We start from the raw sequence: 138408 nt of genomic DNA, 5'->3' as shown, positions 1-138408 counted from the left end.
CCCACTTTGATCCCTCTCTTCATCCGCCTCTGTCTGTCATTCAAGGAGCAACGTCCAAGCAAGTGTGCCAACACAGTGACTAATAGTTTACTATGAAGTGTTGACTCACTGATGCCGGGGCGCTCTTCATCAAACACACATCTGCAGTTATGAGAAAGCAGTTTTTAAACTCATGAAAAACAACAGCCTTGGAATAACCCCAGGACAAAACTTAGAGCTGCATGCTTCTGCCCACCCACATAGAAAGCTTCACCCAGAGGCTACCGAGAAGCAGAGTCAGGGTTGTGTGAGGGGGGAATCACACGCTATCCTCTTGCCCTACTAGGTATTGTGCAAGCTTTTAATGGCCAAAACATCTAATCAAGGGTAGCTGTAGCACACATTGGCACATTTAATACAGTATGCAGCTTGCTGTGACGGAGGGACAGGAGACAGAGGGGTGTGTGATGAGGACCTCAATGTCAGATAGATTACGGCATGAGTGGAAAAATGTAAGATGAAATATAGGAAGAAATGTAGCATGCAGGTAGAGACAGGGAGGGGGACAAAGAGTGAGAAGGACAGAGGAACAACAGGCGATAGAGAGCAAATACATCCCAACAAAGTGGCTGCCTGGGGTTACTCATTTTACTGTAGCAGCCACAGTGAAGTTTGATAGGAGTGACAGAGCCACCGTCATGCAATGCCTCAGCTGCAGTCAGAGCACAGGTGTGATAGAAAAAAGACCAAGTTGGATCTGAAAGGGGAAAGTGTGGAAGGAAAAAAGGGGTGGCAAGACTTACTAAACTTAATAAATGTATAGATTGCAAAAGGCCCACACTCAGCAGCAGAGCAAATTGGCTCCAAAGATCAAGTTTCACAAGAAATGCAAGATTCAGGTGCATAACTAAGGTACGTTTCGAGGAAAGGAATGAAAAAGAGAACTGAAAGGTCATAAGGACAAGAAAATAAAAAGAAGAAAAAAGTTCATCTGCATAATGTCCCCCAAATGAACTTCAGCATGTTTATACTGTTTTAAATAAACACACCTAACTCATTATATATTAATATGGACACGTTTTCTTTCTGTACAGTAATTACCCACTTTGTTTTCAGATCTAATTTTTCCAAAATAACAAAGTTGCACAGAATAATCCCAAATGAGAGTGTCTTTCTTTTGAACTGACTGGGTCATTTTAGCCTTGAAGTTTCTATTAGAAATGCAACTAACCTCAGGTATTCCCACATGTGAATTCATATTTCTAGTATCTGCACACAGCATGCCTTTATTCCAATGAAAACATGCCCATATTATGACATCTAATAAATCTATTAATTTAATCACGCTCAGTGAATTTGAGGAAGCAGACACAGTGGGTACTGGGGTTTGTCCTGCTCAGTGCTGCAGCAGATTATGCACTGACACGTTGAGATCTCATTTCAGCACCATGGACATCTCCTGTGTGGGATTCCCCCTTACTGCCGGATTCGGGACCACAGACAGTTCCTCGTGAGGGTTTGGTAGAAACAAAATAGAGGATCTCTACTGTACATCATCTGATAGAGGCACACTAAGGTAAAAGGTTAGATCCCCGTTATTGGAATCAGAGGGCCTTGGCATAGCCTGCAGGCCATTAGGCACAGTGGGGGGCCACGATGAGATTTCATCAAGTAGATAGAAATTCCCATGTGTGTGTTCAATTAGAGCATCCAGCTTCTTAGTGAGTCACGAGAGGACGCCCAATGGTTTAAAATTGTTATTGGATTTGTTGTTTAAATTACAGCCTCGGACTACAGGAAAAATGTGTGCAAAAAGCAACGCGCCCATATCAAACATCACACCCCACGCCCATATAAATCGATCCCATTATGACTCCGTGGGTTTTTTTGTTTAAAGAGGAGCAAGTTAGTTTATTGAGGCGTACTGAAAAATCACGTGCTAAACTGTCTGACGCAAGGAAATGCCACTATTTTCCCCACCGGCCTGCTTTCCGGTATCACGTGCTGTCTGTAAAGTAAAAATGTAGCTTAAACATTTCCCCAAAACGCAAATACTCACAAAGAGCAAAGAGCAGGCGTATAGGAGAGGAGTTGTGGTGCTTTAACTATGAAGCACATGTGCTATTTAAATGTCATTTCTAATCTCATTGAATAAGACAGACTTCCCTGACCTCTAATTGGCATGCACAGAGCCCACAGAGAGGGGACTGTTTTACAACCAACAGCCCAAGACTGTGTGATTAAAGCCCCACACGCAAAGTAAAAGCCCCCCTGTCCCGTTCCGGGAGGATTTCAGGGGATTACTCACTTGCCACGGTGAGGACCAGGAGAGCCAAGGCTGCTTTCACCGGGACTGCCATCGCTTCCTCCCCTCCAGTGCGACAGACACGCGAAAACTTGGAGTGTTTCTCGCTCCGGTTTTCCCCTTTTCTGCCCTTAATGTGAAGTAAGTAAAGAGTAAAACAAAAAGGAAAGGGGGAAAAAAGCCAGGCTGGATTACAGCGGTTTCATTGCAGGGGATTCCGTGAATAAGGAGCGGTAGCTGAGGCTCGGAGGCATGGAGAGGAGCGCTGACTGCGGTCTGAGCCCGGAGATGAGGAGGCTGGATGCTTTCTGCCAGAGCGCACCGCTGGTCCTGGAGCTGTGATTGCGCGCAGCGGAAACCGGCTGAAGAGCGCAGAGTCCCCCCTTAATTCTTCTAGAGCGCTGCAAACAACGTTTTCCTCGGAAATATGGGTCGGGAGCTACTGGGGGTACGACAATCCTGTTATCGCCGAAGCGGCCATTCTTCAGATAAAAGATTTAAGCGCCCCAGTCCTCACATCGCCCTGCCCGCTCAGTGCGCTCCCCCGTCGGGCGTCAGTTTCACTCTCTGCCGTCTTGATCGACACAGTTTGACATGACAACAAACAGGAAGCGATAACAGTCAGAAATCCCCCCCAGGGAAGACATTTAACACCCAGCAGCCATTGAAACGAACCTCCAATCAAAAGAGAATCCCTTTCACTGAAATTTGACTTGAAGTTAATTAAAACCACTTTTATGACGCTCAGAAGGGAGCGGCTACAGGAAACCAACGCGTTTCTGGCTAAAACTACAAAAAGAAAACTTTATCTCTTATAATTATGCAATCTGTTAACTGATGGAGAAAATAAAATCACTGAACCCAGAGAGTGAAGTTGTGTGGAGCAGGTCTTTGGCAGCGAGTCAGTAAAGACCTTGTTATCTGCATTAAGCACATTGTGGTTCAGCTGCTTGTTCCCTCACTGAGGCTGGGAAGGATGAGGGTGTGTGGGTTGGTGTGGGGGGTCGTGACGTTTCCTACAGGGAGCAGGAAAACCTTTAGGTCTTTGCAGCCCAACATTTGAAATAAAAATGATCCACTTTATGCAATATTTTATTGATCCCTATGGTGCAATCGACCACTCCCATCTATCATCACCACAGGAGGGTCAAAGGTCCAGGTCAGCTGCAGGACAACTACAGTGCAACTATAATATAATGAAATCTGAGTTAATTCATTATCCATACCGCTTATCTTTAAGGGCAAGTCTGGTTTTTCCTAACTAATTTAGGTCTTGCTGCAGCAGGTCAAATGTATTTCCCTCTTCACTCCATATGAGCCTCATGTGAGGTTACAGAGAGTCAGACTGTAGCATAGATCAACAGGGGGACAGTGACAGGCCATACTTTTTATTGCATGCTCATGATGTGGTGAAGCAGCCTCAGCTGGTGGGTCATGGGTCTGATCAGACATTACAGAGGAATAGTGTGTGTGTGTGTGTGCGTGCGTGTGTGTGTGTGTGTGTGTGTGTGGAAAGGCTGCAGGCTTCCTCAGTCTGCACACGTCAATGCGGTATAACTACCCCAGAGGTCCCTTTGGTGATGTGAGCAGAGGAGAGGAGAGGAAGGCATGGCCTGAAATGTAGCTCACAAAATGACTCCAGCTAATTATTTCACTGCATGGACAGAAAGGAGGAGGACAGGAAGCAAAGGAAAAAGTAAAAGTACAAATAAAAGTAATATAGGTAATATACTGTATAGTAAAAATAAGGTTGCCCATCAAGAATTATGAAGAAGAGGACAGATTTGAGTTCAAACTTGTCATGAGTCCTACCAGCTAATTTCCTGAATCCATAAAAAAAAAAAAAAAAGAAAGTGATATTTAGGTAAGCAGTAGGATTTATATGCATGGACTTATCGTCCATGGTGTTAGAAATCCCCTTGACTGGTTGACCTCTATCCTAACATTGATTTAGTGATTCTGTGTGAGTCTGCACAGGATTTTTTATTTTGGAAATTAACTGCATTGATCATTTCTGTGTCTGACTTCCTGTCTGGCTCATATGCTGTGAGATGCAACCAGTCCCTGATTTCCACGAACAATAAACTACAGAGGTATTTTGATTGGAGCAGAGCAGAGAGACGCTTCTGGGAGGTTTCTGAAAATCGTTGTAGTACTTCTGTAGTATTAATTAGAGACGTCAGCAGTTTAGTTGACCCATCCATCCACCCACGCTACATAAACTTTGTCATTCTATGATAATATCAAAATACTTCCCCCTCTGCTCCTGTCAGTATTACTACAAGAGAGCTTTGATACTTGAATGTAAACATAGATGTTTGTCATCTGTCTCTCAGCAAGAAAGCAAATAAGCATATTTCCCAAAGTTTCAAACCATTCCTACAGGCCTCACACAGAAAATGCTCCATAGAGTTGGAGGAATGAGCAACATGTGACTCTTCTAACACGTACATTCAAGAGAAGATGCAGGAACACAGTTTCTAACTCTCACCTGAACTTTGGCCTCATTCCTTTCCTCATACAACGGAGGCATTTTACGGTTCATATGTTCACGCACACACACTCCATAAAATTAACCCCTAGTCACAGCTCCAAATGCAACCAAATTGTATTACCCTCCTATCGCTCCCCATTACAGCCACACTTTAGCAACATGTGAGCATCCGCCTCCCAAAGTCCCCACCCGTCTCTCCTAATGAGCATTATCTCTGCATCCTAAAAGCAGTGGAGAGGAGCAGAGGGAGGCCAAATTTAATCAGAGCTACTTAGAGCTCGCTGTGGGGTCTGCAGGGGCTCTAAAGAACCAGCCAGCAAACACACACACACACAATTACAGGATAATATTTATGAACACTCTGGTCTCTGAATATTAGCAATACTACATTCACTAACAATAACAGACACTGACATATAGGTTTTGAGAGATGGATGTTATATAAAACTGCATCCATGGAAATTTTTTGTTGTTTGTTGTTTTTTTGTATTGGGACAAAAATGATACAACTGGGGGAAAAAAAGGTGCACAAGTGTTAATTTATTTAGCCTGATTAGTATTTACTTACTTAGTTGTAAGTTTAGTACTTACTTGAGGCTACAATAGCACACTTGCATCTCTGACAAAACCGCTGGCCGTCAAGCTGCATTGTGGGTAATGTACAGTAATCTGCAAAAGTTTTAGGCAGGTGTGAAGAAAGAAGAAAGGTGTGCTGTAAAGTAAGAATACATATAAAAAATATAAATATGAATATAAAATGTATCTGTGTATTTTTATTAATTTACAAAATGCAAAGTGAGCAAACAGAAGAAATCAAATCAATATTTGGTGAGACCACCCCTTGCCTTCAAAATAGCATCAAAACAATTGTTTTCTGTCTCTTCCTGAAATCCCAGACAGACTCAATGATGATGAAATCAGGGGCCTGCTTACTTTCCAGCATTTGTTCACAAATGCCCAAGACTTTTGCACAGTACTGTAGATGTCAGGTTTTGATGAGGAAGAAGTATACATGGTAATAAAAAAGTTATATTGTACAGTATTATTCACAGTAACTGAACACAAATTTAATGGACGTGGCGCTGCATTGTTTACACACAGTAGCTTAAAGCCTCACACGATGTTTGATGTTTGTCTTGTGGTCTTGTCTGGTAACATGAATGCTCAAAGTTTTGAAAACAAAATCTTTCCCATCTCTACTGTCCATCCAGCATGACATGAGTGTGGCATCAGTGTTAGAGATCTCACCTGCTTCCTCTACCACACTTCAACCTGATCAGAGGTCCAATCAGCTTTAAGTGAAAACACATCACTAATTTCCCTCAAGCAGCTATATAATCTGTAGAGCATACGACACCCTCTATCATTAGAAACAAGTGTCTACAAATGGAGCTTACTCTGATACTTGTATTGATGAAAACAGTAGTCTCCTGATAGATGAAATGAAAATGGAAAATGAAACATACAAAAAATATGATACATAAAAACTCTCAAGAAGCTTCACTTAAGAAGATTTTTGTCATTTTGTCATATTTGTTCCTCATGAAATGGTTCAGTCCGGTGATCAACGTCTTTAAAAGTGTTTAATAATTGTATAACCATTCATCAATTCACTTCCTACAGCAATGATAATCGTCTGATATCTACAAGAGCCAAAGCACTCTGTCATTATAATCTAATTAACCACGTAAATGTACACAGCGCCATATGTCTATGTACCCTCTGTACGCTAACACACAAACACACACTCTAAACCCTGTGTCGCCTCCTCCACACAATCCTTGGGGTTACAGCAAACTCCCAACATCTACATCATCATGTTGTATATCATTTGAGTGGATTAAATTTGTTTAGTTTACTCCTCTCCAAAGAGCCTCCTCACCAGCATCCCTCTCATCTGTGTTTGTTTGCCTCCAGGCAGCCTAGTCAGAGACAGTGTGCCCCGGTGAAGTGGCTGAGTCCCCCACTGCATAAATGTTATCATAAATTCATATCACTAGGGGACATTTGTGTCTTGGACTGACAGCGTGAGATGTGGCTCTCTAAATTCCAGACTGGTAGGCTGTCACAACTGGTCACTGTCCTGCTCCGGTGGGGCAGAATCAGTATGATGGGACCTCCCGGATGAGTAGCGATGAATGCATCTCATCATCTATCTTTATCGTCTTCTAAGCTTCCTGTTGCTGCTCTGTGTTCCTCTCCATCGATGCCTTTTGTTCCGTTCATGTGCCTGTTCCCCTTTTCCCCTCCTCTAATCTCCTCTCAGTGCTGCTCTTCTTACTTTTGCTCTTTCTTCCTGAGTCCTCTACGTACCCTGTCGCTCTCCTCTCATCTCTCTTCAAGCAAACAGGCCTATAAACCCCTGCTGAGCTCCCAGTGGGTGGGAGAAAAATGTTGAAAAAATTGCACGAATCTTATCACGGCTGAACTCAATTAAATGTTCTGACGGAGCCCGAAGCCTCAGAGTATGTCTCCATGGAGTGTCCCTGCTGCTCTGCTACATCCTGACTGATTTGGTTATCTGTGCTATTAGAAACGAAGGTGGGTTTCTGTGAGAGCCAAAATGTTGCCCCCAAAACTTTTGGAAGTCTAGGAAATGTCCAGTGGGCGACAGTGCTGTAATCATCAGGATTTCATATTCAGTATACTGTCCTTCTCTGAATACTTTTGGGTTTAGTGTTTGTATTGGAAACCATTAGATGCTGCACAACGTCTGGTGAAAATCCACCTCAGAGCAAATCATTTCAGCCATACAAATGCAAGTATGTAGGTTGATCAAATTTTAAAGCGGTCTTATAGGGCTCAGGGTGTGCAGGGTGGTGTATACATGCATGGCTGCGCTGCCTCTATGGCAGCCCTCCTCCACATAAAGCCTCTCATGTCATCTTTACTGCAGGCCAAGAAGATTCAGCACTGCACATAATCCAGAGGCAACAGCAATATGACAGATTTGGACCCCACACACACACATGCACTGCTGAAGAAATATGACAGCATTATACAATCAAGCATGTTCTTGTGACACAGTCACGTTCCCTGCTCAGAGGCAAGCAAGGAAGACGAAGAGGAGGAGACTTGAGGGGAAAGCAGTTGGTGAAGAATTTTACAAAAGCATAATTGCTATATTATAGCATATTTTCCAAAGAAATTGCACATTTAAAGTTGGTGTTTTATCACTATGTGTTTGAATAGCAAACTTTTTTCGTTTTGTTCATTGATTTTAGGAGAAAAAACACTTGGGATGGCAGTGAACTGAATCACATTATGATGACTATGAATTTTATGGAAAGTTCCCATCACACACAGCTCCTTCCAGTCACCTTTGGTCTCCACTCTGAAAACGCACTGGAAGGCTCCAAGGTGCAGACTGAACTTTTAGCATGTGTCACAAAATAAGACTAGTACGGAAAAACATAAAATTACTTTAAATACATATTTAGAATTTAAAACCTGTAGAATTAAATGTGAATACTGGCACACAAATGCCTTGAGCCCTGTGTGCGCATATTTGCATGCATACTGTCTTAGCTGTTTGTGTGTGCATGTGTGTGTTTGAATCTATCTATATACTCATAGTTGCGTTGAGATGCAGGTGTGGCTTTACATTCCATATTTCCAGGTGCACTCACATGAACATGAACAGTCGTAAATAATAAAGTGTTCCATACTGCAACTCCTCTCCTGGAATGACTCTTTGCCCTCTCAGCACTCGACTGCTTCGATAGCAGTGAACCAAAGTACACTAGAGGTGGACCTGACTGTCTGTGGATTGGTTACTCACTCATTGCTAATTAAAGATGATAGGATTCAAATGGCTCAAAGCAACATTTTCACCTTCCATTTTCAATGCTTGGATTGTGAAGCAGCAAAAGCTGGTCAGCATTTAAAGCGTGTTATGGGAAACTACCTTGTTGGGAGGAATCGACCGAGCAGACAGCGCGGTCGCGGGACGACAAGCCTTCACTCAAAAAGAGACCCAAGTTACAGAACGAATGGAAAGACTCTGTCAGTGCAGAGTACAAACGACAATACTGTGAACTGAGGAATAAATTGCTCTCAGACATAAAGTGTCTGGTGAGAGAGCACGTGAAAAAGCTGAGCACGGCCTCCACCTCCTATGACTTCAAGAACATATACGGAATGTGTTCCTTCGACCCACCCAACGTGACGAGGATTTCACACCAGAAGGGGGAGCCTCTTAGTTGCAAGTTTACCAAGATTACCTGTCCCGAGAACAACTCTAACTCCAACTCTCATAGACTCATTTCAGTCAGCGGGATACTCAATCCACTCATCAGCGCCCGGGTAGAACACGGGGAGCTACAGCTCACTCACTGTGGAGAGTCTGACTACCACAGGGCTGCCGAGGAGTTCACTAGACTTGATTCTCGGTGTAAAATGAGAGTACCGAGAGTGTACAAGGGGAACTTGGGGAGTACAATCAGCAGCATGGAGAATCCATTCATTTTCACCGTGAGAGAGGACTTGCACACCCTCTGATGCGCTTACAGGCAGATGATGGTTATAGTTGAAATGTTACACCTAAACATGCTTCATTTCATATATTCCTAAAGTGCGGGCTCGTGTGCTCCTTCCTGTGAACTCGCTGGGAACTTGTATATGTGTAATAAAGAAACAAATAAAGAGCACAAACTAGACAATGTTTCTGTTTGACATTTCTTTATTTCATTCCTGCAACACACCAATAGTAGTACACATAGGGTAGATACAGCAAACAATGACTTGGTACATGTGCAGCACACAAACGTAACCCTCAGTCAGAGTCGTCAAACCCAAAGTCCAATCAGAGTCAAATAACGTCAGTTCGCTATCAACCTTGATCTTCTTCTTCTCTGGTCAAGTTCCTCTCTAGCTCGTTTCATACTGAGCCAATGGTCAGGCGAAACACAGCTGTTCCCTTCTGATGATGTAGAACAAGAAGCTGAAGAAGAATAAGATTCCTCTTGTCCAATCACCTTGATGTTATTATTCTTAACAGCGGACACTAGTAAGCCAAACTCCTTTTCATTCAGCTCAGTGGTCATCATCTTGATACGGTTCACGTCTATCCTGGGCAAAACGCAGGACACCCCTCTGTTGATCCTCTCGACCATCTCATCAATCGTGGTCTTTTTCTCACCGGTGAGACGGCTGAGGTTGTTACCCCCTTGGGAACTGTGCAGCTTTGTGTCAACACACCTGTTGCTAAAGAACTTCACAGGGTAGTAGCAACCCTGCCAATACAGCTTGACAGAGCCGTAGCTGTTCTTGTTGTTCGAGAATATCCTCATGCACGACATCACCACAGGCTTGTACCCTGTAGACAGCATACTATGTAAACTGCTATTCTGATTGCGCGAGAGTCTTGTTTCAGGGCAATAGTCAGCATAGCGTTCATCACCGTGTTGTACGCAATCCCCAACGTCACTGAGGTGAAGTCCCCCTGCCTTCCCTGATTCGGAGAGGGTCTCTTGTCATTGGAGACCGTGAAAACTTTACCAAAGTAGACAACGGTCCACTTATCCTGCCCAGCTAACCCTACCCCAGTGGTGTACAGGCAGCTGTTTGTCATTCTACTCAGCTCTGTCATCAGGTTCGTGCTCTGGTGACGGACCGCATACGAGAACATGTTCATAGAACTCTTGATGGTAGTCATTATAGTCTAAGTGAAGTCACTGTTTGCGTGACAGGGCAGCATGTTCAAGATCATGCCAAATACGGACCACTGCATGTAAGCCATTATGTTATCGGACATCAGGTAGGAGCAGATCTTCAGGGCTTTATCGTCTGTCTGTCCACCCATCATTTTCAGACCGGAATCCTTAACCATGAGCATGCAGTCGCCGATCTATATATATTATTATATAGTATATATATTATATAGTATATAGTATGAATTTTAACCAATTTTTCAGGGAATCAGCAAAAGAAAGTGTGAATTTACTACTACACAAATATCAGGGGTATGTTAGGATGTTGGCTGCTAATGCCCAGGTGCTGTTATATCATTGTAGAAAAAGAGGCTGCAATAAGATGCCACAGTTGAAAGAGCACAAGATGTATCTCAAATGATGGGAAAAAATTAGAAAAACAATGACGGAAATATTGCATTTATGTTTGTTTCATGTATTGTTTTGAGGAAGTTTCCATTGCATTGTCACATTTTCTTTTTAGCGATTTTCCACCGCCCCAATGCATCAAAATTTCTTTGTGATATTTTGACTTTTCTAATTTCCACCTACATTTTTCAATGCACAAATTGAAAATTCCATTAAAAACAGGTGGATCTGCCATTTACTATGATTGAAAGACAGCTAATAAATTTACATAAAGGTGAGATTGTTTTGTGAAGTTCAAATGTAGTTTCTGGTGTTTGCGTTTGTAGAATAAAGTAGTTAAATTTGTTGCAACCCTCAATAGAACTCCCTTCACCCAATCCACTGTGTAATCCCACTGTTTGTAATCACTGCCAGTTACACTGTGGGTGTAATCAACAGTTTGAAGGTTATCTTTGATACTTCTCAAATTGATTGAACAGGAGGTGAATGAAGCACAAGTTCAGAAGCACGCTGGCCTAGTTAAAACCTCCAACCCCATTATCAGATCCATGTATGTAAATAAATGAGTACAGTTCCCATAGGTTGGACCTAGCTTGCACCACAGCGTAAAGAACAGGATGTGAAGTAATTATCTGGGGCAGAGAGTACAGTATGTTGTTGAACACATGAGCCCCATGGAATAGGTCAGAGCTGGAGCATGAAAAGGTTGCTGCTGCAGTCCAAACGCAGCAGGGCCGACTTATGGTGCTTTGCTTCAGGCGTTTTTTTATGATACCGGGAATGTTGATGATCCATAAAGAGGTTATCCCTTTGTATGAATTTCATATTTACTGTATCAGCCGGCTGTTGCCCCCATTGTGCTGTCAAGGTAGTGGACTTTGAATAAAATAGTCTTCAGGATCAGATGCACATACAAATATCGCAGTAATTTCCGTGGTATCAGTGGATACACTAGCAAAGTGAATCTGTTTAATTTTCTTGCACCAGTTTAACTTAACCAGAAAATTCACGCAGTTCAACAGCAGCAAGCGCTGACTGTGCTGACCTTTGCGAAACAGAGAACCAGACAGTCCTAAATGGAAGAAATGATTGTAGCTTTATAGCTGTGTGTCATGATCCACTTGTATTAAATCTCCACAGCTTATGAGACAGAAGATGATGGTACAAGTATGTTTGAACTTGTTGTCCCACTAGTGGCTGACCTAACGAGCTTACTAACTGACATTTGGCAAGCAGTTGGCTTGTTAGCTTGAAGAGCTTTTTTTCCCACTTCAAGAAAACTCTTTAAAGAAGTTAAATGATGTGCAGTCTCAAGAACAAAATGCAAAAGGAAAGTAAATGGTGTTGGTTTGCTCACAAGATGCACAGATGCTGATAAAACATCAATATATGTGACATTAGATATGATACAAAAAATACAAATTACTACAACACAAATTGAATTTGAATTTACTTGACTTCCACTAAGAAAATAGTTTAACTACCAATTTATTCACACACAGTAGAACGAGTGACAAACAAAAACAGCAGCAGCATCAAGCAGAGATGGAGCTCTAACCCTTGAAGGAAACACCAACTGAGGGCAAATTAGTTCTCCTTTGCTAACAAATCAAACACAAGTCAGTGAGCAGACAGCAAGGCGATAACAAACTCCCAAAATACTTGTGAGGACCAATGAGAGTCGTTGAGGGTGTGTTGGTGTGTGTGTGTGAATGCTCCGACTGAGAGGTTTAGACCCTGAATAGTTTTATGTCACCATGAGTCATTCAGTGGCTGACCTCAGCATGCCTGAATCAGGCTGCTGCTGTGCCCTGACAAGTCCACAAACACACAAAGACAATCACACACACACAAGCACGTACAAGTGCACACACAGACAGATGCGCCACTTACGCAGAGGTGGGGACGAATGCATAAACAGACACACAAAGGAAACACAAAAACGTAAATTTGTTCTTCTATTTCCAGAGGGGGATGAATAAACTCGTACTTCTAATCCTGGGTGGGAATCACAGTCTCAAGGATTCATGTAAAGGGGATGTCAGTGACAAGCTGAAAAGAAAAAAGAAAATCTTTCTTAAAAAATACACAAATTACATTAAATCCCAAATTCCACATTTTCATAGCTTTCTTTTCTAACCATGTTTGGATATGGAGCCATTATATTCCCTGCCTTTGGTCTGTGTGTGTGTGATACGACTCTGGCTAAAGCGAGTGTTTGTTTACATTGTAGATATATTCTCCTCATGTAACAAGTGAACACAGATTGTTCCCAGCACTGATTTGTGTAGAACCAATATGACATATTTCTTTATTATCTATTGTATTATTCTAATCATTTACTGTGGGATGCCCTGGTAGCCTGGGGGGGGGGGTCTTTCTCATATAACTACTATCAATAAAGGCAAAACTGCCCTGCAATAACAACCATTGTTTGCAGTATTGATATATTGAGCTCTTGTTAAACATAGTCTTGTTAAACAGTGAGATGCAGAGGGAGTGTGCTCTGTTGAACCTGTAACCACACCCAGACTTTCTAATTAATTTGAATCTCAATTGCATTGGATGTAAATAAAATTCTTATTTGAAGAATTCTTCTTTGATCATGGTGTTAGATCCTATGTCGTAAACAGCCCTGATTTAAGTGTACAACAAGGATGTTGAATAAATCTGGCCTATCTGTCCTTTTCCTGTTACTTTTCATGACCCACAGCTCACCCTGCAGTTGTGAATGTGCATTTTGTATCATTGTTGCATCAGAAAATACAAAAAAGCTATATATTTTGCTATGTCTGTTCCACCAAAACAACCAAGACCTCACAGATCTCTGTTAAGTCATGGCATAAACTGTAACCACATCACTATCAGATGGTAACTTATGTGATTCATATTGGCCTATTTGCTGCTGTGACCTGTTTTCCAACCCTCCTTGATGCAGAAAACAATATCTTTTCATTTTCATTGGTTCGAAGCTACACCTTGGATCTCAATACAGCAATAAATTGCATTTCTGTGGCCTGATCTGCCATACAGCATGGGCCAACATAAACCCCAGAACAAAATCATAGATCATGCTTTCCAGACTCTCTAACAATATCAAATCATTGGAGAAAACTGATGAAACACCATGATCATAAAGGCTTTAAAATGATAATCAAAGGGATAGAGAAGGTAACAGGATACAGAGATGACATACATGGCCAGTGCTGCCTAAATCAAAATATAATTCTAGCATTAGAACATCAGTCACATTCATTGCAACTAAAATTATACTTTCTGTGTCTGTGTGCTTTTATACTTCAATATAAAATCAGAATATCTATATAGTGTAAAATGCTTTTTGTTAGTCCTAATAAGTACAAAATTCATTGTCAGGGATTTGGGTTAAAAACTGGGTGTGAATCTATTGAAACATTTAGAAGCAAGATTATTAGAGCTGTAAACTGGAATATGAGTCTTAAATTAATGAATTAATTCTTACAAATTAATTCATTAATTTTGATAATTTCTTCATTATTGTGTCATGCATGCAACTATACTCAGCCCACGAATGAATGAATGAAGGCCAATACTTCTCAAATAATGCTTCAAAGTCAGAAAATCTGTAGATTTTATGATCTTCACAGCTGCAACAAAAAGTATGAAATCATTGGTAAAACATGTACCCTCATATGTAGTCCCTCATATCTTTATAGTTTTTAGGCTTCTGAGACAAAAGTTAGACATTTTAAACATACCATTTGTCATGTGATGTCATGTAAAATTAGAATAGAAAGATACGTGACAAAATTTCAATACTTGAAATACATACAAACAATCTTAAGATAACAGACACAGTAACTGTTTCATAGAGTGAGTTTTACTTAAACAACAATAGTTAGACTTCCACAAGTCACTTCAAGAACTTTGCTTTCCACATGGCTCACACCAACTCCCTGAGGAGGAAATTATCCAACAGACCAGGAAGACAACTGGAGGGTCCTGCTGCTCATGTAGTGTGTGTGTGTGTGTGTGTGTGTGTGTGTACCGTATGTACAGTGCGTGTACAGTGTGTACAGTATATCACAGTGTCTATACATAACAAACACGTGATGCACTCTGCCTCCAAGTTCACCTCTCCCCACCAGCTACATGTGTGAAATGGAAAGCCTTCACCTGACGCTGCCACTCCCGCTGAGCCTCCTCTCCAACTACACACACATCCCAGTTCTGTCTGTCTTCCTCATTCTGTCTCTCTCTCTCACACACACACACAGACCTCAGGTCCCACGAGTGACAGTGATGGCCGCTGACAGCTCAGAACATGATGACATGTCCGGCAGCCGCCCAGCATGCAGAGGGGGGAATCCCTATGAAATAAATATCACACACACTTCAGTCAGAGAGATGGGCAGGGAACAACCTGCCGTGCTGATGCGTTCACATTTAACCCTCACACTGCTGAGTGCACGTCTGTGGAGGGTGAAAGATACAACAAACAAGGAAGAAAAACAAGTGAGAAAGAAAGATACAGTGCGTGCAAGTGTGCATGTATGCGCGTATGAGTGTGCGTTTGTGTGTGTATGAGTGTGAATATAAGTGGAGCAGGCAGAGCTCGATGCCCTCACTTTCTTTTTATATACAAGCAGGATGGAGAATCCATGTACCCTGTCAGCTTGGGACCGTCTGCACAACACACATACGCTCCCACTCACACACACACACACACACACAGTCTTGCATTTGCACATTAAAAGTGCGGGCTGAATGGAGGAGAGCAGTAGAGACAGCAGAGGTGTAAAAGCCTCTGCTCTCTTCATTAAGCCATCAGTGGTAGGACAGAGTGAAAATGAAGGAGGAAAAAAAAAACTTTAGAAAATCTTACTTTAATTGGACATTTTTAAAATTACAGAATAAAAAGAGCAGGGTACCTGGGAACTGGCTTTGTCCCAGAGGACGAAAACATTTGGGATAAGCAGCAATTAAACTCTAGACACACTCATCTGTTTGCAGTTTCTGGTAAAGTTTGCGACTGTGTGTACATATGCACACAGACACTGCAGCATTTGTGAGCTCTAGCTTATCTTATCTTTCCTTCTTCTTTCTTAGTGTCAACCTAAATCTTCCCATGTATCTAAACTACAAACAGCTCAAACATCAACTTAGTCACTGTGGAGAACAGGCCATTATGTCCTCACAGCTTTAAACATCCTCTTAAGAATTAAAAAAAAAAAAAAAAGTTCATCCTCGCTCAGACTCACAACTGTCCTCACCTTGAATGATGTCATCCTTCTATCTATCCTTGAAACCTAAATCAACAACGTCATGTGACTGATCTTAGGAGGCATTTGTTTTGCTACTTGAAATAGTTAAACATTTGAGTTATTTGATGACAAAAATACAAAAATTGGTCTTGTGGTGTCGTGTCTGCAGTGGGTTGGCTTTGTTTTGATTTATTCAGTGGGTCAGTGTTGGTGCCTGCCTACACTGACAGATAGGACACGATAAATGCCACCTGTTGAAAGAGAACTGGCGTCCCTGACATCTCTGAGGCCAAAACGTGTGGTCTGGTAGGGCAATACATTGGTTATTTTTTCTGGCAGCTATTAGGATGACTACCAATTCTGAGAACCAGGACACCATGTGCCTGTTTGACTCTGCTCCTGCAGCACATGTTCAGCTCACAAGGGTCATCCATGTCATCAGCCACACTGTCTTGTATGCAGATTTGGCTGGCACAGACCTCCCAACTGGAAAACATGAAGAAAGACCTCAACAGGTTCTGTGGTGTGCCTGGCCGAGTTTCCTCCGCACAAAGGAATGCATTCAACACAGCATTCGCATTGATAGCATGAGAGTTGACTCCAGCGAACAGCACATTGTGTTCTTCTCCACCTATTTTCTCATTTCAAAAAAAGATGAGAGCCTGCATCCCATGTTAGACTTAAAGCAACTAAGCTCCTTGGTGAAAATGCTCCCTTTCAAGATGGTGGCCACCAAACAGATTGTGGAGTTCATAGAGAACAGCACTTCCCTAGATTTAAAGGATGCATATTTTCATGTACCCATCTGCCCAGACCACAGACCGTTACTCTGTTTACTCTGTTACTTTCCAGGAATAGGCTTAACAGTTCAAGGTCCTTCCATTTGACCTTTCTCTCTCACCAAGAGTGTTCACCAGGTGCAGCTGCAGCTGTCCGCCCTGCAAATGTGTGGCTTGAAGAATCCTGCTTTATCTGGCAACTGGCTGATCTGCGCCCCTACTTGCACTCCTTCAGTTCTGTGTTACGCAGGGTGATCGCTCTCACAAAGCCTTGGGGTTCAAGGTAACTATGGGAAAAAAAACAACCTCAATGTTTGGAGATCTGTGCCTGAACTCCCTCCCTGTGTCAGCTTCCCTCACCCCATCGAGGGTCACCCTTGGCAAGGCAGCTGGTAATGGCCCTGTTTCAGAGGTTGGTGTGTGTGGCGGCAGTGACGATGGTCCCTTTGGGTTTTCTCAGGGCTTGACCACTGCAGAGATGGCTGAACACCTTCAATCCTGATCCAAAACCAAGCAGACGGGTGAAGCTGCTGGTGACACATTTGTGTTCTCAGGCATTGCATCCTTGGAAAACAGGTCCCTTTTAACTCATGGAGTCCCTCTGGGCAGAAATTCATCACAAAGCACAGGAGTGTCTATAGAGGCCTGCCTGACAGGTTGGGGAGCAGTCTGGGAAGGAAGGATAGTGAGGGGTGTGTGGAAGCGCCCTTGGAAGGGTGAGAACATGTGTGGCCATGGTGGAACTTCCTGGAACATATCCTATTAAGAATGGACAACTCCACCTCCTCCACTGAGTATCACATAAATCATCAAGGAAGCTCTGGCTGCAGGCCTTTCCTCATCCGGCGCCCTCCAGCATTGTGTGTTCTGGGGATGGGCCTCCTCCCAGGCGAGTGGATGCTACATCCAGAGATGGTAGATAATCACTAAACTCTCCTGCTTAAAATGAAACTGAATGCATACTCACATGCAACCTCATCTATTGTACATGCAAAAACAGATATTAAGAGCAAACATGGCTACAAATGCAGTATAATGATCCTCAGCTTTAGAGTAGGATGCCTGAAAAATATTAATTGTCATGACTCTTCTTGTTTATCTGCTTGCAAGTTTTCTTCTTCTTCCCCTCTCTTTGACCAGCAACTTTTCTTCCCAGTCAGTGTAGGACAAGCGGCCCGGAACATGTCACCAGTCCAGGCACAGCCTGAGGACAGGGCAGCCAATGCACATGAATGACTAGAGTTCAAATAATCAGCCAAAGAGGAAGACATTGAAGCTAGAAGTTTTACCAGTGGGTTCCTCCTCAGCAGCTACAGTGACAAAAAGTGTTTGGGTAAATTTGTGCAAAACAACAGCCATCTAAAACTGGGCAGTTACTGGCCTCACACAACCCTGGTCAGGAAATGGAAGACGGGGAAGTGGGCAAGAGAAAAAAAAGACAAGACAAATATTGTTTGTTCCCTGAGTTGAGTAACTAGACAGACAGTTTTAGGCAGAAATCCCCCATCACTTCCACTTCACTGCTGTGCAGCGGAAGCGGGTTAAAGGAGTGGGTGGTGATTACAGCAGAAGCAAAGAGGGAGACGAGGAGGGTGGAAGAGAAGATGCATAAGTAAAGAGACAAGAGGAGAGGAAAAACAGAGAGGCGAGACAGTAGAGAACAGAAAAAGAGAGGATGGAGTAAACAGAGGACAGTGTATGAGGAGGACAGGAGAAAAGTGAGGAACAAAGTCACTGAAGGAAAAGATAGGAGAGCTAAAAAAAAAAAAAAAAAAGGGAGATGATGGGGTAGTAGGGGGTGCATAAAAGAAAAGGAGGGTGAAGCAGAGAAATAGTGAAAAAGGTGAAAGATGAGGAACAAAAAAAGGGAGGAAGGAATCAAACAGACAGGGTGAAGAACAGGGAAGGGATGAGAGTGCATCATCAGGCCTCAGCCAAGAGGATTTTTATTTAATTAAACATGAACTCAAAATATATATAAATCCTCTCTGTCTCTGAAACGGAAGCAATTATCTGATTTTCTTCAAGTTTTAGATGGCTTGAACCTGCATAACCTCATGTGGTTTGACGACTGGTTTTTAGTTTAGAAATCAAAGTGACACCAACACATCAGGATTGAATGACCTGAACAAACTTACGTTCAGACACGATCAAGCCGTTCATTAAGATGTTATCCTTATTTGGCATACTGACGCTGATGTATCTGCCTGTTCAACCCACCCTCCACAGCAAATATGCACACATTTTTAGTGTAGATAGCAGATTGGAGTTGTGCAAGGACAGCAGAGGAATAAAAGGAGAAAATAAATACAGTACAAAAAAGCAGCACGGGAAATGCAAATTAGGATGATTAGGAATTAGTAATTTAAATTTCTTTGGATACTACACCAAACAGTGTTTTTTTTTTAGCCTTTAGCAATTTAGTAATTGTAGCCTTCTGTAACCATAATGAGTGAATCCAGAAATGACACATGATCTTACTACTACACCCATAAAATCATTATCTTTATCATTTATCATCATTATCATTGTCTCCATTGGCTCTTTCAGGAGTCATTTTAGGACTGACTGCTAGTCAGTGATAATGGCTCAGTGTAGAGAAAATGAAAGCTGTCCCCAGGTGCTGGTGCCCTCTTTGTCACATTCTTCTTAAATAATAAGCCTCGTGAATTATCTCCAGTGAAAAAACAATGGCATTTGTGTTCTCTGCGCCTCAAGCAGCCCCATGAAAATTGCTTGCAAAAACACAGTCATTTGTGCAGCAAAGCCTCGAGGTGACATCTGCCTTTTCAATTTAACTGTAGATACTGTAAAAGCATGTACAGTAACGCAGTTTCAGTTCTGTTAAATCAACAGACGGCACAGACAACAGGCGCGAGCTGCTGGGGAAACAGCTGTGTGCAGTCAGGGAAACAGACGTGCGCTACAAGGGGAGGTGGACGGCCTGGCTGCCTATCTGTGAACCAACTGTGTGTACACATTTATTTAAACTGGACAGTAGGTTTTAAAGTTAAGGGGCATTTCACTGATAACAGATTCTCAGTTCATTAACTTGTCCACTGTGGTGTTTATTTAATCAGATGCATGGTTTTAATACCTTGTATGAATTTGTTCTCTCACTTTCAGACTCAATTTTATCCTTAGTGACTGCACTCATTAGGTCTTGGTTTAGCTTAATCTACTTACTCATTTATGTTGTATTTCTAGTTGGAATTGTTAGATTATTATCATATTATGACTGCAGTAATTATTATTTGTAAAGAGGACTATTAATGTAATGAGTCAAGCCTCTGATAGGAAGCCAAAGAGAGTGATATTAGGTGTGTTGCCTTGATGTCCATTTTGTTTAACAAACATGACAATCTGCAGTGAAATAGTACTCCTTATCTACAGTTTACCATGAAACCAACCTGTTTGTGTTAGGGGAAGCAAAACACAAGGACCACAGATTTGAAATGATGGTATTTTAGAAGAGCAGTAACACCTCCTAGTGGCATATTGAAGTCTCTGCAGCTCCAGGTCAAAATCTGAAAAGACAGGCCCACCTGGACGTGGGCTTGTTCAGCAAATGACACTGAGCACTACTTCAAAACTAGCACAGAGAAACTTAGCACAATCAAACCTGATTTATTTCAGGTCATAATTTGCTGCATGGGATAAAAACCCAAAAGATAAATACAAAATGCTAAGTTTAAAAAGTTCATATCAAGCCTTTTATTTGGTATACAGATATTCATAGATTTATACAGTATATATAGATATATGTATATATGTAACACATGTGCCACTGCAAAGTCACAGACAAACTAATTTTTACTAAGAAAAAAGGAAAAGAAAAATATATAATGTGCTTAATTTCAAAGTAGTGCCGTGAAGCGCTTGTAATGAACAATGACCAAAACCGGAATGATGAGGTAACTGCCAGGCAGGAAAACAATCACTTATAATGGTTGAGTAATAACATCAACAATAATAATAATAATAATAATAATAATAATAATCTACTGAAATAAATGGATCAAATAGGCAACCAAGAAGTATAGTGGCAACATGGACCCTTAGTGTCAAACTAGAGAAAAGGATTTAAGTCTATAACATACATACACACATAGTATGCATACAGACAGACAGTGCATAAACGTATAAACTGGAAGTAAAGTCAGTCACTCATGAGAGCAAAAACTCTCCAATGTCGTTACTCATGTCCGATACACAACAGAAAATCAGGCATGCGCCAGGACATCTAAAAATGTCTCTCTCACACACACACACGCACAGTCTTGTACCACAGCCCGGCATTAGAGGGCTGACCAAACAACACATGCACATGTACATGTACATGTACATGTACACACACACACACACACACACACACAGACAGACGTACACACGCACACACAGCAGGATAGTGGTCAGGTAGGGTTAAGATGTGAAGGCCTGCTTTCGTGTAGAGAAGAAAGACTGATAGATGGGTAATCTGGTGGAAATCAGATGAAATGCAAGATAGAAGGAATAAAGACTGAAAGAATAACAAGCAGGAATTTCTGCACAAAAAGACAAGGGAGTGGTGTGTGTGTGTGTGTGTGTGTGTGTGTGTGTGTGTCTGTGTGTCTGTGCGTGTGTAAGCATGTGCATGTGTATCATTATATCAGGAGCAGGTAGTGCTGAAGGTGTTTGACAGACAATTCAGAGTGTCTGGCTCCCTCATGTGGTCACTCTGAGTCCCTCTGGACCTCTGAGGCGTCGGCCCGACAAATGGGACACGTCCTGTTGGCCTGAGGACGGAGAGGGGAAAGGAAAATGATCCAGTTTTTAGAGGCAGTTCATATTTTTAGTCAGTCCTAAAACTGTACATTTGGACAGTAACTGAACGCACCACTACCCCTCCCCCCATAAAAGATTTTTGCTATGGATTTCATATTATGGTGTTTTCTTTATTTGTTTTGTATTGATTTGTAATTCCCGTAGCACCCAATTCACACTGGGGCTTTGAGCAATGCCTTATGCGTCTAAATCATAAGACTGTGTTATGCTTAAACACAAACGAGGTGCTCAAGTGCTGAACTTCAGTGGGAAAATCATGCGTTGAGGTTTGTGTACAAAATGTTCCTGTCCTGGCGTTTAGTGTGGTTTACAGATTTTACTGACTCTTCTTTGCTGAATTTAGGAACATTGAGAAATAAGATGCTTGTTTCTGTTACCCCACAGATTTCTCAAAAAGCGAGATTCTCACCACACCTCTATTATTAAAAGGTGCCTGAGTCACTTAATTGAACATGTACCTGGACCGAGACTGTATTTGTGTCATTAAACAAAACACAAGGTTTTCTCTTAAGTCTCTAAACGCAGCATTGCCAGGTCAGTGATTAGTGATCAGACCATCACACTTTTCTGTAAAGACTTTGATGAACTTAAAGGCTGTGTGTGTGTGTATTATCCATGTGGTGGGTACGTACCCTCAGCCACTTGTCGACACACTTCCCGTGGAACTCGTGGCTACAGGGCAGGACTCGCAGCAGTTGGCGGGACTCAAAATCACTCATACACACCACACACCTGCAACAGATACTACCTTGTAAAAGTACGGCAACACAAGAAACCTGCTGTTTAACACATATTTTACATGAAACACTGGGCATCCAAGCAGGTTCAGGGTCTCAATTGGGTTACAGCATTTGGGAAAAGTATGGCAAAGGTAAGAACTCAGGTTGCTTTTGGATGTACACTAATAGAAATATGTCCATGAGGAGTTAGAACATTATTCTCTCAATGCCCAAACATAGACAGGGATGATATTTGTTTTTTCACCAGTATGCTAATAAACATTAATGTTGTAAATCTACAAAAATCCATAGTTTTAGTGATCCTGAAGAGCTATTAGAAAAAAAAAAAAAAAAAAAAAAAACACAAGATGAATTCACCCATTCAACAAGTGATGACCTGGTCATTGTAAAAGGGCAGCACTCACAGTGTTTGTTCAGACTGATGGTTATTTGGATTGAACCGATAGGAAGGAAGTTGTTCAATATCTCCCTTGGTCAGTCCTCGGAGTTTGGCCTCTCCCAGACGCTCAGCGAGGTTCAAGAGGGCCTGTGGAGGAAAAAAAACAAATCAGCAACAAACATAATGATCAGAATTTGCATCCAGCAAACTAACAGACCAAAAGGAGAAAGCAGATTAAGACGAACCTCATAATTCTCCACTTCTCCGTCGTCTACATCCAGCTCTAGACTGATCGCAGGCCCTGTGGGCTGGACTGGCAGCATTGAACTACAGAGGGAGAAATTTAACAGAGAAATTTATCAAGCAACTCAGCAACTAGGAAATAAAAGCAACTAAGCTTTGTAGAAGATAGTTAACTTTCACTCAACAATTTACAAAAACAAGCTCAGACAGCATGCATATTCAAGTTAATTAGTAGTGTAATCCTTTGTTGAATAACTTATTTATCTTTCTTTTCCAGATTTAACTAAGATCTAAATTATTAAAGATCTTTAAAAAATTCTATGTCTTGGAGAAAACTTTAATTACCCGTGTCCATGTAAAGTTTTCAATACTGAAAGTTTCAACAAAATAAAGTTATTTAACTCTACTGATATTAATTCTTAAAAATAAATATATACTTGGCAAATACAAATTAAGAAGAAAGAAAAAAATACAACCTTTTCTTCTTAACTGTCTTATCTTAGTAAGTTGACATACTGATCTACTTACAGGAAGTAAGGCAGGAGGCTGGGGTGGTAAGGCGAAGGTGGCAGTGGCTGTTGCGAGCGGTACCGTCGCCCCGGGAGACGTCGAGGAATAAAGTTTGGATAGGACTAGAATGGCGATTGACACATACATGACAAATCATTTGCTTGGATTTTTATTTTTCCTAGCTCTGAAAAGGTGAAATAAAACACTTCTTCAGGGAAATAAAATGTTTACTGAATTATTCTTATTGCTCACCACTCCGAAGAACTCCTGTGGCAGAGGATCATGGGAGAGGAAGTGAAGCTGTGTGGAGTGTGGTGTGAGGGCAGGGTGGGTGGCGGGAGGATAGTGTAGCCCAGCACCCAAAGACAGATGCTCTCCAAGCAGCTCTACGTCGTTCTCTATCCTCTGTAACGGCTGGGAAGGTGGGAAAGAAATATGTGGAAAATCTAAGTATATAGAAAAACTTTAGCACACAAATTATTTTAACATTAGAGATGCACAATATTGACATTTTTGCACATAACCAATATTTTCTATTGTCACTTTAACCAACTGCAATACCAACAGTGACCTCATTATCATTACTGCTGCTTTGATTAAGCAAAAAATCTTTGACTTTAACTTAAATGCCATATTTCATAATATTCACAAAAGCTTCAAAAAGCATGGCATATGAATTCCTACTCACTGATCGTGCTTGCTGGGTTGGATATGGTCCAAACTGTCCAGGCTGAGGCAGGTGGGGTGGGTGGTGGGAGAGGTGTGTTGGGGGATGAGGGAGGTGAGGAGGGGGAAGCAGGAAGGCCGGGTCACTGGACAGCAGGGATGGGAACGGGTAAGGCATGGGTAAGTGTTGCACAGAACAAGTCTGAAGGACCTAGAGAGAAAAAAGGAAAACAACAAGATTTCATTTAGTAATGGGTGTTGCAAACATTACTGTGAAAACATCCAATAATGAAAATTCATCAGTAACAGACGATGTGCAACTCGACTATGTGAACAGCTGGAATTAATCGCTTGCAGAAACAAAGACACACTCACAGGAGGAGGGACACTGCAGACAGGATAGTGCTGTCCACTGAAGACTACTGAGCATGCTGGGATCTGCTGAGGGGCAGAGCGGGGCTGCAGGCCCGGTGGCGCTCCCGGAGGAGACACAGGATACGATACTGGAGCTGAACCCTAGATATGGAGATCAACGGGGTAAGGTTCTCAATTTTACATACGCAGGCCATGATTTAAAGCTGAGCAACTGGAGTTACAAGCTTTAGTCCACATTATATTACATTACATATATTACATTATCTGCTATATTTTACGGAATCATCCACCTCTGGAAAAATGTCATACAAGCCAGACAGGTTAATAGGCAGGGCCACATTAACCAACCGAATCATTCACCTACATGGTGACAACAGATGGTGTGACAGTCACACCCTCTGTAGTTAACATCTTCTACTGCAAATAAGTTAACATACGCCCTGCTGATTGCATTGTTTTCAGAAGAAGTGTCCAAAAAATATTTTTCTGTGTCTCATTTTTGTGCAGCATGAGAAGGAGACAAGAACAAGACTTCCTTTGAGAATCAGTCATAAACATTTCAGAGGTCTACTGAAACTGTGTGTATGGTTTTTCTTTGCAATACATCCCACCAACAAGGCCACATCATCTTATAAAGTCACCTGCTCATGAAGGTCGAGCACCACACTGCTCTGTTGCTGGGATGGGTGGGCGTGTGGGTGCGGGTGCTGCGGATGAGCCGCAGGGTGCAGCAGCCTGGGAGACAGGTTCGGTGACTGGTGGAGGGGCCTTGGGGAGGGGTTTGGGGGATGGTGACCTGGGCGCTCTTCAGGCCCCGGCCCTCGGGGCGGCTGCTGGCTGTAGGGTGGGTAGCCCTGAGGGGGGGCCGGGTGACGGTAGTTCTCGTCTTGGTGGCCTGGCGACGGGCCATGATGGGAGTGTAGGTGGTGGTGATGATGGTGAGTGTTGGGATGGTGATGGTGGTGGTGATGGTTGTTGTTGCTGTTATAGTGGTGGTGGTTGTTGTGGGCGTGGTGGTGGTGGCGGGTGAGACGGTCTCTCCGGCCACGCTGGCGTCTCATTGGAGGGCTTAGGTGGAAGAAAGAAGAGAAAATTAAAGCAGAGGCAAAAGGTTGTCATTTGTATCACCAACAGCAAAGTATTCAGCCAGTTTAGCACTGGACTCCTGTAACCCTGTCTGACTCAAGAATGAACAAATATGATCATGATTGATGGAACAGAAACAACAGTCCAACTATTATTCCGCACATTCTTCTTCTGTGTCAAAACCTAGAGCCTACATTACCCACAGTGCAACTTGACTGCCAACAATTGGAGGTGTGTTTATGCTGGTAGCGGATAATCTCAAACTTCAAGCAGAGATGAGAAGTGGGCAACAAATGTCTGGTGTGGTAGCTCACTTCTTTCTAACTCCACAACCCCAGATTATCATTTTATTATCAAATCTATAGTCTTCAGCGCCAAAGGACAGCAACTCGAGTGACATCACTTGAGGCAATTTATTAGATTTCACACAGCTCCCTCTGGAGCCAAAAAAAGACTTCATATAATTTTCTTTGCATATGCAGTGATACTCCCCAAAACAGGTAAACAAACTTTGACGTGTTAAATCAGTAGCGTTCCCCTTTAAGTTTAAAAACCCGACCTGTCAAATACACTGTGTGTGTGCTGAGAAAAAACAGCAGGCTAGAAAGAGACCGAGATAATCAGTCTCTGGAGTCAAAGCCGTGGATGCGTTCGCCGCAAACAGGTGTATCGATATTGCTTGACAGGCAGGCTAAGACTGGAGTTATTGGGATTTTTGACAGTTAACTTACATTCAAGCATTAAAATCCTTCCACAGCCTTAATAAAATAAACCTTAACAGGCAGTAGCAGACTCAATCATGCATCACCAAATATTACTACACTTTTTGAATCATTTTTTATTGATACACTGATATAGTCGTGCCTTTTATTTTTGCGTTAGCTCATCTGGTTGAAGACTGAATCACAGCATACATTCAATGTATGACTGTAACTCACGATTATTTTAAATCTCAATTAATTTTATGATATTAATATTATATATTTATAATATTGAAAATACCTGTCATAATTCTCTAAATCCCAAGCTGATGTCTTTTGTCAGACCAATAGCTCAAAACCCAAAGATATTCATTTTATAATGATATAAAACATGAGAAAAATCAGCGAATCCTCAAATTTGAGGATCTAGATCTAGACCGTGTTTAGCATTTTAGCATGAATGACTTAAAAGCAGTAAAAGTTTCTCAAATACTTTGAGAAGTAATTTTTAACTGAACACATGACTGTTGATCAGACAGAATAAATAAGATATATACTTGGGGATCTTATAGCTTGCGATGATATTTGTTATTCTTATTGACACGTTATAGGCTGACCAATTACCAAATCAATAATAAAGATTATGGTTATATGTATTTGTGTCACACACCTACACATACTTACCTGCGTCGGTTGCGAAGAGGCGTGTGGCATCTCTCTGGCATGTAGTGGGGGTGTGGTCTGCGACTGGGAGGCAGCTCCCAGGGGCGAATGGGAGAGGAGGGGGTAGAGGGAGGGGCGGAGTTTAGATCCAACATGGACTGCTGGGAAAGACGCTGCCTTTTCGGGCTCGGGCTGTCTTCCATCTGCACACAGAGGTAAAGGAGGAGGAGGAACCAGGCGCATGGTTGGTCGGGAAAAAACAAAAACACGGCACACAAAAGGGGAGAATGAATAAGAAAGCAAAACAATGACATACAAATCCTATTCAAATGAGGAGCAAAGCAGAGGCAACAGGCAGTGGTCATGTTTCATACTTACTTTGTCTCGATCCTCGCTGCACACATTATCTGGATGAAAATGTAGCACTCCTCCTGCAGGCCACAGAGGGGGAAAAAAGCATAATCAGATAAGATAGAGCTGAGAAAAACATCGACATCACAAGACACATGGACATAAACTTGCAATGCCAACAGAAATACAACACCACCAACAACACACAGGCAGCTGGTTGCCTTTGATTTTCTTTTCCATTTTAAGACCCAACTGGATGCCAAAAAAGTCGTTATCTTGATGAGGCCTGGCTGATTTGCTTGAACAGACTTAAAACTACAATCTCCAACTGTGCATCCCACATCTTGTTTCAGAAACAGAGTTACTGTCCTCAGCGAGGGTCCGTCCTCCAAACAGGCTTTTGAATTCCCTGCTTTAAGCTAGCAGACATGAGAGGAAGCCATCTCTGGAAGATGTCACACAGGACTCATCCTCTTTGGCTCTCTCAGACAAATCACTCCCTCTGATCTACCATGAAAAGACGGCGCACACTCACAAAAACACAGACACACAGACGTCCACTCATCAAACGTGTACAACACACTGGAGCGTCTTGTTGGCTTTGCACATGTAACACCGTTTGAGTGCTGATAATGACTTTTGTCTCCAGTCATCAGCTCACCGTCCCCGTCGCTTTTCACCAAGTTACCATATCAAATCAAATCATAGGACATCAAAAGGTGAAATGTTTCATTAATTAAGTGATGTCATGAAGTCTTTTATCAGGCAAAAATGGCAAACATTACCCGATTTTAGCTTCTCAAACGTGCTGCTGCTCTGTTTTAAATCACTGTTAATTGAATATCTCTTAATTTGAGACAGTTGACAAAGAAATGAATTTTGAGACTTCATCTTAGGTTTTACCAAATTGGAAAAGGAGTTTCTTTTACTGTTTTCTGATATTCTACAGCCATTTTTATCACTTCATTTAAAAAAATAGAAAGATTTATCAATAATGAAAATAATCATTGGTTGCAGCCCAAGTACTATGCTATAAACTGGAGAGTAGTCCCTCTAGAAAGATAACCGTTACCAGAAAGCCTGTCTTCAAGTATGTGTGAGACAAGCATCTGTTTTGCTGAAGCGTCCCTGAGCAAGCCAGTGAACCAATATTAGCTCTACAACAACAGCTAAGTACCATGTTTTCCCCCCATTTTTCTCTTATTTCCTTGTGTTGAACAAACGATAAAAATCGCTCTCAGAGTATCAATAGACCATCACAAAAAAATGAGATTAGAATGTCCAAAAAACTGAAATATAAAAAAAAAAAAGAAAAATCACATGAATAAAGCGATAATACCATAAACATAATCTCAGAAGAACACAATGCTCTCCCAGCTGTTTATCTGGCAGTCCACATGTGCAATCTGGATGCAGCATGTGCACAGACATTTCAGCAGCTTAAGAAGGATGTCCTTGAACTCAGCAGACAAGAGTTTCCTCTGAGCAGCCCCCCAAAAACCTTTAATCACCAAAGAGAGGGGGAGAAAAAGTCTCCTTCCCTCATCTTTCCATTTCTCCCTTTATGCCTCCGTCATCCAAACAGCCCCTTCCGTCTCCTCAGAAACAACAGATCTGAAAGCAACCAACTCCCCCCTTCCTCCACCCCCTTTTCTTGTCTTTGCGACGCCAATCCAGAGCCATGTGAAGTCTGCCAATAGTGACAGCTCAAAGACGCCCTGCTAGTGGCTGCGGAGAACAGAGGGATGGTCGGTTGACTGACTAACCAACAGTAGGGCCAACACACTGGCTTACATCTTTCTTCATCTATCATCGCTTTTTCTTCAGACCGCATAGGGTCCTGGGCCTCGGCCACCCTTGTGTCTTGAGAAGAACTGGGTCTGTTAACGCTGATTCACCCCAAGGGCCATAGAAGAGTGGATGGTGAGCCAGACTGGACGGAGTCTTTAGGCGAGCAGACACGACCTTGTTTCCTCAGAGCGTGGCTTCTGGGGAAGACTGACACCATTTCTTTCACGACAGACAATCAAGTCAGGCAGGCAGGATAATGAACTTAAGAGTATCAGCTGTCATCAAGTAGCAATTTGCTCCTGTTCTCTAGCTGAGATTACAAAGTCTTGAACCACTACTTAAAAGAGTCCAGCCAAAAATAGAGAAACAATCTATTTTATCATCCTAACCTGTAGAGATCTCAGGTGATAACGGTATTAATAAAGATCTGTAAAAAGCGGCTGCTATTAAGTAGAAATGTTGTCAGGCAGTGAGATGCAACACTAACTATTAAAGCTACAATGGTGCTAACATGCTTGACACTGAAGGAGTGAAAGGAGAGGAGAAAGAGACAGAAAAAAAAAGAGGTAAGACAGAGGGACACATTTTTCAACACCCCAAATCCAACCCTAACACATTCTGCATAAAATGATGCCAAGAGGTGTTACACAATGACATGTGTAAAAACAAACAAGCACAGACAAACAGGAAATCTGTAATGCACTTAAAACACACACACCCTTGTTTCTCTAACACATTATACACACACACGCGAATGCACACAGTCTTCAGCCATCTAAGAGGAGCCATGTGCAGCTTTTAAGAAGGAGGCAGATCCCACAGCTGGGAGATACACTGCTTAAGTCATTCACATAAGACCCTCTGTAGTCATTCCATTTGAGAAGCATGTGTTTTTGTGTGCGTCCCCTCTGTGTGGGTTATTTTGGGTGTTTGGCAACAGTTTGCTAATACTACAGAGGCCCATTAAAAGCCCGCTTTCATTCATTCACTGCACTTTTTTTTGCCTCTGAGGGAATCCAATCTGGTATTACAGAAGGTTTCTCCAGTCACTTTCCAATGGTCAGCAATAGAAACCTGCTAAAGACTGAACGGACACTGTGTCAACGTGAGAAAGGGGGCTGAGGTGTAGTCTCACCTAGAATTTCCTCTCTGGCAGCTTCATTTGTTTCTTCTCCTTTTTCCTTAAAGGTTTTGGGGAGTTTTTTTTATTGTTTTCTTAATGAGTTTGGGTTGGGTTAGGAACCATTGCTGTTATGAAAAGCTTATTTCATAACTGTGTGACCAATACTGGACGACGCCACTGCTTTGAAACCACAACACCTTAACAATCTCTACCCTGAACCCACTAAATGAAATGTTTGACTGTTTTAGGACAATATAGAGCTTTGAAGATACCAAGATCTGAGTTGAAATGCATTAAGCTTTATGATGAAAGTGCTGGCAGTGAATTACAAGGAATACTGTACAATGCCAGCCTGTATCACAGCAGTGAGTAATCTGAAACAAAACGATAAAATCACTATCAATAAAGGGATTTCATTTCAAACAATTTCAAGGCTTGTTTCACGGCTCTTTTAATCAGACTCCTCTCATACATAGGTATAAAAAAAGGCCGAAGAAGCCATTAGACAAACACATCTGTGTCTGATCTGATGATAAATGAACACACACTGCTTTCTAATCATTAATATTACTGTTTGAATCCACGGAATTTCCACTAACATACCAGCACATAGATCTGTTTTATTCAGTGTCCACACTGTCATGAATGTATGTACATGTAATGTACATATAACTGTAATTCTTAGTAGTTAATTAATTACTATATTTCCTACCAAGAGGAGTAACATAATACATCTTGCAGGTCCTCAGCACCACCATGCCTGGACAATCAATCAGGTAAATCCTGCAGTGCATAAATACCCACTGAGTATAGAGCCAGGCAAAGACATAAAGGCAAAGTTCAGGAACCTGGTTTGCCCCATTTACCTGAGTAAATGCTATTCCAACCCCCATTGCAGAGCCTCCACTAACACACCTGACATGACATATAACTGGCCTTTCAAGCAACAGCTAGCACTGAAGGCACCAAGCCTTTTAGTTAAATGTCTCAAAGCGTGTTTAGCTGCTAGTGGTCTGCCTGCATCCCTCAGGGGGTGTATCCTGTTTGAGTGTGACTGTGTGTGTGTAATGATGCATCTAGCCGGGCTGCAGGCCCTGTTTACTGAAGACTGCTTACCGGCCCCGGGGTGTCTGTGAGCTCCGTGTGAAGAGTGGCGCTGCGCCCCTGCGGACAGGTAGCTCCCCTGGGTGTGCTGCTGCTGCTGGCTCTCCGGGTAGCTACGACCACCGTGGTGCGGAGCCCAGCCGGGGTTGCTCTGCTGCGGGTAGCTCACCCCTCCTCCGCTGGCGTTCATCATGCTCCCGTTACCCACCGCGGTGCCACTGCCATTGCTCCCAATGTTGCCGTTCATGCCGAAATGATAGAAGCCAGACCGAGACCGTGAACGCGTCCTCGGGGGGTCCATTGCCGGGGATGAGGAGGGCGGTGGTGGATGGACGTGATGAAGGTAAGCTGGAGAGATGGACGTCCAGAAACGGGCAGGAGCCTCCCTCTTCACACCGCGTCTCTCTATCCACCTAGTTACCTCTGATGACGACCGGCTACCGCGAGTGTTTTCTGAGGCATTTAAAGCTGCTGTTTGAATGTAATGAGATGAGACACCTGCGAGCAGCGGGTTCAGGGAAGCACAGCCCTCATATGTCGCACAAGCACCATCTGCATCGACCCCGTCCACTCCGACGGAACCCGCCTATTTATTTTACCACTTCTGAACGTACACAAGTATGCAAAAATATTGTAGATATATCAGCATGCGGTATGACAAAACAATAATCAAAATACTATTTCCTCTGAGTTAGTTATCAGTGGTTTTCGTCGTTAACGTCATCAGAACAACAGCTGAGCAAGTCTCAGGTTCTCTATTGTCTCTTCACAGTGGAGCAGTCAGGCTCTCCCACAGTAAAATAAAGTATTTTTAAAGGTCTTAATCCTACCTAATTGGGTCCTATAAGAGTGACCCCATTGCCGGCGCATATGTTAACAACAAACTGCAACTGAAGTTAATATCGCTCGCTCTCTGCCACCAAAAGCTTGTCAAGTTAAATACTTAAACCCCTCAACACAAGCAAGATGGCTAGCTGTCGAGCATTAGCAAACTGAAGGAAACCCGCTGCCCTGATAGCTGGTTGTGAAACAAAGTTATTAGCATAAGTTCGTAGATAAATTACAACTAAATCGCCTAATGTAAGAAGTAAAGTTACACCTCTTTGCGTTGGCTAACTATACCCGCTCGATCATTAGCATAATCTCGATTTTCCAGCTAGCCCAAGGCTAACAGGAAGCGGAGTCTACAGGGGAAAACAAGTCCAACAGTGCCGACATTACAAGCTAGCTAACGTCGCACTGTGTCGAGGTTAGGCTAGTCCTTAAACAGTGCTAATACCGGATTACCTCAGACCGCATGCGAAAACAGATAGCTACCTTATCCCTCAAGTGAGGTGGACAATATTTGTCCAATTTAAATCCCCTCTCGCATTCGCTATCGAGTGTTTTCTCTGGTCAGCGGGGAGTGTAGTGAAGATCAATCAATGGGAGTTTCACATCACCGCCAAGTCACATCCAATCGATCAGAGAGCTGTAGCTCGACATAAGGCATTAAACGTGACATGCTTGGAAGTAAATCACTCAAACAACAAAGTGAGGAGACATTAAATATCGTACAACACCTACCTGAGAGAGATTTGTTTAATTAGCGGCGGTCAAGGTCGAGTTTTACTAGCAGCTCGTTATCAGAGTTGACTACTTTAGTCTGGCAAACCCCGGGCAGCTGCTCAGTTCATTAATAATTCAGCAGCTTCATACCAGAAATACTATAAGACGACGCTTTGAAACCAAGTGGCTTCAAACAGCGTTTAGGTAGATGAGCTCAACATACGCCGATGCTTAAAGTCTCCTCCGATGTGCAATTTAAACCTAAACCCCCATTCTTATGCTTCAGCGTATTAGACGCCACACAATAATCTTCTGTCTGTGGACGTGCATTACACGCGATGTTATCTGGGCATTCATGTTTATTGTCGATGTCTTTCTCGTATAAATATCATCCTTTACAAAGACTGATCGAAGTTACATACTTCTGATCTGATTTCAAATATTTTAATGGCAGAAAATAATCAGTCATTGTAAAACTGGCATTTTATGTATGGGTTTAACAAACCTCAATCTACAACATGACACATGAGCCAAAAAAGCAGTAATAGGGTGTAAAAACATTTTCCAAAATACTGTATGTTGCTGTATGGGCACAGCCAGTAAAAATAGCAGTAGATGTACTTGCAGAACAAGGTTAAAGTACAAAAGTGCATTCATACCAGTTACACGGAAGATGAGCATCCTTCAACTGTATATGCTATTCTACAGTTCCTTGTATTCAATTATTATTATTATTATTTTTTTTTTTTAAATCAGATGGATGCAAAATATTTTTTTGTTATCCTGTTACATTTGTGTACTGTAAAAAATAAAAACAAAAAACAACCACACTCTATCTCCTTCGGTGTCTTACTCTTTGTTTTGGGGAAAGAAGGTTTTCACTACAGATGTCCATGTCACCATGGGGATATAAATCCCCACGTTTTATCCCATCTCTCCTCTTCCACCTCTCTGCTTCTCTTCCCTTCCTGTTCCTTCTGCCACCTGCCTCATCCCTCTTCTTCTGTGGTGGAGGTGTGGACTGCTTGTGACCATGGAGTGGGGACCTGAAGGGATCTGCAGGACAAACTTCGTCATCAAAGTTCCCCAAGGATCTCATCAGTAGTCCTCCTTCTCGTCTGGCTTGAGCCTCTCTCCTCAGCTTCTTCACCTCCCGTCTCTCTCTGCGCCTTTCTGGCCACGTCTTCCCTGCCCTGCTAGACATCTCCTTTGACCTGCTCCTCCCCTGGACTGGCTGACTCTCCTCACCGCTCTCCCCTGTTGGTTCAGACACCTGCTGGTCTGAGAGAGGCAGGGATCCAGCACTCATAAGCTCTGAAAACACAGCATTGATAGAGAAAGTTCACTTGATAATCACTCTTAGTCTGTATCGTTGCAGAATATATATATATATTTTAAAAAGTGTAATCTGAGAGGGGTTGCTCACAGAGACAAAAACACACAGTTATCAATCGACCCTCAGCTTTAAAGTGTTTTAGCGTCTTTCAGCTCATTATGTTGGTTTCACAGCCTGTAAACTTTACTAGTTTGATTCACTCTCACTGCTCTCACCCATTTTCAACCACAGTAGGCAGTTTTTTCTCAGTGAAAAAAACTGATAAAACGAAATACGCTACCTTCCCAGCATGAAATGACAGACAGAAAAAGTTAGAAAGCACAAGAGCGAGATAAAACAGAGCATGAAGGACACTGAATATTGGATTAACACTCATCTGACAGTTAATTAGGTGCCTCTTCCTAAAACAAGTGCAGTCAAATACAGCAGTCCTGCAATAAATCCTCCCTTCATGAAGGTGATACTGTTCAGCTTTTATTGAAACAGTTTGAGACACATTAATTAAATTGTATGGTCATTTTGAAGGCTGTATTTTGTAGTGTTGTATAACTGTATTGTGTTAAAGTCTAATAGGTGTTTCTATTATTTTGGCCACCCAATTTATATCATTCAGGGTAGGCTAAATGACAAACTTCTCTGTATAATGCAACACAGTTGTACAGCACCACAAACTATATCCTCCAAAATGATCACTGAGACGAATAAAGACCTCTCTAAAGGAGTTTCAACTTTATTATTATAACCTTCATGATGGCCGGATTTATGGCATGGTTTATATTGTACTGCATTGTTTTATCTAGGTGTACCTAATAAACAAGCAATTAGCACTGTTAATTGGCCAGTGCATAGGTGAATGCTAATGTTACTTTGTCTTCTGTCTCTTAATAGGTAACTGCTGACAAGATCACCATAACAGCCATATAAAAGGATAATGTGTATTGTTCTGCTCACTGCAAGTGGTAAAGGCAAATAAGCCTAAAAAGTATAGAGTGGAGAGCATTTTTGCTGACCTTCACTGTTTCAACATCTGACTTTGCTGCAGTGATGTACAGGTGTACTCCAGGACCCTGTGACATCACTGTTGGGTGTTGTTACCACTGCAACAAAGCGCGCTTCTGACCACATCTAGGATGGGTGAACCAGCAGAGCCAGTTCATAGGAAAATAGACTCTCTGACATTCATCACATACAAGCTAGCCCACAAATTATTTGGCAAAGATGAGAGGAGGGGACAGCTTCAAGCAGCATGGCAACCAAATAGAAGAGAGTGGCAAATGCAGCTTTTGAGACGAGAGACAAAGATCCTGAATAAGAGATATGAAAGGAGCTCTGTCAAAGAGGGAGACAGCATCAAAGACCTGGTATAACAATTGTGCAGACTCAAAAGAGCAGAACATCAGAAAAATCAAAAGGTGACAGAAGGACCCATCAGGCACCCTGATAAGCCTTAACGAGGCTGTAGAGGAGTTCTTGGAAGGAAACATAGTGACCCTTGCAGGAAACATGGTCTTTTGAACTCGCTGCAAAGGAGCCAACACTACGGAAGATCAAAGACGTTGTTAGGAGAACAAGATCATCTGCTGTTCCAGGCCCCGGCAGTATGCCTTATGAAGTATACAAGAAGCTGAAAGCTTCTCCAACAACTAAGGAAGCTTATGAGAAGTGTTTAGGTCAAAGGCACCATACCACGGAGCTGGAAAAGGTCTGAGGGTGTTTTATACGCAAGGAAGAGGACAAATGGTTCAGAACGATCTCCTTCTCAATGTAGAGTACAAGATATTTTCTTGTGCTCCGGGGTCCTCCACTGAGTGGGAGGTAACATTGGTAAAGTTGTAGAGATTAGAACCTTTCCATATCTCACTCCTACTGCGGTCAGTATAACATGCTTGCACACACAGAGGATGGCGTAAAGGACCCCAGCTGTAAAAGCTGTAAAAAGTGTCAAAGCAGCTCTAACTGAAAGCCAGTATAAGTGGCACCCTGATAAAGTCTTGTTGGTCTTAGCTGACACATTGGAGAGGTGCTTAAAGTGGGCAGTGACAGAATTAGACCTATCTCCTTTGTTCAGAAGGGAACCAGTGGCTGCAAAGTCCAGATGTGGTCAATACCACTCTACATCAAGTCATTGTGTTGTGATCCTCAGAAGACAAGAAAATGATAATGGTGGAACTCGGAGTGCCACAGAGCAGGGTTGTTAAGAAGCACATGAGACGAAAACCTCAAAATAATCAACCTCTAGTGCAGGACTGCAGACATAAAAGGATGGAGAGCATGGCTGTTCGCTGCTGAGGTTGGCTGTAGATGCTTCCCTGCAGCTCCTGTTTGGCAACTATTCTTGGTGTCAACTGAAAGGGGAAGAGGGGTAGAATTCGGCAGATGGGGCAGGAAGCGGAGAGAGTGCCTCTTGCTGGATATGAAGTTGGAGAGACGAGAGTAGCTGGAAGTTAGGGGCAGATGGGCAGTGATTTGGCCAACCCACCAACTGGAGGGTGTCATGGTTGGGGTTGAAATAGACCATGAAAGTTGTGTCTGAGGACATCTGCTCCTGACTAAAGGCTACAGTTTTGTCATTAATAGGTAGCTGGAGAAAGCACCAACTGGTGTATGTACACTAAAAAAGGGAACCCTTAGAAAACTAGATGTTTTTTTTCCCCAATCAGCTAAGATTAAATCCAAAATCCTCCCTTATATATTGTATTCACAGATAAAACACATTTATACAAATGTTTACATCATTGGATGAAAAATAATACTGTTTATACTATAATTAAGGTTTTGTCACCTTTGGGTCTTTTCTGCATCGTGGTACGAAGTTGGATGATGTCCTCCATGGTGTCGTAGTGGCACACATAAGGCAGTGAAGGAAGAGTACCACCATTGACCATCCTCCTCTTAGTACACTCCTGATTCCGACAGAGAGGCAGAGACACACAAATGCAGGGAGGAGAATAAGAGAAAAAGTGAGCAATAATGCAGGATGGTTGAGAACGGTGCTGTTATAAAAAAAAAAGTAATTGAGGGAGAGAGAAGAAACCGTAGATGGAATTGAAAGTGAAGGATGAAAGAGGGGCAGGTACAGTTAAGTCTAGTCCAAAAGAAGATACAGACAGAGGGTGGATAGTACGTTGTACAGAGGGAAAACGAAAGGATGAAATTAGACAGTTTAAAGAAAAAAGCAGAGAAAGAGATGGATAACAAGTCAAGGTAGGTGAAGATCAAGCCAAAATGAAAAGAGACGGTAAAAGTAAGAGAATGATTCTTTTAACAGCTACTCACATAGCCATAATGTCCCCTCTCAGAACAGTTGTAACAATGGGCTTTCTTATGTTTGAGGGTGTGCATTGTCCATGGCCTGTGTGGGGCCCCTAACTGGATCTGAAAATAAAAGATCAAACAAAAAACTTTTTTTAAACATGGAGAGGGACTTCAGCTGATTTATTTTATCATTTTATCAAAAGACATCCATGCATTCAAACTTTAAATTTCACCACATGATTAAGATGCTCATTTGTCACCTCTTTCCTGTTTGGATAACTTTAATTCTCTAATTTTAGACAAAATCACTCAAAACTGAAATTGCTGCTGTTAATACAGTCAGCCAGACAGATAATTGTTAGAAGTGTTGTGCATCCTGCTTAGTAAAGTTAAGACTTAAACTCACTGTCAAGTGATATTGTCTCCATGTATCAGGGCAGGCCTGAGGAAAGAAAACAAAAGAGAAAATTACTCTTTTGAGTAACTGCTTGCTGAGATCAAGCACAAGTTCATAAATAGGGCCCACGCATGCCTGAAGCTACAAAATATGTCAGCACACAACTGACAGATGCTTTCAAAGTTTCCTTCAACGCACCAACACAAACATTCACAGGGGCCAGACCTGGGCACTGGAGGACAAACTCACATCAAAGAGGTGTCCTGACATCCCACAGCGCTGGCAGTGTTGGCTCCACAGCGGGGGCCTTTCACAGGGCCTAAAGCCATGTGAAGGCAGTCCACAGCTGGGGCACGGGCGGCCCGGACAGTCCCTCTGGATGTGGCCCTGGATCCCACAAAGGACACAGATGGGACATTTCTGCTGACAGAGAGACAAAATAATGTGTTAGGGATGGGTGTTAAGATCTTTTTAGTCAACCTGTGCAGGTGAGAGTGGAACTGCTTCAACTTATGTCTCACTCTGCCTTTGGTGCAACTTTTAGCAGACAGAAACACGAAAGACTGGGTAAGCTAGTCAGTTAGAGCAGAAATCATCAGAAACATCTAAAGAAAAAGTGTTATCATACATATCACACTATCATCTATTTTTCAACTTCACAGCATAATTCCTTGTGGCAGCACAGCCACATATTTAATGTTTAAATAGCTGAAAATATGAGGGATGGTTGTCAAAACAGGGAATAGACCAAAAGACATCCATTTCAGTATTTTGCCAAGCAGTGGAAAACATAGAAAATGAGAAGGGGATAGCAGCTAGACTAAACCACAGTGTTGACCAATGGGTTCTGAGCAGCTGTTTAGGTATTTCAACCTGAATCGGTAATATCTGCTTTATGCCTATTTAATGACAGTGTGAAACAGTATTATGTGTACGTAAAAGATAAATAGTGGATGAGTGTGCTCCTTTACCCTGTGGTAGTAGCAGCTTTTAGCAAGGTGTCCTGTTCTGTTGCAGATGTTACAGATCAGAGAGCGGCCAGGCAGAAAATAACGGCCGACCAGAGATGGATCAGCTCCCCACTAGATAATACGAGAGGGAAAAAAACATGATTATTATTACATTATTTAAAAGACCACACCCAACTGTAATTTCAAAAACTATTTTCTTTCCTTCTTTTGCCACATTTTTCTAAATCCATACTGAAAATGTTATTACTCTGAGCTTTACAGTTTAAGTCTTTACAATAAATATCCTTAGCATTGTGAGGAGTAGCCCTAATTTTTCATCTTATATGTCAATGGCTTGTTTGCATGTTGGCATTTCATGCATGCATACATTTGAATTTACTTGAACAATATTTGCTTTTGAAGTTTGGCAATATAAAAACAGCACTTCCTGCTATTCAACTAATAGTAACTGAAATCTGGATAATAACAGTAGATTTCCTTGAATAAATTAGCTTTCCTGAAAATTAATACATATTAAAAATTACCTTGTCTTTCTCTGATACAGCCCAGATATCCTCGATTGATTTGACATTTTGATCTGAGATGGAGAGAGTGACAAGGAGGAGAGCATTATTCTTTGTAGACATAAATGTAGAAAATAGTTATAATTCTCTGGCAGGAAACCTATTTTACAAATCATGGATTGGGAAGGCTTTTTCCCAAGCCTTATAAATTTTACCTTTTCCAGGTATTCTGTCTTATAAAGCTCTCTTAGGCTTAGAAAACTGATGAAAAACACTCGACCTTCCCATAAATAACTATCACCCAGTTGATGTATAAGGAAAAATGTAAAACCTCTCCACTCCAGTGGAGCTGCTGGCGGGCAAGACAAGATGGAGTGGTTGTGCAGGGCAACGTCCTGGTGTGAACATGAGCATTTTCATTAATGTGAAGCGGAGCATCTCTGAAAACCTGCGTGCATGCTGAGCAAACTGTCTCTGTAGGAGTTTTAAAATAAACTGCACTAGATTTACAGAAATCTCTGCAGCTCTCTGTATCTATGGACTGTTTTTGCATAAACTATATCTACAGAAATGTATTTCTATCTAAACTCATCTTTACTTTTCTGTATATGCTCCATGTATCATGGAGTTATCTTTTAAACTGTTTTTCTCAGTCAAAAAAAAAAGATAATAAACCAGCTGTCCAAAAATTTTAATCTTTAAAACTTTATCTTATTTGAAAGTACCTAAATAGCAACGTTAGCATAGCCTGTTTTGTTTGTAAGTATATTCAACATCACTTTGCATCTCAAGAGGAAATACGTGCCCACAGGTAAAATAACAAAATAGACAGAGCTGTGTCCTCACATTTCAACTAAAATCATAATCAGAATTATTAAAATCCTTCCTTTAATTAAAATCACCTTATTTTAAATAAAGAACAGATTTATCTGTAACCACTCCAATTGTTATTTACTATATATATTGTTAAATATAAGAAAGTGGTAATACACATTCTGGGCCCTGCTTTGTTGATTTTTTTGGTGATTCTTTTTTATTGTTTTCTCCTCGGGATCGCACCACAGCCACAGACTATCGGCTGTTAATTATCGTTATTCCCATACATACACCTACTTGAGTGCAAAATATTTGTACAATCGCATACTGACAGGCACGTTAGTTTGCACAGTGGCTGCAGCACCTCGTTTACATCGCATTTACATGTAAATCATATTCAAACGAAACTCAACCTATTCCCATAGATTAGTAGGGATATTCTTATGCAACACACACACACACACACCCTCCACGTTCAGAGGTGAGACTAAATACAGGCTACAGTCAAGATGTGGAATTTGATTCTTGTTGTAATTCTTATCATTATTACACAGCAAAAGCAGAACCATCAGCACATGTTGCTTGTACTTTACTGACAGCATTTCCTTCCAGTAACTATTCCAAGCCCTACAATGCATATTTAACTGGTATAAAAACTGTTTTCTTGCAGAGGTAGACTACTCGTGCAGAATGGGAGACAGCAACAAATGTGAATCCAGAGTATAATCGTGTATAGTCAAACCTTCATCTTCATCAGAGTTGTTCCAGTAGCTCAGGTTGAGCTGGATGCTTGAGTCTCCCACCTGCTCCTCTTTTCCCAGGATCATCCACTCCTCAATGGGCTGGTCACTGTCTTCCTCATCCTGTAAATCCAAGCTGGTGGTAGGACTCGGGCTGCTGTCCTGCAGCGGCCGTCTGGAGGTGATGTTGAAAGCCAGGAGGAGAGGGGGAGAGCTTTCCCCGCTGAGCCTCGCAGCTTGGTTGCAGCTGCTGTGATATTGCAGCTGGCTGCACTTGAGCTCTCCTTCACTTTCTGAACTACTTAAGTCCTCAATAAAGAAAGGGGGGTCTTTGCCGCCTTCTTCGCCATCATCGTCGTCATTTTCTTTACTGTAGTCCATAGTATGGCCCGAAAACAGCAGCTGAACAGCGACACCCAATGACGGCTCACCTCACTGCTATCAAACACCGGCGGCTAATGGCTCATTTATCACATTAACTTCTTAATAACTGGCGCCGGGCAGAAGTAAAACTCCCTGGTATAGGATTTCTGTCTACAAGTGTGTAATTATGAGGTAGGTATGAAAACTATACTGACATGTGGGTTAACATGCTATGCTATGCTAACGTTAGCTAACGTTAGCTCTGTAGTAGCTGCGGCAGTTCAACAGCTAACTTAGCGAACACATCCAAGTGAAATGTATAATGGCACTTTTAGGGCGCTCACCGTTTCTAGTTCGCCATATCTCGGTCGTGACTTCACACTAGACAAAATTTCACCCCATTTAGCTGTATGGTTGTTACTTTACTTCTTGTTTACAGGCTTTCAGCACTTTACCCGGCGTTTCCGGGAATTAAAACGTTGGACAACCAAAACTGCCCCCGGAGTTAGATAAACATGGAGATTGGTAATAATTACACTCTGGAAAGCCCTGGATTAGAATTGTTAATGCATATACTTTATCGTTTGCAATATAAGATGGTACACTGTTTTGTTATATTTCCATTATTAATGTCTCGCTCACTTGCTGTAAGACACGGTGTAAGTTTATTTTGTTGTTGTGTTTGCTGGCAACAGCTTGTTGTTCCCATAGCAACGACTTCCAATCTGGTAGCAAATTAATCGATAACTTTAGCAGTCAGATAAATATGGAGGAGTGAAAAGTACGATATTTAACTCTGAAGTATATAATGTGGCAATATAAACAAATGGAATCACTCAATAAATGTAAGAACTTCAAAATGATATTGTGCATTTTAAAACCTAACGCACGGTGGATATTTTATGGGCCGATTCCAGCCTTTTAGACTATATTTATATTACTACGACGACGTAAGTGAAATGGGTTTAAAGGGCTATGGTGCTGGGCTTCCACAGTAGAGATGCTCATCAAACTTTTAACACATTTAAGTTTATTGATGACTTAGTAGACCATCACATTGGACAATCAAATGTATATCACTGAACAGCCAACTGAATGAAAACTTGCGGTGTCTGGAGGCGCTTGTATAAGATGACCTGGGCTCAACATTACTTCTGTTTTTTTTTTTTCTGATTTCTAAAGTCGTGGCCACAGCTCTGACGCTTTAACGCAAACAGGTAATAGAGCGCGTACACCCGTGCGTGCGCGTCCTGCCAAAGGCTCATACCGCCTACCAGGCTCAGGTGCTGAACGCGGACTGCAGCCACTGCTTAGACAAAAACACACTGCACAAAATCTGAACAGTGCTCTCTTAAACCTTGAATGAGCGAGCAATGTGCCGTCCTGAAGTCGAGTGAGGCTGGAGACGTCTTAGAGTCAGACCGTCTGTGATGGACGTGCGCTTTGGACAGGTGCCGCTCACCGTTACGCACAGTGAGTAACCACGTTTCTTCTCACATTAAATCTATGAGGTGCCACCGGTAAGTTATATTCTTACATGTGTGTGTAGCCTTTTCGTGTTCGTGTCTCACTGATCCGCTCCGGTGCGCAGGGCACGGCGGGGTGAACCAGCTCGGCGGTGTCTTCATTAACGGGCGCCCGCTGCCGCAGGTGGTGCGGCAGCGCATGGTGGAGCTCGCTCAGCGGGGCGTGCGTCCCGGCGAGATCTCCCGCCGCCTGCGCGTCAGTCACGGCTGTGTCAGCAAAATACTAGCCAGGTAAGGGGATCCTGCTTCGTTACTTATTTAGCCTATTTACGAATTCATTAACTCATAGACAGAACTGTCTGTCATGAAGCAGATTCTGGGTGACAGTGGTGCTGCTTGTAATGATAATGATAATACTATAATTGATATATACTATAATTGATAATAATATAATTGATAATTGTATAATACTTGACAAAACAAAGCAACAAGTGGTACAATGTTCACACACGAAAACCACCCACATCCTAAAAGTGCATTATGTTTCTTTTCATGGCCGTCCTGGGATGTGTTATTCAGAATGTAATGTATTTTTTTCTTTTTTTTTACAATACTTAAAAAGTTAGGGATATTCGGCTTTCAGGTGAAATTTCAGGATGAACCACCACCAATACGTTTCCTGGTTCAGTTAGAATTGGTATTTTAACAGTCCTCATCGTGCTGTTCACATTCTGACATCATGAGACCAAGACGACACCTAACTATTGATCAGCAGCATCTCAACACTGGAGGGTTCAAACAGGTCCTCAGGCAGAAGTGTCCACTGAGCTTAGAGGGTCACAGAGTGTCATCAGCAGGTTGCAACAGAGATACAGAGACTGGAAGAGTCACAGAAAGGAGAGGAGTGGACGTCCTTTGGCCACATCCCAATTTTACGTTTACCCTCGTTTACCCTCCACTGTTGTTAGATTTTCTTTCAATAAACTGTTTAAGATGAAGAAACTACCATTGCATGCTGATACTTAAATGTCCTACTTTCATGATATAATATCACTGTAGCATTAACTTTTTACATTTTCCATAAATTTCACCTGAAAGTCGAATATCCCTAACTTTTTGTGAACCCTGTAAATTAAAAAGAAGACCTAGTGGAATCTATAGCAGTTCTTTATTCCAACTCACATATGTATATTTATTGAGCTTTTATGAATGTCAGCCATCCTGAGTCTGACTGATATCAATGTTGTGAATTTAGGTACAATGAGACAGGGAGCATCAGACCAGGAGTGATCGGGGGCTCTAAGCCCAAAGTGGCCACTCCCAGAGTTGTGCAAACGATCCTGCATCTGAAACACACCAACCCCATCATGTTCGCCTGGGAGATCCAAGACAGGCTGCTGCTGGAGCGAGTGTGTGACCGGGACAGCGTGCCCAGCATCAGCTCCATCAACAGGTACGGATGGACTCGTGTGTTGCGACACAGAGGCTGAAAACTGAACATTGAGTGAGTTAATTCTGTCTTTACAGGATCATCAGAAACAAAGTCCAGTCGGACTCTTGCAAAGTTGGTAAGATTTTCTGTCCCTTTCACTCTCTGTTGATCCATCCGTCCCTCTCTATTGTTTCCTTGACTCTGACCTTTGACCCTGCAGTGTCACCAGCATCGTCCGTTGCCGTGGGAACAGCCTATTCCTCTGAGACCACCTATTCCATCAGTGGAATTCTGGGAATCAGGAAATGCAGCAGCAAAGATAAAGAAGGTCTGTGGGCATGATTAGTGCATAGTTTCACCGAAAGCTGGAAATAAATAATCCAAATGTTTGAGGATTCAGAGACTTTTAAAAACACAAGGCGTTTATGACATGTAAAATGAAGAAATATTTCACATTCTGAACTATTTCTCACTTTTGAGCAAATATGTGCCACTGACCAACTTAACTCCTTTGTACAAAAGGGAAAGTTGATCAGAGTGAGTGTTCTTGCTTCAGGGGAAGGGAATCTTAAATATCTTCTCTTATTTTCAAATATTTCTGAATCCTCAAACTTTCTGATTATTTTCAGGTTTACATGAAAATGTTAAATGACAGTGTCTGTGTGTATGAGTATGTGTGTTTCAGCTTGACATGTAGCAGTAGGAAAATCACAGGTGTAAAATAATAAAATTAATGAAGGCTGAATTTCATTTAGCTGTTTTGTAAATAGAAAGATCGTTCCATTAACTTAAATGCAGCCACAACTTCTGTCTCAATGACCAGCTACCATTTTTTTTACAGTATGTAAATATACTTTTCTTCATAGTATTTGGACAGTGGATTACAGCAAACCAATTCATTTTTATGTAGTAACAGAGAAAGATGCTATTGTTAGTCTAACTGAGACTTTAATGCTACTGCCTCTTTCAAATTTGGAAATTTAACAAAGTGAGATTTAACACTTTATTCATGTTTGTTTTGCATGTTGTCTTTACTTTTTCCACAATTTGGTTGAATTTTCTTCTGCTGCTTGCAGATCCTCTGTATTTGTCATATACTGATTAGTGAAATCAAGCACATTTGTTATACAGACAAACATATTTGAGTGTGGTATAATTAATCATGTCACATTTCTTGTGTGATCGCAGCACTGACTCAAGTTGATAAAATAAATGAGTATGTTGGACACAACTACTGCACAGTTTTCTCAGAGCAGGCATGTAGGGGCTAGTGGAAAAGATCTTTAAGACACTTCACTGTGACTTTAAAGGTTAGCTTCATACTTTTTTATACTCATACGATCTTATTCGATTTTCTAAACCTCAGAAATCCTATGGGTGAAGTCAGTGATTCTACATGTGTTTTGTTTCATTGTTTTCAGGAATTTTCTAAAGCACAAAAAAACACTCGACTCAAATCAAGAAAATTATGAAGCACTGATGCAACAGCATTTCTGAAACCATTTGTTTCAAATTGTTGCAAAAAAGAAATAACCTTTCTCCACTGGCAACAAAACCAAATGCAGGACTCCAGACTAGATAAAACATGGTGTGTAGATTACAGAGCAGAGATTACAGTCGATTCTCTGTGGTACCAGACCACACAGCAGACTGATGAGTAAAGCTGGTGGTCCTGTGTTAATATTACTCTGGTTGACACAACCTCCGCAGCAGGAGACCCACCTCGCCGTCCCAGGCCTCTGAGCCAGCAGGCCCTCTGCTCCTCCACACCTCCCCCTCACCTCAGCCTCTCATTACAGGCCCACTTACACCTCCACTCTTCCATCACTGCAACCATTAGAGAGGGAGATTGCACAGACAGATGTGTATACTTACAGCATGCACATGCATGTTTTTTGTCATTCTACTAATTAGAAGAAGGGACGATCTCAGTAGGGGGGTGAGGGGAGGAAGAGAAATAAAAGGGAATCTGGACAGAAGCTCTTTTGTTTTGCAGGAGTGGAAGTCTCCCGTGGCGTCTACCACGACCAGCAGTGTCCCTGTAATGACGCCTGGGGATGGTCTGACCCCTGTCTGACCTCTCTCTCCAGACTCGCCTTTTACCCCGGCCTGCCAGCCAACCATAATCCAGACCTCCTCGGTCAGTCTGCATCAGAATACTTATGTCTAATGTGACCTCAGCTTTAATGCATTTCTCAAAGGATTTTCTCTCATCTGTCCTCTTCTTTAGGGCCTCTGTGTCATTACAGCTGAAAGCCCTCAGAAGAAAGAAAATAAGTCCCAAAGACAGGAAGAAGATTTCAAAACCGGATTGGATGTAATTGTAATTATTACAACATGACAGACATCGAGTTAACCTAAATCATAATTACAAACATGTTGAAATAAAACTGAAATGACCTCACCCTCCTCATATCTTCATGTTTTATTTACATAACTTTGGAGTCAAAGAGCACAGACATGCTGCTGTTTCAGGGGCTTAACAGAGCTTCATCAGTCCAACATATTATCCCCCATCCCCATCACCCCTGTGGCCATGTCGTCCTCAGTGGCTGAGACTGGTTTAAGGGAGCATCATTAGACGCCTCATGATGGAGAACAGTGAATGTTTGCTCTCCTCAGAGAGTGTCCCTTGGCCTGCGCTCCAGCGTGACGAATTAAAGGAGGACATGGGAGATGCCAGAGGGACCAGCAGGGTCAGAGAACACAGCTGAGAAAGTGGCCAGAGGTGGTCATCGGTCTGAAGGAGGCATGTAGAGGAGGTGGTAAATATTTTCACTGTGTTTCTTCATTTGAAGCACATGCACACACCCACAGACACACAGCAGCATGCATGTTGTACATTCACAAGTACTTGTGTGGGCGACTGTTGGGATTTGTTTGTGTTGTAGATGTTCAAATTTCAGCAGTTTTGCACAAAATCTGTGTGCATTTGTCTTTAAATTCAAAGATATGATACGATAAAATATGAGATATAATTTATCGCAGATTATCTCGCATTATCGCACATGTCAAGTCAAATCATTTTTCCTCTGAAGCCCAAAATCTACATTTTTTTCACAGACAGTCTGTTCAACATACAACGCCCTTGCTCCCTCGAGTCTAAATTTGAATGAGAAAAAACTTTAATGATAAAATAAAATGAACAAAAGGAGGTAATCCTCTTCCAGGATGGACAGACCTGCAGTAGGTGTCATATATACAGAATAGACAGAAGTGGCAGGAGTTAAATTACAGTATGGAGACAGAGAATGACAATCTGGACATGTATTAGAGGCCTGTATCAGTAGGGGGCAGTCACTTGCCTGGTTATAGGCAACAATATCAGCAAGTTTGCACAGAGCTGAAACTTTCAAGCCGCAGCTCATGAGGACAATTGGTTAACACAGGAGACATGACTCTGATTCACTTTTACAAACAAGTCTTAACCGGCTTCTCACCCTGCAGCAGTCTCCCAGTAATGAGATGTTTCTAGGCATTAGTTTTGTGCAGCCACTTCTCCAGTGGGCATCACGAGACAAGCCGTGGTTGCTGGATTAAAGTGACACAGAGCAAAACCAGGCAACCCAAAACAGAGCTCTTATTTTTGGTCTAGAGTCCTGAAAACAAAGTCAGCAGGGAGCCAACCGAAGGCCTCAGGTTGTGTTCTGTGATTCAACATGAGCATTAAAAAGTGTATAATAAATCTGAAACTAACATGCAATGTCACAGGTAGAAAACACATTTAAATTCTGTTTTTGGTTGCAACGATGAATGTTACACATGAAAACAACCTGTCAACAGTTTTCATTGCTAACTATTTTGTAGAATTCTTAAAAGGCAGGTTAACATCAAACATTAAAAATTATGGACACAGATGAATTGGTAAACCATCTTGCCTCACTGTTTTCCCTCTTTTATTTTACAATACATTATGGGAAATATTACAAGAGAAAGAACACATACTGTAAATCCAACATCGTATCCAATATTGTTAAATACTTACATGCAGGCCTATTTTATGTGTTTTATTCCTGTTTGTAGGTAAATAAAGGTGCATTGGCTACTTTCAATCAATATTACAATTCTGATCAGTGGGTTTCACTGTGGGCACCCAGAGGACACACAGTCATTACATTACAATGCCTGCTGTCTCAACAACCAGAGGGGCTTCATCATCATCATCATCATAATTGATGATCTTTCTCCACAGTGTTGATCACCCAGCACCCAAGATGTGTTCACCACCGTCTGGCTCACATCATCAGCATCTGCAGGGAGTGTGAGCAGGCAGCAGAGGGCGGTGCTGACACTAATAATCTGACAGAGTTTTTAGATGCTTCAGCTGATGTTATTATCATTGTGAGCCTTTTGGTGGTTTAGGACCAATAAGAATCAACCACAAACACTAAACTGGGATTGGACTGACTGTACCATTACTAATATCAGTCTACTATAAACCTACAGCTACTATTTATAAATGTGGATACATCAGAACAACTATATCAGTGTAGAAAATAGAAGAATAACAATAACAACAACAACAATAATAATAATACGTTTAAAAAGTTTTAGCTACTAACATATCTGTCACTTGTGACAAAAACTACATGGTACCACTATAAAATAGAGAAATATTAACTAGTTAACTAGTCAGGTGTTAAAAACACCCTTTCATCTTTTTATAAATACATACATACTGTATCTATAAATGTTTGCAGGGAGAATTTACAATAATCATGAAATTATTCATGTAGGCTTCAGATTTATACATGCTGACTTTATAGACTTTATCTTCATGTATTTATTGTCAGTAATGTTCATTTCATTTAATTCTTTCATCTATTTTCTTTTATTAATGTCTCCACAATCACATCAAGAGTACAATAAATACAAACTGAACCTTTTTATGGCACTGTGTGTGTGTGTGTGTGTGTGTGTGTGTGTGTGTGGGGGGGGGGGGGGGGGGGGGGGGGGGGGTTGTGCAGATGCATTCTTGCATGACTCATTGCTTTTTAGTGTGTGGTGTAAACTTGTCTTTATGCCCAGGTTCAAAGTACAGGAGTGGATTTTTCATTTGGGATATTCTACCTGCTTCCTCCTTTAAAAATCACTACAGTGTTTCCTCATTGGGGTCAAAACAGCACTGAAGGGAGAGGAAAGCTTATCAGCACATCTTTATAGATCAGTAATCGTAATAGATATACTTAAGACTCAACAAGAATCTCTCACTGCTTTGAGAGCTGCACGAGGAAACAACAAGGAACAAAATTTTCTCAGGACCCAACTGAGTTGAACCAAACCAGGCAAGGAGAAGCTGGACGATGTCTGCACACCCCAGAGTTGTCCACAAAAGGAGGGCGACTATCACGGCTCTGCCTCTCTACTACTCTGGACACCTGCTGAAGAAACACAGCAGTGAGAAGGTGACTCTTTTTAATGTTTGAATGTGATAGCTGTGTCAAGTGCAGAAATTCAACATGTTCAACATTCAACATGACTGTTATGATTTTCAGGATTTCAAGAATTACTACGGAGAGCTCCGTGCAGCCACGCTCTTTCTGTACAAAGATGACACACAGGATACAGTAAGAAACTGTTTGACCTGCTCGTCTATCTTAACTTTATTAATAGGAAAATTGTGATTTAAAAGAATATATTTTTACATGATTAATTAAACTTTGCTTGCCCAAGAATAGAAATGCATACATTTGTTTTTCTGTTAATCATATAATAACAGAAAAACAAGCAAAAATATTATTTTAGATCAAATAATACATGTTCGTGTCTGATAACATGAGAATTCTCACCTTTTTGTTTGTTTGTTTGTATGTTTGTTTGCTTCAGTACATAGAGAAGCTGGAACTAGAGGAGCTGAAATCCATGGAGTTAGATTGTCCATATATGAAAAAGGCGCCAACTATCTTCACCCTCACCCTGCCCACAGAGGAGGTGCAGCTGAAGGTGTGCCCCAGATTCTTTTCTGTTCCTCAGGGAAAAGTCAGCCTCACATCCACGCAGCCCAAAAACTGGAAGGAATCCACAAAAGCTTCCAAATTTACAAAGAAAGTCAAAACATCACATGGACAGAATTTTGAGTAAATTAAAATCACATTGACCCCAAATTGTGTTTTTTGTAAGCAGCACATAACCAAACTGTCTGCTGTTTGTGTGACTGTGCAGATGGACAATCCTGACACAGGAGAGGAGTGGAGGGGTTACATCCTGACTGTGATCAAAGTAAGCAAACACACAAACACACACACACACACACACACACACACACACACACATAAGCTTAACACCAGGTCGAATATTGCTTTGAGTTCGTAAAAAAGAAATAACCCTTAATGTGTGGATTCAAACCAGCTCCAAGAACATATATGTAACTATACATAAAACTGGATATAGATCAATGTGTGTTTTTTGCACCATTTTTGGAAATAATTCATTGCTGTGTATAATACCTCACCCATTTGGCACACAAAGCCAAATGCAACAAACATTAAAAAAGTGTTTCCTGGTTAATAATTAGGCCAGACTTTGGATCATGAGGCTTTCAGACACATGATTTCTGAGAAAATAAAACAGCATAGTAAGGTGTATTTTCTAACCTGTTACCAAACTGTGTCAAATTGGCGGTATTAACACTGAGTAAAACACGAGCTCTGTTTACCTGCAGAAAGAGATTCCCAGTAACCTGCAGCTGCTGCCTGGCCAGATGTTGCTGCTGCAGGAGGTTCTGGCTCAGGAGAGGAGAAGAAATGCGCCCACGCAGCGTCCAGCCCTCCCACCCCGACCATCCTTCCTGCTCTCAGCATCCCCCTCCCCTTCCCATCCACCGGCCAAAGGGGAGCCTGATCCCACAGCCCCTGAGATTCCTGCGTGAGTTGGACAGTCTCTCTCCTGAAAATTTCCTTTTCAGATTCTTCCTCCTCCTCCTCCTCCTCGTTACCTCCTCTCTCTGACGAACTCAAGCACTTCCTGCTATTTCTGCCTGCCAAGTATCACTTATCACTAATAAAGGGTCAGAGGTCAGTCAGGAACCCTTGACATCTGAAACAACAAACCTGCACCTTTATCACCTTCACTGGGAATGAGCAAGTTTTCATTTTCTCTCTGATTCCTGCAGGTGTTTCCTTAATGTGACTCGGCAGGAGGCTGAGCAGATGTTGGAGGCAAATCCAGAGTATGGAGGCATCATCCTCCGCCCATCCACCCTGACCAACAACTACGCCCTGACCCTCAGACAAGTGACACCCAGGTCTGATAGATAGATAGATAGATAGATAGATAGATAGATAGATAGATAGATAGATAGATAGATAGATAGATAGATAGATAGATAGATATATTGATTGATAGATTGATAGATTGATTGATTGATTGATTTCATATATAAAATGTATCATAAAATGTAGTTCTTGTTCTTTATCCTCTTCCTGGTGTCAGTGGGCATGTCATGAAGAACTTCAGAGTGACCCCCACAAAAAAAGGGTTTGTCATCGAACTGGACACAGCAGTAAGTCCTGTGGCTTTACAACATTTAATTGTGGCGTACAGTGAAAGAAAATTCAAATGTTGTCATGTGACAAGTGTGCTGAGATTACATAAGGTGCTAAAACGGCACAACATTTATGTAATCATTTGTCTGGAATACACAACAGGATCAGGATCAGAATCCGTTTATTATGCTTGAACCTTCCACCCACATCTAAATCAAGTCAAGCAACATGTGACAAACATCATTTGCCAGTCTTCCTCTTTGCTTTTCCTCATGTGTCCTCTCCTCTCCAGGTGACAGTCTCCACCTTGAATGATGTACTTCAATACTTTGTTGAAAAGACAGAGTACCGTCTTCATCCCTACTTGGTATCTCAGCCCTACGACACTCGCATTGGTGAGGAGAGACACCGCTGTCACAAATGGCCTCAGGCTCAGTACCAGATACAGATACTGTTTATGTATGTATTCAACAGATGTGCCACCTGCTCCAAAGTGCATCAGCATCACCTCACCTACACCTAAAACAATACCCAAGGCACAAGTGGCACCCATGCTGCGCTCACAGACTAAAGAGGAGCTTCTGCCGCCTCCAGCCAAGCCAGTGGAGGGTGAATACTTGTGTCCTGATGATGACAGTCCCCATGATCTCAAAATAAAGCTAGGTGAGGATGAGTGTGAATATTTGTCTTAACATTACTACTTAACAGAGCTGCTTTGGTTTTGTATCAACATATTTGTATGAGAAAGTAAAGTCGGTCTAAATGAGTGAGTGACGTTTGTATGTTTTTGTATGTTTAAGTTAAATTGGATGAAGAGTTTCGGGAAGTTTTAAAAATACGGAGGGAAATCACAGACAAAGCAACTAAGGAGGAAGAGGAAGTCATCACATATGAGAATCATATCAGTAGTAGTAAGTCGTAAGTCCCATTCAAGCGCAGCACTGTGACCTAAATGCAATGGATGGATAATGCAGTGAATATAAGACATGTTCTGTCACTGCTTGGTAAACACCAGACAAACGGACAAGTTTAGAAATGTTCTAATTTCTTAAAGCAGGAGTCTCAAACTCAAATTATCTGGGGGGGCTCTCGCCAGGTTGGTATCTATGTGGGGGTTTTAACAACAAAAAAATAAACAAAACAAATAAATTAGCTGTCCACCTCCCTAGAAACTGTTGATGCTGCTCTGTGTGTTTATATTGCAGAGTTAGATAAAGCTTCCTACATGTTGAATGTGAAAAGAGTGTACAGCCATGCTACTGGTGTGTATTTTGAGATGAATGCTAATGTCAGAAGGCTAACATGCTAACTCCAACTTGCTGTTGTTTACCAGGTTCACCATCTTAGTTTAGCTACCTTGTTGGGATGCTAACATGAGCCAATTAACATTAGCCAAGACGGCAGAGGCTGATGGGAATGTCATTACTTTGGCTAATATCTGATCACAAGTCAGTATTATTAGTACAATCTAACATTTTGACCCTGTGATGGTACTGGATGAAAAGTCAGTCAAAATGGTAAAGATTCAACCTTCAGGGAGCATGAATGTCTGTCCCAAATGTCTCGTCAATCCATCCATTTGGCTAGTTAATGAAATATCGCAATAAAAAATTTCTATTTCAATTTCTTGGTGCTGCTAAAGGGAAAGTCAGGGATCACCAAAACCATTGGACTTGAATGAATATTTGTAGATTATTTCATGAAAACTCAATGAGATTAGGATATTTTAGTCTGCAATCTAGCTGTTAGTTTGAGACCCCTGCTATGTGGATACACATGATCTTCACAGGATAACATGCTACAGTATAACATTAACACAGAATACAAGATTATTTTATCATTTTTGTGATGAGAGATTGTTTACAAATCCATGCATGAAGCTGTAAGTGATATGTTAATTGTGTACAAGGGAGATACAGTCATGTGAAAAACTTAGGACACCCCATTAAATATTCAGTTCTTTGTTAAGAAATGTTCACATATCGATGTGTTTTTCGATAATCTTGTTTTTATTTATCTCTGGAAAAGAAAGTGATTTAATTGCAGGTAAACAACAAAAATTTACCTTGTTTTACTCATTAAACAAAAGATATACAAAAATGCATATTCTAACTAAGGAAAAAGTTAGGACACCCTACCCCCTAATAGCTAGTCTTACCCCCTTTGGCTGAAATAACTTCAGTGAGACTTCTTGTAGCCATCTGCCAGTCTCTGACATCAGTCTGAGGAAAGTTCGCCCCACTCCTCAACGCAGAATTCTTTCAGCTATGAGATGTTTGAGGGGTTTCTTGCATGTACAACCCGTGTCAAGACACCCCACAGCATCTCATTTACTGGTATGTTTTAGGTCGTTGACATGTTGCAGGGTCAAGTTCCGCTTCAGCTTTAATTTTTTTACAGATGGTCTCACATGTTGAATTCATGGTGGATTCTATGATGGTGAGCTGGCCAGGTCCTGCTGCAGCAAAGCATCCCCAAACCATGACACTTCCACCTCCATGCTTCAGTTGGTATGAGGTTATTTTCCTGGAATGCTGTATTTGGTTTATACCAAACATGTCCTCTGTTCTGGTGTCCAAATAATTCAATTTTAGACTCATCTGTCCAAAGAACATTATTCCAGAAGTCCTGGTCTCGGTCTACGTTCTCTCTGGCAAACTTCAGTCTGGCCTTCATGTTTCTCGTAGAGAGCAGAGGTTTCCAATGAAAGTTAAACTTGCGCAGTCTCTTTCTGAGTGTAGAGGCATGCACGTTCACATCAACAGTAGCAAGAGCCTGCTGTAGGTCCCGTGATGACATTTTAGGGGTTTTGGAGCATCTTGCGGCCTGCTCTCGGGGTGAACTTGCTTCATAGGGTGTCCTAATTTTTTCATATGACTAGCATCCCAATCTAATTGACAAGCGAAATCACACTTTAAGAGCTCTTTGATACAGATGACTTTATGACTTGCTGACAACCAACCAAGGATTGACAAGGATAATCTGTAAATCCTCACTTGAAGGTGAATGGTTGGTGCTTTTGCTTGAAAAAAAAAAAAAGACTTAAGACAATTCGACTACCAAAATAGTTAAGATTCATTTTTTTTCTAATCATTGCAGCTCTAACAACTACATGTGATATCTATGTTTTTTTTGTCTCAGTTTGTATCATGTTTTCTGTTTGTGCTCAATAAGTATAGTTTAAAAATTTAGAAATGAGCCACTTATTGTACATCTTGTGATTATTGTATGTTTGATATGAAAAAATGGTCAAACTGTAAAATACATAATTGAACGTACGCGCGAGTCTGATGTTTGTTCCTTTGTTCAAAGCCACTGAATAAAAAAAATCCAGGATGATCATTATTCTTTATTTTTCACACATGAGTAAGACAACATAAATGTTTCAAATGTTATAATCATATTTTTATATGTTATTCCATTAAGATTGTATTTTCTTATTTTTCATCATTATCATGGATCATTTTATAGGTTTAAAGTTTAAGGATCATTCATCACTCAATAAAGACAGCAAGACTATGAAAAATATTCAATAAAAAAAAGAAAAACAAAGACTCTCCCTTTTGTCTCTTCCTTCACTGTAGTGTGTTACAGAGTATCCGTTTCCACCTCCTCCACCTGTTTCACTCACCCTTTAATATTCTGGTCCTTTACACTCTGTTTTAGCAGCCTTCGTGTGTGAAAGACAAATAAAAACATCTGTAATAACTTAACATCTCAGGATTTAAAAAATAAAAATAGAACTGAATAAATTAAGAAGATTGTTCCCCAATGAAGACCGTTGCTCCATTGCTGTTGTTGTGACATTACTTCTCGGTGAGTGACAGCTGCAGGATCCTCTCCAGCTCCTCCTCTTCCTCCTTCTGCTTCCTACGACAAAAACAAGAAATGAAGCAGTCAGAACAGTGAGTCCAAGGACTTTAAACTTCTTACTTCCAGGAATATGTCGTCCCTTTCCCAGAAAACCTCAGATTCTTCAGCAAAACTGAAGTTTCATTCCAAATAAAGAAGGTTTATTCTATTTTTTAATGTTATTCTTTCACATTTCTAAGATGTTTTGACAATATTTTGGTAGGGAGGGGAAATCATTTTCAAGTTTCCAAAACTACACAAGTGAATCTAATAGCTCTTCTCAAGCAGCCAATAATAATGATAATAATAATAATAATGATGAACCAACGTTGGTTTCCACTACATGACTGTCAAACATCAGGTATCCAAGTTCTACTCACATGACAGAACCTTGTCTGAAAGCTGTCTTTGTTGCACCATCTCTGTATTAATGCAATGGCATAGCTGATTACACTGAGACATTCTTTCCTTGGATTTGGGAGATTTTGACACACCACTACAGAGACCCTATTGTGAGTTTGAGATGGAGGAGCAGACTGCAACAGCCCCCACGTGTGCACAAACATTAAGAAGAAGAAGAATAGAGGGGGAATTTGGAGAACAGATGAACAGACATTTCTGCACCCGTTACTCACCACAGGACACAAACAAACTTCTGAAGTTTGGATGTCTAAAGTGGCTCAACTAAGCCACCTCTGGGCCTCTAAAACAAGCTTTTGTTGATAAGTCGAGCTGATTCCAACAGGACTGTTTTGCCTCAGATAAACTAGTACATGTCATGCTGCTCGTAACCTCCTCCTCCCACCTCACCTGTCTATCTCCTCTTGCTCCCGGCACGACAGCTCCATGGCGATACGCAGCTGCTCGTCGAAGCTCGACGCCACACCAAAGTGTCCCGACAACCGCGGATCGGTCACTGTGCTGTAGGGGAGTGGGGAGTTGGCGGTGGGGTCCAACGGGGAGACAGAGGAGGGCTGGCTGGGGTCGGCCGTGTCTTCTCCCTCTCTGCTGGCCAGTGAGATGGACAGGGACTCCTGGATTGCCCTGCGAAAAGAAAGAAATAAGGATATGCGGCCTTACACTGAAGTATTATTAAACAAAAGAAGGCCATCTCGTCAGGAAGGTTTCACTGCTGGGCTTCATTACACGATGACTGGGGAGTTGATGTTCCCATGAGAGGGTGGAGAGAAAAAGCTAATTACTGCACTCGATTTAGACATGTTTAATTAAATTACTTCACAAGCCAGAGGTTTCCTGAATGAGACGGAACAATAAATAGGCATGAGCCAAACAGTCACAGCTGTAAAAGACCCTTCCATTTCCTAGATTAGTTTAAAAAAAAACCCTGGCTGGGTTCAAGCTCTGCTAAATTTAGGATTTGTGATTCAATTATAAAGTACAATATTTAGAAAATAACTATAAGAACTGATGAGGAAATTAATTAATACATATTATAGCATAATCTGGGTGAATACTCAATTCTGATTGGCTGCAGGGTGTCCATCATCATTTGATAAAGGAGATCCATTAAGTGCTTCCAGTAAAACTGCCGCTGTTCCAAATGTATGAACATAGTATTAGCCTGTTCCTAAAATGAGTGACCATGGCAACAGGGACACAGTCAGATCTTCTGTTTACAGTTTAATGCAACAGTCAGTGTCCTCCTTCAGGTCCTCATCCTATGAGCGCCACAGGACACACAGGCTAATGGAAGTGCACTGAGCCTCTAAACTCACTGAGCCTTTGTGTCACAGAAGCAATTATATCACATCCTATAAGCTGTTCAACTCACTAATTCAGGCTATAGCCAACAGTACACATGGCCTTTAGCTTGTTTGTGAAATAGCTAGCATAACGCTAACTCTCTGGCTAACAGCTAAGCTAAAGGGATCTATGAGCGGTCTAGAAATATCTCCAGTTGCCACTTCATGTCTAAGGTTCATCCTATTTACTGGAGTAGTGAACAATGTTTTCATTGCATAAGAACTTTATGGTATGGTAATGATTGTTCCAGGTATTAGTCAAACCCTTAAGGTGTTAGCAGGGAAATGTTTTATTGGTTGCAAAAAAAAGAATTTGACTGCAAAACCTGAAATTATAAATTGTTGGTCTTCATTTTTCCTTGGCCAGTGACCATAGTGTAAGTGGGATAACGCCCTTTGAGATGTCCATAATCAGGAACTGATGGACTCCGCAGAGCCAACCAGCTCTTGGCCTTCCCATCATCCATTGATTCCCGATAATGGCCAACCTGTTGGGCATATCACTTACTCAACAGATAAACTGCATATCAGAGATTTGAAAAATCTATACAGAATATTTACCTGTTTCTGTGAATCTCTGGTTTGGAGGTTATAGTTAAAGGCGTAAAAAATAACTAATATACTTTTAACTCTACAATTTTAGCAGCGTAAGCCTGCCGATAAACGAAACATGATCAGCTCACCTCTCCAGTTGAGAGTCTTCCTCAAACAGTGGAGACTGGGGCACCGGGCGGCTGTTGGTCAGGGCCTCCCAGATGGTCACCTAAAAAGCACACATAAGTGTTACAACTGGCTTTAGATGAAAAGGAAACATACAGGGACACTTTGCTGCCACAGCTAAAAACTAGCATTGATTTTAACACAAATTTTAAAAATGTTAGTGAGCGGTTGTATTTGATTCTGCCAGCTAATAAACTTAAGAGGTGTTACACTGTACAAGACGACAAGAAAGATGAGAGGAGAAGAATCAGTTTCCATCGTCTGACATGCAGCTCTGAGATTAATCAGAGTTTTGGGATTTCCCTCGCTCTGACCTGGTCACTCTCTGTGCCAGCATCCAGCAGACTCTGCTGGATGGCGAACTGCAGCAGGTTGTCGTCCTCGTCCCTCATTGGCTCGCTGCGGCCTGGACCGAGGGTGGTGTAGTCTGCGGGGGGCTCAAAAACTGAGGGGTCCACTTCACAGTGGAAGGGAGGGGGAGACTGACCTGGGTGAAGATGGGTTACAACAAAATAAAAGGCGTATAATTACAAATAATACTTTTAAGCCTGCGTTTTGGTATGGAAATAACCGTACCTGCCTTATATTTTTAAGAAGTTTGCAGCACAATTTATTCTCAATCCAAAAAACTAAAGGACATAATCATATTGTAACTACAATATTCTGCACTATGATATTGTGCATGTGTGAGTCAACAGTTACCAGCTTCCTCGGAGCCCTCGGGTGTGTGAACCGTCACAGAGCTGACCGGCTCGTCGCAGCCACACAGGTTGCTGAATGTCACTCTGGCATTCAACACGTGAAACAGGGGGATCTCTGGAGGACAGACGGGCAGTTTTATTAAATGACTGCTTATTCCTGTAGCACCAGTGGACAGTGGGTATGAAGCCTCTCGCACCCACCTATCTTGACAGGGAAGCCGGGCGGAAGGCGCAGGGTGATAAAGTCACGCAGCTTGGCAAAGTGGGCGTTGGAGATGGCCATGAGGTCGATGATGGGCGTCACCTGCTCGGCTAGGGACAGAGGGTGACTCTCACTCAACCACAGTGTCGCTTTAAACCTGGAGAGGATGGAGACGAGATGCATAACCCTCACTCTGCTTTACAGCAAGCTATATTTTTCATTTATTTATTGTAGATTATTTTTTGGCATTTTCTGCTTTATTTGATAGGCCAGTGGGAGATGACATGCACCAAAGGTTGGATTCAAACACAGGCTGCCGCAGGAATGACTCAGCCTTCATGATACACACTCTACCACGAGAGTCACAAGGGCACTGCATTAAAGAAGGCTTTAAGTGATAAACATTAATATGTTTCCATGACAACGCCATACTTCTGGACTTTGCTGGTAAGCTCTACGGGACGTCCGATGTCCCGGCCGTTCAGGTTGAACTCTGGGTTGAAGTACTCCTCAGCTGTGATGGCTGTGGGGTTGTGAGGACTGGCACACTGGGACACATTACTCTGACAAAAACAGATAGAGAGAGAGTGACAGAGTTCATTAAAGAAAGAGGCAGGTGAGGTGTGTGTGTGAGTGAGTGAGTGAGTGAGTGTGCTTTTACTCTTACCCCATTGTGAGCTGTATGTTGTTCAGCAATCCCCAGGAAGGATTGCAGAGGAGTCTTGGAGCCTGAGTGGCAATAATGCATCATCATCATCAACATCATCATCATTAATCTGCTTGGCAAATTCATTCTGTTTTTTCTGTATATGAAAAGGTGGAGATACAACTGGAGCACTGGAGCAGTATAATACACTGAAGAAAACTATGTACCAAAGGTCAAACATAACAACACAGTGATCGATTGTGCTTAGTTTATATCTATTTTTTCACAGCATATTTTCCAGTCTTAAATTTACAGAAGTTCAGTCCAGTTTCTGGACGTGTGTGTGTTTGTATAGTTATGAGAACAGATTTGGTTTTAAACGATTGTAGTGAGGACAATTTGCCTGGTCCTCACAACTTCAAAGGGCTGTAAGGGGGTTAAAACTTGGTTTTAAAGTTTAGGTTAGAGTCAAGTTGAGGTCAGGCTTAGGGTATATGAAGAAATGCAATATGTCAATGTGTCCTCACAACTATAGAAAGAATGTGTGTGTGTGTGTGTGTTCACCTTTGCTCCTTGACTTATCCTGGTCTGATAGATGCTCTGTTCTTGACCGAGTCACCAGCTCCACATTGGTAGCACTGTAAACCTGGACATAACGACACACACTTTTTTGTTCAATACTATAAAACTATCTCTTGAAAAATTCAACCTACTACTTGGTAGCAGATAATTGGATCAAATTAGATTACAGAAAATTATACCAAACTAAGTTCAAAATGTTCTGAAATATGGGTTTGAGCCAGCTGTGATGCTTCTGAATGTGACCTTGTTTTGCTCAGCGGTCCCTTACCTTGGCTTCGTACCCACTGACCACCTCACTCTTCTCAGAACGCCAGCCCCAGATTCCTGACTTGTTCCTTATCAAGCAAAGAGACAAAGTAAGGGCTCACGGCACAGAGAATTATGTTAAAGCCTCAAATATAATCTTGATGCAATGACTTAAGTTTGTATGTCTCTATGCAATACATGTTTGTTACCGTTCGAAGGCGATGTTGCGTGTGTTGAGGTGCGTGGAGACAATGGGCGACGTGAGTCTCTGGGCTGTGTTCTCCTGCGACGGCTGCATGGCTGCCAGGAGGGAGGGCGCGTCACGGGGAGACAACACGAGTGGCTCTGTGTACACCACTTGCTTCTCGTGGTCCACCTCCATCACCACGGCCCCGTCGTCTAAGAAGACGAGCACATGGGTTAAAAGAAAAGGCAGAGGGAGGACCAACCTAAACTAAGGTCTAGCCACAAGAAAATGTTGGTATAAGAGACTCGAAGCACGATGTTCCTGCCTCCTCACTAATTGGAAAAAGAGTTTTTGAGTGTTGGTCCAAGTCAAGTTTTCATAACAACATCACCCATCCATCTGTATCAGCAACTGATGCTGTTCTAGGAGCATACACACCTCCACCTTTGAAGATATAGCTGCGTCGTCCTTTCAGCCATGTCATGTGCTCAAAGCCGAGGAGGGTGGTGTCCACACGGAGGCACGAGCCGCTCTTCCACACCCGGTAGACGTCGCTGGGACACACCTTCGACACCAAGGGCACTGTGAGGAAGAGGGGAAGCATTTTAGAAGCAGGGTACAAAGAGAGCGAGGTCACCAAAGAAAGAGAAAAGGAAAAGCAGATTTACATGACGGCGAGGCAAAAAGTTCTCCTGAAAACTTTCTAAATAGAGCTTGTTACATAGTGCTGCAACTAAAGTATTATTTCCGTTAAAGATGAATTGATTTAACATATACTTAAAAAGCACAATTTAGAAAACATGATGACTTAAAATTACTCTTAAGACAAAGTACTCCATTTATAATGATACAAAGATTACGCATCTTCACTATAAACACTGGCTGATGACAAAAATGTTTACATGAGCATTTTCTGCAGAATATAAATAACAAAGTAACCAAAACACAGGAAACCACATTACATTACTGAGCAGCCTTGTCAGATACATTACAGATAGCGCTCCAGGCAGGGTACTGATGGTTTGCAGTGGGTCACGTTTTGAAACGAGCGTCCCCCGCCTTGAGGACTGGTGTAAACAGTCATGTCTTTTAAAGTCTGCTGAGCGATGGCTGCTGCCGGAGGGGGGGACTGTCCAACCAGTGTGGTGCTGAAACTGACCTCTGTGAAAACACCTCAGGGGGGACACACTCACCCCAACTGGTGAACTCCCACTTCATCTCCACATAGAAGTCTCGTGCCTGGAAGAGACAGCGGAAACTTTATTTCAAAACTTAGATTAAAAAACAAAACATCCATCTTCTTATGTTTGTGGATCACTTGAGCTTGTGAAGAAGATGCATTGACACAGCAGCCTTGAACTAAAAGAAAAAACTTTTCAGCAAATATTTACCTAAGCTCTGAGGCAGGGTTGAGGTAACAGGTAAAGTTTAAGACCTGAAGGCTTAAATCTTTTTAATCGAAGGGGCCGACTGTGAAGCGGTTTTACCTGTCTTAGTTTGCTGAGCAGCTCTGGGATGCCCGCCAGTCTTTCAGTGGCACGCTTGAAGTCTCTGTACTGAAGCACCAGCTGAACCAGCTCAGGGTCCCCGGTGCTCACCGCCTCCTGCAAGACTGAAACACACATCCACATTTAATGACAGTGGGTGCTCCTTGTGTTCACTCAGCAGCCTCGGGGGCGTTCAGCTGGGAGCAGTTCACAGCAGAGCACTCACTGGTCCAGCCCTGCACGTTGCAGTGTGTGGGATCCACAGAGTGCCTGAGCAGCACCCGGGTCGACTCCAGGTGGCCCAGACACACAGCCAGCTCCAGCGGGGTGCGCCCCCTCGGATCCAGGCGCTCCACATCTTGCTGCAGAGCCAAACACACAAGCAGCATCAGCGCAATGCAGTGCGACCTGACAAACGCATCTGTATATAAAAATTAAAAAAAACACGTGTGCTGCAAAATAAACCTCCTCGCTCACCTCTTTCTTCTGCAGCTCTCGATCAAGCTCCAGGTACTGATTGTTCCAAACCAGGAAATGCAGAGGAAACGCTTCTTGAGCCATGGTTGTCGTCCGCTTGACAGTTAAACAGCAGTGAAGCTATGTTTGCAATATGACTTCTGCAGCCAACAGATTGCAGTGACACCACATCAGACTGTAGCTCAGCGCTGATCGGTACAGCTGGTTAGCTAGCTAGCTTAGTTGACAGCAGAAAATAGGTAAATACTGACAGCAAAGACACGTTTCACTTGAAAAACCTGCTTCTTAAGCAAATCTGTCAAAGTAGCTAACGGCAGGCAGACAAACTGTTATACTGTGCGTGCCTATTTAAATTAGTGGGCTGAGTTAGCTCGGCTAACTCAGCCCACTAATTTGATGTAGTTAACGTTAACTAACAGCTAGCTGAGCTAACGTTAGCTAACTGGCTAATAACAACATTATTTCCAGCTCCTCTTGGCACCTGTTTTCCATGACTCACAGTGCAGGACAACTACTGTATCCGGCCACAAATACACCTCCAGAGTCCGTTCATCTTTCCCCCCACAGTGGATATGTTCTTAAGGAGAAATATACGGGTGAAATCGCCGGCTGAAGTTAGCTAGCTACCCCGCTGCTGCTGCTGCTGCTGTTGCTGCTGCTGCAACCATCCCCGTTTGTATCGCAGGGGTGTTGCTGTCTGTCAAAATAAAGCGAGGCCTTTTCCCCCTCGAGTTTCACATCCAGGTCACTGGAGTTGGGGTCTTCATCCGACCCGGTGTGGATGACAGCTGCAGCCGATAACAGGCGGTGATGCCTGGATAACGATCATCAAACCAAACCACATCTGCCAAAGTCTGATAGCTGCCCAGCAGCTTTGCTAAGATGAGGAGTCTAAACAGCTGCAGCAGCGTACTTATTTATTTATTTTCCTTTATTCAGGCGTCGCTTTATTTCCAGGTTAAGGAGAGAGGCTGGGTGGAGCCAGGGAGCAGCTGATACTTCATATGATCCCTCAGGACAAATAAAATACAGTATTAACAGGAAAAACAAGCAGGACTAGCAGTGCAGCTGTTGGGCATTTCCTCCACTTTCACTAAGAAGAAGACAGTTGAATCATTGTTTATCATTTTTTATTTTTCTTGAAAAATAACACAAATAACATAAAGTGAAAAAGGCTTCTGAAAATAATTACAATGCTACAGGATTCCCGTTTTTATAATCGAAAAGAGGAAAACACATTTACACAAAAGTATATATTTATATACTTATATTCATTTGAAGGGATATGGCCAGGAGAAGCAGTCTGGGAGGAGACCTTTGATACAGAACCACTACACTTTAAGGGAACAAAGAAATGAGCAACCCCACCCAAACAAAATCATACATCTCTACATTGATTTGGACAAGGTCATGAAATTCAGTGACAAGTAGAAACTCACATTTTCTTTATCCATGAAAAGCAAAAAGTGTATCAAAGAGGGGTGGGGAGCAGTTTCATCTAGAATATTAACACTTTTGCTCTAAATGTCGTCTCTGTACAAAAACAAAGCAAGTTTGGAAATAATAGCACCTGAAGTCTAACGGCTGTTTAAAGATGCACCATTTATCTGACACCTAATCCTTGGCTTACCCCATATACTTAATGCACCCTGCCCTTTTTTTTGGGGGTGGGGGGTGAGGTCTTGTTCCAATATCGATTGCCTTCTCACACTGTCTTTTTTTACCCTCATATACAACCACATTCACTCAATGTCCATGTATGCTTATCAAGCATACTGCAGGACCACTGTTGCGCCCAAAAAAAAAAAAAATCTCAACGCATAGATGATGTGCATAAAGCGAAAGTCGTCAAACAACTTAATGTTCACTCTCTTGAATCTGACAAAAAAATAACCATCTATATGGAGCACCCGAATGTAGGTGAAATGAAATGTGTTAAAATTAGTCACATGATAAATAAGATTCTCAGCCAACCAGAACAATGCAGTTACACCCCAAGCATCAAACTCTGTCCATCTCTTCCCAAAAGAACCAACAGAAAAAATAAAGCTCCTGAGTCTCTTTTTTAGGTACAGGGAAGAAAATATATATATGATGTTAAAAAGAAACACTGTTCCAGCTGTGACAAATGCGTTTACCAACACCAATAAGTGAGTAAGCACTCCCAGTTTAGACCCCACCCCTCCTTTAATGTGACACAGGTGCATGTGAACTTCCCTGTCTGTGTCCTTTGTGTAACTCAGATTCACATCAGTATCCACTCTCTTGCCTTTCACACATTGAATCACCTCTGCAGTCAGGGGAGGAAGGTGCTTAGGATATCCGCTGGATCAGTTTTTCATCTGATAGGCAGTAGAGCGTGTTGACGGACAGCTCGGAGATGAAGGCCTCACAGGCCTTGCGGGAGACGCCTTTACAGCCTCGCAGATCGAGCAGCGAGATGCAAGAGAGGCGGCGGAGATACTTTAGACAAGTGTCTGTCAGTTTACTGCAGCCTGGGGAAGAGACAGGTTCACAGACACATTAGTACTAGTGAAGTAAAACAAACCCAGTGTGTGTGTGTGTGTTCTTTGTACAAAAAATGTGTTCTGTGTTTCGCATATTGGCAGGGCACATCAATCTCTCACCTCCCAGGTTGAGTTCTGTGAGCGTGTTTCGGGTGGACGAGCCCACTGCAGTCAGCAGGTTGATGGAGTGGTCGGTGAGGCTGTTGCAGTGGGAGAGGTCCAGTTTTGTTAAATGGGGCATGTGTCGGATCACCAGGCGCAGAGTGGAGTCACTGATGTCCAGGCCTGCTAGTCGCAAACAGTGCATGGTCCGCAACTGACTGCGGTTGTCACAGCCTGGAACAGAGGCAATTTGGGAAGAGGAGGGGAAAAAAAATTTTGTTTTTGTTTGCAAAATGGAAGGAAAATGATGAATAAATGAAAGTCGTATAAAATAAGATGCGCTAAGAGTTAATTACTGGACAAATTGACTGATTTTGTGCCCATCAATCTGTAGCCTCTGAGGCTCCTCTTTGCTCACCTGGAGGGGTGACTAGATCCCTGATCTGAGAGTCTTTGACCCCGTCTGCATACCGCAGGTCGAGAGAACGCAAGAGAGGGCAGCCAGAGGAGCAGAGAGCTGAAATGGATGACCACGAACAACCTGCCAGCATCAGATCCTTCAGCCCTGTAAAAGATTTATGTTTAATTTGTGTTAGAGGGCAACTAATTCAGAATTCATTTGAAAACCCTGGGATTCATCAATAAATAAATGACCATAAATGAAACAAATGGATTTTTACCCTATTTATTGATGTGATTTCTTTGTTTCATATCACATTTATTTACATATCCAACATTGGGAATATTTTAATTAAATAAGAATAAGAAGTATGAAAGAGTGTGTGTATGTGTGTGTTTACCTACCAGGCAGGCGGCTAACAAGCCAGTTGAGCTGTTTTTTAGAGATGTTGGTCCAAGAGAGATCGAGCGTGACGGGCTGTCTCTTTATGATGCCTGTTAGGGCCTGAGGAGTGACGGTGCGTTTGATGCTCAGGTCAATTCGTGCCCAAAGCCGCTTGTCTAAACACCTACAGACAAGCACAGAGCTCATGAGGAACACATCCATTCATTATTGACATAGTCATCCATTTTTATCAAACTCTTTTAAATCTCTTCTTGGTTTTTAGCGTGAAACTAAAAGTAAAATAACTACAATTCAAAGATGTCTCATCACCTTATTTTTTTAAACACTACAGTATGTAGTGGAAGCCTATTTAGTGCTCTCAACCTGAATATGAGATGAGCAGTGTTATATATTCAATGTTAATTAACTGGCACATTAACACAGTCTATCTGTTGATGGGATTGAAGGTTTTATGAGAGATTTGTGTCCCCCCCTCCCGAAAAAACATATATATTAGTTGAGTTGTCTTACCATTTGTACCAGTTCTTGCATACAGCCATGCAGACGCAGAGATCTGCTCGACTTAAGTAGCGGAAGACGGACACCCACACCTCCCTCTCGCAGCCCGGCCCGCTCCCGCCGTTCTCCCTGTCGGCCTCGCCCCCTCCTTCCTGCAGGGCGGACAGAGGGGTGCGGAGATGAGGAAGCTCAGAGGATGTAGAACTGGAGGCGCCATTGCTGAGTTTAGCGGGCCTGCTCAGCTTGGTTCTTTTAGAGGCCTCCAGCCTCTCTGGGTGGGAGCTGCGAGTGTCTGTGTGACCACTGCGAGTGTGTGGTGGTGTGTGCCTATTGGAGTGTTGATCGGGACAGGGGCCGTGGTTTCTAATGGGGGGTCTGACGAGGGCTCTGGTCTGGTTGTGTACTGTTGGAGTGGCAGTCTGAGGGGCGATAGCCTCCAATTTGGGGACAATAGCTGATGCGTCTCGTTTGGCCCTGGTTGGCCTTTGAAGTGTCACTTTAAGATATGAGCCATCTTTACCCCCCGTTTGACTGTCCTGTTCCATCTCCTCCTCCTCATCCTCCTCCGCACCGTTTTGGTTGGCCACCTCACTGCCTTCCTCATCTCTTTCTTTGGCTAACCGTCCTCCTCGCTTTGACTGTGGCTGGTTCTCTTTATCCAACCCCCTCCCATTGTTCTGCCCCCTCTCATCTTCCTCCTCTTCGTCGCTGCTGCTGCTGTTGCTGCTGCTGCTGCTGCTCTCGCTCTCCTCCAACTCTCCGTGGCTCGCACCACTTCTGATTCCTCTTCCTGCTCCTCCTCCACGCAGCCTCACCCCTCTTCCCCTCCCTCTGCGGGGCTCTCCCTTGGGCTCGAGTACCAGACCGAGGGAAGACTGCTGCTGTTGCTGCTGTTGCTGCTGCTGCTGCTGCTGCTGCTGCTGCTGCTGGAAGGACCCAGTTCCTCCTGTAGAGGTCTGGTAAGGGGAGCCACTTGTCCAGGTGGAGCCCCGGCCTCTGCCCTGAGATAGTCTGCTGGTTGGAGAGCGTAGCCGGGACAGCACCCTGGAGTTCAGCAGCCTGGGCGAACGATCTAAAGACGCCTGCTTCTGTTGGGAGGGAAAGAACAAAACGAATGGCCAGTGGCAATAAGAAAACATATGTTTCAAATGATAAACTCAAATACAGCTCCCGAAAAAGCTTTTCAAAAATCATCAAAAAAAGTGCCACATCTCAATTACCCTGATGTGTAATAAAGCAGTACTGTTTTTTTGCAATGAACATCATGGATGAATACATCCATTTGGGAAACCAAATTCACTGTAGTATTATTCAAATATAATACAGAAACATCACAGAGATAAGTGCATTGCTTACCGTTAAGATTTTGCTGCGCTCCAGTTTTATCTGCAACAAACAGAAACAGGGTTGAGGAATGAGATAAATGTCAAATAGAGAAAAAAAAAACAAAACACACCCACACCCAAAAGTCTAAGGAGGTGCCACACATCGTCTATGGCACCTGCCAAACCAATTTCAGATCAGTTTTTAGGATATGTAGAATTGTCCACATGTTAAATTAATACATCTTCTCCATTGTGCAGATTGTCACTGTGCATTTTTTTTTTTTAAAGCATCTTAACTCAGTGAGGATCATGAATACAAACAGGTTAGGGGTGCAAAAGTTGAAAACATAGCAGGATCGATCACTTAAGAATTAAATGAATTAATCTGAAAAACTCTTCGGGGAAAAAGTGAGAGATTTGGTTAATTTAGGCATAAAGAAACTGCACATTCCCTGCCCCCACCCAAAAACAAAAACACAATTCACACAAGTGAAAAAAGAAATCATGGCCAAACACTTTACCCTCTTCTTAAGTCTGAGCTCCAGTGCATTTGCTCTTTTGCGGTTCTGTTGATGCTGCAGTAGCAGTTTCTGGGAAGGTGGTGGTGCTGTGGGTCGGGATGGGGGTCTGCTACGTCTTGCTCGTCTCACCCCGTCACCCACACCAATGCCTTCCCTATACGCAAGTTTGGACGGTGGCAAGGAGGTGGAGCCCTCTGACTCTTCACTTTCCTCATCGCTGGAAGACTGGTGTGGGACAACGGGAAGAGATGACAGGTGGGGTTGAAGAAGAGAGGGTGTAATTGTTCATTTTGAATAATAACAACCACCACATGACGGGTCAAAGTTATTGAAAAATGAAACTTTAAAGAGAAAGGAAGAAAGGACAAGCTGCTCTGGAGATTTAATGAACTGAGAACAGACAGAAACAGAGGGTAAATGGGAGTGAGAAGTTATGCATTTGATACCTCGGATGCTGTGTCTTTGCCTTGGTAACATTTGGGACATTCCCAGCAGCTGGGCAAGTCTTTATTGATCTTCCCCTCACCAGGCTCCTGAAATGAAAACAGTTAAAAGTTTATAACACCACCTACCAGATCTGACCTGCAAATGCAGCTTTGTTGGCAGCAAAACAAACCATGCAATAATTGGGTAATGTACTCGGCTTATGGCCTTCACCATGTCTGAAGCAGTTTACCTTAATGCATTGACGATGGGCAATCTGCGAGCAGACAGAGCACTCCATGAGCGAGTGAGTGCTCGGATTTGATTCATCCGATTCCCCTTCTCCACATATGGCGCATCGCGCTGTGTTGGGCAAGGCAGGCTGGAGCAATATATGAACGTTATTAATCAATGTTACTACGGGTAAAATATCATCAATTTTGGATCTGATCTGATACAGATTGTGATTTACAATTCTGAAAGCTAATATAAAATATATACAAGAAGTCACAAGTAAATACTGCACATTTTTAAGGCATAGTTTAGAAATTCTGTGCTAACCTAAACAATTTGTTGCATTGGTTATCTTGAATATTCTTTGATAATCAGCATTTAAGCACGAAGAGTTGTGGAGTTGAAAAGAATGACACTTGACAACAGTAACTAAACACAATTTTGAGTATCAGTCCAACACCTTCTCCTTGTATATGCGGTGCACACATATAAAATGGGGCAGCAATTACTTGGTTCCACAAATACAAAGACAGGTATGACAACTCACTGCTAGACACTGTCTCATGATACAGCTCTTCTTCATGCGCCCTGGCCCGCCGAACTTCCTCATGTCGTGACAGTACTGGCACGTGCCGCACTCCTTCCTGCAGCAGGCGGCACAGCGCTTGCACCTCACTCGTCTACGCCTCAGGGCAGAGATGGAGGAGCGTTTGGTGGGCCTTTGAGGCTTGTGGAGGCTGGGGCCCAAGCGAGGACGGTAGAGGACAGGGGGAGGAGGAGGTGGGGGCTGGTACCATGATGGCTGTATGGGGGAACATGAGCAGGAAAACACAGAAATGGCATATTAAAAGTAAATACATAAAGGGCTGGGGCCTTGTTTGATGAGCCGTTATCCACGGCTTAATTATTTATAGTAATAATGCATTTTTTAAAAGGCTCCTTTCGAAGCACTCAAGGACACCTTACAAGACACAGTAAAAACAAACAGCAATGTAACAAAACATCCTAAAATGATCTCAATAGTAAGTTAACACAATTACAAGATATAAAATGTGGACGGAGCCATTACAGTTACGATCAGAACAAATATACCAGCTGGTAACTGGATTTAAAGGGGAGGGGAGAGTCAATCATAACAATATTATGTGAAAAATAAACAGTATATTTGCAGTAAAAAGAGGAGGATAAAACTAATTGAGGCACAATCGCTCTCGCTCACAAACAGATATCATCATCATCTCTTCACAGAAGTATGTACGCTCTGTATTCCAAGTATACTGAAAGTCTATTAAACATTTGTTCTCTAACTCACTCGTTTGGGCCACTTTACAATGGGCTCTCCAGTGTAGGACAGCTTGGGGTCATCATTGGCATGTGCCTTCAGGACAGCCTGGACAAGTGGAGAAGAAAAAAGGAATTCTGAGACAAAATATGTATTTATTTGTTATAAACATATTTATGCAAACACATCTGTGGATCTGCCATGGCATAGCACCATAAAAGCAGTAGTAGCCATCTGTATAATATCTGTTTAAATGTAGTTGGTGTGAGTGCACTGTGAGATGAACTGCACAAAGAACTTAAACAACACACACCCTCATGTCTTCAAGCAGGGCAGCAGCATTCCTGATGCCTGCAGGGACACACTTTTTGTGGGGTGGCAGCTCCTCCAGCTTCCCTAGAAGGTTAGACAGTCCCTCCAGCTCAAAGGAAGTCAGCATGGCCTGAGGTGTCGTAACTTGAGCTGCCTCCTCTTCTTTGACCTCTTCTTTCTTGGACTCCATCTCCTCATTTCCATTGTTAATGTCAACCCCATTAGAGGTGCCATTCTTGGTAGGATCATAATTTTCAAGGTCAGCCTGGGTGAGCCCTGAAAACAGATAGAACATGGTGGTCGATGTTCATGTCAGTGATGGATTCATTTGTGTGTCTGTGTGAGAAAAAGAAAAAAAATTAGGTCAGCAATGTTTTCTTGAGTTCATTCATCCTCACCTATGCCCAGGGAGTATTTTTGGAACTCGGGAGTGAGGTGGGAGATATCGGTCAGACAGTAGTGGTATCTCTCCAAGACGTACCAGCACATCTCATAGTAGAATGGGTAGCGAAACTTTAGTGGCACCTAGATGAGGAGGACAGAAACAGATTAGGAAATAAACTGCTTGATAATTTTTGCATCTTCATGACCCTGTTTAGTCCAATGCCACTGTGACACAATATAGTGCATACTATCGTTGCTTTGAGAAAGACACATCATGCTCATTTTCAGGCCCCTTCTTGTATTTGGGGGTCCTACTAGAGCATGTTTGCATGCTGACATGCAAGAGTTGCATCAAATTGTCAAATTGTTTATGTTGTTAATAGTCAAATTGTTGTTACCCCAACTTCAGGTATTAGTATTAGGAGACAAAAAAACAACAACTTTATATCAGTGCATCTCTAACTGTTGTTATATTGTTGAGAAATTATTGTCTCACCATTTCTTTTAATTGTGAGTAATTCCACAGAACAAGACTCTGAATCATGCCTTGCATAATCACAAAATCTGACACAATCATGCATTTGTGTGAAGAGGCCAGTTAGACAATAACAACAGCAAAAGGTTTACAGTGACTGTTTGGTGCTGCTCACCCGTGTGCGATCCTCAATACTGTAGATGTTGAGCTGCATGGGGATGTTAAAGCTGTGGAGGAAATTCCCCCCAAACACCAACGTGTCCTCTGGGGTGTACACGGCATGGATCCACCCTACAACATACAAGACATGAGATGTTGGAGACACGTGGTGGTAGAGACAGTGTGTGTAACTGTGTATACAACATGTCTGTATGCGTCACTAATGTATAACAGTAACAGACCTGATGGGATTATGAAGGTGTTTCCCTGCTTGAGCTCTATCCTCTGACAGTCATGACACTTGTCCCCCAAGAAGATGTCTCCCTGCTTTCCTGATAAAACCCAGTTCTCATACATCTCCAGGTTCTGTGGTGTGGGTGGAATCAGCCAGAACACCTGCAGGGGGTCACAGGTTAAAGGTCATGTATGTGGTCTGAGCTCAACCACATACAACACATACAAAACAAGAACTCAGTTATGCTAATGTGCATTGACAAAAAGTTAAATGCATAGATGGAGTGATGGTCCACAAACATTTACTCTTATTCTAACACCGTGACTGAAAATAACAGCTGTCCCTCATTATGACACTGCGTCATTGCAGGCAGCCAAACCTTAAAATGTATCGTTCTTATGTGTGTATGTTGCTGAGACCCAGACTGACCTTTCCTCCACGCAGGATGTGGTACCATACGGAAGTGCCTCCAAAGTCAATGTGAAAATCTGTGAAGCAGCCCTGCACGCTCATGAGACAGTACCTGAGAGGAGGAAGGATGGAAAACACAATGTGGATTTCAGATTTAAAAAAAAACAAAAAACAAGACAAAAGGTTGAAATAGAAAGATTGTACCTTAACTACAGCACAGCAAATGTTTTAAGTTTCTGAGGCCCATGGTGTACTCACTTCTGTACTTTGGGATAATGCATGTCTATGATGGCATTAGTGGAATCTCTCTGCCTCTCCTTGAGATGGCGTGGCCACATGTTATCCACCCAGTCAATAAGATCCACCTGGATAAGAGGAAGAGAAGAGGAAATGGTGTAAAACATACATTCAAACTGATGTACCAAACTCTGTTGCTAATGACTGACACCACCGTCTGTATATAAATTTATTATTTTATGACTCTGGGACCTAGTCAAAGCTCTGTAGCCACCAAAGCAGCAGACAAATTATTTGCTAGCTTGTCTTTCTTCACTGTATTAAATGTGATTTTCTTGATGTTGAGCTTTTTGTGGCTCATGGGTATGAGTCAGTAAGAGTTCTAAAACTGCATTATCAATGTGCACCTTTGGTTTGTTAAAAACTCTGAGGTGTAAAATAGCGTGTGCACTCACAGAAGCCGGTCGTTTGACCAGATTCTCCAGTCTGGTGTGGCTGAACTCCAGGCTGATGACATTGTAGAGTTTCTCCCTTTCTGATGGCGGCGTCTCATAGTAGCGTCGCCACTGAGCCATTGACATCTCGATTCCCTTCTGGGTGTTCACGTCCATCACATCTACAATGCGTCGACTGCCTATAAGAGAATTAAAAGAGGTTCAATAACTGAGACAAAAATAATTAAACCCAAAGCCATTGTCTTAAAATATACTGAATACTCATTGTGTCTAATAAGTATTATTTCTGATTAACACGCCCAGCAAATATAGCCAGACTCCCTGGTGGATAAACTATGTCATCTTGTAACTGTTCCTAAATTACCTCAGACCTAATTTAACATTTCCCTCCTGCAATTTCCTGATACTTATCAGCCAGCATATTCACTTAAAACAATATTTATGCAATACGGTAATATCGTTCCATGTATTGACCTGGATGTTTTATCAGTTTTAACAGTAAAGCAATAAACTCTTGAGAGGGCAGAAAACATGAACTTACCAACAAACAACTTGACATCACTCACACTGAAATCAGAGTCTGGCATTCTGCAAGAGAGAAAAGCGATTCCTTGTTGTTTCTTTTACATTTTTTTCCCCTCCAGACACACACTCAAACAGGTTTATTCACATTTGGTTTGAAATTATTAGCAACTAAACAACAAAAAAAAAATAAAGAGCAATCTCTGACTTACTGTATGCCAAGGCCATCAGCTGTCTCAAAGATAATGGGGTCCCTGAGCCCTTCTCTCTGGATGTATTCAAATGTGAAATCTAAAAAGGAAACAGACACGGTGACAGTCACCAAAAAACAAAAGCAGCGCACACATCAAACAGCTAGCCTTAATTACTTTTATAAGGCATTATGTACAGGTATGTTTTTCTAAGAATTATAATACTATATTGTGTTTCAGTGTACTTGTTGGAACCTCTCACCTTTACCCTCCATGTGTTTGATCAAGTCAGAGTTAAACCTGACGCACTGCAACTTTTCATCCAAGTCGAACATTCGTTTCCCTTCGATTTCATCATCTGAGATTCCATCGTCTTGGTAGCGGCGCCGTGTACCAGTACGCTGAGGACAAAAGAGGGTGTCTGTTAACCTCCACATCAGACATGGTCAATATGATGGTTAGTGAGCAACAGCAAAAGGACAGGAGGAGCAGGCTGAAATTACTGGCAGTGAAAAACATGGGACGTTTTACTGCCCTGGAGATATTTCAGGGCTATGACACAGCTGGGTTATAGTAGCCTACCAGGCAGACTGATGTCCAGATCACATATGTAAAAAGTTACATAATAAAAAAAGACTTGAGAGATAAACTTGATGTTTCACTACACTCTCCCTGTCGAGAAAAATCATCACAAACAAAAACAAGCTCATTGGACACAAAAATCCATGAACCCTTCATTAATAATGTCCCTTAATGTATTTTTAAAATGTCACTGGAGTCTAATTACTTAGACATGAGGCAACACCGAAGGGAGCTGTCCTTTATATCTCAGTGGTGAAAAGGATCTAAAAATGCCTTTAGTTGACAAAATTAATTCTTTCAATCAAGACAAAGATTAAATGACAATAAAAAGAATCCAAGCTTATCAATCAGCCAGCTAGCTACCAAATTAGTTCATGTGGGCACCAAACAATACAGCATTACAATAGCAGGGGTTAATCTTCCACACATTGCCCCCCCTTTTTACTCCCCTCCTGCCATTCATCCTATGCAGAACTGCTTGGCTAGACAGATGGATCAAGCACAACACCCCGCTCTCAGATCTCCCCACCCCCATCCCTTTACTACAAATGTGGTATTGTCTAAACTCTGATGCACCTCACTTTCATAACTGAATGCTGGACAGCAGCTATTAATTTACAACTAAAAATATTTCATAATATCTAAGAAACCCACACTGTTGTTTCCACATAAACTAATACAAACAACAAAGGGAATCAACGAATTACAATTACATACTGGCCGATTTTCACTAAGTTTTGGTGTGTTCACCAAGCCTAGACATGCTCTCCAAACCTATCAACAATAGCTGAAAAAGACATTAACTACATAAATTTCAATTAATTTATTCTCTGATCTCATCCCTCCCAACCACCAGTGCCAACAATATTTATAATAGTACACACTGGAAAGTTTTTAAGCTTTAAGTTAATTATTTGGATTGTGAGGAGGTGAAGCAAGATCATGGCAGAGATGCAGTGAGGTTAAACAGTGAACTTGACCTTTTGTTGAACCCAAACTCTCTTGGACAGGTTCATTACCGTTATTGTGGTGGTACACAAAAACAGAGGGGACCACTGCCATGACACAATGTGCCAGGAGATAGTGGGCCACTGCAGTCACATACTATGATTTTTATTCACATAAGGACTTTAATATATTACATTATTAGGACTAACAACACACACACAACTTGGATAAAATAAAAACACACAACAATAGCGTTGTTAACATAAAACAGGTGCTACGGAGAGCTAATAGTTTAGTTTAGATGCTTACCAGGCGTTTGCTGTACCGTGTATGATGATCCTCCATAATCTCTAGAAGAGACACAAAGTTTCGGGAGTAGCGTTAAGTTAAACCGATTAAAAGGCCCATCGGTGTTGAAATGTTTCAATAATGTTATACATTCAGTCGGACAAAAACACACATCTGACTAGAGTCTAGCTAGATAGCCCTGCTAACGTTAGCGAACAGTGTCGCTTTAGCCTGCAAGCTATGGTTAGCAACACACACAAAATTACAAACATTTACGCTGAACTTCCGTCGCCATATGAAGACTGGTGCCGACTGCAGCAGCGACCGTTAACCAAGAATACCATGAACCAATGTGTCATTTAACAACCGTTATTTACCTGTCGTTAAAGGCTAGCGTAAACTAGCGTTAGCTTAGTTCACAATCCCTTTCATAAGTCGACTGCTAGCGTTGACGCTAGCTAGCTAGCTAGCTGACATTAGCCTCTGTACGGCAGTTGTATGCTTCTTTATCATTACCTCTGCGTTTTAACTCCTTTTAGTCGTTGTGGTCAGAGTAATGTTTCCCGACTAGAGCGTCTGAGGCCTCTCTGTAAAGTTTCTCCCCATGTTATGTGATAACAGCTGTGTATATTGTTATGTTTATTATTGTGCGATAAAGTTAGAACGATTCGACGCTTCGAGCCGCCATTTTCAGCTGGTCAAAAAACACACACACACACATACACACACACACCTAAAAAAAAAAAAAAAAAAGCTCACGACCCACCCCCGTATTTACTCCTGAGCCCCGACAAATTACCATAGAGCCGCCCTCATTGGACACAACATGTGCTATTTAAACTATATTTAAATATGTTAATGTTCAGATGGGCTCGGTTTGTCTTTCCCTGTCAGACGGACGGAGGGCGGCTGTCTTCACTTCACTCAAGTAGGAAACAAACACCACCACTAGGCCCTGCATTCAAAATATACACAAGTACTGTAATATTTGCTACAACATGTACTTCATCTGTTAAAAACAGTCATTACGCATACCTAACTAACTTTGTGTATAGCAGAATACCATACTGCTATTTATTATTCCTACATTGTTATTCCCACATTATCACTGTCACCTCTGTTTTCTATACATGGACATAAATAATAGTAACAAAAGTAAAAATCCACTCAATTTATATATATTATATATCATATTAACATTTCATTATAGATATCTATAATAATGAAAATATATAAGCTACATTCCCATATTATTACCTGATAGCTGTTTTACATACATCATCAGGTGATGGATGTAATGTCTTTTTGTCCTGCATAACTTTTCTACTATTGCTTATTTTTTTCTATTATTGCTAATCTTGCCCCTGCCTTTGTTGCTGCTGTAACATGTAAATTTCTCCCGATGGGGGATCAATGAAGTCCATCTTATCTTATATTATATTATCTTATCTTAATAATGCAAATCGGCTCAATTTATATGTATATATCATATCAATAATGTGCTTTAGACATTGGTTAATACAATATTCATGTATACATTATGTTCACATTGCACATAATTTAAATTACAGCATAAATGCATGATAAAGATAGATATTTTTCTATATTATTATTATTATTATATATTCTATGGTAAGATGTACCATTTCACCCAGAATATGCACCTGCAGCTTTTGCATGTAGATTTAATTTGTGCACTCTGGTCTGTTGATACAATGTGAATAACTTTACTAGCCTCACTTGATTATTTGTATACATCCATTATTGCTTCATTATTTCTTATTGCATTAATTGCTTAATTGTTTCCTACTGGGGATTAATATAAGTACATTTATCTCATCGCCTCCTCTTATTCTCTGCACATAAAAACGAACGCACCCCAGTGCAGACCCCGCCCCGCGGAGGTGTTGATGGGCCGGGCCTGGCTCTGGTTGGGAGGAACAGCGAGATGGGGGATAAAATGAGGTCACGGAAGCTCCTCATACACGGATGTCATGTCGCACATTCACATACGTTAAACACGGGACAGATAACATGGACGATGGCCCGAGAGTAAAAGGTTGTTTGGTGGCAGAGATCCAGTCATCCCTCCACGCAAAAAGCCGAGCAGCTGATGCATAAACCTCCAGAGACGAAGCACACACCGACACTCAGCACAACGCACAGAAATCTTTTATTACATAACAGGCTTTACTGGGCTGACACGCAGCCAGTGAGCTGGTGACAGCCGCTGTTACAGAAAAGACCATCAGTACAAGCGCTTCAGCGGCACAGACGCATACACACAACAAAATCACACACAATTTATTCAAATTATGACAACAAACAAGTCAGAAAACACTACCTAGCTGTTCAGAGCATAATTAAATGTATGTGCTCCAATTGACCTTTGGAGCCTAGACACCACAAAAATCATTTGAATGTATTTTCACTTAGTTTAAATGAATCATTGTGAATAATTACCTGATAATTATAGTTTCTCTAAATATGATTATCCCCTCTGTGCACCACCAGGAGGCGACAGACTATTGTATGACTACCCAAAACTATTCAAAGTCACAAGTTAGGCCATCTGGTTGTGAACAGGCAGACTGAGAAAAAGCTACACATTTCTAACACGTTTTTAAAACACTTCATACAGCAAGAACATAATCTAAATTAAAATGGTTAACTGAAGGGTAAGTGCACAGGACTGATATGGTTCAATTTGTAGATTTTTTGTAATTTATTGGATTTTAAAACAGATTTAAATACTGTTAAAGGTAAAAAAAAAGAAAAAACGGACATCAGGATATTTTTTTCTCGACACCCTCTCTCCTAGAATCACTAAAACAAAGACAGAATAATCGCATTAATTCAACATGTAGTGTGAAAGAACAGACTTTATAGTGTGAGAGGCTGATGCAGGTGTTTTACCTGTGTAAGAGCTTTTATGAGAAGAAGCTGTAGAGATAGGAGAACCCAACGATTCCAATGATGGCACAGCACAGTGTAATCATCATCTTTTTCTGTCGAATTAATCAAAAACGGTACAGGAGTCAGACCACAGCAGACACTGGCCTTAGATTCATGAGTCCACACACAAACACAACACAGTTATTCACATTTATGGACACACTGGATTGAGGAAATGATTGAGCAAAAGGAGAACGGGTCACATAGGTTGGTGTGTGTGTGTGTGTGTGTTTGTGTGTAAAGAGAGAAGAAAGGTGGAGAAAAAAAACACACACCTACCTCCTCTTTGACACCAGTCTTTAGAAGCTGTACTTTGTCACACACAGTGGTTAACAAGCTGTATCAACACTGCTGACAACAGCAGCCACCATCCCATAAAAAGCATGCACATAGCTCTTCAATAGCATGCAGTCATCAAAAAGTGTGAAATTTCACACTCTGACAGTCACAAAGTGCAGCAGGGCGGACAGGGAAGGAAACGCCAGCCAACCAATCATTACAAAACATAAAATCTTTAATTTCCTTTAAAATCATTGGCATCTTAATTTAAAACGGTGTACAGCAGCTTCAGTTGCTCCTCCTCTTATTGCAGGCTGAAGAATAAGGCTGAATAGGAACATTAAGATTGAATAGTTGAGGACAGAAGCTAAAGACAGCAGACTGCAGGATCAAAAACCCAAGCTGGGGAGGGCAGGGGTCTCACTTTTAAGAGCTCCCTGCACAAGCAGAAGCACCATTCAGGCTCTGGACTTCTCTCAGTGATGGTGGCCCTCATAATACACAGGACAATTACAAAGTTGTCTTTGTATTTCATATTCCTACATATGGTCAATAGCTGTTGATTAAAATGGACCATCTTGGCTCTTCTCTTTTATGATTGGAAACGGTGTCTGAAATATGCACAGCGGGAGTCACCTGCTTTAACTGTCTTATTAAAGCCGCTGGATGTCTATATGTGCACTGTGGTTAAATAAACTGTCGGCATGACACGTTTCCTCTGACAAGAAAAAAAGGCCACATGAAATGATGGTGGCCAACCGGTATTAAAATCAGTTGGCAATTTATTAGGCACACCTAGCAAAAACTAATGCAGTATTGCATTACTGAGGTGCATGAGATCTAAACATGCCAGGAAAAAAGCATCTAACACTCGTAAAAAGCCCCCAATCGAGAAGACCATACTGTATATTAAAGTGTCCATTTAAACTTTGTCCTGTATGTGCGAATTTCTTAGCAACGCGTCATCAAAAAGTATAATAAATACAAAGGCTGTTCTAGCATTTATGGGCAAAAAGCTAGTGTTACTAGCAGTCTCTCTGTTCATAGCCTTTGGCATTAAAACATTATGTTTTACAGCATTTTAACAGCAGAGACAATCGTGTCTTTATAATTAAAAGGCTAACATTTTAAAAGGCTAGCAAAGACACAAATACTCAGGCACGCTTCTCAGGTGATGCAGTGCTCTGATGAATCTTTAAGCAGGGAATGCATCCCCTCTCTCCCCTTAGCCTGTCTTTTTTTTTGCTTGTTTGCTAATCTTAGCTCCACCTGTCCATGAAATGCATTTCCATAAACACCATCCTTCACATTTAAAATCAGGACTGCTGGGCTCTCTAAATTGAAGGATCATAAGTGAGCACACCAGTCCTCTTCAAGATAAAGAACTGAGTTAGACATCAACAACACACAAAACAACAATTCTCTTATTTACATGATCACGTGATCTTAATCACAGATATATTTTTGACATATTTTGAATTGTGAAAGTGCTGGAACTCCCAAAAACCAACAAAATCCCAATACAGTGAACATACAGTAGCTAGCTTTTCAATCTCAAAATGTGTCGAGGCTCATAACAGGCAAGAAATAATGATAAGGCGGGGGGGCGCACTTCACGAGGGTGAGACATTGAATGAAATCTTAGAGGACAAAAACTTCCAGGTAGATTTCTTGGCACTGAATTTTGAAGAGTGAAATGTTTAGTGACACTGGAGTGATGTTATGATCAGTTATTTTTCACATCCCTTTTCCCTTTCTTGTGCAGAGGTTCAGTAGGTGATGTACCTCACGCCAGCTTCAGTCTCATTTGCAGCCAAATGTCACCAGAGGGGTGTCAAACAGCCCCCTGCAGACCAGGAAGGACAGTTCTGATTGGACAAAGGTCAAAAAGTCTCTGCGATCTTTTCCCCCAGTATGTGTGGGGTTTTTTTTGTTTTGAATTTGACAAGTTGTGCATCTGCAGGTTAAATATAATGTCCATATGAAGTCACATAGAGCATCCGTTCTTTCTTTGGTGGGCCAGCTGATGGAGGATAAGATGGAGTGGATGATGAAATTGAAACTGATGTCGGTCCTGCTATAGTGTTTCAGTGAGGATGATAGTGATGACGATGAGAACAACCACAACACAGACCACACCGATAATGATCATCTTCTGCAGAGAGGGAGATACAGAGACAGAGACAAAGGGAGAACAGCGTTAATGAGGGGGAACATGAGCACGAAAGTGAGCCCATAGACCAAAAACCAGCTGAAACTGTGTTCTACTAACTCACTAATAGCACTGCTTTGTTTGTTCAGCAGTAACCAGAGGCAAGAAGATAAAAAAACACACACACACACACACACCCAAGAACTTCAAATACACACAAACACACCTCAAGAAAGCCCTCTGGATAGAAAGAAAATAAACACACACACATACGGCCTGAGGAAAAGAGCATGCAAACCATTTCCCACAGTATGCTTCATACCCACACCCATTGTGGCACTTTAAGGTTATTTGCTCCAGATTTACTCACCCTTAGCTCTCCTCTTATTCAAATAGCTCATCAGCTTGTCTTCAGTCCCACTGACAAGCCGATAATGAGAGCTAATAAGGCCAGCAAGACCAGCACAACCACCACTATTATCACCACTTTCTGTTGGGAACAACCAAGTACATACCGTACTATTAGGACAAGCTCAGTGCGAAGCGACAATAAGAATATCCTTAATTGATGCATAAGCGCAACAATTAAGGGCTCTACCACTGTATTTTATATTGTATTTGTATTAGTTTTGTATGAGGGAATATGTACGGTATAAGGAAACAATGGCCCTATCAAATATCATGGATTCTCTTTGTAGCTTGGTAACCACACCGACTCAGTGCATCAGTCTTGCTTGACTGTGATAAACCAGTTTTGTCTTGGCACAACAGTTTTTATATTAATCTGTCAATACAAAGGCTATTTTTTTTACACACAAGCTGTAGAAGCCTGAAGCTAATGAGCAATATCTTCAAAAACAGACAAAACCAAAGAATAATGCAGCAGTCATGAGCCATCTGTGAACAAAGACAAAGTTAAGGTTAAGTTGATGAGAGACGACAGAGAAAAAAAAGAGTGTGGAAGCCGTCAGTGAGTGTGTGTGTGTGTGTGTGTGTGTGTGTGTGTATAAGAAGGTGGGAGAGGTCGGTCTTGGCTCTGGGTCTTGGCGCTGGGCAGGTCAGTGGTTTTCAAAGCACAGGTGTCCACGGGTCACAGGGTGGTGGAGGCTCAGGAGCATAGCAGGTAGGGGGGTTCACCACAAGTCATCACAGGTGAGAAACAAGGTGGAGATCAGGGTCTCAATGGTGAGCATGGTCCTCATGTTGTCAGGCAGGTTTCCCAAAAGCATCTTTGTGTTAAAAAGGAACTTCTTTCCACTTTTCATAAACTAACTCCACACTGTTGTAGGAACTGGTAACACTGTGAAATACGACCTGGGGCGGCCCATTTGATCAACAGATCCATGAGCTTGAAGACATATTAGATGCTAAAACACTGCACAGCAAGCTGTCTTTAACACAGCAAAGTACTCTACCATGAACATGTGCTTGCATGCATTTGCTTGACAACACAACACCTTATCAAATTATGTCACATTGCATTGTGCAAAAGTTGAGGATTATTATTTAATCCTACTCTAATACAAGGCCAGGCTTGTGAACTTGAAACTGACTCGACCTTTGTCCTGTGGTATCCAATGTAGTGCTTTTGATTCTCTCTCTCATTTTCATACTGCCTGTTAAAGCAAACAAAAGCATCCATAGGATTGTATTTAAATTTGGTAGCATTGATCTCAGGGACACCTTTGTTCTATTGTTGATGATAAAATAAAATTATTTCCGTTGCTTTTGGGAAACCAGACCGCTCTTCCTAACTGTAGTCACTCACACGGCGAGCCTCCTGCTGGAACTTTGCAGCTTTCTTAGTGTCTGCTACAGCCCGCTCCACAAAGCCCACTGACTGGTCCATGTTGCTCTCAATCCTTTCAATCATCCCACCCTAACATGGGGCACGGTGCAACGCGAGAAAATAAAACAACAGCGAAAGAGAGAGAAACGAAGAGTGAAGCACACAGAGAGCAACAGATGAGTGTGTGTGTTTGGCAATGTGTCTGCAGGCTGAGGGACTGTGATCTGTATGCAAATGGTGTAGTTCAAATGTGTCACACTGTGCAAAAAGCATAATGTGTTTAGGAAGGAAGAAAAACAGGAAGAAGTCACAAGCAGACTGTTGCAGCATTTGGCTAAATTACATTACCTTGCGTGCTTTGGTCTGGTACCTTACAGCTTTTTTGGTCTGTTCCTTCGCTACCGTTATGTGGTCCTCTGACTTGGATACATTCTGCTCTATGTTGTCTACTATATCACCCTAAAAAAAGAAAAAACAACAACAATCATTAACATACAGAGCAATGCACAGAGGGAAAGTATAGTGCACTGGCTTTAATATATCTGGTTTCAGATGCAATAGAAATTCACAGACCAATATTTTGAAGTCTTGGTGATTATAAAGTCAAAACTTGTGCCATTAATTCAACTGAAGGTCTTACAGCCTCAGTAATTATTCCACAAGGAGTCACAGTCAGATCTATGCTAATCACACAACAAACAGCAGGAGTGTGGCCCTTACCTCAAACAAGCTTTTCCCTCAGAAAGCATGGTGCAAGCAGCAAGAAATGTGTGATTAGACTTCTGTACATGTATACATACAGTGACTGAGTGATCAACAATGTGTTTCTGTATTCATTCTAGTGTGAATCTGCTCTGGAGTGTACAATGGAGCTTCACTCGTGCATCTTACTAAATGCGTTCATGTTGCTTCCATCGGTGTTGGGTGATGAGATGGAGGTGGCAGAGGAGAGTAAAGAGAGGTATAAGAAAGGCAGGGAGCTGGAAAAGAGGAAACAGAGACAGATGTGGATTGATAGTCAGACCACAGTGGAGACAGGTAGAGGGGAAAAACAGGAGAAAATGAGTCGGATACTGTCAGGTTTGGAAAGCCATGGGAAAAGGTTAAGAATGAATGCAAAGAGTGAATAAATGAATAAAGTAGATGAGATGAAATGATGGCCAGGTGGATGCAGAGGACTGTACCTGGCTCTCCACCAGCATGGCGATGTCTACAAACATATCGTGCAGCTCCTTGATGCTACTCTCCAGACGGACAATGTCTTTGTGTCTGGCTTCAATCTCACTCAGGGCTTGTTTAGAGATGCCAGAGTCCACAATCTGTGGAGAGGAGAGGTTTATTGTCACCACTCATGGTCAGTACAGACATGCACATCACATCCGAGTCTGAAGGAAGATTTGTTTCTGGGTTGTGTTTAATATTTTGTCAATTGGCTAAGATGTGGTTTTGCTTTGCATCCTAGCTGTACAGGCGGCTAGCTAAAGTTCATTTTATAAAACCTGGCAACCAGCCATTCCTCACTAGCCAAGAAACATCTTCCACTTTTTGTCCACATGTGAAGGTGTCCTCAAGTAAGATACTGTACTCTAAAGATTATATCAGTATGAATTACTCTTTATATTTACAGTTATGGTCAGATTTGCTCTGGTCTGGCCAGTTTTGAAAGGCAATGTAAACCTGTTATCAAATCTGTAAATGTCAAGTTGACTCATGTAACCCTGTTCAAGACTTTCTTCCCAAACTGTGCTGAAAACAGCCACCTTCTCAGCAAAGTAGGCATACAGAAGCTTTCTTTTCTCACAGGTCGGAGTGCTTTGTGCACACATGGTTGTGATGCAAAAAGCTCAAAGCAATACAACACAGCACTTTCTTTCAAGATGTGTCTGAACATTTGCAGTGCTCTCATGAAAGGTAAACTTTCCTGATCTTCATCTCTCCGTCTTTGCATTTGCTTTTTTTTCTTTTTTTTTAAAAGAATTGCCCAACAGCTGTTAGATAGTGTGTCAAAGGAGGTTTTAAGCACTTAAGAAGGCACAAGAGAGCAACCTAACTTTGAGGCCAAAAGGCAAAATCCCAAGCAAAGCTAATCTTTAACTGGTTGATACAAGGCGTTTGGAGTGTGACTGAGCAACTCCACAACATGGCTGTTTCTCAGTTCAACCACATAATTTTTAGCGTTGCGGCAAAGTGAATGTTAGAGTGCTGTTAAGAACAGTGGAATGCATGAGCACCCGCACACTTACCCCTGCAGTAAACACAGCAGCGTTGCCACTCTCCAACATCTCCTCCAGTTCGTCATCTGTTGTTGCTTTTCCAGCTGGAGAGGGAAAAAAAGGAGAGGAGAGGAAAAGGTTAATGACAAAGAGGAAGAGTGTGTGACCGTGACTTTATGGCAGTGTATGTGGGTGTCACTCACTGATCTCTAGCTGTCTCTGAATACGTCCTTTACTCCTCTCCCTGAAGTCCACCTGGGCTTCATTATACTTTGTCATAACCTCCACAAACTTCCTGGACAGCACTGCATGCTGGGAAAAAATATATCAGCAAATACGTGATCTTGAGAGATGTACTGACAGTTTGTCTTCTTGAAATCAGGCATTAATGTCAGACTCATGACAAATGAATTGAAACGAATTAACTAGTAGTTAATGCAAAACATGGAAGTCATATGGCCCAGCTGTAGTCAGCTGACAGCCCACTGACTGAATCAGCGTTTCTTATCAGTCACACCAATCATAGCTCATTCTCACAACGAGGCGGGCCATTTAAATATGACTCCCTCCTGCACTGATCCCTGCTGCACCAATGCTGCCACACTCTCCTCTGAGACTGGCAACGCTTTGCCTCCATCACTGCAGCCTCCAAGTTCCTGGTTCAGAATCCAAACATGGCTCCATGGTCAAACTAGCATTCACACCCTGCTTTGAACTGACTCTTGTATACCCGCAGGGGGGTATAAAGAGAAACACATTTTTCTAAAAGTTCGAATATATTGGACATTTTTAGTATTCACACTGTGCTTTTGCTGTACTGTATCCGAATTTGGTCATAAACATAAGATCTTAGGAGGGTTCCTTTAAAACCAGCATAAACTGGACACCACCTGACAGTTCAAGAAGACATCATTTACCTGTGATTTACGTATCCGCATGTCAGCTGACACCCTCTCCTGCTCCTCTGACTCCAGATTCCTCTCGATTGCTGGGAAGCAATCCAGATTACTGATTTATGATTCATCTTAAGAAAACAACACTACACATCACAGCATCGCTCAATTCTCCAGTCAACATTTCACATTAAATCCATTAAACATCCCCAATTCTTCTCACTGACGAGCCGTGTGTGTTGTAGTGGGAGGCGACTCACTCTTGAGTTTGTTTCTTGCATTGTTGGCCATCTTCTTTATGTCATTGGTGATTGCCTCCAAGTCATCCTGTGTTTCTGGGAAGGAAGAGACGTGTGGTAATAAACAACTGAGTGTGTTGCATCACTGTGAGAGGACACACACACTTAATGCTAATAAAAAAACCCAACTGATTCTCAAATCAAGTTAACATTTAAATGATGCTGCCATCTTACGAATGCTATGCCTTGATTCTCTGAAATATTCTAGACAAGTGAAGCTGCATTAATTAACATACTTTTTTGTTTTTTATGACTTTATGACTACAACAATACTTAGCATACTGATTTAGTTCTATGTGAAAACAGTCTGTGGCCTTTTTCTCTTTCCAAAAGTCCAATATATTTCAATTTGGGACCCAAAAAGAAAGCAGCACCAAAAACTTAGTAAGGGTTGGGGTTAGGTAAGAAAAACATCTTTACTGTGACCCCAGGTGAGCAGGCTGAAGTGAATACATTTGCAGGAGAGAAGCGAACGGGCAGGTAAAGGAAGAAGCTGGCAGTGGTGTCTTACTTTGGTCTGATGTGGGAGCAGACAGGATGACCGAGTAAAGCTTTTTGACTTCAGCCACGTTCTCATCGATTTTATCAATACTGTTCCTGATGTCCTCAATCTGAAACACACACATACACACACCACTATATATCTTCCCTCATGAGTACAAGTGAAGAGGTAAAGGATGTAGAAACCCCAAACACTAAAGCGCTGATAGCAGCACTGACCTGACAGAAGAACTCGTCCATGAAGGCTGCGTTGTCCACAGCAATCTCCACCTCGTCGTCATCTTGATCACACGTCTAGCAGGATAAAAGCAAAGGCTGTCAGAGTAGTACATGCGGTCCCAGCCGGCCAAAGAGAGCGTGCGAAGGATATTATATGTTTTTCTGAAGTATTTCATCAACAACTCAATCTCAGGATTTAAGGTTCATTCCGATGTTCTTTGTGTTCACTGGAATAAAAGCAGAAAAACCTCCCTACGTCTGTCTGGCAATGTATGTCCACTATTCATCATTCGTCCTCTATTCTATTCAACTCTTCATTAATCCTTCTTATGTGTCTTTTTATATCATATTGTGTTTCTTTTCTTGTGATTATGCCTCTTTAGGTTTGATGTACAGCACTTAAATCGCCTGGTTGTTGAAAGCTGCTCAACAAAACCCACTAGTCTTGCTCTATAACACATCCACCTGGATAAATATGCAGAATAAATACAGCCTTTGTTGGTAGCAATTACAAAGACACCTGCTAAGCAAACTAACCTGGGGCCAAAATATGCTTCCCAAAACCATTTCCATTTCAAACTCATTTGCAACTCTGCCTGTGTAAGATACAAGTTTCGGTAGTGATAACTGTATATTTTTTTATACGTTACTTTCTGGGTTATATAAACATGTTTTTCCACAACAACTGTTTTTTTTATAATCACTAAATGATTCCAACTTCTTGACTGCATTAGAAGCTGAGACTCCAGGAAGTTAAATTGTCCTCCACGCAACTGCCCGTAAAATGACAACCTGTTGGTTTCACTCTCGGCTTTTAGTGCAAATTAAACAAAGATATAAGCTGTTAGTTAGTGATCTTTAACTGTGCTGGTGGATTTTGTTACCTTTGTATAGTGTTAGGCTAACTGTGTCAGTCCTATTCATGCTAAGCTAAGATAACTAGCTGTGACTTCATATTTACCGTTCAGGCATGAGAGTGGTATCAATCTTCTCACTCTCAGCAAGAATGAGCATAATCATATTTTCCAACATGAAACTTTGTTTTATTCTGTCTGCAGAATTATGACTAAACCAGGAAATTAAACAATCAAAGCAAAGTCAAAGAACAAGTAAGTAAAACTAAGAATCATTAAATGCCCATTTTCAATAGTAAACAGTTTTTAAATGCTACATGTTTTTTATTCCACTAATATTGAATGGACCAGTATTCTGTGGAAATATTTACATTACAAAAATACTCAGTGATTTCCCAGAACTGCATGACTTTAGAACAACATTTAGACTATGAACAATCACTCACTGATGAAATTGCCTCCTGGTGATCAGGTCAGAATGAGACACCAGTCAGAAATATTGGTCTGGCCCTAATCAGCCCACACCCAGTAAATTTTTTATCAGAAAGCGTCACTCTGCTGAAGTCATAAATATGTCACATGGGACAGTCAACAAACAGAGGGCAGTGCCGCAGGTTAGCCACAAAGACCTCAGCACTGCCGGTGAATATTTACACGCTGTGGAACTAGGGCCAGGCTCCAGGAACTCAACCTGTTTTCAACTGACTTTAAGAAACCACAGTTAAGGTGCAGTGTAAACAGACATCACAGGGCCATGCTGTGACGCTGTGACGCTGTGACGGTGTTAGGTGGAGGGGGAAAAAAGCTCACTGTTCCCTCCCTTTAAACTTCTGCTTTTTCTCAGACAAATATGTTCTCACTAAGCACCTGAAGAGTGTTGCTGAATGATTGCAGTGGTTGTTTGTGTTTCTGTTTTGTAAAGGGTGGCTTAGAGTCTGAAGTCTGGACACTTGACTTTCCTGGAGAAAGTCAGCCTAGATCAAAGTTACGGTATGGAAAAAGTTTGCCAACACACCTGTCGACTTCCCTGCTCCCTCATATCACCTGACTCTGCCTCAATCTCAACTAATGATCTCAGTGAACATCAATATTACACCTCATGTAAGGGGCACTAGGATCTCTCTCTAACTACGTTAGTTCCTTGGTTTGTTATTGGATTACACAACGAACAATACAATAATTTTAAACTGAACTTGGAGCTGGAGGTGCAACAATTAGTCCATTAATGAAGCAGTCGGTTGACAGCCATCTATTTGATAATTGATTAACGGCATTAGTCATTTTTAAGCAAAACTGACCAAAATGTAATCGCTCCAGCTTCTCAGATATGAGTATTTTGAGTGTGTTTTGTCTTTTCCCTTATATTTGGACTGGTAGTTGAATAAAAAAATAGCCATTTTAATACATCAACTTTGCCTGTTACTGATTTTCAGGCATCTTATAAATGAAATGATTGATTGAGAAAACAATCAGTAGATTCCCTGATGCGAACTTACATTTACTACAGCAACACGTCATTGTTTCCGTTCAAATGCTGAGTTTTAGTTGGTCTTTCAACTTCTGCCCCTCATCTACAATTTGAATTGCAAATGTAGCCTAGAGCCTATTTGGTTCGGGCTGCTTTAACAACCAACAGTTGTGACCACAGAGTTTCCCGGACACACATGCTGATGCACCCCTGGTTTTTAGTCTCTCAGTGAGTTATTTGTCGAATGTACAGCTGTGGCACTCACATTATGCTCCCTCACACAGCATTTCTGCAATACAGAGATAAGAACAAGCACTCACTTCCTTCCAGCATCTCTGTCATTCAGCAAAATAAGAGGAAAGAGGCCAACGTGTGCAGCAAATGCTTTAACCCACCAAACGGACCACACACACAAGCACTTGTTTCTATGCAACAACAGTTAGATACTGACAGTAGCAGTCAGAGTGAGTGGCTTTATCTGAACAGTGAGGAAAACTCACTTCCTACATCCCTCACTTGCTCGTCTTATGACTCGACATGTAGACAATTATCACTGTTAGAGGACATGAGAACAAACTTGAGCCAAACACAGCCTAGATCAAAATATTATCCATAATACATTCAGCTTTTATAGTTTCTGACTTATTACATGGGGACTGGAGGTTGTTTAATGCACCGTGCAACCGTTTATGATTAGTTGTGGTTTTGAAAAAGATTAAGTGTGAGGTATCTAATGTTTGAAAGGCATACTCACTGTAGAGACAGATTCACACTAACCAGTATTTTACAACATTTCTTGCAATAGTGTCTAATGCTGAAAATAACAGCCATCCTCTAATCATTATTTTCTGAAAGCTAAATAAACAACCTACTAACAAACTAGATTTAATGTCACTCTGTGCTACTGTGCCAAAATGTTGACTGACAGAGTGAACCATGAAGCAGCAAACGAGATTTCTCTCTCTCTTTTTTTTTTAACCAAAATCGGATAACATTTGAACAACTGGACATCAAGATTAGAAACATAGCACAAATGCTGCATATGAGTGCATGAGTGACTGATGTGCTATGGATGCTTAGATGCCGGCCTTTTCCTTTTACTGAAATAACTGAATTATGCTTGTTTTGCATACAAAGCACCATATGTCATGTTGCATAAGTCCCCTCAACAAGGCGAGGGACTAGACGGAGGTTTAACACTGAAACACAGTGATCCTCTCGAACACAACAACCCAACTAGCTTTCTTAACACACAGATGATAACACTGTGTCATATTATAGAAAATATAGCAAATATAATAATACATGCTGCAGGCACAATAACTGCCTGTGACCTGCATAACTTATTATCATGTACAAAACTATCCAGCAAGTCTGACTCCAATCACGGCCACTGTGAATGTCCAGCCTCCTCCTGCGCTTCCTTTCCTGTGACTCCGTCATCTTAAAGAAACTAGGAGGTGATTAACTGTCAGACTTTGTCTCCGAGGGTCATAAATGACGAAACAGTACCGGCCAGTGCACTTTACTTGGAGGTTGAGAAAGAAGGTGAACAGAGGCTAAACTGAGTTGAAAAAGCTGTTACATACAGTAAAAATAACATGTAGCATCACTTTTAGAGAGCTGCAGTTCATTAGTCAATAAGTCCATTGACTTGGCAAAATAATCAGCTGTTATTTTGTTAACTGATTTATCATTTAAGTAATTTTTCAAACAAGAATGCCAACCATTGCAGAGTTTCAGCTTTTCTTAGTCAAGTCTTAATTTCAGTAAATATCTTTGGTGGCAGCATCTTGGGCTTTAGGAAACTGTACTATTGTGTTTTTTTCCACTGTTATTTGATATTTCATAGATTAGAATATCCAGCAGATTTAGGAATAATATAAATAATTGTTAGTTGTAGCCCTATGCACCAAATTTTCCCACGGGATGATTTAGAAAATGAGCTGCTAGTATCACAGCAGCAGGACTGGGACCTGGGGTCAGATTTACGGCAGTGTGGTGACAGAAGCCCAAACACTCCATCAGGACTTGTGTTAATGCGATGCTAAAATCTGACAAGGGATTTAAAGACTCCGTGTGCTGCAGAGGAAGCCATGCTAGTCCTGTTACAGTTTCCTCCATTCCTTGTGCTGATATCTGAGCCAGGTGAGGAGGCAAAGTAAGAATGGCGGCCCACCAGGCGTGTAGTACACTGTGGGGAAACCCTGTGGCCCATTAGAAAATACCATGAAGGAAGTGGAACAGAAAGCCTCAATTCGTGGTAAAGCAATGCTGCTACAATAGTATTGTACTCTGTGTTAGTAACACTATGTTCAGAGGCATCTAAACAGCATGCAATAAAGCCATCTCATGTGACCACAGCTACATATTTAACTACAATTCAGCGTTTCTTTTTGCTCCTCTTTCCCAGAGTGTATCATAGTATATCAGGTGACATGATCACACCGGTGATTCACATGAAAGCATGTCCGCACACACAAGCACCAATATGCAGCCTAGATTACTACCAGCGAGTTAAACATTAGAGAGGAAGGAAAATAAAGGCGGTGGGTGAGTGTGGATAAAGAGTAAAGATAAAGAAAGAGAGGAGGGCGGATTGGAGAAAGTGGTGGGATGGAGGCGACCAGGACGAGAGAACTCACTTTCACAGGTTTAAACATATACAGAGTCAACTTCCCAACCGATGATCGGCCCACTTCCCTTGCTATCTGTACTTCCTTTCCCTGAAAAGAAGCCAGCTGTGTGAGATACAGACGCCTGGAGGGGGGGGGATACCGCAGTTCAGCAACTTTAAACACTGCAAATATTTGGCAAGCAGTTTCAGGTAGCTATGGCAACACATCCCGACTTAGGTTACAATTGGATCAAGGCCTCACCGCCATGGACAGCAAGTTTATTCACCATCATGAACTCAATTTTGAAAAGATGAATACAGTGGATATTTCTGTTGGTAGTGAGTTGACTGCTGATGATGAGTGCTTCGCAAGATTTATAATCTGATAGTGACAGCTACATTCAAAAAGTAAAATAGATGCTGGTTTCATTTTAATACTCCCTACATTCAGCATGATTAGTGTATTTTTGTATTACTGACTCATCCTTTTCTCTGCAACGTTTAAGAAAATACTTAAAGATGTTCATCAAAAGTCCAATGTGACATCTTGTTGCTCGATTTTGTGTTGCAAACCCTCCAAACCCCAAAGATTTTCAATTCACATTGATACAAAACAGAGGAAAAACAGCAGATCCTCACATGTGTGGGACCAGATGAATTTCACATTTTTGCTTGATGAATTACTTAAAGGGTTACCAAACTCTATTTTCCTGCTAATACTAGTTGAATAATTGACTAATTTTCAGCTCTAATGGCAACTGTCAATCACTGACAATGAAAACACAATGATTTATCTGTTGTCATTCCCAGCTGAGTCTGTCCAATGCTGAGGCTGAGAAAATGTAACAATAGTTGTTCATACACAGGTCTGCATCATATCACAGAAATATAAAGCACCTGCTTAAATAGACAACTTTTGAACTGACATCTGGTAACATGGTTCAACTGATACCAATTACACTATTGACTACACTACAATAAAGTACACTTCATTGTCACACCATACAACATGGCTGCACGCAAAGAAGCGGAAAATGATGGGGGTATGACTGAAACCCTTTCACTTCACATCCCCTTTTCAAATCACTTTCCAACCTGCAGTGTTACTACAGCCATCCTCAGTTATGTCATCACATGGTGCACGACTGGTTCAAATGATATGTGAGTTATGTGTCAAGTATTTAAATCAATTTCTTGTACAAAAGTGGAAATGGTACAAAAATGTCTTTGCTAATCTTGACCTTTACTTCTTCCTATTAGAAACATTTTTCTGAAAGCGGACAGAGAGACGACATTGGAGAGAAAAACAGGACACTGTGAGGAAACTTAATATCCTGGACACTACTCACCGCTTTCAGCTGCTCCAATCGATCCTTCATCTTTTACACGGTTAGTTTAACACCTTTAAACCAGAGAGAAAACCGCAATATTGTGTAAAATGGCTCAAAAACTAGTCCCAATCTCTGAATTCCTCAGCCAGCTGGCAAACTAGCTGTCCGACAGAAACCCACCGCCAGTAAGAAAGAGAATTAAACTCCTCAAAAGTCTTGACAGAGGTGTCTGAGAAAACGTTTTTTTCTGAAAACAGGAGTCTTTCCGTCGTTTTTCCATACAATATGGCTGCTGGGTTTAGACCAGTGTTTTTTCTTTGCTAAATCTCCTCGCTCAGGGGATTAAAACAACAGTTGTGTGGAGCCGTATAATCTGTCTCTCCGCTGGCCACCAGTAATCATTCTAAAACGCACTTTTCTGGCTCACGCATGCGCACACAGGATCCGCGTTCACTGAGACGAAGCCACGCCCTGAGCCACCTGCACCAGCGATGCATTCAGGTGTTGTAGGACGAATAGCCTTTTTTAACCAGCCCCTCTGCTAAAAATTTAGGCCAAGGAGTTTTATCTGGTTCATTGAAATGTTGTCAGTTCATGCAATTGGGTCAAAATGCATCCAAGAAACCAAATGAGTCTCAGATATGAATCTGTTCTCCACCTCTAAGGTGCCACACTTTTGAAAAACAACATGATGAAAGCAGGTTAATAACAATCTCACCACAAGGTCCAGAGCTTCGCATGATCATCCTCAACTGGAAGAGCAAGGTAGGTCGATAATGAAAGAAGGAGGGGTGGAGCCAGTCAATTTAGATTTGAGGATGTGAACCATTTGTAAACTTTACTGAGAGTGATCAGCAATTGAAGTATGTAGGAAATATTTACTCCACCCCATAAACTCCAACGCACAGCATCATATTCAATATATCTGCACAATACCCATTGTCTTCTTTCAATGTGATGAGGGTTTGTGGTTAGAAGGGGTGGGCACCTCTGGCCTTTTGTAAAGTCAAAAATTCCATTCACAACCACTAAGATGACGTGTTGCCATGATGATTTAGACTTATGTGGATGAAAGCATGGCCTTTACTAGCCTGCCATGAACTTGAGCCTAGCCTGCACAAATGTCTTGAGAAGGCTGATAATACAACAATCAATGTCAATTAGAAATTAGATTTCTAGAGTTTTGTTTCTTTTAAAGAGGAACTAACTAAAATGTACATTTTGTTTAGATTATTTAGTTCATAAATTTTGTCAGTGTAGCAAGTAAACTATTAATTACACATAACTACATAGTAACAAATTTAAATCCAAAAGCTAAAGTATGCATTATACTCTGGTAGAGAAGTCTTATTCCCACTCTTGTAATATAACATGAATGCAGCAGAAAGGGCTATCATATCAGCTGTCATGTGGTGAAATACGCCAGAATAAGCCTTTAACGCAGTGTTGGGTAACTAAGCAAACTAGTAAAATTTAAATTTTAAATAAACAGCATCCCGTTGTGTTATCGCTTTACATTCAAATCTTACAACCAGAGGAGGTCCGTCCTACAGAGGGTTAACCCGTGGGTTTAACAAACCAGATGAGAGCGATAACCTTTTCCTGATGCATGCTTAAAAGCAAACTCAGTTGTGTACATTATCATTTTAGCCTTTAAGAGCCTGCATACTGCATTCAGGGGCCATGCTGTTTAAATAGCTGTTTCTGATTGTCACTTCGTTGGCCTATAGCGTGGCACATGCAGAGCAGGAGCCGCAAGGTCTGATCGGTGTGCAGCAACACAAGTCTGAACCTGTGGAATGCTGCGGTATGTGATGTAGCTGCATTCTAACCGGGTGGAACCCGGTAGAAGGCAAACGTCACAGAGAATGTACAGAGTATTACGTAATGCTCTTTAGAATGAATGAAAGAACGTGACTGACACCTGGTGGCCATCAGTGTGTCGAACGGGCTACAGTAACTGTGTCTGCTCCGATCGGAAGTAGCTTTGTAAAGCTTTTCATCTGGCGATCTGACCAAAGCTCCATTATTGAGGCCCATTGAATGGCCGCAGTAAGCTGTGTTCTCCGGCCTCCATCCAGGCACACAGCAGACTATACAGCCGCTTCATTGTGTGCCTACAGACACAACCAGTAGTCCTGTTCTGGGATAGTACTTCCTGTACCTGAGGCTTTTCTGTCCTTTTACTCGTTGTACTTTAATGAGGTAGTCATTCATTTTACTCAAGAAATGAAATGCTGGCAAATCATTATCCTGAAAGAATGCCAGTCTGTGCAGATGGTTTATTTGCCCAGGGTTTGAAATGTCAGAATAAGCCAGAATCCAATGACGCAGAGAATGTCTTAAGGTTTTGCAGTATTCATCTACAAGAAATTTTCTCCTGTTTACACATTAGTATTCATTATTTCAGTATCAATTTTACAAAAATGGGGCACTCTGGAAACAAGGCTTTTAACACAAGACACAGGTGTAAATGCTTCAGTTTCAGAATCCTGGTACTGTGCCATTTAAATATAATTGGAGCAAGCAATGTTAATGCCCATTTTTTCCTACTATGATAATTGAAAGGTTTTCCATAATCCCTGTGACTCTGGAGACTCTGCTGTCCAGGGAAATAAACAAAAAAAATAAGAAGAAAAAGACAGAGATTATATTGAGAATGTTTTTATTCAAAGTTTACTCCCCTTAGTGTTTCCAGTACACGTACAACAGCATTATGTGAGCTGGGTAAGTGCAAAGGAGGGTGCTCAACGATGAAGAGTAGCACGTTGCCATGCCAACGACAACACTAGGGTGGGTGTGTCTTAAACAGTGAAATTAGAACCACAACTTTTCCACCAAGGTTTTTTTTTTTTTTCTTAGTTTTAAAACAAACAAAAAAATTCAAAAATAAAAAATCTGAAAAGGGATTTTACAGTAAAGGGGCAAAACTCCAACAACTTCCTGTCCACGGTTTGGGGGGGGGAGAGGGAAAATTCATGGAACAGGTTAGAGGTCATCTTCTTCATCTGGGAGTGCTGTTTGTGATGCAACCTGGACAGTGGGAGAGGGGATAAGTCATTTTTTTTTTCCACTTTTCAAATGTAAAATCAGTGTCCCTGCTGAGTTTTTATGTATACCTGGCTCAGGTAAAGAGCTGTTGGATTGGACTATAGTACATACCGCCCTCTAATAACAGGCATAACACTTGTAAGGTTATACTCACTTGAAGCTCTTCCTCGTACTTAGCAGCAAGAGATGGGTCCATCTGGACCTCTGGGGGAGCGAGGGCAGGCATGGCCACAAACTCCAGGTTGGGATCGCCAATCAACTTCCTTGCTAGCCACAGGAAAGGCTTCTCAAAGTTGTAATTACTCTTGGCAGAAATGTCGTAGTACTGGAGACAGATGTATACGCCAGTTAGAAATGATAGTCCAGACCAAGCAAGAAAACAAACCAACGCTTCCTTTTTCACACAGTCTGTGCAAGAGGATGGACACATTTTAGTGAGTCATTACCTGCAGGTTCTTCTTGCGGTGGAACACAATGCTCTTGGCTTTGACTTTCCTGTCTTTGATGTCCACCTTGTTGCCACAGAGGACGATGGGAATGTTCTCACAGACACGGACCAGGTCACGATGCCAGTTGGGCACGTTCTTATAGGTGACTCGAGAGGTGACGTCAAACATGATGATAGCACACTGAGCTGTGGAGGTAGGAGAGATGTTTTTACACAATTCGACGTAAGGGACTTTCAGTATAAAATCTATAGTGAGTGGGAATACTATTCAAGGTTTAACAACCAGAACAGTTTGTTAATGATTGTGAAAAGCACCTTGAATGTAGTAGCCGTCTCTCAGGCCTCCAAACTTCTCCTGACCAGCTGTGTCCCACACATTGTACTTAATGGCTCCTCTATTGGTGTGGAACATCAGCGGGTGCACCTCTACTCCCAGGGTAGCTAGAATTACAAGCAAAGACCAATAGGAAATTGTGAAAACTGCTCTTTTAAAGAGTCTAGTTACACAAGTGACGATCAATATAAGAAATTCAGGGTGGCTGTGTGGACAGGAAGTTAATTCCTTAATTAGCACATATACATCATCTCACAATCTGCACAAATATTTGAGGTCAGTGATATTTTGAATAAGGTATTAGCCAATAATTTTATTTTAAACATGAACAATTTTGATAATGACCCATGATTTTTTTTTTTTTATTATTAACTGTGACTAAGACAAATGTTGAGCATTTTTCCAATTGGAAATTCAACTTGTCAGTGCTCTCTGGTGGCAACAATGTCTCATTATTACCTCAGAACTAGTTTGGCATTCCTGCACTTGCTTCTTTTCTATAGGCCAACATGTAGAGCATTACTGATTTATCAGATTGCAGGGCCCCAATAGCGGAGTGATCTGACCGAGCTGAGTGATGCATGATAGTTTAGTAGCATAATCAAATTACGATTTGAATGTCACTACGTCTTTAACTCATCTGCAATGTAGTGATGCGTCATTCATTTAACACATCATGGGAGGTACTCACCAACATACTTCTTCTCAAACTCTCCTGTGATGTGCCTCTTCACAAAAGTTGTTTTTCCGGTGCCTCCATCTCCTACTAACACCAGCTGCCAGAAAAAGCAGTTAAGTTAGTTCGGACTGGCTGATACTGGTTCACACACCGTAAGCACAGCTAGCCCAAGTACCACAAGTGCCATTTTCGACACGAACCCCACAGACCAGCAGCACATAACGCTACGTGATACCACACAGCGACCACTTACCTTGAACACCGCCACCGGTACACACTGTGCCATTGAGTCCGCCGTGGTTGCGATTTTTCTGGGTTAAACAAAACAAGGCGGAATGGTTAGCACATTCTCCGTCATCCTGTCTGCTTACTTAGACAGTCGTTTAGCTAGCCGCGTTAGCAATACCCAATCTAACGTTATATGATGAAAAAACGTTGTAGGGAAAACCGCCACAGTTTGCTGTAAACACTTGTTTTTACGCTTTGGGCGGATTATTCACAACCTGCTCTTCAAACTGTTACCTAGCGACACCCAATTCTAGCATTTTCCATCCAGGCTAACGGCTCGACACGTTAACGTGCAGCGCTGTCGCGTCGTTACAGTCTGAATGTGTTCAAATTAGACTGGAAGTCAAACTAAAACAGGTAACGCTACACGCTGATTTTGTACGAAAACCGCAATAGGATCGCTTCTGATTCCGCATTTCAACGCGAGTGGTTGCTAGCTAGCGAGCTAGCTAACAAGCTACTGTCGCACCGTTACTTTGAGTGCGCCATAAGACCGCACTTTTTCTTGTTCGACTGGAACAATCGAAGGGAGAGACCATTAATGTGTTCCATGTTGGGGTTGGTGGCCAACTTAAAACAAAAACTGACCTGCAAACGTCAAGCAGACTTTAGGCATCCGAGGTTGGTTGTCTAGAACAGTAAATACACTTAATAACAGAAAATTGCGCGGGTCTCAAGAACAAAGCAGTGAAATGAGGGAGAGCAGTGCATGCTAACCTGTTAGCTAGTACGGCATGGAAGCCATTCTATTCACTGAGCTAATGGCTAAGTTAGCTTTGAGTTAGCACTAGGGAGAAAAAAAATCAATGGCCTAATCTAGTTGCTAAATCCTCACGTGGTTACACTCGTAACGCCTCACCAACTCAAAGCACACCTTTAAGTTTCCCGTTGTTTTAGCTGACTTTCCCCGATAAATACAAACTTGAGAAATATAGGATGGCCCGCATTGAGAGAAGGATATACAGACTCACCGGTGTCACTGCAAAGAGAGGAAAGAGGTAAATGGCTGCGTTCGCGGGAGATTCAGCGTGGACTATGAGTCAGTTTCCGCCCTTATCATGTGACCACCGCAGCGGTAAAAACACATTTGATTTTAGTGGCTGCACCAGGGCATGCACAGACAATGATTCAGCATGTGTGCTTATCTTATGATCACACATTTAAACAGAAAAGTTGCAAAAATGTAGCCCATGTGCGCCCAGTAAAGTATCCTTTATCACCAAAGACTGTGTTTTCTACATGAGTCGTATGACAAAAGCAAACGCAATTGTTGGGTCTTAACATGTTAACTTATTAAATAATGGAGTCACTACCAGAGCTGCAACTAGTGATTATTAACATTATTTGATTAATCTGATGATTACGTGCTCCATGAATCAGTTAACTGTTGGGTAGAGATGCCAGAAAAAAGTGAAAAAATGTTCATCACAACTTCCCAGAGCCCAATATCCAAACAACAAACCAAATATTTTTGTAGTCTACTATCATAAAAGGCAGAGAAAGGCAGCAGAATCAAATTGTTTGTTTTTTCTATCAGCAGTCAACAGAGAAAAGTATCAAATCCTTACTTTTTTACAGGTGGATTCAGAGACTGTTTGGCATTCTTGATGGATTCTTATACGACTTATTAAGCGTAAATTTCTGGCAAGTACTATTCTGTCAAACAACTAATCAATTATTCAGCACCATCTTTAATGCAACAGGCGAATGAAAGGTTAAAGCTTTAAAACATGATTTATTTTAGTATCTTAAGTAGCATTACACAAATATAGTATTTCAGAAACGTCCACCAGATAGAACCATCATTTAAAGTGCAGCAGAAAATAGTCTATCACAGATTGTGCATAGGTTACATGAGTTTAAAGTCAAAGTCATAAAGTGCAATATCGTTCATCTTTACAACACAGTAGACATATGATTTGTGCGTTATGTTTTTTCTCAGTTCTGACAACAGAATCTGAGGCTTCAGGCTTCAGTGCTCATATGTAACTCAATGGAATATCTCCAAAGCTACAAATAATCTCTTGAAATGCATAGGTATGATGCACCTTTGTGGGCAGTGTACAGGTGCGACAGTGAGTCTATCTGTACAGGTAGTCTGCCTTTATGTTTGCTGCGATCTCTGCCTCCCACCGGTCTCCGTTGTTGAGCAGCTTCTCCTTGTTGTACAGCAGCTCCTCGTGTGTCTCTGTGGAGAACTCAAAGTTTGGACCCTGAGAGAGGGATTGATGGAAATAAAGACATTAAAAGTCTGTAGGTGTAAATCTAAACAGATGATATAAAGATTAATGCTCTACACTTTGGTTTTGATGGTGGATTGAGTGCAAAAACATTACATGAATAATTTATCCCTTTGTGGAAGGTAGGAATTGACTTTAAGGCCTTAAGGCAATCTGCAAGATTGTCCTATTGTTTTTATTTCAGTTTTACTGTCCATGTGACATGCCTTTTGTTTTTGTGCCAAATAATGACTTCCAGTGGCTCCTCAAAGAAAACCGAAAGCTGTAGTAGTTGCTTAAAGAAATAATCTGAAATGCATGATTTAACATTGCATCTTATGATTTCAAGTTCACCTCAGAGCTAAGGCTTCAATAAAAAAAAACCATAGTGTTTTGAATGGTCACAGTCGAAGACGGGGAAAGAATCCTTTTCATTAATATATATTTAAAGACAGGGTCTGTAACATTGAAGAAACTAGCAGGAGTAGCAAGAATTTGAAAGTATTTCACAGAGACAATTCCACCCCCTCCCTCCAAAGCCACTCCATCACAACACATGAACGTGCTGGGGACCCACTGCCCTGCATGTTTTAGATGTTTCCCTGCTCCAACACACCTGATTCAATTGATCAGCTCAAGCTCAATTGGTCAAGTCTGATAATGACCCACACATTTGCATCATCTGTTGGAGCAATAAATAAACAACTCTGTTTAACGCCACAGTCATGTAAACACAAGCAAAACAGCCAGAGCATAACTTTACCCTTAGCTCATGGGTACTGCTCACTCAGCTCAGAGGCTGTGCTCTGCGCCGTTAGCTCACTCAACAAGAGGCTGTCACAGTAAACAAATTTCAGAGCTGTGAACCTCTCTCATTCTTCAGCTCAGTGTGTGCGTGTGCTTCCTGCTGGGTAATCTGCAACAGTCTGCCCCTGGCCAAACTTTCTCTGCCATTCTTGTGAGACTAGCACATAAGCTTTAGCAATACGTTTGCCTAGCTTTGTGGAAGACTCCGGTCATATGTAATAGATACATAGGCAGACATGCAGATCGGGTTTGCCTTCCCGTCCAATCATTTCATTCAGACCGAATTTTGGCTTATTACAGGCCTGCGAGCACAGACACTAGTTTTTTTTTCTTTTTTTGTCAAACCATTTGACTTATTGACTGAATTTCAACAAATATAACAAGAATGGCATCTGAAATAAGCTGCACACCCTGCCTTTAAGGAGAAAGGGTCACAGGTACAGTTTTACTCTACCAACATCCACCATGGTTCAGCCCCACAGAATCTCTTACACAGTGTGCAGGATAAGATCAATCTTACCTCAACTATGGCATCAACAGGACAGGCTTCCTGGCAGAAGCCACAGTAAATACATTTGGTCATATCAATGTCATAGCGAGTCGTTCTCCTGCTGCCATCAGCTCGAGTCTCAGCTTCAATGGTGATGGCCTTAGGTTCAACATAGGGGAGAAAGGGAAGAGACCAAACAGATGTCAGTATTGAATTAATCTCAGTCTGAGCATCAGGTATGCTGAGGTTGAGTACAGAGGGTGTGGAAATTAATTTACTAGTCTGTTGAAATGAAACCATAGTGTTAACAGAATACAGGACGTACTATAGGTATTATGTCCACAGTGCATAAAGGCTGACTTTATTTTTTGCTTTTGCGTGTGTGAGAGAGACAATTCGCTGTATGATCCACCAGATAAAATGTAATGAAACTGAGACTGTATTGCTCACTGTAAAATACATGTCTACATGGGAAAAAGCACAGGTTGTGGTGTGTATATGTGAGACAGAGACAAGGAAAGAGACACTGAGATGCAGAATGAGCAGCATGCAAAATGTACACAACTAAGGCTCTGATCTAGGCAGGTTTCATACTGTATAAACAGTGGTGCAATGTAACTAAGAATATTTACTCCAGGACTGTACTTACGGTCAAATTTATGGTACTTGTACCTAACTTGAGAAGTTCTGTTTTATAGTTCTGTTTTATGCCACATTATACCTATACCCTAACCCTATATACATATCTCAGAAGCAAATATTGTACATTTTACTCCACCACATTTGTCTGACAGCTTTAGTAACATTTCAGTTTATAATTAGATCCAGATTTGGTGATTTTAAATGTGGATTTTTCTTATAAATTGAAGGATTAAGTTTTCCTTGATGGTTTAAGAAACGTTTCCTGCTGTTTAAGCACAATAAACTATTCAAAGACCCACTTGGATTAGCTGGAAAATGCATCTCCACAAAGCTGAAAACAGAGCTGTTTTTCTACGCTCATTTAAAGTTGTCTTTGGTGGATCTCACAGTGATGTCACAAACATGTGGTGACCATGATGCATTGCTGCAAATTAAACTACCCAGGACTACTTCAACTTAGCTCAAACTTAAACATCCACAGCAGTAAAACACAACACACTGCTAATGCTGCAGTAATATTATTCCAAGAACATCATGTATAATAGTAAAAAAACATTTTACTGCACTATGAGTACTTTTACTTACAATTTACTTATTTAATGCTTTATATGCATTTTGCTGACAACACTCTAAACATAAGTAAGTTTTGAATGGAGGAGTTTTACTTGTAGTGGAGTATTTTAACTATGCGACACCAGCACTATACTTTAGTGAAGGATCTGAATACTTCTTCCACTGCTGAGTGTAAGTAAACTTTACAGTAACGTTGTTCTGTCTTTCAAGCAGAGTATTACTGTGTGTGATTGTGTTCACCTGGGCAGGGCAGATGGCCTCACACAGCTTGCAGGCAATGCAGCGCTCCTCTCCGTTAGGGTAGCGGCGGAGGGCGTGCTCTCCACGGAAGCGGGGTGACAGGGGGCCCTTCTCAAATGGGTAGTTGATGGTGGCGGGTTCACGGAACAGGTAACTCAGGGTCATCCCCAAACCTGCAGGGAGGTGTTGCCAGGGAATCAAAGACAGCTGTGACTCACTTAAAGGACTATTCAGGTGTTATTTTGATTTTGACTTTTCTCATTATCAAGAAATTCCATAAAAGGACCAAAACCACCACTGCATTAGTTTGTGAAATATTAAGTTGAATTTTTAAAGAATGAGAAATGAGAAAATACGGTAGTTGTTGGGGATTTGTAAATAGTGGAAATCGTATGTGGATTTTTATCTAATTCTACACTGTGGATTATTTAGTATTTATCGTACTGGCTTGTTGGTACTGTGTTGATACCTAGTTGCCTACTTCTGCATCTTTTACTCTTTAATTACTACGCACTGCCAGGCTTTGACTACATACTACTAATACATCTTATTAGTATAAATAACTGGTTGGTTTTTGTCTTTTCACGAGATTTGTTCACAATAAGAGAAATAAAGATTATCACTAAGCCTTTAAGCCCATGCACAACACACACTATCTGTATAAAAATCACAGTTTGTGGCGACCTCTAAAGAGCTCAGTCCAAAGGAGGGTTGTGGCAGCTCGGTCAGTGATGGACTTCAGGTCTGTTGGCAGCTCCTGAGCATTCACATACTCTGCAAGAAGGACAGACAGGACGAGGAACGAACATTTCAAACATGAGGTCATCCCAGTGAGAATGCCACATATGAAAAGGTCTTGGCTTGTAGCAGCACTTACTAAAAGCCTCTCTCTGCACACTGAGGCTGAAAGGCCGCATGACACCAGATCCAAACGTGCCTGTTGATACAAACAAATGTGATGAGACAATTTCTCATGTTGCACATATGGACTGTAATGGTTTAATGACACCTGCTTCAGTGGTACCTGGCTTTGAGTAGCAGTGGAGCAGACGCAGACTCAGTGCAGTAGACATCTGAGCAGACAGGACAGTGGAGAGCTTAGTTGAGACAACTAAGAGGAACTAAAATGTGCACAGAAATGTTGGATACAGGAAACCTTGTGTGTTGCACTCCAAAAAAAAAGCTCTTCACTGAAAACACTGGAGGGGGGAGAGGGAGAGCGCCTGATGCCTGAGCACAAGCATCCTGTAATCTGGCGTCCTAAATCCTTGACAGACGTCAGTGGTGTGACACATTCACGGTGTGCCGACAGAATGGGAAGAATGGGAACACGCTCAGTTTATACCATTTGGGAGAGTTCAAGTACAGTTCCCATATTGTTACACCTATTTCCAGTGACAGATTAGAAGTTATAGTGTATCTTGGCCATTACTAGACCAGCAGTTGCATCGTATAAACGTTAAAGTATCTTAAAATTTATATATTTTTATCGTATCAAATATTGGCAGTCGTTTGTTCGCGAGTGAAGCCACACATTAGACAAATAGTAGCATATATGGCTTGTTTTATTTAGCTGACCTGGCTGTAAAATGTTTACATTACTATATACTGACGATGATAGCATCCATGTCTTTATTAGGCTTAATGGGCCGCTTTATGAACTAAGTCTATGGTCTGTACGATAAGCCCTGAACACCTCATTACAAATTAAATAACCGCTTACATTTGGCTGTGTTAACATGACAGCGCAGTTTCCCTGAAACGTGTTTTCTTTTTAGTTTTTTACTTTAATTCATTCAGATACATGCTCGAAACACCTAATAGTAATTCCTGACTTGATAATATAACGTTTCGTTGCCGTAAGTGTGTCGCTCACCAACTTCACTGTCATAATAAGAAGTTAATTTAGAGTAATTTATCAGATTACGGCAGCTCAACGAACTCATCATGGTCAGTATTCCCGAAGCCTAAAATCATCATCAGAAACCACCTCTATAACAATCCTTTAGCAAACTTACCTTTGTCACAAGTTTTTGGAGAGCAACGAGAAGCAGACAGTGGACAGTGAAGCAGGCAGTGGACCGTGAAGTGCGCAATTGTATTTATGATGCATTCACGTGCTCCTCGTTAATTTCCATGTGGTCTATACAAGAGGAAGCACTTTAAATGACATAATCAATGAATACATTACACATTTATTACTAACTCTGATGGCATGTTTTAATCATATTTGAGTATCACTTCCCCGGGACAGCTAAAAAAAGACTATATTCCTTTAATAGTCAATTTTATGCACCAATAGCCAGAGGGAAGTTGATTTAAGGAACATGATGTATTTGTAGTACTGTGAAAGGGAGGCAGAGAGAGACTGAGAGGGAGAGGGAGAGAGAGAGAGAGAGAGAGAGAGAGGAAGTTTGTCTTCCTCTGTCATCACTGGTGGCTCTCACACTTCACCTCTACTACAACCGAGTGATCAAACATGACGGAAATCTAAAAGGTAATTCTGCTTAAATGCATATTTTAAGAACAACCGTCCTCTTGTTGTGGTTATGGTTCATTTAATTATTTTACACTAAGGCTAAAAAGCACATGATATACTCTCGGCTTGATTTGAAGACACATAGTGAAGTATGTCCTTTCAAAGCGTTATAAAGTCTAGTTCCTATTAGACATGTACTTTACACATTACTATCACCAATAACAGCCTAAACATACTCTGGTCAGAGCAGTGTTTTTGGATGGGGTTTTTACGTATTTGATGCATCTACATGTAGGAGTTATTGGAAAGTCACAAGTCTCTGATGCAGAGCCACATCAGCTTTACACAATACAGTCACAAGCTGAATAATGAGAGCCTCCTCTTGACTTTTCAGTACGATGTTGAGTCCATCGAGTCCAGCCCAGGGGAACCTCAGTGACGAGGACAGCTCTGGATCTGATGCAGGGTCAGAGGTCGGTCTGGAGCCGGAGACAGACCGTTTTGGCTTCATCGTGACCAATGGATCCACAGCCGGGTGAGCAGTCTCACACTTGTGCTTGTGTGCTGTTTTAAAACCAGGTGTACTGGTTCTCTGTTTTCATTATCTTTTGAAAGTGACGTTTATATCTAAAGAGGCCACATGGCCGCATGGTATGAAGTCAAGTGAAGGCTTAGCTGGTTGTTGAGATTACTAACCCGCATATCAAGGTAGATAAGACTACAGAAAGCCTAAGGTTTCTATTCACCTTGTCCAGACAAATGCTGGAAATGTGAAAATCAGTACAAGAAACACAGCTTGAGGTCCATTAATAAGTTCAAATGTGCACAAGTCAAGTAATTTTCTTTCAAAGCAGGACAAGGTATTTTTAAAGAGAAAACATATTTGAGACCAGTACTTATGGTTTTATGAGACCGCATCTGCATCCAAGACACACACACACTCAGCCAACTGGACAAATAGCACACTACTCAAGTTAGTAAAATACAGTCAAAAGACAGGCTGTTAAGGTCTTAATAGGAAAGCTGCCGCTTGAATGTACAGAACAGAGCCAGCAAGAGTAAAATGCTTCTGCTAAAGAATGAAAGAAAGCCTAGTTTACACAGAGAGTAATGAGTGAGCTTAAATGCGGAGACAGTCACATGAAAGGTCAATAAACCAGTGCATCAAACCTGCTGTTAAATAAAGCTGCAAAGAGAAGTAAATTAATAGTTCAATTAATTGTCAATTTTTTTGGATTCGTCGTTTTCAGTCTTTAAAAAAAAAAGAAAATTCTGTGATTCCAGCTTTTAAATGTGAATATTTTATGGTTTCTTTACTCCTTTATGCCAGTAAACTGAATATCTTTGGATTGTGGACGAAAACAAGCCATTTGAGGACATTATCGTGAGCTTCCATTTTCTGAAATTTTCTAGACCAAAGAACTAATTGATTAGAAAATAATCACCAGATTAACTGGATAATGAAAATAATTATTAGTTACGACCTACAGTTAACCATGTCGGTAGATTTATTCATGAAGGGGCATTTTTACAGACTCATCAACAAAGCTACTGGTCTGTTTTGCTGCTCAGTCGTGTGGAAAGTAACTTTCACTTTAAGGCTGGACAGAGACCTTTGACACAAAGCTGCATCTGGCTTGTCTGAGGTCCTCAGCCCAAGTGATAATAAAGATTAATTTCAGTTTAAACTAGCAAATGTTCCTCAGGATCAATTTACCAATATTACATTTAATAAACAATGAACCAAAAAATAATGGCGGTGGACCAGATAAAGTGATGTAAATTCAAGATTAAACTAGCTGAACAAACTGCTACCTGTCATCGTCACACTTTCCTCATTGATAACATCCTGACCTGTTGCCATGGAGACTTCAAACTGCTACCGTGTGGTTTTCCTGTTTCCTGTCTTGATTTTCAGAGCGCATGCAGCAACTCTGCAGACTGACTTAAAGGTCCCCAGTTTAATGAATGCTATGAGAGCTTTAACACTGTACACTAAATGAACAAAACACATAGAAAACTGCTGTTTCACGTTTAAAATACTTACCAGGTGTTTCGTATGCTGTTTTGTGTCAGGTGTGTGGGTCCGCCACCTGAGTTGGTCAGGCAGAGGGAAGCCAAATGGATAAACATCATTAGCCAATGGGATCGCATCTTGTTGAAGAAGACCAGTAAGGTGTGTCCCATGTTCGACACCTGAAGTCAGTAAATGTAAATGTAGTGTAAATAAACTCCAGAAGTGAATGAAGGATGGTTTGATATGTCGCAGTATGAAAAGCACAGTAATTAATAAAATGAATGATGGCTGATTTCCATTTAGCTGCTTCAGTTTCGGGGTCCTGGTGTTGTACTGGCTCACTGTTAATGTTATCGGTAACACAGATGCTTTTCCTGCTATGACAAGACAAAATGTCTGTGGTGGAAAAGGCCAGTCAGCATTCAAGCTGACGACAATGAAATGCTATTATGTTATTTATTTATGAGCACTCTGAGTTGATCCTGTGTCTCTGTTACAAATGTCCTTTCAGGTCAAAGTGCAGTGTCAGAAAGGCATCCCCGCCTCGCTCAGAGCAAAGTGTTGGCCTCTGCTGTGCGGAGCCAGTGACAGGATGAAACAAAATGAAAACCTCTACAAGGCAAGAGAACTAAACACTGACTGTGGTAAATGCCTTCACATGAGCAGCGCCCATCACAGATGGTTGGGTTTTAACAACACGTTGTTTCAGCATCTGAGCAGCCTCATTGCAAAGGATGCAGTATAACCAGCGCTACAATAATTAATTAACTAATTGATCAGAAAATTCAATTAAGAAACCATTCATTGTTTGTCATTTATCAAGCAAATATAACAAAACATTTTCTGATTCCAGCTTCTCAAATTGGATTATTTACTGCTATTCTCAATTTTATTAATTTTTTCCACTGTAAATTGACTTTACTTTGACTTTGCACTGACATTTTTTGGACATCACTGTGGGCTTTTCTGACTTCTGACAAGCTAATGGTGAAAAGAATGGTCGACTGATTAGTTGCTTGACAGAAAATGAACTGACACCTCATTTAAGCTGCTCTTCTTCGTTTTATATCACTGTAAATGGAAAACCTTTGGGTTTTGGACTGTTTGAGCACATTTGCTTGGGCTGTGTGTTCTTGTGATAAACAATTATCGATATTTTCTGACTTTTAATAGTAATCTTTCAGTAGACTAAACAATAGATTCATTAGAATAATTAAATTAAGCTCATCATGGTGCAATATAAGAACTATTTTACTGCTTGATACAGTAGATAAAAAAATGTAAACAGCTCTGTTTTTAAAATGCAAATACTGTGTTTGTAGATGGTTGACTTGAGCTACCTCTTGTGTCTGTGTTAGTCTCTGGACTCACAGCCTGCTCTGCAGAGCTGGGTCGATGTGATCGAGAGAGACCTGGACCGACAGTTCCCTTTCCATGAAATGTTCCTGTCCAAGGATGGACACGGGTGGGAAACATTTCTGCTTCTACTTGTTCCTACTGACAAGCTGATCAGCACAGATCAATGCTACAGTTTCTTCCTCTTTAGTTAAATGTGATCTTTATCCAAACATAATCATGAGGATTAGACTTGTGGTTGGATTACTGTGTCTGTTTGTTTGTGTGTAGGCAGCGTGGTTTGTTCCGGGTGTTGAAAGCCTACACCCAGTACCGACCAGAGGAGGGTTACTGTCAGGCACAGGGGCCAGTGGCTGCAGTGCTGCTGATGAACATGCCTGCTGAGGTAGCAATCAATAACACAGTTTACCTCTCCATCCAATACAGACAAGGCAAACCCATCTTCTAAACATTTAATTATTCTTGATTTCAGTGGAGAACAAAACCCCACTGCATCATTTTGGAGGGGGGGGGGGGGGGGGGGGGGGGGGGGGGGGGGAGTAACAGACAAAACATTTAATTCTTCAAAAAATGTGAATGAGTTATTGTGACATCTGATGTTAACTTATTGTCATTTCATGTGGCAGGAGGCTTTCTGGTGTCTGGTGCAGATCAGTGAGCAGTTCCTGCCTGGATACTACAGCCCTCTGCTGGTGAGGACTTGCTGACTTGCACACACACACACACACACACACACACACACACACACACACACACACACACACACACACACACACACACACACACACACACACACACACACACACACACACACACACACACACACACACACACACACACACACACACACACACACACACACACACACACAGAGTAATGTACTTGACAATGCTCTTATTCTTACCCCTTTCCCCTTCCATACACAGATTACTTACATGTAGGCCATTAAATTGAATTTGAATAATGATTTTTGTTCATTTATGATATGAATTACACCAAGACGTGCATTAAGGCAGCGATGAATCACCTACTTACACAAATATTGCACATAGTGTGGATCTCAGTCATCCCTTCTTTTCTAAATCCTGATTTTCTAACAATACTGCCGTAGGAGGGCGTCCTGTTTGATGCGGCCATGCTGAGCTGGGTCTTGAAAAGGACGTGTCCAGCTGCACACAAACACCTGCAGCACCACGGGGTGGAGCCACTCATGTTCGCCACTGACTGGCTGATGTGCCTCTTCACACGTCACCTTCCCTTCAACACACTGCTCCGCGTCTGGGACCTCTTTTTCTGCTATGGTACTACATTATGTTGTACTTCATATTTCAGTATAAAAAGAACCAAAACACAGGGCGATTTGTAAATAATGCTTTGCTCAGAAGTAATTTACAGTAGTATAATGTGATTGACGTGGCACCCATTGCTCCCTCTGATGTAATTTGTATCCCTCCTCACTTCTGTGCAGGGGTCCGGGTGCTGCTCCAGGTGGCGGTGGTGCTGGTGCGTCGGGTGCTAGGCCGGGCCGAGCAGAGGAAGCAGTGTCAGGGTCAGATGGAGACTCTGGAGAGGCTGAGGGGCGTCAGGGAGCACGTCCAAGAGGAGGACGACACTTTCATAGCAGAGGTAAGACTGAAACAGGACAAAAGCCACATTGAAAAATCTGGTTTACTAGTTAACTACTTTTCTTACTAATGTTACTAAGAAAATGAATGAAACTTCTTCTTGAACATGAGCACTTGCACGAGAAAAACACTGGAGCTTTAACCTGAAGCACACAGTCATCAGCAGAAAAGGGTTTTCGTGGAGATGGATCTGTTGGCATGCAAGTTCAGAAAACTGTGGCTGGAATTTAAACAACGCTCAAACATTAACTTTCTTTTCATTTTTCGTCCTCTGTTAGGTGTGCTCAGTGTCACTGTCAGCCAAAGATCTGGAGAAGCATACGGAGAAGGAGCAACAAAAGTGGAGGAAAGACAGACCCTCATCCACCTTTGACCCCAGAGGTCGCTGCCTGGGATACCGGATGGCGTGGGCGAGGGCTCGACAGAACGAGGAAGAACGAGAAAGGAGGGAGAGAGAGAAAGGGAACCTGTCTGTCCCTCTTGCTCGTTCAGCCTCCACTCTCTCGCTGTCTCCCTCCCTCCTTCACAAGAGGTGGAGGAAAGGGGGAAAAGCAGACACAGGCGATTGGGGAGGCGGCAGCAAAGTTGTAAGGCACCTCTCAATGGGCGCAAAGGAGGACTGGAGGAGCTGGAACGACTTAAATTTTAAGAAGGTGCAGGGTGTTCAGGAGGAGGAGGATGTAGTATCAGAGGAACATGTGAAGCAGAGTGAGCCGAAACTAACAGCACAAACAAAACCGAAGGAGCTTTTAGAAGAACCTAAAGAGATAGAAAAGGTTAAAAACATACCAACAGAGCAGGCAGAAGAAAGAGTCATAGTGAAAGAGGTAACAAGGACCACTGAAAAGGAGGACAGCCAACTAAATGAGACAGAAGAAAGCACAATCCTTTCAGAGCAGACCGAAGAAACAAATATGGAGAGAGAACCAAGCACAGATCCTGCCAAAGATCAGGCTGTTGAAAATATTTTGCAGCCCACAGAGCAGACCTCTCATGACAACCATGGAGAGGAGCTGGACTCCTGCACCTGGCCACAGGTCCAGGAACAGCAGAGTGACATAAGCAAAGACCAGGAAACTGAGGACATTAATGAAGTGACAGAAGTACAAGAAAGTGAGCATACGCCTGCTGTGGAGGAAAATCAGACTGAGACAAGGAAAGATCCAGATGCAGATACAAACACACAGGGGGAGATGAAAGGAAGTGTAGAGCCAAGTGAGGAGCTGGTGAATCAGGCCGATATGAAACTGGAGAGCACAGAAACTGAAAATGTGCAACAGACGCAGGCGGAAACGGTCACAGAAGTCTCAGAAACAACAGCTGAGAGTTCAGGCTCGGAGACAGACAGTAAAGTCAAGGCTCCAACTGTCAAAGATCCTACAATGGAGACGGAGACACGGCAGCAACAAGTGATCGCAGAGACAGATAAAAGCTCACAAGGAGATGCATTTGAATACCACAGCACTGAGTCATTAGGAGAGACAGACGTGAAGGAAAAGTCCCACACCCTAACAGAGACAGAAACTGATGTACTGGCACGGACTCAAGAAAAGGGAGATGAAAATGTCACCACACAGGATGATTTGGAGGCTGAAATAGAACAAATAGATCCAGAACAACACATAGACTCAGAAGCAGAAATATTAATACTGTGTTCACCTGAATGCATCCAACCAAAAGAAGCCACTGACTTAGCAGCTGATGCAGAGACTGAAGCAGAAATACCAGTTGCAAACGACACAGTGACAGAGTCATGTGAAGCATTTGCTCTACGCTCAGAGACAGAGTGTGACGCGGCAGCATCTGAACCTACATGGGAAAAAGAAGAAATCGTTATGACTGCACAGTCAGAGGCACAGGCTGACAATGATCAAACACAAGCGGAAGAAACACCTCAGGCGAATGAGGAGACTACAAACACCAGTGCAACACCACAGGACAAGGTGACTTCAATGCAGGGAGAGGCAGTGCTTCTCACCGCAGAGCCTGATGGGAAGAGTTCAGTTGAAATGTGTACCTCTGAGGAACCTGCACCCGAACAACCAAAGATCCAGGTCACTATGGGTGCTGTGGAGGAGGAGGAAAGCACAGAAAATGTTAAAAAAGGTAGTGTAGGAGAGGACGACGTCTTCATTTCTACAGAACCAACAGACTCAAATACTGTCAGTGATCCACAAGACAAAGATTCTCACCTTACAGAAGATCAGGCTGAGCTGAATAACAGCAGCCCAACACAAGGCTGTGGTCACCGCAGCAGTCGGTCCTCTGTGGATTTCTGCGTCCGTAAGTCATCCACCTCCCGTGGGTCCAGGTTAGGGCGTAAGCTCTCTGAAGATCTCTTCATCATGCCTCAAAAAACTATTCAATCACAATTAACCCCTAATCAACCAAAGGATAATCACAGGGAATCACAGTCGAGTCCCGGGGCTGTAATCCCAACCCAAACTCCTCCTGATGTGACTCCGTCTTCAGAAATCTCCTCGTCACTGTCTGCAGAAGAGAGGGCAACTGCACAGCAGAAGCAGAAGCAGCAGTCGCCACCGTCTGACCCCCCTAAACGCTTGGGTCTCTTCCGCAGACTTAGAGGAGAGCAGCCCAAGAAGACCAAGGCAAAGGGGACGCCCACAATGCAAGTCCCCAAAATCTTGATTCAGGACTTCAGTGATGGAACAGGGACCGGGAAACCAGTTGAGGAGGAGGGGGAGGAGAAACTGAGCTCCAGGGAAAGGAGGAGGAGGCGGAGGGAGCGAGAGAGGAGGGACAAAGAGGAGGAGAGGTCAATAAAAAAGAGAGAGAAGGAGCTGGAGAAGGAGAAGCAGCGAGAGAGGAGGAAACCGCAGACGAGGGGGAAAAGTTTCCAGGTGCAAAGAGAAAAAGGGAGTGGTGATGATCCTCTACCTGTAAAAACTGGATCACAGATGCATAGACATTCTATGTCTTATGCTGAATCTTACTTTTGACAGAAAAAAACTTTGTTACTGGATCTGAGGGGAGGAGGAGGTGTTTTACTGAGTTCTTCAGACCTCATCACTCCAGATCCCATCTCACGGTCATTCCTATTAAGGCGCTTGTTTGGGCTCTGTGTTGGGTGATGTACAGAGATCCCTCCTAAATCTTTGTCATACTTGAACCTTTTGAAATGTAAATAGATAATAAATAATGTTTGCATACTTTGAAAACTATGTTTCTTTTATTTAGAGGAGCTTTTTTGTTGCACCCTGATCACAAACCGAACAGATTCTGAATGAAAATAAACAGAAGTGCTTCAGTGTCCACTTTCACATAATCCCATATTTTTAAAGTCCACCGATAACATTATAGTTCAATAAAAACTTGGAATGCACAAGCAGTAGCCGTATTTTCGCCCATGTAAAAAAAAAAAAAAATCCCCGTACAACACTCGTACAGGCCAGTAAAGATGCAAAATAAGGGTTCAGGGTGTTCATTCTTTTTAGTGCTGCAGGTGGCATGTGTGTAAATGTAATATAACACACACACACTTTCAGGTCAGTTCATCTCTCTCCTGTCATCCCTCAGTCCACCATCAGTCTGCTTCACTGTGAGTCATCCTCACTGTCACTGGCCAACACTTCCTGATTTGTCAGTGGCTGAGTGCTCATCTGAGATGACGGAGGAAGCACCGATCCAAAGAACAGTGAACAGAACTGTGAGAGGAAAAACACAAGAAGATTATTTAATTATGTTTTATTTCACTAGTAAATCACATTGAATTTCTGCTAGTTATATCCAACCAATTGATACCTAAAGTCTGATCTTGGTAGGATTTACCAGCGCAAGACACGTTTTTGAGGTCTGACGTAAAAACCCATCGACTTGCCGCTTGTGTTCTTCACAGGGGTTTGTCTAATTACAGCAGTTAGGAGACACATAAGAGCTGAAGTGCTACAACAGCTGGAATTTATTGTTGATGGGAAAACAGGGAGGGAGAAAGAGGGATGATTCAACAGCTATACACGCACACACACACACACACACACACACACACACACACACACACACACACACACAGAGACTCCTTGTGTGTAGTGTTGTTGAATATCGCAGTCATCCACTCTAATCATAGATCTCTCTCCCTTTTGCCTCATCCCCCTCTGTTATATATTATTCTACAATGAATCTGCCATTAATTAATTTACCTTGAAAACTATTAATTGATCAATCTTTATTTATGGAGCAACTTAAATGTTATCTCAATACACTAATACATACTCATACAGAGCAAGTCAAGACCAAAGTCTTTAATTAAGAGAGACCCACTGATTCAAGAATCCCCACATGAACAAGCAAGTGGCGACAATGACGAGAAAAAACTCCTCTTTAACAGGAAGAAACCTCAGACAGAACCCAGCTCAGAGGTGGGGTGGCTTCCTGCTAAACCATACCTTCTTATTAGGTGGTCTGTCTAAGTCAGCAGTTTCATCTTCGTCTCCCTCCTCCTCGCTGTGTAGCCTTGTCCTGTGATTGGCTGCAGCAGGCTGTTTTGAACACGTGGAGTTAGCTAATGGGGGTGTGGGTGGACCTGTAGCTGAGGGACATGGTGCAATACTGGTATCCATGGCGATGAGATAGGAGTCCATGTCGTCATTCATGAAGTCATCAGGAGGAGGCGGTGGCGGTGTGTGTCCTCTGAGGAGTGAAGAGAAATATGACATTTGTAATGTAACAAAATGCCTCTCTTGGTCCAGCAACATGTTCATTAAAAATGCAAACATACCAGCTGCCAGTTATGTCTAAATAGAGTATACCTTCTAAACGTGTTACTGTATTGATATTCTCATATTAGGCAGGAAATCTTCAGCATTTATCCAGCGGAGAAGCCACACCAACAGGTGGATGAAGGCAAAAATCAGCGCCACTTTTCCCAAAGAGGCTCCAAAATGCGAAACTTAAGAAATCCAAATTGAAAATAACAACCCATCCCAGTCAAGATCTGACAGGGCACCACTCAAGGAGGGAAGACGTCAACATCCACTCCTGTCCATATCTATTATCCACCCTGCTGCATTCATGAAAGCTGAACATTACAGAAATGTTGACAATTTAGTTTTTTGCATGTCTAAAGCATCAAACAAGCATCAAGCATTTATTAAGTGTACTTTAGAGATTAGGATTTCATCAAATTTAAATTAGACTGTGTCACAGACCAATTCTGCTACAGCTGGACAGATGTGCTGGCTAGAACACCTGCAGCCTGTAGTCGGCTGACTCTCCAGTCAGAGGAGCCCAAAAGAAAGATGTGCTCATAATCAGTTGTCTTCAGTTATGTTCTTGTTCTCCATGTGGACCTCTGCAAAGTCGATGCTGAGGATTTCCTGTGTGTCCTTTGAACTGAAGAAACCTTTTGTATGAATGGCAAAACGGTTATATTTTCACTTTGTTCTGCCTGATTTTTATTAGACTGTCTGACTACTGACTGAGAGTGAAATTCCAGCGTATAACACTGTTTTCCCCTCATAATTTTGTGCATTCAGTGTTGTTTGTGTGTTACCGTCTAGTGTTGTTTTTACGGCGGTTGGGGTCATCAGAAAGCGTAGCCAGCACAAAGTTCCCCTCCAGGACACTGTCTGTTACTGAAAGCACTACAGGGCTGGCACGCAGACGCACACACACAGAAAATGTAAATGTCAGGACACTTGTAGCACAAGTGATCAACTAGCATCGGTTTGTTAGTATGCTTACCTGCCAGGTTCATCTAAGCACATAGTAATAGGAAGACCAGTAGACTCTGCAAACACTAACAAACCCTGGAGGAGAGATGACAAAAACTCAATTAGTAAATGCAAGAATGAATAAATATTTATTTATTGCCCATCTCTGGTCAGTTTCTCCCTCTTCACTAATCCTCCTATTCTTTTGCTCTGTCTTCCCTTTCTTTGTCCTCAGTCTTACCCGTAACTCTTTCAGACAAAAGGTGACGCTGTTGTGAGTTTGGACAGAAAAATGGTCAAACTCGTCCGAAGCCAAACAGAGCTCAGTCAGCATGGCCTTGGACTGGTCTGAGAGGGAAACAGGCAACGAGAGAAACAGGAGGAAAAATAAGAGTGAATAGAGGAAAAAAACAGAGACAAGTTTCAAAACCAAAAACTTACTTCTGTTTTGGACTTAACTTTATATTCTTATGGTATATGATATTACTGGTAACTTACAGAGTTAGAAAAACTACCTCTATTGGCTAATGACAGCTGAGACCACACAGTGCAGTTCTGTTGATCTGACCATCTTCCACACACAGCACCACTGGGTTCATATCCATTTCCCTTCCCTTTTTAGCAATATTTCTCCATGACGTTAACAACAACATAATCTTGATTATACAAAGATCCATTAAACCCTTAATGACACATTAGGGCTGAGGGATTAGTAAATATAATTGAATACACTCGACCTATGTTTATTTATTCTTTTATTATGGGAAATAAAAACTGGTTTACTGCTGTATTGAATGAAAACAGTATTTGAAATTTCTGCAAATTTGTCACTAAAGTGACCTTTATTTTTAGTAAGTTCTGTCAAACTTAAGTACTTATTCAATGCAAGATTAGTGAGATTTCTATAAAGAAACTGAGTTGAGCTGAGTTGTGATTAAACACAGTTCACAAGTTTTACGAATTTCAGTAAGTAAGTAAGTTTGCAATTGCTGTGCAAAAAAACAACCAAGTCACCTGCTTCTTCCTCCACATGGTTCCTGAACCACATCCGTTCATCACTCACTGACACAGTCACTTCTTCCAGAGACGGAGGGAAGTGCACGACTGTGTCTACCAGCAGCCTGACAGCAAGAGAGGACAAAAAGTGAGCTGTGAGAGAGAAAGGACAGAATATTTGTGGTGTTGGACCAGTGTAACAGTTTACTAATGTGAGGAGTTGACATTGACCTCAGTGCAGGTTCCGCTCTGACAACAGCTACATAATTTCCCTTTATTTGAAAATTAGATTAATTAATTTAATCAACCAGCTGCTGTCTAAAAATATCTCTATTAACGGAAAAAAATGACATTTTTAAACACCAATTACAAGGAAAAAGGATATAAACATTACAGATGGGGTAGAAAGAGAAAGAAAGACTGCTACTATCATATAACAAAGGATACACTTTACAGACCTGGGATTGGATCTGAACACATTGGCAGAGCTATCCTTATCAAACACTGCCTGTAAGCTTTCACTGTCCTGGAAAGACAGGTTATGTGTCTTCAGGAGGCCTGCGGATAAAACACCAACACATACGGCGTGTTATATACAGTGTGATCAGTGTCTGATGTGCTACAACAAATAGAATGTCTCGGTGTAAATAATATGTAATCCTTTTGAAATCATCCATGTAAAACACTGTGAATACCATGTTTGCAGTGCAGGGTGAAGGTGAGGCGGTTCTTTTGCTCGTCAAGCTCAATGTGACACTTTTCCACCGTCTTCTCCAGAGATGCTAGAGATCTGAATACAGCCTGCACGCTCTGACTCACACATACAGGAACATAAGAAAGGGGAAAAATAAATATACTATCTAAATTAATCCAACACTCCACATTGTAGCTGCCAAACAAAAATGTTGTTGTCACATTTAGGGATATTTTAGCCAGGTATGCACTTTACTCTCTAAAATGATGAGCTTCCACTTGCATCTTTAGATGTTGAGCTCATCTGATACGGCTTTGGGAGTGTGCACCAAGCAAAATAAGGTTAGTGCCAATGACATAGATGATTACAGTCCATCTAAATGTATTGAATATGACATATAAATTGTATGAAGCATTAGAGCAGTGATACCCAACCTCTGCAGTTGCCAAGGGGGTACATGGAAGTGTGCAACAAGTGTAAACGGTTACTAACAGTAATGGATAAGTGGTTGTAATAGCATCCAGTATAAAATCAGTTCAAATTAACACATTTGGAAGATGACAGATGATTTTGATGAACAAGTACTTGAGCTAATCTATAAGGGCTCAGTGGATACTTCTCTCAGCACACCTTTATTGCCATCTTGCAGCGGAAGGCGTGCCCTCTGGGGATGGTGTACCTGTACAAGAAATTGGTAGAGAAGTTGGTTTACAGCTACAAGAAATGACACACTAAGGCTGAGATGTTCTGTGAGCCACTGTCGGCCACACACACACACTCATAATAGTGCCGTTTATAAAAAAGCACACAGTCTGCACCTGCTGAAGAAGAGTGGTGCGAACAGGAAGCAGGCATAGGCAGACCGAGAGGAGTTCACAGACCGCAGGGCCAGCTACAAGAGAAAAAAAACCCTAATCAGTACCATTCATTGACGCAAAGAGTGCACCAACAGGAAGCAACAAGGCTATAAGCATGGCAGGAGGATATATGACAGTATCAGAGCGGCTCACCCCATCTTCCTGAGGCTCCACATACAGCTCATCACCGATCCTGGACAGAGAATGGATGGCTTTGGCCAGCACTGGACGGTATACATACACACACACACACACACACACACACAAACACACACACAAACACACACACACACAAACACAAACACACACACAAACACACACACACACACAAACACACACACACACACACAAACACACACACACACACACACACACACACACACACACATTTAATGTTACCACATAACTATGGTCATATATATTGATGATGTAGTTAAATGTGGGGCTGAAAAAGCAGGAAATGTTCGCTACCTTTCACGTTTCCTCCCGTCACGACGCAGTCCATGTCTACAGACTAACGCTAGTTAAGCTAGATATCAAACACCTTTCCGTTAACTTAGCAAACTCCGCTCAAAGTTAGCAGAGACTAGCAGTTAAACTCCACCAAGAAATGACGTTGACGAGTCTTAATAGTTTGCACGCCCAGCATAAATCCTCCTTGTACCGAAAACATGTTCCGTTTGGTTTAAGCTTTACTTTTACGTTTTATTTTCTTCAGCGGTTCGACTTAACATTGAGTGTCAAACATACACTGATCTATACGTTGTTTACAGCGCCATTACCCGCTTCCGCATTGTTGACCAATCAGACAGCCGGAAGCACAAACGCATGCGCACTGGGCTTCTACAGTGGCATTTTTACAGCCTTGTCTTTGACGATAAAATGTAGTATGGTATTTATGGTCAGCTTCTTCTTTAACACATGACCATGATATACATGTTTGATATAGGAGTATTTTGGAGGGCAACGATATCGAATTATTGTTGATTATTGTATGAAATGGTTATTCATTTAAATTAATGCTGGTTATTATTGTATCAATGTCTATATTGAAGCACTTTATGTCAATGTTGGAAAGTAACTAAGCTGCACAAATGATGTAGGCCAACTATAATTCTGAGGTACTTCAACTTGATTTGCATATGTACATTTTCAGATTTTGTACTGTTAGTAGGCTATACTATAACTCTATTTGTGGCATGTAACATTAACAAATATTAATATAACAAATACCAGCAAAAAATACTGGTAGTACTTCTACTAGTTTTAAAAAGCTCTGTACAAAAACTACAACTGTACTAAATCATATTTTAGTCCTACGTGAGCAGTAAAGACCTGTCTATGTATTTTTATTTCAAAAAGAAAGACAATAGAGTTCATAGAGTTCCTATAAAATGGCTTATTCCAAAGGTCATGGCTGGTATTTGTATATTTCTTTCATTCTGAAGACATAGCCTATGAATAGCAGCTGCTCACAAAAAATGCCCTGTAATTACCATTCAAGGGTCATGGTGGGAAGAAAGAGGGTGTGTGTGTACATGTGTGAGTGAAGGAGCCAGGGAGAGAAATAGGAAGGAAGGGAGGGCAAATATAAAGATGGGCAGCCACAGAGAGAGGGAGAGAGGGAGAGTCACTGTCAATGCACAATTATCTCACCTCACTGGTCTTTCTCGTTGGTTTGCTTCAGTGTGTAAGATTTGAGGAACGCTGTCGTGCACCGTCTCTCCTCCCTTCACCAGTGATATAAATGACTGCTGCTGAAGAGGTGTGAGTAAAACAACTTGTGTCTACTGAAACCATGGACATCTGGTGAAAGACGAGATGACAAAACCAAGATTTTTGTTTGTGTTTGGCTCAGCTTGGTGCCAAAACAACACAAAAAGTGAGACAGACTGCTGCTGGAAGTTTTGAGGATTATGGAGGAGTGGAGGCAGTATGACAGCGGAACATCCACGAGAAGAGGAAGCCTAAAGAAAAAAAGAAGAATTTCTATCCTAGGTGGAGAAGTTAAACCTTAAGACGGTGAGAAACTGTTATGAGGATAAAGGGAAATGATTTGAACATGAAAAAAGACGGAAACAACCATCACAGGAGTCTTAACAAGAAGAATTGGACAAAGCGGTGACAAGATTCACACTGAGCTAATTTCCTCTGTCATGGACTTCAATCTCTTCTTAAAGCAACACATTACATAAGCCTGTTTAGTGGACTATAATTTGGTGTTGTACATGCATTCATTATTGACATGCTTCTCTGTGGCTTCTGGATTTGAACAGCTCTGTTTCTAGATGTCTCAGCCACATAATCCACCAGACACTCAGGCTTTGCTGCAGTCCATGCTGCAGAGACTGAAGCTCCAGCCGGGAAGAGAGGGCCATGCATACCTACACACACCTGTGCCCATCACAGCTGAGATCTCCAATCTCCAGAAACCAAACAACAGTCATGTAAATGGCTTTGAGTTTGGTGCTAATGGTGTCCCCTCAAAAGAGTTTGGCATCTCTGCTGCGGACAGTAACTTTGGCCTCAAAGGTGGGAAAGTGGGCAGGGACAGTCTCACTTCCTTCCCCACCCAGAAAGACAACATTGATGGTGACACGGGTGAGAACAGGGTTTTGGGACAGGCCTCACAGCCTGGGATCACCCCAACAGGAACAGGGCAGCTGTTTCCTGCTAAATCACTTAAGGATGCAGATATCACTTCCTTTGAGGGGACTGATGGGGAGATGTTGAGTTTTGGCAGCTCTGCAATGACAGGACACATCTCTACTAATACAGATGCTGTGACAAGCATGGGACAGAATCATAACCAGTACCAGAAACAAGGTTTTAGACCCAAAGTCTACACGTGGTCCTTGAAGCCCACAGATGTAAATGTTGAGACGGTCTCAAGTGTCTCAAGTCAAGTGTTGCAAATGGGAAATGGAGGATATGGAGCTTTGGAACAAAGTAAAGACATTCAAATCATCCAGACCGACCAAAAGACAACAAACTCTCTCTCTAGGAGGAAACAGCGGCCCTCTGAGAATAAAACAAGAAGATGGACTCAGAAAATCAAGGAGAGATGGAAGGACAGGTCGGGGAGTTTTGGCAGAAAGGGAAGAGAAGAAGGAGGGGGAGTAGACCAGAAGGGAACTGAGGTGAGTAGTACTTTTTGATCACACATTTTCTATTGTTAAAATTAAGAAATAAACATCTTTAGGTGAAACTGCAACTTGTTTCCTTCACAGATGTCACATCAAAATCAGCGGCCAGCAGAAACTCTCACCAAAACATCTAAGAAAGAGGAAGAAAGGACCCTCACCTCACTATGCAGTAGCGGGCCTTGTAAAACCCCTCCTTCACACATAGAAGACGGCACTAGTGAAGAATACATGAGGTATTCAACCGTCAAAATGCCCAAGAAATGTTAAAATTCACCCAAACCACCACCGAAGTCAGCACAACACATTTAGGCTTTTATTTCAACCCTAAACCAACACCAGTAAGATATGTGAAGTATTTCTGAGACCTTTCCAAACACAACTGTGATATTAGTTTGGGCTGATAATTGTTATGTGCTTCTTTAGTCTGATGTAGCAAACACACCCTATGTCACTCACAGCGTCTGTCATCAGCCATCTTTTGTCACACTTTCACATAGTTATAAGTCTTATGAGACTTTCATAACATGCCTTAAAATGAAACATCTTCACTGAGACATTGGCGGACAAAGAAGTGTTTAGATGCCCTCCATAAGTAAAAGTAATAATATCACAATGTAAAAATACTGTATTACAAGTACTTCAACTATCAGCAAAATGTATTTAAAGTATCAAAGGTAAAAGTACTTAATATACAAGCAGAATGGCCCTCGTCAGTGTTGTATAATATCATCAGAGATGCTCTAATGTGTAACATTTGGAACATGGTGGGTGGTGTCTATGACAGGATATCAGACAAAACTACTGCTCTGCTGAGTATTTAGGGCATCAGGATATAGGTGTCATTGAGTCACAATAAACTACAGGGCCCATGTTCATCATAATAAAGGAACATATGTAACCCTGTGCAATGGTGTGTCTCACTGTTCTATAGTTTTTAGGACAGAAGAATAAGATAAAAATCAAGCTTTGACTACACAGACAATACTTAGTTAGTTAGTTAAACCGCTGACAAATTGGTGATTTTGCATGATACAAATAAGTGAGCTCCTGAATTTGGTGCCGCAGTGTCGACCTGCTCTGAGTTTACAGAACCTTTTCCTCCTGTTGCAGGTCTACCAGTGACTTTGAGTTTGGCCTGGGCTCGTTTAGCTTACTGGATGAGATTGTCACGGGTCAAGAGTGGGCCATGTTCCTGAACCCCAACCTATCAGCCACCTCAGCCAATCAGACACCACCAGTAGAGCCGCTGAGCCAGACCAATCTCCCACCAAATCCTCACAACATCAGTCAGTCACCTCCGATGTTGAACAGAGAAGGAGGAAGGAACCACCAGTGGAGCATCAGGGGCACCGAGGCATCACCAGTTTCAGATATCAGTATGACACAAATATCGCCTGATGCTTTCCAGCCTGTCAGCATGCAACAGCAGTGTGTTCACAGAGAGGCAGATCAGTCAGAACCAATGGAGCATGGACATACCCAATCACACAGGCAGGCAGGAGAGAGTGGACAGCACCGTAGACCGCCCTCATTTGTACAGGTTAGCTATCAATTATGATGCATAACCCAACAGCAATTTACTGAAAAGCACATTTTCTTAAAAATTACTTCCACTTGTGAGTTGGTCACACTGTTCTTTGTTTGTGATTATAGTCTGCAGATAACTCAATGCTGAAGAGCAGAGTCCACCTCAATAGAAAGAGGCAACATCAGTCAGCTGAGAGGACAGAGGAGAGGCCTCAAACAGAGAAAACAAGTGATGGTCAGATTAATCACATATTTCAGACATTAAAGTTGCCAGATGTTGTAACGGACATTTCTGAGTGAAATGATGTTCTTTAAAATCTCTCTTGTCTCTCGTGTCACAGAGGGGTCCGTATCTTCACCGAGCCAAACAAGAGGCCATGTGATACAGGAGGCAGGAGAGTCACAGCATGACAGCATCATGCCTTTATACATCCTAAACTCTTCTCCTCCACCCATCTCTCCGTCTTCTTCTTCTCCCTTTGCTCCTGCACCCAAGGGTGTTCTCAAACACTCCATATCCCAGGACTCAGAGTCCTCGATGGAGATAGTCACAAAAAGGGTAAGTTAAGAAACGGAAGTGTGCATCACGCTGCCTCCTTGTGGCGTAAAATGTACCTACACAATATGTCCACGTCCCAAATCCACATTACAGGCTAATTCCAAACAGGTCTGACTATGTGTGTGTTCACACTTGGAAAGTTACAAGACGGACACTTGCATAGTCAAACTGATTTATGAGCTTGCTGCTGACACTATTCTCCCACAATGCAATGCAGTTAACAAGTACTGTAGAATGGAATTGGGTCGATTACATACTTGATGAGGTTGAAGCGGTCTGTGACTGTTTATTAGATTATTTAAATAAAGTTGATATCTTTGTCTGCTAAATAACATGTATTTATATATGGAATTGTTTGTTTCTAATACATTTCTTGAAAGGAATGAGGTAATTTGGTATAAATTGTGAGGAAAATGTTCTTGATTTGACTTTAGAGATGCTAAATGCTAATCTAAATATTCATTATTCAATGTTTTTCATGATTAGAAACTTCATAAATGTTACATTTACTGTATGGACTACTTTGACTGTCTAGATTACACTTGCAATTAAATGTAACTAACTGATTGAAAATGTTTAAAACTAAATTCTCAAATTTTCTCATAATTAGTGTCAAATTTCATAGTTCTTTCCATGAACTATTTGTAAATTGTTCAGAAGTAACAGTAAAATAGGTTCAATAATGAGTGATCAATGTAACATTGATAGACGAAATATAAAACTTTAAAATGATAAAAGTAAATATGACTTTCATTAACTACGTCTTTCCTTTTTTTATTCCATTGAATCAGAGGCGAGTTGAGGACAACCGGCGGGTTCGTTTTTCAGAGGAGATGGTGACCATAGTGCCTCCAGAGCCGGATGTGGATGCTACAGACTCAGAGGAGGACTCAGGAGCAGAGGAGGACTCTGTGATAGAGGAGGAGTGTGAGGTGCAGCAGGCAGCGGTACAGGAGGTGGCACCAGCACGCCGGCATGCTCTCCCTGCCTGGATACTGGCTCTGAAGAGGAGGAATACTGGGAGGAAGCACAGATAGTGAAACTACAAAAAACTTTTCCAGCTGCACCAGAGGTATAAACTGGCAGCAAGTCCAACCTTCTCATCCCACACAGACTACTGAAACTGTTTGTTTCAGCGTTGGATCAGCTGCATAAGTGTTAAGTTAAGCACATATGCTATCACCAACTTTACCAGCTTTATCTTTCATTTGCAGATATTGTCCTCTTCCTCTCATCTCATCCTGGGCAGCAGCAGACTAATCTTTGTTCTGCTGTCTGCTGTCACTGACTCACTCTGTCTCTTGGTAATGGCTCCCTGTTCGTCCATCGTGGAAATTAACCCCAGAGGGGGAAAGAGATTGGAGAGAGTTTGAGCTGAAGTGGCGGCAGCTCACTTCAATGGTTGCACTCTGAAATGTTGAATTTCTATTTTGAAACCACATGCTTAGTAGAGGGAAGCACCAGGGCTCACATCAGCCTCTGTCTTTTGTTTTTACAGACTTGGCCTTGAGCTACGGTGATGTTTAACAGCATGTGAGACATTGGAGCTACAAGGCCAAGACGAACATTAAAGGAACATAAAACTTCACAGTGCCACATTTATACTTTGCTTTTTGATATGTTAATCAGTGAATCTTAGATATGCTGGTATGTGAATTTTGTTGTCTTTGGACAGAGTCAGGCTAGCTGTTTCCTCCCATATCCTGTCTTTGTGCTAAGCTAAGCTAACTGCCTGTTGCTAGTGGTTCAGTAGATTTATCGTACTGACATGAGAGTGGAATCGTCCTCCACCACAGTGCTGGAGAATATATGTTAATTAACACCCACATATTGTCTCCTCTACATGAAATTCAAAATAACAAACTGAACATCCTCCAGTTATCTCATTATACCAGTCACATGGACCAATTCCTCTAAATCTAGACCATCTGAAGAAGTGACATTAACTGCTTTTTCATATTTCACAATCTGCAATATTGTGTGCATGGACACATTCAGTCTCGTTGGCCTTCAAATGTTGTTACAGCAGTCAGGAAACTATTTGTTCACCCTGTCCACTGATGCGCTGCAGCTTTCCTCCAGAGAGTGACCAGAAGCATTATTCATAGAGATAGAGTACTTTAGTACTTTAAGGCACTGTGTATCATATTCTGTCATTTCCATTACATGCATTATATATTGATTTATCTAATTAAATTAGTACATCAAACTTCGTCACTAACTGCTGTCAGTTCCTCTGTGGCCTCCCTTCACAGCTATCTTCCCTTTTAAATCGCTGTCAGAGCCATTAAGAGGCTCTTTGGCTATTAGAGCCCTGGTCACAGTTCATAGAGGATGAGAGGATTCTACTTATATAGGCACCTGCTGTTTACGTTTTCTTTGCACTGTTGTTCTTGTTGTTTGCTGCTGCAAATTTGCAAATTTCCCCAATGTGGGACAAATAAAGGTTTATCTTATCTTATCTTGTCTTATCTTATCTTATGTGTGTGACAGAGAGAGCAAGAAAGACAGAGAATTATATCAATAGGGGGAAATGTGGGAGCAAACCAGAGAAATAAACAGAGAATTTTTGATTCATATTGGATTGTCTGGACCAAACAGAGGAATTACATCAGTCCATTAGTCTGTACAGTAACGCTGTCTACTGGGCCTCATGGCCCAGAAGTGGACTAATAATGGCCCACTTGTAAACCTCAAGCCACAGACACATTTATCCTACTGCTAACCCCCATCCTCTCTCCCTCCCACACACACACACACACACACACACACACACACACACACACACACACACGTTAACCATGTCTTTACATCATTAGGGGACTCTTTAGTGCTTTCATTTGTGCAGGACAGAGAGGATGGGCGGCTGGTGAGTGCGTGACCATAACAAGAAAGAGAAAAACTCCGAAAATGTTACGCAAATAGCAAATCATTTATTTTCAACACTGTCTTTTTTTTTATAATGAGCATGTTTTTCTAATTCTGTCTCATTTGAGCAAAGCTAACTGGAAATTAGAAGGGAATTTATTCAGGTTTTAATATTTTAGCTGACAAACAGGAGGCTGCAGGTTGTTGTAGTTAAGATGCAGTAAAATGTCTTGTAAAATGAAACTGCTTTCAATAAAATAACATTTTTACTACTGTGTGTTTCCCTCATGAGTTTAATGGCTGTAGTTGTTACCAAGCTTTATCCAAATAGGGAAGAGTTGGCGGGTCAGTGCATTTCATCTCAAATATTTCTCAGGAGAACTTTGCTTGAGTGTTGCTAACAAAGAGGCTCCAGTGTGCCAGTTGTTGTTATGAGCTACAAGGCTCTAGTTCTCTTCGTCTGACTCCCTCTTAAAGCTGTAAAATCGTGAAGAGGGCAGCAGTGTTGGCCTTCTTTACCCAAAACCATAAACTTGCCAAGCTAAAACTGACTGCAGGATACTGACAACCATAAAATACATAATGTATCTCCTGTGAGGCAATTCAGGGAAAAGACAGAGTGAGAGAAAGAGGTATGTCCATTTCTTCTGACTGTTGTTGTTGTTGTCAGTCAGACTGGTTGGTCAGAGGCTGTGAGGGAAATGGCTCCAGAGTCATAGGAGCTCTTGATACCTGGTTTGAATGACTGCTGGCTGCCTGGGCTCTGAGCAATGGATGCTTCTATCTGAGCTTCTGACACCTGGATGGACAAAACAATGACAATCTGTAACGTCAGTGTCTTCACTTATTAGTTATCAAAATGCATGCAGCTGTATAATTAAAAAACACACATTACCTCTTCAAACTTCTTGGCTTTATACTGATCTGCCCCTTTCAAGAAGTTCAGTAAGATAACATCACAGAGAACTGTACCCTGTATAAAACAGGTACAGAAAAAAGAGTATTGCAGCAACAACAACAATATAGCAAATACTGGTAAAGTGGGTGAGTTAAGCTATATCATTTATATATCTTTACATGTCTATACTTTCATTAATAAAAATCAGCACTGAGCTCATCATAATAAATATGCAATAAAAAATACACGTTCTGTGGCGATGACATTTTGGGGGCATATCACACCAAATTCAACAACTTTGCAATGAGCAGCGATGGTAAAATAAAATGAGTTTTTTAATATGATTTTGACACTGTCCCAATAGAAATCTGAGTTCCTCTTTTATGTGACCCTCATAAATGTTGCTAGCTGCTATTTATTACAAAAAAGGAGAAATGAAATTTAGGCTGTGTGAAAGAATTACAATTTAGATTTATATATATAAACTACATTAAATCAAATACCAGATATTGCGTGTGGGCTAAATCTGCTGTATCTGCACTCCTTAAAAAAAGATAAAAAAAATATATTATTGTTGTGGTTTACATTGTTATTGTGTACGTAATTCATTAGGCCTACACTCGAATAACAATTGAATGTGTTTTAAGTGTCCCAATAAAGGTGCCCCTGTTTTCCAGTAGGGCCTGAAAAAATATAGGTTTGGGTCAAAGTGTGTTTGAGGAAGAACCATCTATCCTACGTTTCTTTCTTTTTACCTCTGTTTAGTAAATTAGAGCTCTTAAGCTATTTAGAATCGTATCATATGAGGGGATAAGATATTTGGGTCATAATTTAGAATGACACAGAAAGTGTCCCACCTTACCAGTATTCACCTCTATGTGTTTTATCATTAACATGATCAGAGATTCCTACCAGTCCAACAGAGGTGAAGGCAGCTACCAAGTTGATCAGTGTTGGGATTGTGTTGAACTTTCCAGCCTGGAGGAGACAGATATTCAGTTTAGATGACATGATGTACAAAAACGAGTGAACTCTCCACAATATTTACATACGCAGTTAAACAATAATGCTATTTTCCTTTTTAAAACAGCGTTCTGCACATCTTTCCTGTTAAAAAGCAAATTTTTAAATTAATGCTTATAAAAACTAAGGTCTAAAAATTATGTGTGGACTAGGCAACCTGTTTCCAGTGTTTTTGCTAAACTAAGCTAACCGGCTTCTGTCTCCAGTTTTATATTTACTGTACAGATATGATATATATTGTATAGATGTTCTCATCAAGCTCTCTGCAAGAAAATGATAGGTGGATTTGCAAAAAAAATTTAACTATTTAGCAAACGATTCCTTTACAGTGTTATTTAACTTTTAATTACATATTCAAACATGCTTTTGGTGAAAAGTGCTGCAACTTATATCAAGTGCAATCTCAAAAAAATGAGGTTTAAAAATGTGTTTTAAAAGTACACAAACAAACATATGAACGCATGCACAAATCCCCAGGTCACCACAGTTTCACACGACTCACATTGCCAGTGACCATAACATCAAACCGGATGGCATATGCTTTGTGAAGTGTCCGAAAATCAGTCCCATTCTCTGTCTTGTAATATTTGGCGAACCTGCATTCGAAGAGAAGGAAAAAAATGACCAAAGTTTGAAACGTAATAAGAAAAGTCTGAGTAGACACCAAGAGGAAAAATCAGCTTCACTACCTGAAGTTGTAGCCTTTGGTGATGGTGTTCTTGGCAAATGGTGCGTCAAGTCGCGTGAAAGAGTACTTGGGTATACAATATTCAATGTCCAGGTCCAGGTTACACTTCCACTCGATGTTTATTCCTATTTCTCCACCCTGAAAGAGAAGTTTTAGGAAAAGAGAGACACACACAAGTGTGAGACAAATAACAGGGTAACCTCTAATGTTCAGAATTTTGCCTCACTAGCCGTCTGGGCGAGTGCCAGCCAGTCAGTCACAACACTTTTTCTCTCTACTGTTTATTTACCCTTTTTGTGCACCATTCTGTTGAAACTCCTTGACACTTAATTTAAATTGGGATTTATCCTTCATGACAGTACAACATTCCTCCTATTCCTCGCATGCCAACAACACTGTCACTTTGGGTGTAGTTTCCTGCACAGCAACAACATTTTAGCCTTGAGGATGAAGAGTGAAGGATGTGAGGAGAAAGATGAGGAAGGAGGAGATACACGACAGATCAGACCTTCTCTGCCAGGCTGGCCACGCTCTGCCCGGTGTAATTCAGCACGTCCCCCACACGAAAGATGGGGCAGAACGGGTTTGTCTCCGGATGGTAGGTACAGCGAGCGATCTCTTCGGCCTTCATCGTGGAGGGAAAGTTCCCTCTGAGAGAGAATGATGACATGATGACTTTTTTATAGTTCTTAAAGGAACATTTACTAGGTTAAGTGTACTTATTACATCTTTTCCACATATCTGTTGCACTCATCAAGTTCCCGAGATGTTTTCTGCTGATTAAATCTGAGAGTGTGTGTGTATGCACACCTGTGTGTGGCCTACCTGGTGATATCGAAGAGCGGAAAACGGATGCTGTTTTTGATGAAGATGGTGAAGTTGTTCACATCCAGCATTGGTTCGCTGGGGAGGATGTTGCCAGAGAACGAGGGGTGAGAATGACAATCAAAGGAAATATCTGTGTGTGTGTGTGTGTGTGTGTGTAAATCTTACATCAGGACACTGTCGTTCTCAGCTGGACACCAACCTTCAATCTCACACTGACCGTTAGAGTCATTAGAGGGTTTTAGGCAAACACCTGTTATTACACCTGATTCGTGAGACAGAAAAAGGAGAAATGTCAGTTAAAGGGACAATCATAATTTTTGAAATGATCTTGTTTTTCAGTAATACAGTGAGAGCCATGACAGTGAGCCTTTTGTGCATCTCTGAAACGGTCCCAGACATTTTCACCCATTTCATCAATGGCCTTATTTTAAAGCCAGTGTGTGTAGGATTTGAAAATGTCTTCCTTTCTTCCTACTATCTGGTGGTAGTATGAATAATATGACACTGTTGCAGCAACCAATATGCAGGCAAGCAGTGGGCCAGCAGGATTGTAGTGATGAAAAACGTAATGTAAAAACCACCTGTGATGATGTGGAGTTCATGGAGCGAGGTGACGGATGCATTAGCTGATTCTCTGGAGTTATAGCATCTTAAACTGACTAAACTCTCAGCCACCGTTGTCTTTTTGTGTTTGGAAGAGAGAAAAACACATTCGAAAGTAGTGTGCCTCTGCATGTTCAGCCAACACTGCGACAACATCTACTGTAATGATGTAGGAAATAGAAGAAGTTAGACTCACCATTGGAACGGATGGCGCCAAAATGGTTGTTGCAGTCTGCATCCGTGCTACAATTGAACATCTGAGCAGACTGAAACACACACACATACACAGAAACTGTTTTGGTGCATTAATTGTAGATGAAGTGTAGAGGTTTTTTTTTTGGACTAAATCATTATTAGGCATTCAAGTACACAAGGTAACAATGAGGCAAATAAACAAGTAAGCATGTAAGCATGACCTGGCATTTCTAAGGACTCTATTTCTATGTCTTCCAATTGATTTCTCTGAGAGCTCTCAGTTGAAACACCCGTTCACGTCAATATAAACATCAGTTAAGTAAATGTTGGATTTTATACTAAAGGACAGTAATGTCAGTCATTGTAAGTGGAAATAAATGGTTGCATTGGAGTGGGCCCAGTGAGATTAGGTCATGATGGGGGCCAGTCAGCCAATGAAGTGCATCAAATTTATTTAGTAAAACCTTAAAATCCGCTGGAACTGACTGGTATCCGGTGATTTGAACGTGTCCTCACCTCTGCACATTTTCCTTGGAACTGATTTTCAGTGACGATGAGTTTGGTCATGATGCAGAACACACCTGCACCCTGAAACACAAACAGCAGAGCATCTGTGGTGCAGCCTACAATATGTTTATGTGGTGCTAGCCAGTGGTCAAAATGCTATTCAGTTTCATTTCACTTTAACAAGATCATGTGCGGATGGGACACCTCAGACAAAGCTGAACCATTTCACAAAGCAGTGGACCCACCAAAGCTCAAAGGTCATGGTCATGTCTGTGTGGGGACGTTAAACTGTTCAACTGTTATCAGGGTCACATACCTGTTGGGGGAAGACGTAGTCGGCCACGTCCATCACATGGCCATGATGATAGCCGAAGCCTTTTACTTTGGTCATCACAGAGGACTCGATGCCGGTGTCGGTCACCTGATAAGCTTTCTCATGGATGAAGACCCAGCTGCAGGACAAAGGACACAAGATTTAACAGCAGGCGAGGAATTCAGTGAGAGAGGTGGAGAATATCAAGAGTCTTGTTTCCGGACATAATCAACAGGGAGCTTGAAACTGACATTTTATATAAAATTCTGCATTAAGATTTGCTTTCATAACAAAAAAAATGCTGCTAAATAGACAAAAAAAGCAGCACTTAAGTAACTCAGCACATGTAGTGAAGTTCTGCACTATTTTGTGGTATTAGGACTTCACTATTTTCATTTTAAGGTACTTTATATTTCTATACTGCTACAGTAAAATGCTGCTTACATGTTCATGCATCAGAAATAATCCTCAAATCATTTAATATATGATAATGTAACACTGGCAGGGGCCACTCTGCTGCACAATGAGGACTTTAAATACTTAAATTATAGGTTTTTGCTAAAAACACATCCTCTCAAACTTATTTTACTTAAGAACAATTTTGAACACCTTTATTTGGTACTCTCACACAAGTGAAGGATCTGAGTTCTTCTTTCACCGTTCACTGTCCTGCTGTTTGACAATTTAATAAAGAGGATATTGAGCAGATGAGCTGTGGCTTCTCCGTTCACTTTTCCTTTGTCTAAAAGGGGGAATCAGGGACATATTTCAACACTAAATGCTTTTGGTTTCTAATCATTTGGGAACTGTAAACACTATTTACAGGAACTAATCCTCCTGACAGTGGTGCTAGGGAAAACTGTGGATTATCCAGGGTGACAGGATCACTGTGTCTGGAAATACAATCTGCAATTGAGTTTTTCAAATCTAATTTTTCAAAGCTTCACTTCCGCTTTACTGGCATGGCTACAGAGGAGGATATTTCACTACCAAATAAGACCAAAACTATCTGCATGGCTTGACATCATTAGAGGTGAGTTAAAAAAAATTGTCTTTAATTTGGGTGAACTGATCCTTCAACAGGAGGAATCTCAGAGTGTTTGATCTCTTCTCAATAACTACACAAAACATGTTAATTAAAAGTGAGGCACATGTCACTTACCCGACAAAGTAAGCAATGATGAGCAGCTGTACGATCCGGTTGATGATGCCCACTGACCAGCTCTTGACCACCACAGACTTGGTGGTCTCATAGGTGAAAAAGTCAGTGATGCAGCCACACACCAAGGAGCACATGGCTGCTTGTCAACGCAGAGAGAGACAAAGGGTCAGCTGTCCGGAGCCTGAGAGAAAAGTGCAACTCCTGTCCAGCCGCAACAGGTGCCTTCAGAGAAGTGTTGCGGTCCAGCCCCTCACTTCTGGTTCTAATGGGAGAAATGTGGCATTAATCTTCACACTGGTCTTTCAATCTGTGGTGTGGCCTGCGTTCATCTGTTTTATTGCATCTTTGATGGTCAAACCCTACTGTCTCTCTCCTCTCTCTCAGCTGTCTTTGTTTCATTGGTTTATGACACAAGCTGGACCTCCCCTTCCTCTACTCATAAGAGCGAGTGGAAAATGTGAAAGTGTCCCTCTCTTCCAGCTGGATACATTTGAAAACAATTCAACAATTTCCTCCGGGATAAATAAAGTCATTCTTATTCTTATTCTTATTCTTAAAACACACACTGTTACTCAGGGACACTAATCAATATCCCACACATCCATTTTCATTTGGTACACATACATTTCTGACATCCTTTCAGTAGGTTTGTGACACTTTTTGGACGCTTTTGTCTAATGCAAGTTATCATCATCACTTCATACATGTTTCAGTGTTAGTGAGTGGCAAAACCATTTCACTCACATCCATAAAAAAATACATCATCAAACAGCAGCATGGCTTAACTTGGTTATTTGGTTGGTTTATCTAACGCTTCATTTCACAGCACGGCTCTTGTACAGGCATTACCACTGCATAAATGAGACAGAGCCACGATGATACTCTGTGTATCAGCCAATAGTTTATTGTTGATATGATCAGTCATGTTTTCTGATAAGTAACATGAACTTACAGTACAAACACTAGATATTACTGAAAAATGCAGAGAGTGTTGTAATTACATAGTTTGTCCAGCAGAAAGCACTGAGCAAGTTTATTTCTAAACTGTAAAATGTTAGATGTGGAAAGTACATCTGTGGCAATTCATCACTTTTTCAGTGTGTCAACCTCAGAAACTCTGTATCGTTTAGGTTCTTGTTCAAGTAAAGTTTTGCAAACTTTGGACCGAATTCTATGCTAAGTCATTGCATATTAAGAAGTCTTTTTTGTCCATTGCTAACTGATTGTGTTCCTATTTTTATTCTGGTTCATTGAAAATAAGTGTCATGTTTTACAAATACATGTAAAGAAATGTTTTGATGAAAGAGTATTTAATAAATGCATCTGAAGACGACTGACTACGACCAACAACCGGGAGGGTTTTCCATTTTTTTGACTACAAATGGGACGGATTGGAAGCCGATCAGATCTTAAGATAAGATAAGTTAAGAAAAGTTCCAGATAAGTTAATCTGAATCATATCTGAATTAATCTTGAAAGTAGCAATTGAAAACTTCAACATCATTTTGTGTGTCTCTGTACATTAATGATATAGGAAAAGGAAATCTAATTCTACATATAGAGGCACCTATAAGAGGCTTGAGTGTAAATGCGCTATGATAAATGACAAGCTGTGGCATTATTGAAAACTGTGCAATAATTGCGACATACGATACGACCACTTCTCAATACACTCATGAGCACTGACAGCATTATTGCCTCTCACATCAGCGATAATGCAATGAAGCAATGACAGAGTTTGTGTGTGTGTGTGTGTGTGTGTGTGTGTGTGTAGATGTATGTGCCTAGAGACTATGTAATTTCTTAAGTGGGTCCATTATGTTTGTGGTCAATTAATGGCAACCTAATACATGACACAATACACATAAACACGCGCATACTGTCGACGTACAAGCAAGCGCACAAGCTTTCAGGCTGCATGTGACGGTAACGTTTATCTCAAAGACATATGTAAGCATTCCTGTAATGGCCAATGATACTGTGAAACCTACACATCTACAAATGTGAAACACTGTTTGTCAAATTGGAGACAAACGCCAGGAGGGAGTGGAGGATTGTCGGATTGGATTTCCTTGTGAAAGTCGAAACCATCATTAAAGAGAACATCATGTGGCAGGAAGGATCCTATGTGAACACATTCAAACTCAATCTGTCTTTGACCGGTAAATTTAGGACATGCCAGCACACAAACATCCAATGATCACACGAACACAACCTCGCATGTAAACGCACCACATGAAGGAGAGCAGTTCTGGTACAGTTGTATTTTCCAATGACGTGACTTATTTTTGGCTCTATAGATATAACAACGATTGGTCCACCAAAATTTGATGGATTACCACGAAACTACAGACATTCATGTTCCCTGGTGGAAGAACCTTACCAACTTTTCCTCTGACTTTCCCTGTAGCGCCACCATCATATCAAAGTTATAATTTCTCCTATGAGATACCTCAACATTTACTAGAGAAACTGGCACATTTTTTTCCATATTCATGCTTTCCAGACAATCATCCTTATGACTTTGACCCTCAGACATTTCTCAATAACTACTTAGTGGATTGCCATGTAATTTGCTTTAGATATTGATGTCCCCCTCAGTAATGACCTCGGTGATCCCCTGACTTTTCATCAAGCACTATCAACAGTTACTACAACTACTTTGTGCTAATTGTCAAATGTTAACATGCTAACATGCTAAATTGAGATGTTGACCATGGTAAGCATTTAAGACTCTTCAAAATAAGACTTAGAAAAGAAGGTGCACTCAGACACTCAAAATATCCCATCATGTAACTGACAATAAACACAAAGGGTCATTCTCAGTCGCAGGTGTTACAGGAAGAGAGCTTTATCATCAACACAAACACTGTTGAACTCTAAGTGAACCACACATCCGGCTCTTAAAAACCACCCTGTTTGACCCTAATAAAGCAACCCTTTTACAAACCGCTGCCTACTTAGGCATCAGCATCCAGCTTGAAACCACTGTCTCACCTGTGTCTCCATCTAACTTCCCATGATAACATACACTCCCAAACCACCCTGCCTGGTTAAATGGGCCTGATGTAAAACACCACAGTGGATAGGAATCTTGTGGGAATTTACTGAGTAAGACAACAGTGAGAGCTTTTGCTCTTCTTTGAATGTCGGGGAGGGTCTTCTTCAGCGTCACAGTAAAAACATTTACATGAGTCCTTCTGCAGTGTTTTTCCATGGTATGATCGGGTTTTAAGTGAATTACTGACTTTGTCAAAAACAAATGACAAAATTGTCTCAAAGGTCCATTTAGTAACAGTTTGGGAGGTTTTTTGAGCACTTTCAGGATTTCTTTTCATGGATTCAAGGAACTTTATTGTCATACCATCACACATTTACACGAGATGGTATGAAATTTCACACTCAGGTCCTGGTTATAAGCAACAATAAATATATTAAAAAAATAGTACTTAAAGAGCAGTATAAACATCTAAGAAAACAAAATATAAACCACTAAGATAATAAATAAAAAACAAGCAGCCAAATTTAGCTTAGCTAAATACGTGTGCAGAAATGCAGTGTGAGGTAGTCCAGTTGGCCAAGGCCTATATTGCACCTATGAGATGTGTTGACAAAAAATTTGAGGTTTATTCTTTGATCATTGGCACGTTCTTCTAATGGAGAAGATAGAACTGGCTTTTTATTTCTTTATGCAAAACATCTCCATAAAGCACATGTATTGAAATGAAGAAAGCAACTCTTAAAGCAGACATTTAAGGATTTAAGAAGTTTTGCATATTAAACTTCAGCCATTTTTATTCATCTATACACACACTATAAAAAGAAATCCATTGCCATATTAGGCCAAGAACACCAGATGTAAATATACGGTTAAGCTTTTGTAAGCAGTGACCACATAACTCCTGACATATTTATGTCAAACCTGAGCATCAAACGTCATTTTAAAAATCTACTTAAATATAATTTAATAGGATTTTTGACACCAACATTTTGACTTGTCGCAGTAGAAGCATACTACTGGTATGGTATCACAAATAGCCCACACAGTACTGAGAAACGGTAAAATCTAAAATTAATGAAGACACCTACAACATGTGGGTTTGCAAAGCCTTACAGTGAACTTTGTTAGTTGCTGCTGGTTTCTAAAATCACCCAGCAGCATGACACAAAGGTTGTGCACAAAACAAACAGCAAAATGAATCTTTATTAAAAATGATTCTTTTATTTATTCAAGCCTGAAAACATGACATGGCAAAACACAAAAAAACACTGCAGTTTTTAAATGTTCTACACAGGTGGAACAAGATGGCTTCGCATCTGCTCCTCTCGGCTTTATCCACATAAATCAACTAATAACTCCTACAGTCCTCAGTGCTACAAAACTACAACCATCCCCATGGGTGAGATGACGACACCCTTCAAGAATTCTGGGAGAAGTGGTCCACCATTACACCACCAGTCGGCAGGAAAACCCAAATATTACATGAGCTTTCAGAGTCACAAGACGTGCCCGTGCTCTTAAAACAAAACATGTAGAAGAAGAAAAAGACAACTCAAGTTGATCTGTCTGTCAGTCCTTGTGTGAGATAAACACAGAGAGCATCAACGCTTGGTCCATGGTTTGTATGTGATGGGTAAACATGTGTGTGTGAGTTTAATCAGACTCTTCTTCTGAGCTGGCAGGTGTGGACACGGCTTCTTCCTCCTCGTCATCCGATTCCTGGATACAACATATTAAGAAAAGAGGGTAAGTATGTGTGAGAAAGACGAGCCGGTGGTTATTCTCTCTTCACGTTGTTTATCAATGCTTTCAGTTTAATGAGGGATGGCACCTGTCAAGTTGTTACCTGGCTGAGCACAGGATTGTCAAAAATCTTTGTCTATGTAATGTTGAAAATGACAATTTGCTGATATATCATCAGATGTATCATCAATATCAGCTTGGTAAGACATGTCACACTCTCTCTGTCTCTCTCACACACATCTGTCTCTCTATTGCTGTCTCTTTCCCTCCCTCAGTCTTACCTGCCAAACCTCTTTATTCTGAGTGCAGGTTTGGTCATATCTCCTCTCGTTCCCCTGCAGCTGTACCTCGATCAGCTTCACACATAGCCAACGTTAATTCAACAGTCCTCTCTCTCTCCTCCTCTTATTATTGGTTGATGTGGACGTCCAGATTCACTTAACCGTAAACAACTGAAAATAAAACTGCTTTGCTTTCATTGAGCAGCTTTTTATCTATTTTTTCTCTGGCTGTGGTACATAAGCAACCAACAGCAAACAACCCACTACTTTACATCACTGTAATGCAGACTTAAAGTAATAAAACAATGTTGCACCCTAATGCATCAAAAAATTGATGTACATATGCAGAGAACTGGCAGACTACTGGAAGGGATGCGAGAGAGTTGTGGTGAAGAAAGAGACGAACACACAGGCGAAGATGAATCGGATAATGGATCCTGCTGCAGGCCATCTGATAATTACATTAATCATTACTGGCTCTTTACCTTCTTCCTCTTGGACTTGCTCTTGTGGTCAGAGTCTGATGAACTCTCGCTGGTCTCGATGA

General features: G+C 41.6%; 15 protein-coding genes across 22 annotated transcripts in view; 4 read left to right on the top strand and 11 right to left on the bottom strand.

Annotated features, from left to right (window-relative positions):
• Positions 1–2339, bottom strand: part of LOC139206775 (neuronal acetylcholine receptor subunit beta-2-like) — a 14493-nt gene extending 12154 nt beyond the window's left edge. The window contains exon 1 of the mRNA XM_070836366.1: positions 2288–2339. Coding sequence (XP_070692467.1) covers positions 2288–2339 — 52 coding nt within the window. The remainder of the gene's footprint in view (positions 1–2287) is intronic.
• Positions 2340–20576: 18237 nt separating this feature from the next.
• On the bottom strand, positions 20577–32810 carry LOC139207453 (E3 ubiquitin-protein ligase RNF38-like). Of its 2 annotated transcripts, XM_070837178.1 has the most exons (13): positions 31585–32810; positions 31428–31494; positions 27425–27477; positions 27068–27249; positions 25238–25664; positions 24597–24737; positions 24244–24432; positions 23808–23969; positions 23574–23677; positions 23048–23129; positions 22828–22949; positions 22316–22415; positions 20577–21634 (listed from the first exon to the last, which is right to left on the bottom strand). In XM_070837178.1, the coding sequence occupies exons 1-13, from the start codon at positions 31714–31716 to the stop codon at positions 21572–21574; spliced, it is 1824 nt and encodes a 607-aa protein (XP_070693279.1). In that variant the 5' UTR covers positions 31717–32810; the 3' UTR covers positions 20577–21571. The 2 variants fall into 2 exon arrangements, with proteins under 2 accessions (XP_070693279.1, XP_070693278.1); XM_070837177.1 differs by having other exon boundaries at positions 31428–32810.
• Positions 32811–33418: 608 nt separating this feature from the next.
• On the bottom strand, positions 33419–41799 carry LOC139206782 (zinc finger CCHC domain-containing protein 7-like). Its single transcript, XM_070836372.1, has 8 exons — positions 40984–41799; positions 39447–39499; positions 38923–39033; positions 38201–38371; positions 37961–37996; positions 37576–37674; positions 37082–37202; positions 33419–34277 (listed from the first exon to the last, which is right to left on the bottom strand). The coding sequence occupies exons 1-8, from the start codon at positions 41360–41362 to the stop codon at positions 33796–33798; spliced, it is 1452 nt and encodes a 483-aa protein (XP_070692473.1). The 5' UTR covers positions 41363–41799; the 3' UTR covers positions 33419–33795.
• Positions 41800–42774: 975 nt separating this feature from the next.
• Positions 42775–46549, top strand: LOC139206803 (paired box protein Pax-5-like). Its single transcript, XM_070836405.1, has 6 exons — positions 42775–42817; positions 42936–43101; positions 44066–44263; positions 44338–44378; positions 44463–44570; positions 46239–46549. The coding sequence occupies exons 1-6, from the start codon at positions 42775–42777 to the stop codon at positions 46415–46417; spliced, it is 735 nt and encodes a 244-aa protein (XP_070692506.1). The 3' UTR covers positions 46418–46549.
• Positions 46550–49351: 2802 nt separating this feature from the next.
• LOC139207364 (signal-transducing adaptor protein 1-like) lies at positions 49352–52750 on the top strand. Of its 2 annotated transcripts, none has more exons than XM_070837064.1 (10): positions 49352–49647; positions 49738–49809; positions 50069–50185; positions 50405–50461; positions 50904–51106; positions 51354–51485; positions 51674–51743; positions 52019–52121; positions 52201–52389; positions 52527–52750. In XM_070837064.1, the coding sequence occupies exons 1-10, from the start codon at positions 49546–49548 to the stop codon at positions 52646–52648; spliced, it is 1167 nt and encodes a 388-aa protein (XP_070693165.1). In that variant the 5' UTR covers positions 49352–49545; the 3' UTR covers positions 52649–52750. The 2 variants fall into 2 exon arrangements, with proteins under 2 accessions (XP_070693165.1, XP_070693166.1); XM_070837065.1 differs by having other exon boundaries at positions 52201–52399; positions 52527–52617.
• Positions 52751–55089: 2339 nt separating this feature from the next.
• On the bottom strand, positions 55090–63491 carry ankrd13d (ankyrin repeat domain 13 family, member D). The gene is made up of 16 exons (XM_070836369.1): positions 62590–63491; positions 62339–62474; positions 62113–62237; positions 61819–61864; positions 61064–61207; positions 60648–60837; positions 60461–60527; positions 60175–60256; positions 59632–59693; positions 59397–59527; positions 58964–59121; positions 58764–58877; positions 58376–58548; positions 58025–58104; positions 56389–56622; positions 55090–55596 (listed from the first exon to the last, which is right to left on the bottom strand). Exons 1-16 carry the CDS (start codon positions 62671–62673, stop codon positions 55533–55535), a joined length of 1890 nt encoding a protein of 629 aa, XP_070692470.1. The 5' UTR covers positions 62674–63491; the 3' UTR covers positions 55090–55532.
• A 211-nt stretch (positions 63492–63702) lies between these two features.
• Positions 63703–76173, bottom strand: kdm2ab (lysine (K)-specific demethylase 2Ab). Its single transcript, XM_070836554.1, has 23 exons — positions 76002–76173; positions 75507–75547; positions 73930–74068; positions 73689–73767; positions 73496–73542; positions 72955–73133; positions 72521–72627; positions 72281–72374; positions 71859–72012; positions 71633–71748; positions 70997–71123; positions 70600–70874; positions 70317–70394; positions 69552–69806; positions 69024–69152; positions 68794–68880; positions 68348–68572; positions 67858–67887; positions 66514–67589; positions 66003–66166; positions 65617–65763; positions 65217–65432; positions 63703–65084 (listed from the first exon to the last, which is right to left on the bottom strand). The coding sequence occupies exons 2-23, from the start codon at positions 75540–75542 to the stop codon at positions 64903–64905; spliced, it is 3942 nt and encodes a 1313-aa protein (XP_070692655.1). The 5' UTR covers positions 75543–75547; positions 76002–76173; the 3' UTR covers positions 63703–64902.
• Positions 76174–78255: 2082 nt separating this feature from the next.
• On the bottom strand, positions 78256–93447 carry stx3b (syntaxin 3b). Of its 3 annotated transcripts, none has more exons than XM_070836375.1 (11): positions 93074–93447; positions 86786–86860; positions 86577–86676; positions 86027–86101; positions 85791–85861; positions 85077–85185; positions 84904–84977; positions 83845–83979; positions 83009–83119; positions 82640–82750; positions 78256–78493 (listed from the first exon to the last, which is right to left on the bottom strand). In XM_070836375.1, the coding sequence occupies exons 1-11, from the start codon at positions 93101–93103 to the stop codon at positions 78416–78418; spliced, it is 969 nt and encodes a 322-aa protein (XP_070692476.1). In that variant the 5' UTR covers positions 93104–93447; the 3' UTR covers positions 78256–78415. The 3 variants fall into 3 exon arrangements, with proteins under 3 accessions (XP_070692476.1, XP_070692474.1, XP_070692475.1); XM_070836373.1 differs by lacking the exons at positions 78256–78493; positions 82640–82750 and adding exons at positions 78904–80874; positions 81242–81361; XM_070836374.1 differs by lacking the exons at positions 78256–78493; positions 82640–82750 and adding an exon at positions 78904–80874.
• Positions 93448–95703: 2256 nt separating this feature from the next.
• ran (RAN, member RAS oncogene family) lies at positions 95704–98908 on the bottom strand. The gene is made up of 7 exons (XM_070837206.1): positions 98827–98908; positions 97821–97878; positions 97580–97664; positions 96870–96995; positions 96553–96740; positions 96261–96431; positions 95704–96088 (listed from the first exon to the last, which is right to left on the bottom strand). The coding sequence occupies exons 2-7, from the start codon at positions 97851–97853 to the stop codon at positions 96044–96046; spliced, it is 648 nt and encodes a 215-aa protein (XP_070693307.1). The 5' UTR covers positions 97854–97878; positions 98827–98908; the 3' UTR covers positions 95704–96043.
• A 662-nt stretch (positions 98909–99570) lies between these two features.
• Positions 99571–104876, bottom strand: ndufs8b (NADH:ubiquinone oxidoreductase core subunit S8b). Its single transcript, XM_070836873.1, has 7 exons — positions 104845–104876; positions 103851–103899; positions 103704–103763; positions 103511–103600; positions 102827–102999; positions 101402–101530; positions 99571–100068 (listed from the first exon to the last, which is right to left on the bottom strand). Exons 2-7 carry the CDS (start codon positions 103897–103899, stop codon positions 99937–99939), a joined length of 633 nt encoding a protein of 210 aa, XP_070692974.1. The 5' UTR covers positions 104845–104876; the 3' UTR covers positions 99571–99936.
• A 390-nt stretch (positions 104877–105266) lies between these two features.
• On the top strand, positions 105267–113476 carry tbc1d10c (TBC1 domain family, member 10C). Its single transcript, XM_070836280.1, has 10 exons — positions 105267–105323; positions 105700–105840; positions 107382–107481; positions 107834–107941; positions 108681–108787; positions 108949–109063; positions 109305–109370; positions 109790–109979; positions 110147–110304; positions 110582–113476. Exons 2-10 carry the CDS (start codon positions 105704–105706, stop codon positions 113261–113263), a joined length of 3663 nt encoding a protein of 1220 aa, XP_070692381.1. The 5' UTR covers positions 105267–105323; positions 105700–105703; the 3' UTR covers positions 113264–113476.
• Positions 113475–119297, bottom strand: rad9a (RAD9 checkpoint clamp component A). The gene is made up of 12 exons (XM_070836282.1): positions 118991–119297; positions 118673–118743; positions 118481–118554; positions 118293–118341; positions 117664–117778; positions 117427–117526; positions 116987–117093; positions 116214–116320; positions 116004–116068; positions 115813–115911; positions 114707–114950; positions 113475–113968 (listed from the first exon to the last, which is right to left on the bottom strand). Exons 1-12 carry the CDS (start codon positions 119022–119024, stop codon positions 113858–113860), a joined length of 1176 nt encoding a protein of 391 aa, XP_070692383.1. The 5' UTR covers positions 119025–119297; the 3' UTR covers positions 113475–113857.
• Positions 118668–126212, top strand: LOC139206718 (uncharacterized). The gene is made up of 7 exons (XM_070836281.1): positions 118668–118750; positions 120207–121659; positions 121750–121898; positions 122776–123205; positions 123319–123427; positions 123534–123751; positions 124543–126212. The coding sequence occupies exons 2-7, from the start codon at positions 120808–120810 to the stop codon at positions 124786–124788; spliced, it is 2004 nt and encodes a 667-aa protein (XP_070692382.1). The 5' UTR covers positions 118668–118750; positions 120207–120807; the 3' UTR covers positions 124789–126212.
• Positions 126213–126724: 512 nt separating this feature from the next.
• On the bottom strand, positions 126725–133006 carry p2rx3a (purinergic receptor P2X, ligand-gated ion channel, 3a). Its single transcript, XM_070836283.1, has 12 exons — positions 132837–133006; positions 131678–131813; positions 131371–131442; positions 130856–130925; positions 130222–130318; positions 130054–130131; positions 129737–129878; positions 129230–129366; positions 129043–129136; positions 128430–128495; positions 127515–127592; positions 126725–127418 (listed from the first exon to the last, which is right to left on the bottom strand). Exons 1-12 carry the CDS (start codon positions 132968–132970, stop codon positions 127290–127292), a joined length of 1233 nt encoding a protein of 410 aa, XP_070692384.1. The 5' UTR covers positions 132971–133006; the 3' UTR covers positions 126725–127289.
• A 4021-nt stretch (positions 133007–137027) lies between these two features.
• Positions 137028–138408, bottom strand: part of ssrp1a (structure specific recognition protein 1a) — a 12364-nt gene continuing 10983 nt past the window's right edge. For 2 of the 4 annotated variants that reach the window (XM_070837039.1, XM_070837040.1), the window contains exons 17-18: positions 138347–138408; positions 137028–137556 (exon numbers count right to left, since the gene is read on the bottom strand). The exon at positions 138347–138408 is cut by the window's right edge and continues 110 nt beyond it. In XM_070837039.1, coding sequence (XP_070693140.1) covers positions 137491–137556; positions 138347–138408 — 128 coding nt within the window. In that variant the 3' untranslated portion in view covers positions 137028–137490. The remainder of the gene's footprint in view (positions 137557–138346) is intronic. The other 2 variants (XM_070837041.1, XM_070837042.1) reach the window with 1 other exon arrangement.

This window comes from Pempheris klunzingeri, chromosome 9 (genome assembly GCF_042242105.1).
Source record: "Pempheris klunzingeri isolate RE-2024b chromosome 9, fPemKlu1.hap1, whole genome shotgun sequence".
In the NCBI taxonomy this organism is placed as follows: Eukaryota; Metazoa; Chordata; class Actinopteri; order Acropomatiformes; family Pempheridae; genus Pempheris; species Pempheris klunzingeri.
Note: the sequence above shows the minus strand (reverse complement) of the source record. Positions and strands in the feature narration are given on the sequence as shown.

What these genes read in the sequence shown, in the direction of transcription:
- ndufs8b (XM_070836873.1), bottom strand. Translation starts at nt 103,899, where the DNA reads ATGTCTACTGCACTGAGTCTGCGTCTGCTCCACTGCTACTCAAAGCCA. An exon ending in TGTGCAGAGAGAGGCTTTTA is followed by an intron (nt 103,601 to 103,703) that starts GTAAGTGCTGCT and finishes TCCTTCTTGCAG; the next exon opens with AGTATGTGAATGCTCAGGAG. An exon ending in CTGTTGATGCCATAGTTGAG is followed by an intron (nt 100,069 to 101,401) that starts GTAAGATTGATC and finishes TCCCTCTCTCAG; the next exon opens with GGTCCAAACTTTGAGTTCTC.
- stx3b (XM_070836375.1), bottom strand. Translation starts at nt 93,103, where the DNA reads ATGAAGGATCGATTGGAGCAGCTGAAAGCG. An exon ending in TGCAAGAAACAAACTCAAGA is followed by an intron (nt 85,862 to 86,026) that starts GTGAGTCGCCTC and finishes ATTGCTTCCCAG; the next exon opens with CAATCGAGAGGAATCTGGAG. An exon ending in TCAGAGACAGCTAGAGATCA is followed by an intron (nt 84,978 to 85,076) that starts GTGAGTGACACC and finishes TTCCCTCTCCAG; the next exon opens with CTGGAAAAGCAACAACAGAT.
- kdm2ab (XM_070836554.1), bottom strand. Translation starts at nt 75,542, where the DNA reads ATGGAGGATCATCATACACGGTACAGCAAACGCCTG. An exon ending in TTGTAAAGTGGCCCAAACGA is followed by an intron (nt 69,807 to 70,316) that starts GTGAGTTAGAGA and finishes TCCCCCATACAG; the next exon opens with CCATCATGGTACCAGCCCCC. An exon ending in CACAGAACTCAACCTGGGAG is followed by an intron (nt 65,085 to 65,216) that starts GTGAGAGATTGA and finishes TCTCTTCCCCAG; the next exon opens with GCTGCAGTAAACTGACAGAC.
- LOC139207453 (XM_070837177.1), bottom strand. Translation starts at nt 31,716, where the DNA reads ATGGACCCCCCGAGGACGCGTTCACGGTCTCGGTCTGGCTTCTATCAT. An exon ending in CAACCCAGCAAGCACGATCA is followed by an intron (nt 23,970 to 24,243) that starts GTGAGTAGGAAT and finishes CCACCTTCCCAG; the next exon opens with CCGTTACAGAGGATAGAGAA. An exon ending in AGCCTCCTGCCTTACTTCCT is followed by an intron (nt 23,130 to 23,573) that starts GTAAGTAGATCA and finishes CTCCCTCTGTAG; the next exon opens with TTCAATGCTGCCAGTCCAGC.
- LOC139206782 (XM_070836372.1), bottom strand. Translation starts at nt 41,362, where the DNA reads ATGGACTACAGTAAAGAAAATGACGACGATGATGGCGAAGAAGGCGGC. An exon ending in CAACTCTGATGAAGATGAAG is followed by an intron (nt 39,500 to 40,983) that starts GTTTGACTATAC and finishes TCTCCATCTCAG; the next exon opens with ATCAAAATGTCAAATCAATC. An exon ending in TGTCAGGACACCTCTTTGAT is followed by an intron (nt 37,997 to 38,200) that starts GTGAGTTTGTCC and finishes TTCTTTCCTCAG; the next exon opens with GCCTGCCCTGATACATGGAG.
- LOC139206718 (XM_070836281.1), top strand. Translation starts at nt 120,808, where the DNA reads ATGTCTCAGCCACATAATCCACCAGACACTCAGGCTTTGCTGCAGTCC. An exon ending in GACCGCCCTCATTTGTACAG is followed by an intron (nt 123,206 to 123,318) that starts GTTAGCTATCAA and finishes TTGTGATTATAG; the next exon opens with TCTGCAGATAACTCAATGCT. An exon ending in TGGAGATAGTCACAAAAAGG is followed by an intron (nt 123,752 to 124,542) that starts GTAAGTTAAGAA and finishes CCATTGAATCAG; the next exon opens with AGGCGAGTTGAGGACAACCG.
- LOC139206803 (XM_070836405.1), top strand. Translation starts at nt 42,775, where the DNA reads ATGGACGTGCGCTTTGGACAGGTGCCGCTCACCGTTACGCACA. An exon ending in GCCGCTCACCGTTACGCACA is followed by an intron (nt 42,818 to 42,935) that starts GTGAGTAACCAC and finishes TCCGGTGCGCAG; the next exon opens with GGCACGGCGGGGTGAACCAG. An exon ending in AGCATCAGCTCCATCAACAG is followed by an intron (nt 44,264 to 44,337) that starts GTACGGATGGAC and finishes CTGTCTTTACAG; the next exon opens with GATCATCAGAAACAAAGTCC.
- p2rx3a (XM_070836283.1), bottom strand. Translation starts at nt 132,970, where the DNA reads ATGTGCTCCTTGGTGTGTGGCTGCATCACTGACTTTTTCACCTATGAG. An exon ending in TCCAAGGAAAATGTGCAGAG is followed by an intron (nt 130,926 to 131,370) that starts GTGAGGACACGT and finishes TGTGTGTTTCAG; the next exon opens with TCTGCTCAGATGTTCAATTG. An exon ending in CCGCTCTTCGATATCACCAG is followed by an intron (nt 129,879 to 130,053) that starts GTAGGCCACACA and finishes ATTCTCTCTCAG; the next exon opens with AGGGAACTTTCCCTCCACGA.
- ran (XM_070837206.1), bottom strand. Translation starts at nt 97,853, where the DNA reads ATGGCACAGTGTGTACCGGTGGCGGTGTTCAAG. An exon ending in GTTTGAGAAGAAGTATGTTG is followed by an intron (nt 96,996 to 97,579) that starts GTGAGTACCTCC and finishes TTGTAATTCTAG; the next exon opens with CTACCCTGGGAGTAGAGGTG. An exon ending in ACCGCAAGAAGAACCTGCAG is followed by an intron (nt 96,432 to 96,552) that starts GTAATGACTCAC and finishes ATCTGTCTCCAG; the next exon opens with TACTACGACATTTCTGCCAA.
- ankrd13d (XM_070836369.1), bottom strand. Translation starts at nt 62,673, where the DNA reads ATGGCTCAAGAAGCGTTTCCTCTGCATTTCCTGGTTTGGAACAATCAG. An exon ending in GGATAAGTCAAGGAGCAAAG is followed by an intron (nt 59,694 to 60,174) that starts GTGAACACACAC and finishes ATTGCCACTCAG; the next exon opens with GCTCCAAGACTCCTCTGCAA. An exon ending in CGGCTTCCCTGTCAAGATAG is followed by an intron (nt 58,878 to 58,963) that starts GTGGGTGCGAGA and finishes TCTGTCCTCCAG; the next exon opens with AGATCCCCCTGTTTCACGTG.
- LOC139207364 (XM_070837064.1), top strand. Translation starts at nt 49,546, where the DNA reads ATGTCTGCACACCCCAGAGTTGTCCACAAAAGGAGGGCGACTATCACG. An exon ending in GCCCTACGACACTCGCATTG is followed by an intron (nt 52,122 to 52,200) that starts GTGAGGAGAGAC and finishes TGTATTCAACAG; the next exon opens with ATGTGCCACCTGCTCCAAAG. An exon ending in TGATCTCAAAATAAAGCTAG is followed by an intron (nt 52,390 to 52,526) that starts GTGAGGATGAGT and finishes TGTATGTTTAAG; the next exon opens with TTAAATTGGATGAAGAGTTT.
- tbc1d10c (XM_070836280.1), top strand. Translation starts at nt 105,704, where the DNA reads ATGTTGAGTCCATCGAGTCCAGCCCAGGGGAACCTCAGTGACGAGGAC. An exon ending in TGTTGAAGAAGACCAGTAAG is followed by an intron (nt 107,482 to 107,833) that starts GTGTGTCCCATG and finishes ATGTCCTTTCAG; the next exon opens with GTCAAAGTGCAGTGTCAGAA. An exon ending in TGATGAACATGCCTGCTGAG is followed by an intron (nt 109,064 to 109,304) that starts GTAGCAATCAAT and finishes TTCATGTGGCAG; the next exon opens with GAGGCTTTCTGGTGTCTGGT.
- rad9a (XM_070836282.1), bottom strand. Translation starts at nt 119,024, where the DNA reads ATGGACTGCGTCGTGACGGGAGGAAACGTGAAAG. An exon ending in GTGTTCAGATCCAATCCCAG is followed by an intron (nt 117,094 to 117,426) that starts GTCTGTAAAGTG and finishes TCTTGCTGTCAG; the next exon opens with GCTGCTGGTAGACACAGTCG. An exon ending in TTTGTCTGAAAGAGTTACGG is followed by an intron (nt 116,069 to 116,213) that starts GTAAGACTGAGG and finishes TCTCTCCTCCAG; the next exon opens with GGTTTGTTAGTGTTTGCAGA.